This window comes from Astatotilapia calliptera, chromosome 11 (genome assembly GCF_964374335.1).
Source record: "Astatotilapia calliptera chromosome 11, fAstCal68.1, whole genome shotgun sequence".
NCBI classification, from domain to species: Eukaryota; Metazoa; Chordata; class Actinopteri; order Cichliformes; family Cichlidae; genus Astatotilapia; species Astatotilapia calliptera.
The window spans coordinates 6130242-6274420 of NC_137432.1; the positions used below are offsets into that span (position 1 = coordinate 6130242).

The window sequence follows — 144179 nt, forward strand, 5'->3', positions numbered from 1 at the left end:
TCACATTGTCACTGATCAGACCTGTGCCAACGGCTCGCAGAAACTTTTTCTGAATCAGTTCGACACTGTATTGTTCATCTGTCCCTGGCTCCCTTGATGATGTTAGGAGTCTTTCTTTCAGCTCTGTTGCCCTAAATAGAAAGTTCTGTGGGGACTCATTACTTCCTTGAGTGATATTTAGCAGCCGATGATAGAGGTCAGTAGAGCTATCCTCCTTGTAGTGTCCCCTCAGCGTGGTACAAAGTTGCATGGGGGTGAGGTCTGTTTTAATCTCCAACATATCACGGAGACTTAGGCCTGGGCTTATGGCTCCTGTTTTGTCCACAGTGTCTTTCTTGTCCTTACACAGGTCATTTTGTTTCAATCCCTGGCTGCTCTAGTTTGCATGTTAAATATACTAACCCCACGTTGCTTACCAATGCATCCATTGGAGTGTGGGAGTATTATACCTTATAACATTTAAATAGAAAGTCAAATAGAAATATTAATAACAATAAGCATAGAAGAAAAAAAAAATCTTGCACAGATGGGTGAATGCTGTACAAAGGGTTTGAGTGCTCAGGTAGAATAGAAAATTACTATATAAGAACCAATCAATTTTCCATGATGTTTTTCTTAAGTTATGCAGCTCTTATTTTTTTCCTGTCATTTGGCAACCCCATTTCTGCTTTTGATTTTGGAAATAAAAACCACTAATCTCATTATGCAATTTTATTAAGATAATATGTGTTTTTGAAAATGTATGGTTTCAATATCTAAAGTTTAAGAGTCAAATTCTGGTTAAAAATAATAATTAAAAAAAATCAATTTGTCTATTGTAACAGATCGTGGACCCATGTACACATGCCCAGGCCATATTAGAAAGGACAGAACCCCGGGTATAAGACCCCGCATTCATGACCTGTGATGAGCCAGCGTATTAGAGTACTGTTGCCGCGCTGTCCCACTGTGCAAAACGAACACTCCTGTTTACTACAAATCGTCTGTTGACCTGGAATTGAAAGCATATCCTGCTCTGAAAAGTGAGGACGATAACTGTGGTTCAAAGCTGGTAGAAGGGGTAGCACGCTGTACGACCAGTCCCTTAAAATGGTCCAGTAAACAGCCACTACTAACAATTTAGCATTTGTAAATAAGAAACGATCCTTCCTCCAGCTGGATGAGCTGAAGGGAGACGCTCTGCAGTCGTACCAAGAACAACCTCCGAGTTTTTTTTGCTGTTGGTTTATTGTTTTCTTTCTCTCTTTTTTGAAGTGCTCTGCTTTTGCAGGAAGACTTTAGCGTTGTGAGAACAAGACTGGAGCTATTTTTGATTCGACTTCGAGGCGGCAGCTTAAGTTTGTGGCGCTGCTAAGAGCACGTTCGAGTTTTGATGCTAGTGTAAACCCATTTATCTGTCTGGACCATCAAAGCGCTGAAGTGTGACAGAGTGACTGTTTGGATTCCAGGAGAGCGATGAGAAGAGCGTTCGGATACTCAGGCTCGCTGAAGATAGCGCTTCAGTTTTAGGCTCCCCTTCGTCTCTTTTTTTTTTTTTTTTTTTTTTTTTAAATCCGTGTGGGCTATTGCAGATCCGTTTGGTTGGCGATCTGGACACATTCAGTACCAGATTTACTCCTCACCCCCTTAAACGATTAAACAAGCCGGGAGCAGACCCTCGCTGTCCCACAGTAACGGATTCCTTTTTGGACTGAGGCAGTTGAATGGATTTTCCGGTACACTGCTAAAATTGGTTAAAACGAACTGTTCGAGATTCAAATAATTTTTCGGTACCAGCTTACTCGTAAATGCTCCACTTTGATCGTTGATAAAGGAATATATCTGTTTGGCGATATTCAAAGGCAAAGTGCTCTTGATTTTGTTTCCTGATTATTTATTGTGATATTTGAATACGCTGGTGGAGAAAATGAACGTGTATCTCGTGTGCCTTTTCCTTACTTTGGATATAGCCACCGTGGCTTTCAGTCTGTCTACGTGCAGTACGCTGGACATGGATCAATTCAAGAAAAAACGCATCGAAGCCATCCGAGGGCAGATCCTGAGTAAGCTGAAACTCGCAGCCCCCCCAGAGGACTTCCCCGAACCCGAGGAGGTGTCCCGGGACATCGTCTCTATCTATAACAGCACCCGGGACTTACTGCAAGAAAAAGCGAACGAACGGGCGGCGACTTGCGAACGGCAGCGGAGCGAGGAGGAGTACTACGCCAAAGAGGTGCATAAGATCGACATGCAGCGCTTCTACCCGTCAGAGAGTAAGTCTGTGTGCCCGCACTGATGCCATTTCAGGCCAAAAGGCACAACTTCGAATACCGCTGCTACGCGTGTTTGTGATTCTTTTGGAAAATCCTCTCCATCACGCTGTGCTGGGAGAGTGTAAGGAAAACCAGGTAGTGCTAATATTAAAAATAAGCTACACTTTTTATATATCGGTCGCTTCTACTCTTCACGAGGCTGTGTGTTGCCTTGTAACTTTACCATTACACACTTAGTCTCACTGGTGTCAAGCCAGCCTCCAATTCGAGACTTGCAGTCAAGCCAGCCTCCAGTTTGTTTTACGTTCCCTGTGTATTCAAAGTATTACGGGAATGGATGTGGAAACCGGATTTCAAAATAAAAGCCAACTTCGAGTGAATTAACAGATATGTTAAGAACATAATAACATATAATTTAGGCTTTTTTTTTTACAAACTCTAATGTTAGATCTATATGACACAGCCTTGTACCCTAATTGTGCCCTGTCACTATCAAGGCCATCTTATTTTGGATTTCAAAGTAAAAGCCCTGTGAATCTTCATTTTTGAACTACTCTTTCAATGACTTAATAATGCTCTTAAAAGCAAAAGTCGTATTTCCAAATACTATTTGAACTTTATATCAACACTTTCCAACCACAGTCTTTTTCACAGTGATACCATATCAATATCAAGTCAGTCTGATTTTGCCTTTCATAGTAATGTCCCTTTGAAATTGCTGATATTTGACTTAATCTTTTAACGATTCAAAATGCTCTAAAATGGAAAATTCCTGTTTCCACAGGGTAAGTCCACTCCAGATCAACAGTATACAGCCCCACAGTGATACCATATTAATATCAAGTCATTCTGATTATGCCTTCCAAAATAAAAGACTTTTTAAATTGTCCACAATTGACCTACCTTTCAGTGATTTCAAAATGCTCTAAAATGGAAATTTCCTGTTTCCACAGGGTAATTCCACTCCAGATCAACAGTATACAGCCCCACAGTGATACCATATCAATATCAAGTCATTCTGATTATGCCTTCCAAAATAAAAGACTTTTTAAATTGTCCACAATTGACCTACCTTTCAGTGATTTCAAAATGCTCTAAAATGGAAATTTCCTGTTTCCATAGGGTAATTCCACTCCAGATCAACAGTATACAGCCCCACAGTGATACCATATCAATATCAAGTCATTCTGATTATGCCTTCCAAAATAAATGCCCTTTCAAATTGAGCATATACGACCTACTTTTTTAACGATTTCAAAATGTTCTTAAACAGAATTTTGCTGTTTCCACAGGATAATTTCACTTTAGGTCAACAGTATACAACCTCACGATGTTACCATATCAATATCAAGTCATTCTGATTTTGCTTTCAAAAATAAAAGCATTTTCAAACTGCCCATTTCTGACTTGATCCTGGAACAATTTCAAAATGCTCTAAAATGGAAAATTCCTGTTTCCACAGGGCAATTCCACTTTAGATCAACAGTATACAGCCCCACAGTGATAACATATCAATATCAAGTCATTCTGATTATGCCTTCCAAAGTAAAAGCCTTTTCAAATTGTCCACAATTGACCTACCTTTCAGTGATTTCAAAATGCTCTAAAATGGAAAATTCCTGTTTCCACAGGGTAATTCCACTCCAGATCAACAGTATACAGCCCCACAGTGATAACATATCAATATCAAGTCATTCTCATTATGCCTTCCAAAATAAAAGACTTTTCAAATTGCCAAGATACGACCTACTCTTTTAAAGATTTCAAAATGCTCTAAAAGTGAAAATTGCTGTTTCCACAGGATAATTTCACTTTAGGTCAACAGTATACAACCTCACGATGTTACCATATCAATTTCAAGTAATTCTGATTATGCTTTCCAAAATAATGGCCTGTTGAAAATGCCCATAATTTACCTAACTTTCAGTGATTTCAGAATGCTCTAAAAAGGAAGATTTCAGTTTCCACAGGGTAATTCCACTTTAGATCAACAGTATACAACCTCACGATGTTACCATGTCAATTTCAAGTCAGTCTGATTTTGTTTTTCAAAATAAAAGCTTTTTCAGCTTCCTTTTACATCATCTTTATGATTCAATTCTGTCATAATCAATTGAGTCTGATTTTGCTTTTCAAAATGAAAACCCAATATGTGTTGAAACAGCAATTTTCATTTTTAAAACATTCTGAAATAATTGAAAGAGTATATCACATATGGACAAATTCGACGGGCCATTAATTTGAAAGGCGAAATCAGACCACCATGAAATTTACATGGTTTTACTGTCGGGTTGGATACTGTTGATCTAAAGTGGAATTATCCTGTGGAAACAGCATCTTTCAATTTAAGAGCATTTTGAAATCGTTAAAAGAGTAGGTCGTCTACAGGCAATAAAAAATACTTTTATTTTGGAAGGCAAAATCAGAGTGACTTGATCTTAACATCGTATCTCTGTGGGGTTGTATACTGTTGATCTAAAGTGGAATTGTCCTGTTGAAACATGAATTTTTCATTTAAGAGCATTTTGAAATCGTTAAAAGAGTAGGTCGTATATCGGCAATTTGAAAAGTCTTTTATTTTGGAAGGCAACATCAGACTGATTTGATATTGATATGGTATCACTGTGGGGTTGGATACTATTGATCTAAAGTGGAATTATGCTGTGGAAACAGCAATTTTCCATCTTAGAGCATTTTGAATTCGCTCCAAGAGTAAGTCATATATGGGCAAATTGAAAAAGCTTTTATTTTGAAAAGCAAAATCAGACTGACTTGAAATTGACATGGTAACATCGTGAGGTTGTATACTGTTGATCTAAAGTGGAATTACCCTGTGGAAACTGAAATCTTCCTTTTTAGAGCATTCTGAAATCACTGAAAGTTAGGTAAATTATGGGCATTTTCAACAGGCCATTATTTTGGAAGGCATAATCAGAATTACTCGAAATTGATATGGTATCACTGTGGGGCTGTATACTGTTGACCTAAAGTGAAATTATCCTGTGGAAACAGCAAAATTCTGTTTAAGAACATTTTGAAATCTTTAAAAGAGCAGGTCGTATCTTGGCAATTTGAAAAGTCTTTTATTTTGGAAGGCATAATCAGAATGACTTGATATTGATATGGTATCACTGTGGGGTTGTATACTGTTGATCTGGAGTTGAATTACCCTGTGGAAACAGGAATTTTCCATTTTAGAGCATTTTGAAATCACTGAAAGGTAGGTCAATTGTGGACAATTTGAAAAGGCCATTATTTTGGAAGGCATAATGCGAATGACTTGATATTGATATGTTATCACTGTGGGGCTGTATACTGTTGATCTGGAGTGGAATTACCCTGTGGAAACAGGAATTTTCCATTTTAGAGCATTTTGAAATTGTTCCAGGATCAAGTCAGATATGGGCAGTTTGAAAATGCTTTTATTTTTTAAAGCAAAATCAGATTGTCTTGATATTGATATGGTAACATCGTGAGGTTGTATACTGTTGATCTGGAGTGGAATTAACTTGTGGAAACAGGAAATTTCCATTTTAGAGCATTTTGAAATCACTGAAAGGTAGGTCAATTATGGACAATTTAAAAAGTCTTTTATTTTGGAAGGCATAATCAGAATGACTTGATATTGATATGGTATCACTGTGGGGCTGTATACTGTTGATCTAAGGTGGAATTACCCTGTGGAAACACGAATTTTGCATTTTAGATCATTTTGAATCGTTAAAAGATTAAGTCAAATATCGGCAATTTCAAAGGGACATTACTATGAAAGGCAAAATCAGACTGACTTGATATTGATATGGTATCACTGTGAAAAAGACTGTGGTTGGAAAGTGTTGATATAAAGTTCAAATAGTATTTGGAAATACGACTTTTGCTTTTAAGAGCATTATTAAGTCATTGAAAGAGTAGTTCAAAAATGAAGATTCACAGGGCTTTTACTTTGAAATCCAAAATAAGATGGCCTTGATAGTGACAGGGCACAATTGGGGTACAAGGCTGTGTCATATAGATCTAACATTAGAGTTTGTTAAAAAAAAAAAGAAAAAAAAAAGCCTAAATTATATGTTATTATGTTCTTAACATATCTGTTAATTCACTCGAAGTTGGCTTTTATTTTGAAATCCGGTTTCCACATCCATTCCCGTAATACTTTGAATACACAGGGAACGTAAAACAAACTGGAGGCTGGCTTGACGGCAAGTCTCGAATTGGAGGCTGGCTTGACACAAGTTTAGTCTCTCACTCGAACGACAGCGTCAAGTGTGAGCTTTATTGTTTGCCTGAGTAACGTGATACCAAGTCAGCTGGCCACAATACATTTGTGAGCTTGAACTTGTGGCACAAAAACAAGCAAATTACTGGACTTCTTGTTCGCTTCATCATGTCGCTAATTGAACTTGATATGTTTTGCTTCCTGATGTACATATTGCACATGCAAGTTTATTTTCCTTCCTCCTTCCTTTATCTTAGGGCTAAAACTGTAATTTGAGACAAATAATTAACTAAATATATGACCAGATTCTCTCAGGATTTCATGATAGATTAGTGATAATTGATTAGTCTGTTAACTTATTAATTTGGCATTTACCATCCAGGTGGAATGTTACCCGCATTACTCTGACCACTACAGTTTATATTCAGTCACACACACGAATGATTTAGTCAAGTAGGGTAACAAAAACATACTTTGTATGTTAAACTTATTATTGACAGGATTATCAAGGTAACAACTTCCCAGGAGATTTTCCCATAAATATAAATTGTCAGTGCTAATGACTAGTTGAAAAAAAATAACATTTATGCGTTCAAGTTTAATTGTACAAATGGAGTAACACAGTAGTGCTGTGGATAGCACTGTCACCTTCAGTGGTGGGATTGTTAAAACCCTTTTATGTAAGAAACAGCATCTGCTACTGTCCCCACTTGCTGGACACGAATGGCCCAAAAATTTTGTTGTGCTTGCTGCTGCGTTCTACCTGTACATAATTTCTTTAAACCCATTTTATGTGTACTAGAGATGGACCGATCCGATATTACGTATCGGTATCGGTCCGATACTGACCTAAATTACTGGATCGGATATCGGAGAAAAATAAAAAAAATGTAATCCGATCCATTAAATATCACGAAAGCACCTCACAAAACTTGCAACACGCCGTAACTCACCTCAGAACGTTAGCACGTCGGAGCAGTATGCATCACGTGATAGAGCGGCTGTGGCATGCGGGACCTGTCGGTGGTCTGGATAGCATTTGGAGCTTCGCTAGCAACCCGGCATTTCATCTCCGACAAAGTTATCCCGAGAGAAGTAAGGCAAGTGTGTAAGTCCATCTCTGAATGTTTGTAAAGCATTCCTGCGTTAAGCTTAACAAGCGACTGACTCTCCTGCTGCTACTTCAATCATGAAACTGGTTAACGATCAGCTGATCGGCTTTTCTGTCGCGAGTCAGTGTCTCTAGTTTGCTTTTGGCCCACTTTGCACCAGAAAGAGGAAACCAGCGGCTGAACAACAGCAGCACGTTTAAGCTTGATCAGCTATTGTTAGAATGTATTTAATATTACTTTCTACTCCAGGATCTTTTTCTACGTAGCTGACGCTGGTAACTGTGCAGGGGCGGATCTAGCAAAGTTTAGCCAGGGGGGCCGATAGGGCATTAACAGGGAAAAGGGGGCACAAAGACATACTTTTCTTTCTTATTCTCATTTAAAATGTCTAGCTTTTAATAAATAATTATCTGACACCCAAAGTTTTAATTTGATGTAAAATGAATAGAAGTCAATTACTGTATATAGTAACTATTAAGTCTAATATATATACCCTAGTAAGCTATAGTACTTTTTCCTTTGGGAAGGTACCATCTGTGCAGTCTGCAATTTTGTTGAAGAAAGATGTTGAATCTATTTAATATTTCTTGAAAAATAATTGATTTCTGTGCATTTTTTTTCACACTGCATCAAATTAAGGTTGATTACGTCGATTAAGCATCATGAGGTGGAGCGTGAGGGGTGGTTCCCTATTTTTTATTTATTTATTTTTGTTGTTGCTGGGAGTTGGAACCCTATTAGTTAGGTTGCTTAATATTTATGCTAAGTACTCTTTAAAATACCAGAATAGGGAGGATGGTGTAGGTGTAGGCCTCATTGTTTGACAAACAGAAAGAGCAACTACACAGCACACTAACCATACACACCAAACATGCCAAATGTCACAAATCTTTGGGTTCTCTGAGTTCTTGGCTAGCTTAGCATTAGCATGCTGTCTGTTCATTTTGTTTGCATAAGCCGAGGTTGTATTAGCAGCATAATGCAGTTGTTTCTGCCCTGGATGCTGTTTTCACTTTACCATCATGCTTATGGCCTTATGTAGTAGTAATAATAATAATAATAATAATAATAATAATAATAATAATACATTTTATTTGAAAGCGCCTTTCAGAACACACAAAGACACTGTATACAGCAGAATAATAAAAACAAGCATAAAAGCAAGCAGTTTACACAATCATAAGAGCATAAAATATAAAACAAATTTAAAATAGCAGAGTGGTGAGGTTATGTGGGATAAGCTATTTTGAACAAGTGAGTTTTGAGTCTAGACTTAAAAAGAGAGAAGGAAGTGATATTTCTTATGTCAGGAGGTAGGGAATTCCAGAGTCGAGGAGCAGAGCAGCTGAAAGCCCTGCTCTCCATGGTGGCAAGACAGGGAAAAGGGAAAGAGAGAGTGCGAGAGAAGAAGAAGATCTAAGACCCCGAGATGGAATGGTGATCTGAACCAAATCAGAGAGATATGGAGGAGAGAAACGATGAATAGCCATAAATGTATACAAAAGTATTTTAAAATTGATGCGATATTTGACCGGGAGACAATGAGCTGTGGGACAGCGGTGATGTGGTAATTAGAAGGGGTCCTGGTGATAATACGGGCAGCAGAGTTCTGGACACGTTGGAGCTTGTGCATGGATTTTTGAGTAAGACCAACAAGAAGTGAATTGCAGTAATCAATCCAAGAAGTAACACGGCTGTGAACAAGAATGGCAGTGGCACGTGGAGTAAGAAAAGGACGGAGACAATTAATGTTGCGCAATTCAAAATATGCAAACCGAGTGACATTATTAATGTGTGAATTAAAAGATAGAGTACTGTTGAGGATGACACCCAAACTTCACAGAAGAAGAAACGGAGACCGGCGAGTTATTGATAGTAATAGAGAAACTGTTGGTTCTGGATAATGTTGATTGCCCAGAACCAAATAAAAATAGAAATTAAAAGTAATGTCCATGACTCTGCTCTAGATCACTCCACCATTTACTAGGGGTGCAACAATACTCGTATCGATATTGAACCTTTCGATACAGTGCTTTCGGTTCGGTACGCATATGTATTGAACAATACAAAATTTTTTATTTATTTTAGCAACTTTTCTTCTGACGATGCTGTCTGTGTTGAGCAATGACTGTATAAAAGACGGACGACGCGACACCGCCTCCTCCCATAGTGCAAAAATGAAGCCAAAATATCCCGCTTGTGGAGGCTGCCATCTTGCAAATTTGGAGCCAGAGTCTGCGCAGTAGTGACTTGAGGTGGAGTGACTGTGTAACGCTCCCGCCCACACACCCGCTGGACGTGACCGCAAACACGCCCCCCTACACTTTTTACGTAGCCCGGCGGCTCGAGTTTTTTTGCTGGTTTACCGCGACTGACGACTCGTTTAATTAAGGTAAATACAACCATGTCACTGTTATATAAAAAAAAAAAGACACACAGCTTTTCATCTTATAGTTCTAAAATCACCCTGTTATTAATTTTTGCTAGATTAGCCGCTAGCATACGCACTGTGTTGGAGGCTTGTTGCTAGCTAGTTAGGATGCTACACACCTGTCACTCTAATAGTCTGTATTATTGAAGGATTCAGCACTTCTTATGTTTTTTTTATTAATCCATTTTTAGACAGCGATAAGCTCAGCTGCACACTCTCCCGAGGCCCAGAGTTACTGTTAATATCAAAAATGTAATGCTGTCCTTTGAGATATTAACATAAGACTGTTAGTGTAATGGATCTAAAACGGTTTAAATCTTCAGAGCCGTCTACATCCTGGTAACATGGAAACTTTAAAAACATCAGCAGAACGTTTCAGTAGTGTAGTCTAATTTGTTCATTTCATTTAATAATAGAGTCCATATCAACAGCTACATTCACCCTGGAGAGAAACTAGTGAGGGAGACCATCAGGACCAAGCTGGGTTTCCTGGGTCCAGAGGTTTGGAGAAACTTCTTCCCTTTTTTTCATGACAGCTGTCCTGTGCCAGAAGTTCTGTTAACCCACTGAGAGAGGCTTCATTTAAGAAACACCAGGAACACTGAAGCTCATCGCATTGATCAAGCAGGACTCATGATCTTCACCAGCAGCTCCCTCACAGGGAAATCTTCAGCACTCCTCCGTAGGCCTGCCCTGGGAGATGGATAAACCCAGCATTTCATGAACACTGTGATGGAGACCTTTGGTTTGTGTAATGTTGTAAATACTCCCCAGAGGCTCCGGACTTTTACATAAAGATATTATATTCAGTCCTGTAGAAAGTTATATATTTAAAAATATATGATCCTCTCTGGTTACTCTGGTATGAATAACTCTGCAACTGCAGCTGCAGTTTTCACTACAGCACATACAAGGGAGTGCAGAATTATTAGGCAAATGAGTATTTTGTCCACATCATCCTCTTCATGCATGTTGTCTTACTCCAAGCTGTATAGGCTCGAAAGCCTACTACCAATTAAGCATATTAGGTGATGTGCATCTCTGTAATGAGAAGGGGTGTGGTCTAATGACATCAACACCCTATATCAGGTGTGCATAATTATTAGGCAACGTCCTTTCCTTTGGCAAAATGGGTCAAAAGAAGGACTTGACAGGCTCAGAAAAGTCAAAAATAGTGAGATATCTTGCAGAGGGATGCAGCAGTCTCAAAATTGCAAAGCTTCTGAAGCGTGATCATCGAACAATCAAGCGTTTCATTCAAAATAGTCAACAGGGTTGCAAGAAGCGTGTGGAAAAACCAAGGCGCAAAATAACTGCCCATGAACTGAGAAAAGTCAAGCGTGCAGCTGCTAAGATGCCACTTGCCACCAGTTTGGCCATATTTCAGAGCTGCAACATCACTGGAGTGCCCAAAAGCACAAGGTGTGCAATACTCAGAGACATGGCCAAGGTAAGAAAGGCTGAAAGACGACCACCACTGAACAAGACACACAAGCTGAAACGTCAAGACTGGGCCAAGAAATATCTCAAGACTGGTTTTTCTAAGGTTTTATGGACTGATGAAATGAGAGTGAGTCTTGATGGGCCAGATGGATGGGCCCGTGGCTGGATTGGTAAAGGGCAGAGAGCTCCAGTCCGACTCAGACGCCAGCAAGGTGGAGGTGGAGTACTGGTTTGGGCTGGTATCATCAAAGATGAGCTTGTGGGGCCTTTTCGGGTTGGGGATGGAGTCAAGCTCAACTCCCAGTTCTACTGCCAGTTTCTGGAAGACACCTTCTTCAAGCAGTGGTATAGGAACAAGTCTGCATCCTTCAAGAAAAAACATGATTTTCATGCAGGACAATGCTCCATCACACGTGTCCAAGTACTCCACAGCGTGGCTGGCAAGAAAGGGTATAAAAGAAGAAAAACTAATGACATGGCCACCTTGTTCACCTGATCTGGACCCCATTGAGAACCTGTGGTCCATCATCAAATGTGAGATTTACAAGGAGGGAAAACAGTACACCTCTCTGAACAGTGTCTGGGAGGCTGTGGTTGCTGCTGCACGCAATGTTGATGGTGAACCGATCAAAACACTGACAGAATCCATGGATGGCAGGCTTTTGAGTGTCCTTGCAAAGAAAGGTGGCTATATTGGTCGCTGATTTTTGTTTTGTTTTTGAATGTCAGAAATGTATATTTGTGAATGTGGAGATGTTATATTGGTTTCACTGGTAAAAATAAATAATTGAAATGGGTATATATTTGTTTTTTGTTAAGTTGCCTAATAATTATGCACAGTAATAGTCACCTGCACACACAGATATCCCCCTAAAATAGCTAAAACTAAAAACTACTTCCAAAAACATTCAGCTTTGATATTAATGAGTTTTTTGGGTTCATTGAGAACATGGTTGTTGTTCAATAATAAAATTATTCCTCAAAAATACAACTTGCCTAATAATTCTGCACTCCCTGTATGGTACTTTAACCTTTGTACTGTTTTCATCAGTTAATTTTGCAGTTAACATGTGAACATTTTGGATGATCTGTCTGCTGTCACTGGGTGGTGCTGAGGTCTGAATGTGAGGGCAGCTCCTGTAATCACAAAGAGAACAGAATCATCAAACTCAAATCTAAATTTTATCCCTCAAAATTGAAATAAAGCTGATCCTTCTGTCCTCACACACTCAGGATCTGAAGTTCTTCTCTTACATTCTTTTCAGTATTACAGTACACTACAGTACTTTAATCCATAGTTCCTGATTAATGAGGAGTTACTGAAGTACAAGCTTTTAAAAAAATGTTACTGTCTTTACAGATGTGGCAAGAGACTGAAAATCTACTGTTGTTTGCACATATTTAATATTCAGCTCTGCACAGGAGCTGAAGCAGAGTGCAGCCTGTTGCTTTTACAGTATAATACTTGTAATAAAAGTTTCTCTTGATTTCTTTAGTCAGGGTAAATTCATTCACCTGCACAGATTAGCTAAACGAACCTCAGTGCTCATTTTAGCTAGTGAGGTCTTGCTAAGGACGGTAGTTACGGATTAGCTTACAAACACGTTTAACTTACCGAAAAAGTGCAGCGGGGCCTCGGGTCCTTCTGTCGGGTAGTCCAGTTTACTGAAGAACACCTCAGGCTGTCAGTTTAAAACAGTCGGTCATGTTTTCGTAATGTAAATGCTGGTCCTCCTCTCAGAGCCTACGCTCTATCTGCTATTCCCGAACAGAGATACGCAAGTTTCTCCGTGACTGCAGCTGCCAGTCAAAGCTGTTATGATGACGTTTCACCCCAATTTAACATCACCGCGGTAGGAATTAGAATCAAACTTATGTGAGAGGAGACCCCTTGGACATAAATCAGCGTGATGAGAACTATTGAAAACAAAAGAAAGAATCTTTGGAAAAAAAATTTCTGAGAAGAATTAATTAATTTTAGTCTGACCCCAATCCCATCGCTAACATGGAGGAGACGGGGTTTATGACCTATACTGCAGCCAGACACCAGGGGGCGATAGAGATGTTTTGGCTTCATTTTTGGGAGCTGTCGCGTCGTCCATCTTTTATACAGTCATTGGTGTTGAGCGCTGTCACTACCCGATCCGTACCAGAAACCCGATCGGTACCCCGCATGTGCGAAAGGTGTCTACTTCCGGTCGTAGCGTTTTACGATAGTTATGGGTCATGCACACACATGCACCGTTATACAAAGATGAAGAGGAAACTTTTTCTGGCTTGTTCCATTTCAGAAGCTGAAAAAGGTTCATGTCCTCATATCCTTAAAAACAAAAACTGTGTTTCATCTTATATTTTTTAATTGGTTGTCCCACAAGAGCGGTGGCAAGCCCCACAATCTAGTAAAGCAAGAGTAAACTCATAAAACAAATTTCCCACGTGTGGGACTAATAAAGGTTATCTTATCTTATCTTATAATTATCTTTTTACAACATGAAGTAAAATTTTCTAAAATAATACTTTTTGATCCCTAGAGTAGAGTTACAGATACTAGGAGAATCAATGCCAAGGTTTGCCATTATGCCATGATGTTGTGACCCAACACCTTTTGGCTATTTTTCTTAAATACTAACCCACATGTATTTTCTAAATTCTATCAACTTTGTAGTTTTGCTTTCCCTACAGTATCCAATACTGACAGACCACAAAGTGAATTGTAATATTTGGTAAAACAAGCAACTTTCTACAAGTAATACAAATTGGCTAGTAGGCATAATGGAAATGTAAGGAATTACTAGCAGTGTGCTCCACATACTTTTTTGTACTACATTTTTGTTAAGTCATGGTCTAGCATGCAGGACGTGAATGCTATTGCTATTTGAACTGCTCAGCCAGCATTGCAAAACAGAAGGGAGAGAAAAGGGGAGATTGAGTGAGAGAGTTAAGAATACTACATTTTCCTCCAACAATGCATTGTTTACAGCAATGGCACCAGTCTGGTGTAAGATGATGGTTTTTGCAGAAGTGCTGGGGAAATGGGGGGGAAGATGTTTGATGCTCAGGCTGAGCCTGGGCTGGGGAGCATTTCTCATGCTACATGGGAGTTGGAGCTTTGTTTTTGGCTGTGTCTCAAGTATGGCCTAATTTATTGAGCCAATATTTGTCTGCCATGCTGTGATGTGTGTGTATACTGCCTTCTAGTAACTTGTTGCTATACAATACCAAACCCTTTTTCCTTTTAGTGTTTTTGCTGCACACTTTAATTTCTTGCTACAGGGCTCGCAAAATCGCTAGCCCGACGTCCCGGAGCTAGCGATATCTCCGGTCGGGCGACCAAAATCTGTCTCAGCCCCGCCCGTTGGGTTATCATATAGCCCGACGGGCTATATGACAGCTTTTCTTATGTTGGTATGGACATTTGTACAGTTAATGATGTAATAGAGGTGCATCAACAACTTTACATTGACAACCTACAACCGGTTCAGTTACAAGCAGCATGGGCTGTACAGGGGGATGCTTCCTTAAGTGAAACAGAACGGGAGCAATTCAGGTCAAAAATAGGACAGATTTTGTGGGTTGCCAAACAAACGAGGCCAGATGTTATGTTTGACATATACAGCCTGGCATCTAATATTAAAGATGCAACTGTGCAGTCCATTCATGATGTGAACAAAGTTATCCGTAAACTTAAGGCAGAGAAAGTGACTCTTAAGTTTCAGCACTTGGGTAACAGTGAGGATTGGTTGTTTTCAGTGTCGCATCATTTGGCAACCTTCCTGATGGCGGTACTCAAGCAGGGGCATTAATTGCCCTTATGGGTAAAGGAGGAAAGTTTTGTCCTCTCTTTTGACAGTCTAAAAAAATCAGGCGTGTGGTCAGAAGTACACTGGCAGGAGAAACTCTTGCCATGTCAGATGGAATAGACAGTGCAGTCTTCCAGGCAACACTTTTTTCTGAGCTTACAACTGATAACACTAGTCTGAATGCTCTTCTGTTGATCTGTGTGACTGACAATCATTCCTTGTTTGATGCACTCAAGTCCACTAAGCAGGTTACAGAGAAGAGACAGAGGCTAGAAATGAGCAGCAAAAAGAGCTCATACAAGCCAAGGAAATCAGACTGTTGGTCAGATTCCAAATCCCAACTTGCTGATTGTCTGACAAAAAAGGGAGTTTCACCTTTAACCCTCCTAAAAGCACTAGACGAAGGACTCTGGATACTGTGATCCTTTGTTTACGAAGTTTTCTTTGCATTAAAATGCACTATTGTTTATTTTGTGCAGTGATAGTATGCTTTAAGTAAAGTACATTGAAATGTTTTCTGAATGTTCAACAATGTTGACAATTTTTTTGTTTACATATATATTTATGCAAATGTTTTAAAGAGGTGTTTATATTTTTATTTTAAAAAAGAAAGAGGGAGATTGTTAACTTGTTATTTTCTGTTATATCGCGAGAGTACTGTTGCCCGCGAGGAGTTGTTGTTTTGTGTACGTGGTGTATGATGGCGTAAAGAATAAAGCGCTTGGAGTGAGACTACGACGTGTCTTTTGACTTTACAATCTGTATGTCAAATCATGGGCGAGATACTAACATGAAGTTTCTCTCTGATACGTCTATTGGAGTTTGAATGTTAAAGCACTTAAGCATGGAAAAGAGTCCTTGTGTGAATGAGATAAGTATAAAGTACTTTGAGCGCTCAAGTAGAATAGAAAAGAGCTATATAAGAACCAGTGGAAAACCTAGTTCATGCGTTTATTACTTCTGGCCTGGACTATTGTATGTCACTATTATAAGGATGTCTTAAAAACATTTAATCCAAAATGTTGCAGCCAGAGTATATCTTTGGTTCCTCGTTTCAAGGACATTGAAGTGCCTCCCCAAGAGTGTAAACATTTATCCACTCTCTCTGTCAGAGTTTTTTGTTAACATGAATGTTCAAGATGTTCAATAAACATGTTAAGTGCATATATTTTCCCTTTTTTCTCCAGTCTGTTTGCTCATGCAAAATGAAATGTGATTAATATAGAATAAAAATGAATGATATTTAATCGTGATTAATCAAAATTAATCCACAGTAACCCTGTGATGAATTTGATTAAACATTTTAACTGTTTGACAGCACTAATATATATTATATATTTGTGTGTACTTTTTTTTTTTAAAGTTGTATTTCACAGGAGAGAACCTGTGCTAAAAGATTAAAGAAAACTATTCAAATTCTCTTTGAATTTAAGCATACATTCTTTGTGTTTATTCTGCATTTACTTCCTTATATTGCATAAATGTCAGTTACAAGCTTAAATATAAAGTTAAAAAAAATGTAACTGCAACCATGCTCTTGATCAAGTAATTGTGATTAATTACAGAAAATTGTGAGATTAATTAGTTTTTATTTTTTTATTTTTTCAAATCTATTGACAGCACTAGTTTTTAGAATTAATGAATCAATATAGCATTATTCAAACTAAAATCGATTTAAATCAGGAAATTCACTTTATAAAGCCAAGAGTTGGAACACCTCTAGGAATTAGTAGCACCAACTTTCAATAGATTAATATAAGATATGATGGGTCCTGATTATTCAAGACCTTGTATGCAAGGAGAAGGATTTTAAACTAATTCTGGATTTAACAGGGAGCTAATGAAGAAAAGCCAGGATAGGAGAAATATGCTTTCTCTAGTCTGTCAGTCTGTCTAGTCTGTCAGTATTCTTGCTGCTACATTTTGGATGAACCAAAGCCTTTTCAGGATATTTTTGTGGCAGCCTCATAATAATGAATTACAGTAGTCCAGCCTAGAAATAATAAATGTATAAACTAGTTTTTCAGCATCCCTGAGACAGGATGTTTCTAATTTTAGAGATATTGCAAAAATGGAAGAAAGTGTTCCTAGGCATTTGTTTAATATGCGCATTGTAGGAAAAAAAACAATTTCAAGATTCCTCATTGTTACTGGAGGTTATAATGCCAACCAAAGTAAGCATCTGGTTAGATGCCATACTCCTAAGAGATCTTTTATGCCTAAGTTTAATACAATAATCTCAGTTTTATCTGAATTCAGAAACAGAAAATTAGAGGTCATCAAGGTCGTTCCCACTAAACATGGGATGTGTCAGATAGATACGTGGATCATTTCTATATTGGGCCCGTTGCTCCATGACCAATTCTGGACATAAGTTTTCTAAACTAAGCCCACAATTTGGACATCCAACCATGACCCAACCTGGTTGTCAATATGATGTTCAATTTAAGATATGTCTGAAAAAATCTGATTTCCTGGCTGCTTGGGACGATCTGCGTGTTTGGGCGTGCTCTCTGCAATATCAAATGTGGAGCTACCCAGTGTGGTAGTTCCACACTGAGTAGCTTGTGAATAAGGTAGTAACCAAAAGAAAGAAACCACATGAAAATTGTTCTGCTGAGGAAATATGTTTTAATTTTGTACTGATCTCTGTGTAGAAATGTGACAAAAAACTGCAACATCTCAGTTAAGGTTGGTTTCAGTAAAATATGAGTATTACTATAGAGGAACAGAAAGGGACTTAAACATGCAAGGTGAGGACTCAGTGAAGAGTTACAGGGCAGGGTCGAATTTTTGGACTATGTTCAAAGCATTGCACCATCTGCCTGGGACTATTATGCACTAGTTCTGAAAACATTTCCCACTCTCATTCCCAATAAATAAAACACCTCAAATGTCACAAGCCCCATATACTCTTGGAACCAAAACTTTTGTAGGTTTAACACTAAACAGAAAAATAGTACATTTAACACTAATCTTCATAAATCATATTTATGTGATTTAAATACTCTTCCCCCCAAATTTTGTGCCATGAAAGGGACACTCCTTATGGAAAAAGCCCAGCCACAAAATATATCTGTCCATGCTTTTCAGCTACTCTTTACTGTTTTTCTATTCTCTATTCTATTCTATTCTCTTCTGAGTTGTACCAAGAATCTGGTCTTCTCTGATTCAATGCTTGTTTTTTCAAAGGGACCAACAGTATTGAGTGTCATACACAGTGAGGCTGCAGCACTGTCAACAAGATAGCTGACTTGTGTGGGAATTGTAGGTAGGTGTCCTCTACTGTAATGGTACATGAAATGCAAGTAAACAATAGGTTCATGACTTTCTTAGATGTGGTTACAGCACTTTTGATATCAATTGTAATAACATTTCTCAAAAAGTAACATAGTCCACATATAAATACTAACATTTTAAAAAATGGTAGGAGCAAAGAAGATTTGAAGAAGTACTATTAAATGTTTATTTTCTGTATGCCAGAAAGGTGTAATTAAAATAATGAATGGGTTTATTTATATTTGAGAGAAGTCAGTTGACTTTATTAATAAATTAAATGTTTTAATGAAGCTGCCCTTGTCAACATCTTTATCAATAGCAACACACTGTAATGACTGTAGTAGGCTTTGTGTTGGTTCACCTGATTTGAGGAAACTTGACACAACACAGGGGTGTTCAGCTTGGTGCAACACCATGTCTTTTTAGTTCTTTTTGTATTTCCCTTTGCATTTTCAGCTGGTTATTTGCTTACTATACTATTGTTCTCAAAGACAGGGGGAGGCATAATTAAGCAACTGGCCACAGCTGCAATAACCAGCCTCACTTCATTTACGTGTGAATTATATTTCTGCATCAGATCTACGTCATAACTTAAGCCATAACTGGGAGTCCCATTTTAACCCTTCGCCACAAGCTTCTACGTAGCCTGGTGTGCAACTCTTGAGAAATGTAACTACATGTCAGTTTGATGCATACCACAACAATTGGAATGTAACGTTGCAGTATAGGGATTAAAAGGCGATTCTGGTTACCATCTAAGTTTGGATGTAGATTTCCTGAGAAGTCTAAATCAAGCATTTAGGCCAGGGAGCCATCTGGCCTAGCCTACTGCTACCCCTAGTGCCACAAGTGGGAGAAAAAAAATCTGTGGCCGATTTTCTCTAACCAGTCTAGAGGGAAGACCCACCCCGAAGTCAGCATCAACCTAGCATCACCACTGAGTGCAGCACAGACACTACATGTCCCTATCTGTTGTGAGCCCACCACTAAGCATTGTCCCACCAAGTTATCCTGCCTAATCCATTAATCTTGAAAGATTAGGGGTGGACAAGGTGATAGCTCTTGTTAGTAAGAGCAAAGGAACCTGCCATAGCACCCACTATTCCCTTGGCCACTGGTATGCCTTGGCTGTGTCTTTGATTAATACAATGGAAGACTGCTGCCCCTCCCTTTCTGCTTGTGTTTAGAAGATAATGACAAAGTATGTGTAATTTGTGGGCGCAGTTGTAAATGGTACATGCACTAACATTCATACAGCACTTTTCTTGTCTGGTAACCACTGAAAGCACCCCTTACAACACTTTATCAGATGCAAACTAACACTAATTGGTGGTGACAATTTTGTAATGTCTTGCTGAAGAACTCCTCAAGCAGGCTTGACTAGTAGGGGATTGGACCATTGAACTTCAGTCCCACAACCCTCTCAGGCTGTGATGTCTTTCCTTAATTGTAGTTTCATTTTAGTAGTTGGAATTGACTGCCTCAGTCCAAAGCAAGCGTTCCATTAGCAGTCATTAAGTATCCAATCCTTATTCACACAATTCCTTTACATTTTTTTGCAGATGTTATTTCTCCTACACTCTTCAGCCCTTACTTCCGGCGGCTGACTTTTGATGTGTCCTCTATGGAGAAGAATGCCTCCAACTTGGTGAAGGCAGAGCTCAGGATCTTCCGTCTTCAAAACCCTGGGGCCCGAGTGTCTGAGCAACGAATTGAGCTCTATCAGGTACAAACACTTTTGTCTGGAGTAACATTCATTATGCCATATTTCCTAAATATGAGTTGCTTTGTGTTTTATAAAGACTAGGAAGGATTGCTTAATATAATTTTAAAATGCAAAGATTTTTTACATTGCAAAAAAATATATTCTGATTTTTGTAGGTTCTTTTTCATAAACTTTGAAGATTCTTAATGATTAGTATAATGAGATTATCAGAATGGGAGCCCTGTGGAATTGTATAACTAACTTTTGTGTGTGGAAGGCTCATCATTTAAATTTTAAAAATTAATTAATCCAATAAATATGACTCAAATCACTGTAGTATAGTTTTTATTCTCAGTTGTTCCAGTGCAATTCAATTTTGCGATTACTGGTGTCAAAAGCAACAATGATCCAGCAGGACATGCATAGAGACTAGGGGTGGGTTTTTATAATCGATTCATCGATTAAAATCGATTCTGGCTTGGATAACGTAAAATCGATTCATTTAAATCCTGAATCGATTTTTTTAATATAAATTTATTTTGCTTGAAATGCCAGAATCTTTGGTGACATCTCACAAAATTTCAAGAACCACCAAACAGTTAAGACAGTAAATGAGAGCAGGTACACGGATTCTGCACATAGACTTAAACACACAGTGCGACCCGCGGATCATAATCAGTTAGATGTCGCCTTTCTCACGGTTGGGGCTGAAAGCCGACAGCTCGCTGATCCTGATGTTTCGGCGGGTCCGCGCTTTGTGTTTACGCCCTTTTTGCGCCGATTCTAAAGCTGTTAGTTTGATCTCTCTCCAAACAATATTGACCGAACCAGCAGCAAAAGAAGATCCAAACGATTCACATAAAATCGTCATGAATTCACTCTGACTTTTACTGTTTTGCTTCCACCGCGATGCACAGCTCTCTCTCTCTCTCTCTCTCTCTCCCTCCCCCCCCCCCTCTCTCTCTCTGTACTTCAAGAACAGTTTCCCTTTCTTCATTATTCGCTTGCTTGTTACGCACCAGTCTACCGTAGTTTACAGCGCTGTCAGCCGCTGTTTTTTTCCCTTTTACATTCTTCCGAAAAGAAAACCTCATTTCTGCTGTTCAATACTGAACAAATTTAAACTTTTTAAAATTATTCAAAATGCAAAACGCTTAACCGTGTCTCTAATAAAACCGCTGTAACTTCAGAGGTAATGTTCATATGTTGATTAATGGTTTTCTTTCGTTTTTGATGTACTGCAGAATATTTTTATAAAATCCCAGGCCAGGAAAATCACCTTCATGTTTTTCTGTGTTTTATCTTCAGCTACTTTGACACAAAGGCATCTGCTGTGATGCTCACACCTTTGATAAAGTCTTGCGTGTGTCAGCTTCCTTTTTATTGATACAAAAATATGTAAATGTACTGATTTGAATTATAATATTTCTGACTGTCAAAATTTCCCAGATTTAAATCGAATCGAATTAAATCGAATTAAATCGAATCGTGGATCGAATCGATTCGGGACCTTGTGAATCGGAATTGAATCGATTCTAGAAATCAGTGACGATACCCAGCCCTAATAGAGACAGTCCATTGTCTGGCGCCATTAGGAGATTGTTAGTAACTGACTGGACATCCGTTTTTGTGCTAACTGAAACTTTTCAAACAATTGATTCCTTTCACAGACACAGGGATTTTAAAGGACTTTATCAGTAAAAGGAATGTTGGTTGTAGGTCTAAAGCACTCAATTACACTCAACAAAAATATAAACGCAACTTCTGTTTTTGCTGCAATTTTTCATGAGCTGAACTTAAAGATCTGAAACATTTTCGACATACACAAAGGACCCATTACTATCAAATATTGTTCAGAAATCTGTCTAAATCCGTGTAAGTGAGAACTTCTCGTTTGCCGAAATAATCCATCCCACCTCACAGATGTGGCATGTCAAGGTGCTGATTAGAAAGCATGAATATGGCACAGGTGTGCCTTAGACTGCCGCAAATCAAAGGCCACTCTGAAATATGCAGTTTGATCACACAGCACAATGCTACAGATGTCGCAGCTTTTGAGGGAGTGTGCAATTGGCATGCTGACTGCAGGAATGTCTACCAGAACTGTTGTTTGTGAAATGAATGTTCATTTCTCTGCCATAAGCCATCTTCAAAGGCGTTTCAGAGAATTTGGCAGTATATCCAACCGGCCTCACAATCGCAGACCACATGTAACCACACCAGCCCAGGACCTCCACATCCAGCATGATCACGTCAACGTTGTGGATTGAGTGGCCCATGATGGCGGTGGGGTTATGGACAATGAACACAAGTGCATTTTATTGTTGGCATTTTGAATGCACAGAGATACCTTGTTGAGATCCTGAGGACCATTGTTGTGCCATTTATCCATGATCATAACCTCATGTTACAGCATGATAATGCACAGCCCCATATTGCAAGGATCTGTACACAATTCCTTGGAAGCTGAAAACATCCCAGTTCTTTCATGGCCAGCATACTCCCCAGACTGTTTGGGACGCTCAGCTCAGCATATATGACAGCATGTTCCAGTTCCTGCCAATATTCAGCAACTTTGTACAAGTATTGAAGAGGAGTTCACCAACATTCCACAGCCCACAATCAACAACCTGATCAACTCTATGCCCACTGCACACCATTTTCCTTACTGTGTGAGGCACCATTGTGAGAGAAATGGTGGCCACACCAGATACTGACTGGTTTTGCGACATCTGTAGCATTGTGCTGTGTTATCAAACTGCATATATCAGAGTGACCTAAGGCGCACCTGTGCAATATTCATGCTACCTAATCAGCACCTTGACATGCCACACCTGTAAGGTGGGATGGATTATCTCGGCAAACGAGAAGTTCTCACTAACACAGATTTAGACAGATTTGTGCACAATATTTGATAGTAATGGGTCCTTTGTGTATGTAGAAAATGTTTCAGATCTTTAAGTTCTGCTCATGAAAAATTGGAGCAAAAACAAAAGTGTTGCGTTCACATTTTTGTTCAGTGAAAATACTTGATTACAGAAGGTCTAAAAGCCTGTGGTGTGCAGCCTGCTATATGACCCTACTACCGTATTTTTCGGACCATAAGGCGCACCGAATTATAAGGCGCACTGTCGATAAACGGGTCTGTTTTCATACATAAGGTGCACCAGATTATAAGGCGCATTAAACGAAACAAAACAGTCAGGTAAGCCAAACTTTACTCAACTTATTCTTCTTGCTTCCTCCACTTCTGTACCATTGATTCATTAATGTTGAATTCTCTCACAGCTGCTCTATTCCCATGTTGTTACAGTATATTAATGACTAACGTTGTGTTGTGAATGGATTATCTCAGTTTTCTCCTGACTGAAGTTTGGTCCGTTTAAAGCATCCTGCCATGTGATTGCATTTGTCCCTAACCTTCTGGAACCCCCCCATTAACTTTTATCAAGTGGAAAAAAGTTAGCATTCATCTTGAAGCTTCACTGTGTTCGTTATGATGTGTCGCTAGTGATCACGTAGCATTATATACCAGCTAGTCCAACCCTACAAAAGTCACTGCTGTTAAGTTTTCTGTCGGAAGCAATAGCAGAGCTGTAGGTTTTAATTTTTTCAGAAATCTTTCTGTCAGAACATGGTATATCATGTTTAGGTCGAAACTAGCGAGCTAACTTCCTGCTAACTTCTAACTCTATTAAATTTAATCAATTCTGTTGTCATGGATGCCTGGATGTTTAACTTAATTCTTACACCTGGTAAAGCAGCAACACTGATCATTCTATTAAAGATGGGGTGGCTGTAGCTCAGGTTGCAGAGCAGGTCAGCCACTAATCAGAAGGTCGGTGGTTCGATCCCAGGCTGCCTCCTGACTGCATGCCAAATATCCTTGGGCAAGATACTAACCCCATGTTTGCCTACTGGTGGTGGTCAGAGGGCCCGGTGGCGCCAGTGTCCGGCAGCCTCGCCTCTGTCAGTGCGCCCCAGGGTAGCTGTGGCTACAATGTAGCTTGCCATCACCAGTGTGTGAATGACTGAATGTAGTGTGTAGCGCTTTGGGGTCCTTAGGGACTAGAAAAGCGCTATACAAATGCAGGCCATTTACCATTTAAAGATGAAAGAATTTAGACAGTTTTTAACTCTCAGTGATGCCGCAGTGACTTTGGGACCTAGAGCGGACAGAGTTTTGAACCCAGATTACTCAAGGCTCCTGACTACAGTAGCTGTAATGCCTCAACAATCCATCAAGCGGTGCGGCTTCATGGCTTACCAAAGTCATACTAAAGCATTTTTGACAGATTTTTGCGCCGTGTACCACATAAAATTGGTTCGACGTCCGTAAGCACAACCAGAATTCATACATAAGGCGCACCGCAATATAAGGCGCACTGTGGATTTTTAAGAAAATTAAAGGATTTTAAGTCCGCCTTAGTGCGGAAAATACTGTAAATATTGAATTGTTTTAGACATGCTAAATAAATGTTGATGATTTCGATCAAGTGACAGTTAAAGCTAGTTTAGTGAGGGAGTCAATAGGACAAAGGTGGTAAATAGATTCGGTCATATATAGCATTTATCTACTGTCATAGATCTTACGGTTGCCTCTTGTTGTTGTACTAGATGAAAGAATGGAAATGTTTATTAATCATGAATAATAATAATAATAATGATAATAATAATAATATATAGGTTTTTTTATCATAAAGACATCCATGCTAGGTAAAATTTTTCTAAATTAGTGGAAGACCAATTTCTTTTTAGCTTCTTTCACATTTACTGTTGTCTCGTATAAGGTGTATATTAACAGTCAAGAGCAAATTATATAATCTTTAAAAGTTTGTAAAAAAAAATCACATCATGAAAACTTTGCCAAGTATTTTTTCTCTGTTTACTTTTTGTATTGTTAGTCTGTAAAGTTTCTCACTCAAGTCTTAACAGGAGACCAGAGCAAAAAACTAAACTGTGGCTTATAGACACTCAAAACCCTGTACGCATTTCCTGACATTGTCTCTTACAGTATCTGCAGGTATCTGAAAATGTCTCTCCCTGGTAACTTGTGTATCCCTTGTAACTGATTGAAAGAGGCAAAGATACCCTCCCAGTACAGATTACTGATTGTGCAAAACTGATTGTGCACCTGTTTCCAAAGTCTAAATGTATTTTCTAGAAAAGATGGATTGCCTACAGTGGGTGTGATAGAAGATAAAGACTTCAAATTAAAGTATAGTTTAGTAGCCGTCATACATCGACTTATCAATGGGCAGGGAAGACAGCAGTAAAGCTCCTATACAATAAGGCTGAGAAGCTCCAGCTGCAACCACGTGAGGGGACTGCTGTTGTCAGCTAAGCAGAATGTCATGAATTTTATATGCGAAGCCCAGTAATAGAACAGGAAATTTGGAAGCACTAACCCTCACTCTATTTTAGACTTGAAAAGATGTTTCCTAGCAAATTCTATGTGTTTTATTGCTCCACGAAAAAGGTAAGATGAGTGAATTCAGGTTTTTAAAAAATGATTTAGGAAGGAACATGGGGAGATTTTATAATAAGTACAACCACTTGGGCAAAATTATCATCTTTATAGCATAAACTCTACCAATGAGTAATATAGGGAGCATGTTCCAGAACTGTATACTTGACTGAAGCTCAGATATTAAAGGAGAGAAGTTAGGTTTTAATAGAGAGGAACAGCTGAGTACCCAGATAAGTGAGCTTCTCATAAACTCTGTCTATACCATGCTGGATGGGAGGTTTTGTAGCCAAGATGGGTTACTCACATGTATAAGGATTAGTTTACTTTTATTCAGATTCATCCTATATCCAGAGAAGGACCCAAATAACTTAATTTTGACAAATACAGCAGGAATAGTCTTTTCTGGCTGGGTGATGTATAATAACACATTATCCATGTAGAGTGAGATTTTATTAGTAGTTGTGTCAATATTATAACCAAAAACGTTGTAATTGGATCTTTACATATGCTTTCAGCAAGGGGGCTCTATTACTAAGGCAAATATCAATGGAGGGAAGGGGTCTCCCTTAGCACTAAAACCTTAGAAAAGTGCTTGTGTGAATGGGTGTAATTGAGTGAACGAACGAGTTGTATAAAGTGCTTTGAGTGCTCAGAGTAGAAAAGCGCTACATAAGAACCATTCCATTCACCATTTACAGAGTAAACCAGAGCCAATTACTCTGTCTTATCACCTTCACTGATGCATCCAACATCCAACTGCAGAGTCTGCAGAAAACTCCTGAAGATGGCAGGTCACTTTGCAGCTGCTGAAGTCTTATGGTGTAGAGGATGAAGAGAAAAGGGGAGTGGATGGTCCCTTGTGTTGAACATGCACATATTTTGGCCTTACTGTCAGGTATTCAAACAATCCAGGACACAAGGGGCATCCAGCTGCATCACTGTCAGCTTATCACCCAAGAGGGTCGGCCTGACGGTATTGAATGCAGGCCTGTAATCCTGAGGGCGACTTAATTTATGCTTCAATCTTAAATATGGTCAACATAACTCAATTAATGGGCTATGTACCAAAGGCATTTAAGCTGGTAGTAATTAAACCACCAATATACAGTACCAGGCCAATCTCCAACCTTCCTTTTATCTAAACAATTCTTAAATGAGTAGTTGTAAAACAGATGCCTGATGATCTGCAGAAGGAGGGTTTATTTAAAGAGTTTCAGAGCTCATGAAAGTACAGAAACACCTTTAATGAAATTTACAAAGAGATGTTCATATGACTTCTAACAGTGGACTCATCTTTGTGCATGTCCTACAAGACCTTAGTGCAGCATTTGATACCGCTGACCATAATATTTTTGTCATGGTCCTGGGCCGTGTTGGCCCAGTATTCTTAGTTCTCTTGTATTTTTGTATTCAGTTCCCTGTTTAGGTTCTGTTTCCTGAGTTACCCTGTTATGTTGTTCCCTGTGTGCTTTCCCTTTGTGACTCTCACCCCCTGTGTGCCCCTCTATGTATTCATGAGCCCTTGTCCCCTTTCGTGTTTTATTCCATGTTTTCCCCAGCCCGTTATGTCTGTGTTTTCCCCGTGCTCTCTCCTCCTGTCTGAACCTCTGTACTTCCTGTTTGACTCTGCCTGTCTCCCGTCAGTGTTATGTTCACCCCGCCCTGTCTCGTTATGGTTATCTGTGTCAGCTGTGTTCCCCGTGTGTTCCCACTTTCCTCGTTAACCCTCTGTGTATTTCTGTCTGCGTCTCCCTCTGTTCGGCGTCGCGTTCTCCCTCATGTTGTGTGGATCTTCCTGTGTCTACCTGCGAGTGTTAGTTTACTTTTCCCCAGTTTAGTTTTGTATTTCCTGTGTTCTGCCGTGCCAGCATTAAAGCTGTGTTTCTCGAGTTCATCCCCGTGTCTGTGAGTTTTGCATTTGGGTCCTCCTCCTGCTTGCCACACAGCGATCCATGACAATTTTATTATAACAATTAGAGCATGCTGTAGGATTTAACAGTAATGTTCTGCAGTGGTTTCTTCATACACTAAGGTTAATTATGGAGTTCCACAAGGTTCTGTGTTTGCACTAATTCTGTTTACATTATAGGTGCTTCAGTTAGGCAGTATCAAAAACATAGCATTTTCACTGCTATGCAGATGATGCCCACCATATATATTCATGCTGCCAAATTACACACATGTACAGCCTGATGCAGGGGTGTCAAACGTACAGCATGTGGGCCAAAACCAGCCTGCTGGATGAATTTTGAAATATAAAAACAAAAAATCATAAAAGACAGGAACTCAGAATTTGTAACAAAATGCCATTCCTAAATCGTCCACACGGATGTTAGTCAGAAGAGAGGGGAGCACTGTGTTAGTCAAAGGGGAGGAGCGCAATGTTTTAACTAGAAAAATTTGTATACCCTGCGAAAATGCTGTGTGGATGCCTCAACGCTGAAGATGTCTGCTGAAAAAGAGGTGAATCAGCATAATTTCTACTGAAAAGAGGTTTTTGCTGAAAACAGCTGAAAAAACTGGAATTTGTGCTGAAAATGGGTGAAGAAGCTAAAATCTGTGTTGAAAAGAGTTAAAAAAGTTCAACTGTGAACTGAAAGTATTGTTGCCAAAAGCGGGATTTGAACCCGGGCCTCCTGCCAAAAACAACCGAGAGAGCACAGACTTTACGCCTGTGGGTCCACCTCCCCTGCAGCGGCACTGCAGACCACGCCCTGCCACACACATCAAACACGTAAAATAAATATTTATGCACTTTTGCATTTACTTTTTATTTTTTGTTATTTTTACACAGTGTTCTGAATGATTAACAATGGTCTACAGCCAATCTTGTGTATTATTGGTTGTAAGATTCAGATAACTATTTAATAAAAGGTAAATATTTTATATGAGAGCAAGAAAGAAAAGTATATCTTTGTGTCCCCCTTTCCCTGTTAATGCCCTACCTGGTCCCCTGGCAAAGGCTTTGCTAGATCCGCCCCTTCACAGTTACCAGCTGTCAGCTACTTAGAAAAGGATCCTGGTGTTATTTGTCTCTCAGAAACAGTTTATAACTTCCCTTCAACTCATTCATGTCACCTAAAAGGTAAACCTGTTTCTCCATCACCTGTTCAGCTCTGATGATTCAGTAAGGACATCTCCTGGTTTCGACCAGCCCTTTTTTTACAGCTGTGGCTCCAGCAAACATCAGCTGATACTAGAAATTAAAATCAAATGAATTCTAACAACAGCTGATCAAGCTTAAACGTGCTGCTGTTGTTTAGCGCAATAAACAAACGAGAGAAAAGCCGATCATTGATCAGTTTCATGATTGAAGTTTCAACAGGCGAGAGAATGACAGGGGAGGCTGTCATAAAGTTCAACATCAGTAACTTAGCGCGCACACAGCTGTATAGAAACTCCGTCATGCTAGCTAGCAGTAAGTGATTGTAAAAAGTCAGCACAACGAAAATAAACTACACCTAAACTCGGTTTATATCTGACCCAAATAGAGTGCAGTTCATAAGTTCTTACCTGAAATTCAGTTAACCTGACGCGCCGACCAGCAGCCGCCTGCTTCTCCTGCCTTCGGTTTCCCTTATCCACGATTGAGCTCCGTGTTAGCCACCACCGGTCAATCGGCGGCCGCCTTGCCGCCTCGCATGTGTCTTTCCCCGCATGCCCTTTCTGTCATACACCAGTGGCTAGCTGCCCTCTCTTGTAGCTCCGCGTTAGCCACCACCAAGCAACTCAGTTAATTTTTCCACATCGACCAGCATCTGGACAACCACCTTTCACTGTTTATACCATTACTAAAATGAATAAAGGAATCATCGGCCCATATATACGTAGACACAGACTATTTGTGAGCGATCGGGGGGTGAAACGAGTGTAAGCCGCCTCACTGAAAGCCAAGCCTGGGTGCTTTCGAGCGAAGCGGCGCTAGCCGGCTAGTAGCAACATTGTGAGAGAACTGTTGCTAATATGGGAAGTCTTGATAAAACGAGCAGATATTTGAAGTTTACAAAATTACATTCTCGCCTGAAAATATCTTAAATGTTTATTTTGTGACCTAGAAACACGAATAAGAGGAATATAAAAACGAGGTGGCAGCCGCCATTTTTTCACTCGGTAGAGGCGTGCTATGAATTGTGGGATATGGAGTTTTCCACCAAGCATACTCCCTTTCGCTTACCGTAACTATTCAATGGTTCGCGCAACCTTAAAAATGCCAATGGCTCCTGAAAGCAGCGATGCCGTGCGCGCCGTTGATATTGTCATCACTACGGTAATCCAAACTAGAAAAATTTGCATTTCCTGCGAAAATGCAGTGTGGATGCCTTAACGGCTGAAGATATCTGCTGAAAAACGCTGAAAAAGTTGAAACAAAAAAAAAAAACAAAAAATGCCCTGAGCAGGATTCGAACCTGGCCCACCTGGTCAAAGGACAGCTATTTAGCTCACTGAGCCAAACACTTTCTCACAAAGAAAAGGTGGAGAGATTGACAATTGTGCTAGCAGAATTTGGGCAAAAAAAAGGGGGTGAAAATTCTGCTGAAAAGAGTTCAATCAGCAGAATTTCTGCTGAAAAGAGGTGAATGAGCAGAATTCTGCTGAAAAGAGTTTTTTTCTGAAAACAGCAGAAAAAACTGAAAATTTTGCTGAAAAGAGTTGAATGAGCAGAATTCTGCTGAAAAGAGGTTTTTGCTGAAAAAGAGCTGAAAAAGTTTGGATTTGTGCTGAAAAGGGGTTAAAAAAACTGAAAATTTTGCTGAAAAGGGGTGAAAAAAATGAAATTTGTGTTGAAAAGAGTTTAAAAAAAGTTTAACTGTTAAGTGAAAGAAATGTTGCCATAAGCTGGATTTGAACCCAGGCCTCCCAGTCTGAGAACGGATGCTTATCTCACTGAGGTAAAACACAGCTCAGCCCATCATGCAAAATCAGTGACCACATTGATAATGTGTTCCATTCATTTCAATGGTCAAAAGTCATAACACACATCAGCAGAAATAGCAGAATTTTTTAAAGTTTAAACATAGCATTTCTGCTAAAACTTAGTATTTATACTAAATAATATTTTTTTCCTGCCAAATCATAGCATTTGTGCTGGAACACAGAAAGTTCCACCAAATCATACAATTTGTACTAAAACATTATTTATGATTTAGCAGAAACATTGGGACTTGGTAGAAATACTATGATTTACATGAAATACTTTGACTTAGCAGAAGTACTACAATCTAGGAAAAAAGTACTAAAGCATAGCAGAAATTCTATCATTGAGCAGAATTACTAGGATTTAGAAGAAATACTAAGATTTGGCACAAACACTGATGTGGCTCAAGAACCTTTATTGTGCAGTTATACTATGATTTGGAAGAAATACTATACTTTGGCACAAATACTATGATTTGGAAGAAATACTATGTTTTAGCACAAATACTATGATTTGGCTCAAATACTATAACTATCCTCAGTCAGAAGGAGAGGCTGACATCCAGGGATTAGATTACCACAGGTGGAGTTTATTGCGGTCAGATGGATGGTACAGGGAGGTATGGCATACAGTAGGAGGATGTGGAGAGGTGATATGGTGTGGTTTCTATGATTAAGAACAGGGTATGCATTACAACATGCATACAGATTAAAGATTAAGAAAACTGGTAACAAATTCCTCCACTACAAATCAGTCTGATGCCACTTTTTACAGGGTTCCCGTTTACTAAGGCACTACCCAAAAGGCGCCACAAGAGGGCACTCCAACACAAGAGATGACCTATTTACACTGATGCACTTAGTAAACAGCCCCTACTTAGCCACTACATAATACAGTGATATTACAGTATACAAATTCACACGAATACTATGATTTGGCAGAAATACTATGACTGAGTAGTAATACTATAACATAACAGATTTCCTAAAAAAAACTATTAAATTGCAGTAATTCTATGACTTGGCAGAGATACTACGTTTTAGCACAAATACTATAACAACGCAGAAATACTATGACTTAGTAGTAATACTATAACATAACAGTTCAATGTTCTTGCACAAATACTACAATATGGCAGAAATACTATGTTTTGGCACAAATACTGTGATTTGGTATAAATACTATGATTTGGCACACATACTATATTCCGCAGATACACTATAACATAACAGATATTCTACAACTTAGTACTAATACTATAACATAACAGAATTATTATTTGGGCACAAATACCACGATTTGGCAAAAATACTATGATTGGGTACAAATACTATGATTTGGCAATAATACTGCATTTTAACACAACTACTGAGATTTAATTGAAATACTATGATTTAGAAGAAATACTATTACTCCATACAAATACGATACTTTGGGACAAATACTATGTTTTGGTTCTAATACTATGATGTGCAACAAATACTATGATTTGGCACAAGTACTATGATTTAGTACAAATACTATGATTTGGCAGAAATACTATGACTTAGTAGTAATACTATAACATAACAGATTTCCTAAAAAAAAACTATGAAATTGCATTAATTCTATGACTTGGCAGAGATACTACGTTTTAGCACAAATACTATAACAACGCAGAAATACTATGACTTAGTAGTAATACTATAACATAACAGTTCAATGTTCTTGCACAAATACCACAATATGGCAGAAATACTATGTTTTAGCAAAAATACTGTGATTTGGTGTAAATACTACGATTTGGCACACATACTATATTCCGCAGATACACTATAACATAACAGATATTCTACGACTTAGTAGTAATACTATAACATAACAGAATTATTAATTGGGCACAAATACCACAATTTGGCAAAAATACTATGATTGGGTACAAATACTATGATTTGGCAATAATACTGCATTTTAACACAACTACTGAGATTTGATTGAAATACTATGATTTAGAAGAAATACTATTACTCCATACAAATACGATGCTTTGGGACAAATACTATGTTTTGGTTCCAATACTATGATGTTCAACAAATACTATGATTTGGCACAAGTACTATGATTTAGTACAAATACTATGATTTGGCAGAAATACTATGCCTTAGTAGTAATACTATGACATAAAAGATATACTATGGTTTTGCAGACATACTATGATTTTGCACAAATACCATGATTTGGCACAAATGCTATGATTTAGCAGAAATACTATGATTGGGTACAAATACTATGATTTGGCAATAATACTGCGTTTTAACAACAACTACTGAGATTTGATTGAAATACTATGATTTAGAAGAAAAACTATGACTCCATACAAATACGATGCTTTGGCACAAATACTATGATTTGGCACAAGTACTATGATTTAGTACAAATACTATGATTTGGCAGGAATACTCTGATTTGGCAGAAATACTCTGATTTAGCAGAAGTACTATCTTTTGGTAGAAATTCCTGCTAAAAGATACTATTTCTGCGTTTTAGCAGAAATAATGTAATTTGGCATAAATACTATGATTTGGCATAAATACTATGCCTTAGTAGTAATACTATAACATAACAGAATTATTAATTGGGCACAAATACCACGATTTGGCAAAAATGCCATGATTCAGCACAAATATGATGACATGGCAAAAATACTATGATTGGGTACAAATACTATGATTTGGCAATAATACTGCATTTTAACACAACTACTGAGATTTGATTGAAATACTATGATTTTGAAGAAATACTATTACTCCATACAAATACGATGCTTTGGGACAAATACTATGTTTTGGTTCCAATACTATGATGTGCAACAAATACTATGATTTGGCACAAGTACTATGATTTAGTACAAATACTATGATTTGGCAGAAATACTATGCCTTAGTAGTAATACTATAACATAAGGGATATACTATGGTTTTGCAGACATACTATGTTTTTGCACAAATACCATGATTTGGCACAAATGCTATGATTTAGCAGAAATACTATGAATGGGTACAAATACTATGATTTTGCAATAATACTGCGTTTTAACAACAACTACTGAGATTTGATTGAAATACTATGATTTAGAAGAAATACTATGACTCCATACAAATACGATGCTTTGGCACAAATACTATGATTTGGCACAAGTACTATCATTTAGTACAAATAATGTGATTGGGCAGAAGTACTATGTTTCAGTACAAATACTATGATTTGGCAGGAATACTCTGATTTAGCAGAAATACTATGTTTTAACATAAATACTATCTTTTGGCAGAAATTCCTGCTAAAAAGGACTATTTCTGCTTTTTAGCAGAAATACTGTAATTTGGCATAAATACTATAATTTGGTATAAATACTGTGATTTGGCACATATAATATATTCAGCACATATACTATAACATAACAGAAATATTATGATTTGGCCCCAAAACCATGATTTTGCACAAATACCATGATTTGGAAAATATACTATGATTTTTCAAAAAATACTATGATTTAGCAGAAGTACTAAGATGTAGTAGAAGTACTTTGCTTTAGCAGAAATACTATGATTGAGGAGTAATACCTAAACATAGGAGAAATATTGATACACAGACACACATACACAGACAGTAAAGGGAACAGGAGCTGTTGAGAGTCTGGGCTTGGTATATGTAGGTCAGTTAAATTAGCTGCACCTGCTGTAGTCAGCCCTTACACACGCAGACACAGAGAGAGGTGTGAGTTTTCTTCAGTGTATTTCTGACATTCAGGATTCCCCTCGAACAAATGGCCATAATTTCCTAACCGTAGAGGCTAGAACGGTCATTCAGACATTGTTTTGTTCAGAAGAGATGGGGGAATCTTCAGGTCTTCATAATTCAGAGATAAAATATAAATTATTAAAGATATATGACTTGTAATACACTGTAACTGAGTAGAGGCGAAGCAAAAACTGCCTTGACTTGCTCTCAAACAACCTTTGGTAACTCTAAATCTATATGGAGCATCAAAATCATTCTTTCACCGTAAGAAACAGCAGGCTTTGGTGAACAGTCATGGAAATTTTCAGGGCTCTGTGGAAATCCATCAAAAAGATATGATGAGAGAAAAAAGTGACTCATTTCCAGAATTTGAAATCTGATGAAATCTGAGCGAGGGACAAATTTCCTACCCTCAAACAAGTCTAACTCATCTCAGAACGGTAATAGGTGAGAAAATAATTCTTGAATTGTGAGCATCAGGAGTGTCTGAAGATATACCGGGACAAGCCTCATGTCTTAACTTCGCTTCGTTAAGGAGATATGACAATTTGAAAATGCCTCTCATTAGAGAAATCCAGCGGTGATTTTGAACAAACTCTCCATTGAGTTTATATGGAGAGTTTTCTGACTTTGTGTTACTCTGAGGAGATTTGCAAAATAACTATGAGTCCCACAACAATGATAGGGACATTTTCTGAAAGCCAGCAAAAATACCTACGTTTTGGTGTATAATCTGTGGGGCTTGAGTGGAAATTGAGCGAGTAGCAAGAAGTTGTTTGGACATGAAGAGAAAATTCACACAGTTTCACTGTCCCCTCTGAGTTAATTGCATAGCAACCATAGCAACGCATGTATTTTCTGAAAAATCACAATTTTGCAACTGAAGACTTAAAGAGAGATAAGATGAAAACAGTAGAAGATCTGAAATAGCTGAATCATACAGGAATGGCCCAATCATTTGAGAACGTTTTAAAGTTTGAATGGAGTTTCTAGGTGAAAGTATGAGGCAGTAGTTAAGTTTCAAAGACAAGAAAGTTTTAGCAGAATTGTGGAAGTTTCCCATTCATTTCAATGGGACAAATTAAAGGAAAAAAGTGTAATATTTTAAAAAGTATAATAGTAATAAACACCAAAAGTCATAGCCGGCATAAGCAGAAAGAGCAGAACAGTTTAGAGTTTGAACGGTGAAAATAGCACAAAAATTGTGGAAGTAGATCCACGGCAAAAAGTGTACGGAAACACCCGGAATAATAAAGAATAAAGAGAAACAGGAACTCAATAGTGTGGATGCCTATTAAGGCATCCACACAATAAGGGTAGACAGGCCGTACTACTCCTGACATACCACTAGAGAGAGCCAGCACACCACAAATGAAGTTTGAAATCTGTTTCTATGGGGCCAAAAGTTGAATCTTTCCCATTGGGCCTAGAAATGGGTCAAATTTGCACTAAAATCGAAATATTTAAAAAACTATAAAAGTCATAAACACCAAAAGTCATAGGATACTAGTCCAGATCCAGCCGCACAAAATGATATAACATATGTAACCCTTGTCTCAAAACTGGGTCAGATAAGCGCGGGAAAATTTGAACTGAAATATTAATATTTAAAAAACTATAAAAGTCATAAACACCAAAAGTCATAGCATACCATTCCAAATCCAGCCGCACAAAATGATATAACATATGTGAACCTTGTCTCAAAACTGTGGGGCGAGTTACGCGGCGAAATTTAGGCGGAAGATGGAGAATAATAGTAAGAACTAGAAAAATTTGCATTTCCTGCGAAAATGCTGTGTGGATGCCTTAACGCTGAAGATGTCTGCTGAAAAAAGCTGAAAAAGTTGCAAAAAGTTGTATGGCAGTGAAGAAACTGAGAATTCTGCTGAAAACAGATGAAGAAGCAGAAAATTTTTGCTGAAAAGTGGTGAAAAGCAAAAAATTTTACTGAAAGGGTAAAGACAGAGAAATTTTTGCTGAAAAGTGGTGAAAAGAAAATGTTGCCCTGAGCAGGATTCGAACCTGGCCCACCAGTGTAAGTGTGCCTCTTGGCATAGGCACACTTAACAAAGTATAAAGAGAAACAGGAACTCAATAGTGTGGATGTCTTTGAGGCATCCACACAATTAGAGTAAAAGACGCAGCAAGTCTGCCACTGTGAACAGCAGATGGTAGCAACACGACTTCTGCAAATTTGGTGTAGGCTACCTTATTCCCTACTCACCTTGACACCCTCATTAGCCAAAATGTTTTTGTCAAAAAGGAGAAAAGTGGATAATGGGGTGTAGGGTTTTCCAAGAGAAATACACGCTTCCTATTTATTCATACAGACCTGTGTGCTTTGAGTGTAATCAACAAGTGTGTCTGTGCCTAAGGAATATAATATTTATATAATATATTCACTATAAGACTCATCATGGTAGAAAATACAACATCTTGCGAGGACAACTGAGGAGAGAGGAAAAATGAATTGCTGGGGGGTCAATTATTACCCGGAGCCGAGAGGTCAGTGAAGCAGCAGTAAAAGCCACCTATGTAATTGTTAATGAAATAGCATTAACATCAAAGCCGTATTCCGACGGTGAGTTTGTTAAAAGATGCATGACCAAAGATGCAGAACTCGTGTCCTGAGAAGAGACAAGCATTTGCCAACATTAGCCAACAGCTGTAGGATCTTGCATTTCTGGTGGATATTACAGAGCACTTGAATATTCTGAACAAAATGTTCCAAGGCTGCAAAAAAGTTGTCACACAGTTTTATGACAGCATACGTGCATTCAAATTGAAGCTGACTTGTGGGAGACACAGCTGTCAAGTGGTGACCCTGCACAATTCCCTTGCCTAAGAAAGGTATGTGCAACAGGCATTAATGGTGACATTAAACAGGATAAAGACAAGATTGCAGGATTGCTGTGTGAGTTTAAGAAACTGTTTCAAATTTTTGATGAACTCGAGACAGAATTTGCAGTTTTTCGCTTACCCTTCACACTCAAAACTTCTGATGTGCCTGTCGAAATCCAACGGTTGATTTGCAATGTAATTTAAAGGACAAGTTTGCCTCAATAGGTTTGGACACATTTTATCAATATCTTTTGCCAGGGTACCCAAAATTAACAGCCCTGGCTGCAAAAATGTTGTGCATGTTTGGGACAACCACCTTTGTGAAGAAGTTTTCTCAGTAATGAACATCAATAAAACAAAATTGCACTCAAGCCTCACACATAAGCATCTAGATGACATTCTAAGATTGACTGCTAGTCAAGACATGACACCTGATATTGATGCACATGTGCAAACTAAAAGATGCCAAGTTTCAGAAGCAAAAATAAAATAGCCCAGAAATGACTAACTCCTTTAAAATGTTGCTTCAGACACAGATTACACTTAAAGAAAACAGTTCTGTGAAAATGAATTTTTGCTGTAGTTAAAAAATATTAAATTTAATGTAAGTCAACAGCTTCACTGCGAAAGAGTTTGGTTTGGTGGACTCCTATTGTTCATGCAATGCCATGAATTTTAAAGTACAATACTACATTTTCCATTTCCCAATGTTTTTGTCTTATAGTTATGTTTGTACTTGTGCAAACACTTACTTTAAGAAATCAGAGGTTGTTATTTGTTTTCATATGTTTTGTAAAAGGATATTTGATTAAACATGGAGGTTCTTTAATGTACTACTTCTTTGCAGGAAAAAAAACATGGACTTATTATTATTTATAGGTAATTATGTTATAATTGTACTGCTCCGGCTCTATGTGGCCCCTGAACCAAAATTAGTTGTTTTTTTTTGTTTGTTTGTTTTCCGCCTGTCCTGTTTGGTTCTTTTGCCATCAGAATTATTGTCTAAAGGCAAAGAAAGATGCCCAAACCAAAATGAGTTTGACACCTCTGGCTTAAAGACTTAGAGACCCTCATATCCTCTAATTTTCTGCTTCTAAATTCAAATAAAACTTAGGGTTAGTGTTGTATTGTCTACTTATTGTCCACTGATCTATAATCTATCTATAATTGAATATCATCTGCAAGGGATGTCCTTAAAGGTTGATAAAACATGCCCAAGGGGGAGCAAATATAATAAGAACAACAGAGGCCCCCAAACAGAACCTTGGGTTATACCAAAATGGACTGGATAAAGGGGAGATCTGTACTTTAAAAGTAGCTACAGAAAGGGATCTGTCATATAGGTATGAAGAGAACCACTCCAAGCAGTTCCTGATACCCCAATCAAGCACCTCAGCCTGTTAAGCAGAATATGATGGTCAACTGTATCAAAAGCTGACGTAAGGTCCAACATGAGCAACATAGAACAGTTACTCTTGTCACTCTGCATCAAAATGTAATTTCATACTTTTAGAAGTGCTGTTTCAGTTGAATGTGACCTAAGAAAACCTGACTAAAAGTAGTCAGAGCAGCAGTTCAATGGTTGACCGCAACCTTCTCTAATACCTTAGCAGTAAATGGAAGCTTGGAGCTGGGTCTATAACTGCCAATGAGAGAAGGATCCAAGTTGTCTTTTTTCAAAAGTGGGTGGATGACAGCATTTAAATAAGTAGATAACTTACCACAGGCCAGGACACATTTAGAATATTGAGCAAACTGGAACAAATCCACTGCAAGACATTTTTGAACAAAGATGTACTGTAGGTGAAACATCCAGGGAGCAAGAAGAGTCTTTCATTGTACCAATAAGCTTCACTAGACCAAGATAACAGGCTGACTGGTGTGGGAACCATCAACACAGATGCTGAGGAAGAGATTATTTCTTACATTTTTGACCTTGTCAACAAAAAAGGAAAGAAAACACTGACACTCCTTATTTGACAATATAGGAGCAGTAAGTGTAGCAGGAGTAATGATGCCACTAATAATGCTGAATAACAACTTATTATTACATGTATCGAGGAGTGGCCCTAAGGGTACATCAACATTCACCATCTTACAATGCTGTGAATGCAGCCAAGTATAATAGGAATATATGTAAATTAATTTCTCTATAGACTTTCAATTTTTCTGCAGGAACACTTTAAACAGCGTATATATTCATGGACCTATGGTGAGGACTGTAAAACTGTTAATTAAGGCTGGCTGATAAAAGAGCCCCTCTCTTATCCCCTTTAGTAAAGGGGACCTTACTGCGGACCGAAGCAGCCAGCTTTATTTTTTACAATTATTATAGATGTTTTAAGGCTGTAAACCCCTCACTACACACTTTCTACACTTTTCTCAGACAGGCACGAACATTTTCACACTTTTCTCTCTTGCTTAAACACTCTCAAAGTTCAAACCTTCATAGAAAAATAAGTCCAGTATTAAAGAATGAAACCAAAGGCACCCGCAGGTGCCGTTGACGGTGCAAAGCGTTTTGTTGACATTGTTGTGTTCGTTGGGGAGAAAACTTACAAACATACAGTACAGCACTTCAGAGTCACACTGTTAGCGATCGAAGATTTATGTAAATTTGACAAACTGAACCCATTCTGTACTGTACAGGAGACACAGCACGAGATTAACTGACAATGGTCTACAGCCAAGCAGGACCAGAGTTGGGCAGTAACGCAATACAAGTAACACGTTACTGTAATCTGATTACTTCTTTCAAGTAACGAGTAAAGTAAGGGATTACAAAAATGGTAATTAGATTACTGTTACTTTCCCATAACTAAAACCGTGATTTTTTTTTTGCGAGAGTGTCTCATGACAATGTAAGCGAGTGCAACGTTCGTGGCAACAGCTGTGTGCAGATGAACAATGGATAATATATATGAGTGCGGAAGAGAGTATGAGCGTTTAAAGCATGGAAGTACTGACCTTACTTTGAGTCTGATTCCGTAAAAAGAAAAACATTAGCGTCCGCTGTTTACTGTGTGGGGCAAACATCTGCCTGCTATACAGGTGAAAATAGAGCAACAGGACCGCTGAGTCTTTGATTTTATTTATTTTCTGCTGTGTTTCACTTGAATTTATTTGAAAGACTGAGTGTAAACCCCAAATTTTTTTTATTTTATGTGCTGTAATGTGCAGAAAATAGGTCTAAATGTTAAACAAATTTCTTCCTGTCAGAGAATGTTGCATATAATTAAATTTTTGCTTGATGCATAAAGTTAAAAAATTAAAACTAATAAAACCAAGCTTTAAAAAGAGACTTTTCCATTTGATTACATTTCATATGATGGATTATGCAGAAAAAGTAGAATTGGGCTGAAAGATGTATTGCTTTATTACCTATTCAGGTTGTAAATCGTGTTTTTAAAAAATAACTGAGTAACTAGGTAATTAATTACTTTTGAAAATAAGTAATCAGTAAAGTAACGGGATTACTTTTTGGGGAAGTAATCAGTAATTAGTTACTGATTACTTTTTTCAAGTAACTTGACCAACACTGATCAGGACACAGAACACAATGTGCTGTGAAAAAAAAAAGAAAAGAAAAAAAAGCATGCAAAATTGCACAAAAAAATCTGTGAAATAACAAAGCTGCAAAAGTTGAAATGCGTTATAGCGAGGGACCACTGTAGTGTGTTCTCTTCAGTGGCTGCCCGTTAAATCCAGAATTGAGTTTAAAATCCTTCTCTTCACGTTCAAGTTTTTGAATAATCAGGGCCCATTTCATCTTTAGGAATTCATAATACCTTATCTAGTCATTTCAGAGAGTGAATTATACTCAACAGAGCACTTTACTGTCAGACTGCTGGCTTACTTGTGGTTTCTGGGATAATTAAAAATTGAATAGGAGGCAGAGCCTTCAACTTTCAGTCCTCTGTAAGGTGGAACCAGCTCCCACCTTGGATTTTGGAGACAGACACCCTCTGTTTTTTTCAAGATTAGATTTAAAACCTTCCTTTTTTCAAGGATATAGTTAGCACTGGATCAGGTTACCTTGAATCCTCTCTTAATTATGTTGCTATAGGCCTTGGCTGCTTATTTATCCTGTATTAATAATTACAAATGAATCAAAATTGCTAAACAGTAAATCAAATTTGTTTAATAATTACATGCATTCAGGACTCAAAATAATGGCTGAAAACCTGTGTAGAAATTATATTAACATGACATCAAAATGGATAGTTTTATCTGACATAAAATGAAGTGATAATTCAGGTTGACATAATGTTTTTAAACCATAACTTTTAATTAGGGCCCGAGCACTAAAAGTGCGAAGGTTTGATATGCCCATTGTCAGGAATACGCAGAGCAATACCTAGTGGGAACAGGAAATGTCATGTCTTTCACTTTGATATACTGATTTTCACAGGTTCATGATGGCCACCTCAAAAGCGGTGAATATTAACATCCGTCCCTCATGATGCTTCAGTGAGAAAATTGTGAGTTTAAACTGAACGGCGCACCCTGGTGGCATGGCGGTTCACCGTGAAAGATGAAGTAGCTTTTGAGGGGCTTAGAAAGTTTAAAAAGTCTTGAAATTTTGCCCACACCTCTAATGTCGTGAAGGCTTTCTTGTTATGTGATCATTTCCATGGAATATTGCAAAATGGCTCCACAGTGCCCTCTATAAAATTTTAAAACATCAACCTCTGCTCTGTTTCATCTACGAGTCTGAAACCTGGGAAGCTTATGGAAGGATATCAAGATTTACAAAAAAGTATCTTGGAGCAATATCCCAAATCCAACAGGAAGTCAGCCATTTTAACATTAATGTGTAATTTTGGCGACATTTTCCCTTCTTTTCAGGTCTCGTACTTTGACGAACTCCTCCCAGGGATTTCATCAGATTGACTTGATCTCCAGTGCAGGGAATCTAAAGAGCTTTGTGATGTTAAATTGCAAAGCTTTTTACGTTCAAGGAAACGGGTGGTCACAACGGCATGGGGAGTTTCAATCACTTGCCAAAAAGCAGTAATCTGCTGTCACTAAGAAACACAATGTCCAACCTCTCCCAAACTTCATAGGCATGAGTCGAGAGTCAAGCTCGGAAATATTTGATATGCCATTCGTCAGTAATGGTTAGAGCACCACCTAGTGGGACGACTATACTCATCATTGAACGAGATGAAATTTTAGCTGGTGGTTCTACGCATGAATTCCATCAATGCTACATCAGATCGGACATGATGGGTGTAGGTGTTGGACATGGTTCGATGTGCCAGGGTGCGAGGGCCCACTTAACGCTGCTTGCAGCTTTAATTTTAACTATTTATGTCTTGAGGGTGTCTAATTCTAACAACCCTTAGCCCCACAGATGCCATCTGCAAACCTTTATAGATATACATAGGTCTAAAAAGACCTTTATAGGTAATTTTAGAAACCATTTACTAATATTTTTTGTAAATTGTTGGCCATGACTACAAGGCTACAAAATAATTTTATTTAAATTTTGGCACAGTTTTAGTATTAATACAGGTATTTTATCCATCTTTTTATCTACAGTGTAAATTAGTACTATTGAACATTCAACATTTAATTAATCAGAACTTTGACCTCACATTCCTTTAATTTGTCAACAGATTTTAGGATATAAAGATGTGACATCCCCAACACAGCGGTATATTGACAGCAAGGTAATACGAACACAAACAGAGGGGGAGTGGTTATCCTTTGATGTTACAGAGGCAGTTAGTGAATGGCTAAACCACAGAGGTGAGTACATTCTGTCCCATCAGTATTGCCTTTTCCCAATTGTTTATGCTTTGTGTTAAATAACTTCTCATTACTTTTGTTTTTCCATAGACCGAAACAGTGGATTCAAGATCAGCCTGCACTGCCCATGCTGCACTTTTGTACCATCAAATAACTACATCATTCCTAATAAGAGTGAGGAGCTGGAGGCACGATTTGCAGGTTATTTGAAAAATGTTGCCTCAAGGCACTTTTATGTTGTAAGGTAGGGCTGCCACAAACGATTATTTTGATAGTCGACTAGTCACCGATTATTTTTGCGATTAGTCGACTAATCAGATCATCATCCATTGGACGTAAAACTACAGCTTATTGCACCAGCAGCATCTGCTCTTATATAACTATCATTAGCTTACAGCTTTAAGTGTTTAAGGTCTGTGCTAACTAAAAATAAAGACAAGATGATAGTTTATTAAATTTTAATGAAATTTGCAGATTGTTTCGGTGAAGTTTAATAAACTCCTTGCTATCTAAAATATAACAGGACACTGGAGTATATTCTGGAGCATCTCACACTTCTGATAATCAGTTGTCTGCTTGACGTTTATTCAGCTGTGTAAAAACTATAACTTTAATCTCAGACAAACTGATTTACTCAGGAACAAATAAAATACAAAAAAAAAAAAAAAAAAGCCAAACAATAACATTTTAAGTTATCTAAGGGACTCATATATATTTAACCTGAGGAGTGAAAGACGGCGGTGGGTTTGAAAACGATTTGCGGGGAGTCCGGTGTTCTCACGGCGCTAGTGAGCCTAGCCCCCCGGCTCGCTAACGAGCTAGTGGGTAACAGATGTCTCCGAAAACGTCAGAGCGCTTTTGAAAATATGTGGTGTCTTGATAAACTGAGCAGATATTTGAGGTTTACACAGCTACATTCTCGCCTGAAAATATGTTAAAGGTTTATTTTGTGACCCAGAAAGAATAATAAGAGTAAAGTTAAAACTAACTAGCTGCCGCCATTGTTGGAAACTGCGCTGGGCCGCGCTATGAATTCTGGGACACAGCTGCTTCTTCTTCTTCTTCTTCTTCGGGGTTTAACGGTAGCTGACATCCTTGTACATGCAATGCTGCCATCTTCTGTTTCAGTCCGTTATTACACTCTTAAATCCTGCCACTTATTCCTGCGTCTTTTGTGATCTTACAAAGCTTCAAACGACGCGTCGACTATTAAATCAGTCGTCGACGATTTTGATAGTCGACGTAATCGTGACTAGTCGACAAATCGTGGCAGCCCTATTGTAAGGTAGACCCTATAATAATAGTTCACACTAGAAAGCTGTTGTGGTTTGGCCCCCCAGTACAGCTTAGAATTAATCACCATCTACAACCCAGTCAGACCTCTCACATCATCAGGTTTAGATTTTTTAAATGATCCTAGAATCCGATCTCAGTCTGCTGAGGGTTATTTCAGTTACTGTTGTCCTGTTCTTTGGAACAAGCTGCCTGCTGACGTGAGATCAATTACATCTGTGCGTACATTCAATAACAGATTCAAAATCTTTTTATTCACACACATTAATTAATAGGTGTTGTCATTTTCTTTTGTGCTATTTAGCCATTTTCACTGTGTCAAGGCATTGCAAATCTATGCAGGTTTTGTGTTCTGTGTTAAGTAGAGTACATGCAGTCATTATTTCTGTCTGACCCCCTCTCCCTTTAACAGAAATTTCACCTTTCTATAAGCACTGGAGCTATGCTGATAATTTTACTCTGAATACTTTGATAATGTTTTTTTTGTAATGAACTTTTCTGTCATTACCAGCCCTTGCAGTGCTGCTTATTAATCTCTTATGTTTTCAGGTATCGACGACAACCTAATCCGTGGTCGTGACCTAAAGGTTTTTAGGAAGTGGCAGCACAGTGTTCGGGGTCCACATCTTCTCCTCATGTTGCTACCTTCATACCGCCTGGAGTCCCAGTCCCAACATAAGAACCATCGATCCAAGAGAGCTCTTGATGCTGCCTACTGCTCCAAGTACTTGTCTGAAAACCAAATTGCCAAATGCAAAGCAATAACAATGTCCCTATCTGTTGTGGAGATTTTCAGAAATGAGTCATCAAGTAAAAAGGGGCCAAGCAACACTAATAGCACTAGGCACTGCACAGAATTGGTTGTCATTAGGTACAAAGATATAGAATAACTGTTAACACTCTGACTTCTTGGCTAGAGCCCATAGTGATGTTAAAGGTGAGTGCGTGTTTTAACCCACAGCCCATCAACCACAGCCTAAACTTCAACAAGTAACAAAAGGCACTGATCATGTTCATGTTTCTAAAGTAGAATCACCGTGGTGATTGGTTTCAGTCTCTTTGTGCTTGTTTTCATCTTTGCTTTGAGTTCATAAGTGTAAAAGGAAAAATATTATGTGTATCCTCATTAGGATAGGGTTTTGTGTTGATGTGTTGGATTGTGCTCAGGTTTATATTGTTAACTGGTAATTATGTGACAATGCATTAATGTAACTATAGTGTAACAAATGAGTTTCATTGTTACTTTTGAGTGATGACCCCTACGCAAGCTATATTTTTCTTACCACTGTGCAATACTTCATAATGCCATGCAGTCCCTATTTTCAATAAGGAAACATCTTTACCTCCAGGTGAAGGGGAAAAAGTAGCAACAGTGTTGTAAGAAAAAAAGTCTGTACCAGTTCAAGTCCAGCTGAAGAAACTGGAACAATTTTGTTAAACGAAGAAGCCAGGAAGAGCACAGCTTTCCAAAGTTTTTTCCAACAGAATGCTGACAATTTGAAAACAAACAAACAAACAAACAAATAAAACAAGATTCTGGATATAGCTTTCCTTTTCTTCGTGAACTACGCTTGATGTACCCTTTCCTGGTGAATTAAAATGAAAAACTGTGCATTGGTTCAGTTCCCACAGTCCCTCTCTCTGGACAGCCAATGGGGCATACATACTAAGGCACTGATGCTTGGCAGCATGCAGAGAGTGTCAACAAGTTGACCACTAACTGGTATTGCAAACTGCTTTCAAAACAGGCTGAAAGCAGAAGTGAAAGGCAACACCCTGGACAACTTGTTGGCTGATCTGTTTAACTATGTATATTTATCTTTTCTGGTTCAGTGGTTGCCCACAATAAGTAAAGAATCTAATCTGAGCGCATCTTCACCTATCTTCATCTCTCCATCTGTGACTTTTTATAGACTGCACACACTAGTGACGAGAGGATTCCCACAGCTCTGTTATTCACTTTTCCACTTTATGTCTTTACAGAAATGTTCAGGATAACTGCTGCTTACGATCGCTCTACATTGATTTTAAGAGGGACCTGGGCTGGAGGTGGATCCATGAGCCCAAAGGCTATGAGGCCAACTTTTGTGCAGGGGCCTGTCCATATCTGTGGAGTGCAGACACCCAGCATTCCAAGGTACTGAATGAGGAAGTTTGAAAGGCTACACAGTAAACGTAAACATGAATGCAGTCGCACTGCACTGTAAATCAGATTTTATTTTATGATATGGTTCTAATATGTATATTCCAGGTGTTAGGTCTGTATAACACCATCAACCCTGCAGCATCGGCATCCCCCTGCTGTGTCTCCCAAGACCTGGAGCCTCTCACTATCCTGTACTACATCGGCAAGACCCCCAAAATAGAACAGCTCTCAAATATGAAGGTCAAGTCCTGCAAGTGCAGCTAGAGGTCCTTAGAAAATACATACTCTTCTTTCATCCAGAGTGGAGTGAGTTAACGTACCGTCAAAGTGCCGCTGCACTCATTTACTAGCAATCCTACAGCAGTCGTTTCACACAGGCATGGCCAGGAATGGTGTATTAGAGAATAAAAGGAACAAGTCAATGTGAGTTCAATGCATATTCAACATACAGGACCAGAGCAGTTATAATACCAAAAACTTTAGTTCGATGCACTGTATGGACAAAAATGTTGGGCCTTCATGTAAATTCATGTGTGTTCAGTCTTGTTCCTGCAGGTGTTAATAAACATTCACCTAGCCATGAAGTCTGCCTTTAAAAGATCTGTAAAAGAATTGGTCATTCTAAAGAGCTCATTGACTGAGTATGGTACTATAATAAGATTTAAAGATTGCAACGAGTCATTTTGTTAAATTTTATTTGTCATAGATATGAAGTGATCAACTGTAAGCAGTTTTATCGCAAAGCGAAACAGCAACTCATCCAGGAAGTGAAAGACCGTGTAAAGTTACAACGGAGTTCTGAAGCATGTTGTACATAAAAGTCGCTAACGCTCTGTTGATTCAATAACTACAGAGTTAATTTATTATTTATACCAGAACTGCATACCAGAGCTGTCAGAAGCTTCATGTATAGGTAACCCATTACTTTTGTTCATATAGGAAGAATTGTATTTCTGTATTGACACAGGTTTGCAAGTAAAATGAGCTTGTGTGCTGTTCTCCTAATAAATGGTCAAAGAAGAATAATAGTTCTTAATAATATTTCTTAGTAAGGGTAATTTACACCATGAAGGCCTGCTCTCAAAAACTGATATAGATAAATCCAGCTACACAAACACTTAAAAGTTTTTTAGAAAATGTTTAGTGCCATCTTGTGTCAGTACAGAACATGTCACCTCGTTGGTTTGTTGGTTGCTGTTAACAGACTTGCACTGAACCAACCAACTCAGGTGAAAATAAGGACACTAAAACTAACCCTAACCCTTTTCTACTCTCCCGGAATACTCAAAGCGCTCTATACAACACGCCACATTGCATATTTGGCATGCAGACTGGGATCAAACCACCGACCTTCCGATCAGTAGATGCTCTACCTCCTGAGCTATAGCCACCCTACAGAGTAGGCAGCACAAAAGTGAACCCTTTAAATGAAATTTTAGTTTTAGCCTCCTCATATTCCACTGAGTTACTAGTTTGCTGAAATAAACGGAAGTCAAACAAACCAACCAACTCGGTGATGTAGCATTCTGTATCACAAGATGGTGCTAAACATGTTTAAAACAAGCACAAGTATCTTAAATCCAGCTACAAGGAGTGTTAAATCCATATCAGTTTTTGAGAGCAGGGCTCCATGGTGTAAATTAGCCTTTGTCCACTTTAATCCATCAGAAAAATAAATAATGAATAATTCACATAGTTTTTTTTTCCCCTCACCAATATGCAATACTGAAATATTTTCCTCAATAACAAAATTATCAAGTCTAGTATTTACAGTTAATTTTATTATTGAGTCTTCGTCATTGACTTTTTAGGAGTCTTGTTAAAATCCAGTGGCGTTTTAGATCATAACAAACTTTCCACCAGTTATATTTTTGGTTCACTACATGAGGCTAGAGATTTGCTTGTTTGTTTGTTTTTTAAATCATACACTTGCAGAGTTCTGAATTTAAAAAAACTGAAAAGTACTGTCATCTCCAATATCTTTTTGAAATGTTGTGGCGCTAAAGTGGCACACATTCAAAAAATCCAGGCCGATATAGTATTCAGTACCAAGTTATGTGAGAATACAGCAAACACTGGAAATGTAAGTGATATGTGTATATATGTGAAATAAGTCCTTGAAAAAACAGATCTACTCAGACCTACCTAACACTTTGCTTTCAACCACTTCGCCCTTCAGCAGATATCAAAGGCACAATATCACATTCTTATACATCATTATTTATTTTATTCCTTAAGAATTATTCTTTATTTTTGCATTTTCTGATTCTGTACAGTAAAACATTGCAGTAAGATGTCCTGCAACCTTGCAGTGTTGACATATATTATCTACTCCATTTTGTAGTTTATATAATACACACGCACAACTTTTATTAAGCCGCCATAAGAGAGAATAAGATGTTGCATTAGAATTGTAAAGGCTATTTTGATTTATTATGGCAATAGTATTAATTTTATAGCTTCCCATTTATATTATAAAACACTTTTTTAAGGGGTAAGAAAAACAGTGTTGTATGTAATAACTTTTAATTGCTAAATTGGCATACTTTGTTAACAGTTTTAAGCAGTAATGGAGCAATAGTCTCCTTCCAGAATTTCTTATGAAAATTATTAGTTTTGTTTGTTTGGATGAACTGGCAACTGGCCCTTTTAAATAGCCCAGTGTAACAGATGCCATAACACGTTTAAGTAAAAAGCTTAGATTCTGAATCATTACAACCCCGAGTCTGCTGTCTGTGTTGTTTAAAAACGAAAATACATGTTTATTTATGATGTTCAGATTTCTGAAACAGAAAATTCTGTAAATGTGTAATGGCAATGAATAAAATGTGTTTTCATCATTAACAGGTTACTTGCTGAAATTAGTTTACAATGTGAGGTCACATCCTATGTATAATTGTGACAGTAATACTGTACGGTATTAGTGACAATAATACATACAGTAAAACTGTTGACAACAGAAATATTTCTGACTTTATGAATAACAACAATACTACTACTAATAATAATAGTAATATTTTTTAAATTATTATCATTAGTATTATTATTATTATTATTATTATCATAGCAATTTTAAAGATATAATTCTTTGCGTCAGTTCAGCAGTGTGTGAATGGGTGAATGGCTGAATGTGTAAAGCGCTTTGGGGTCCTTAGGGACTAGTAAAGTGCTATACAAATACAGGCCATTTACCATTTACCATTCAGCAATTTGAGGTAGGTTGGGATAGAGAGAATATAAAACATGGATATTAATGAAATAAAATCAAATTCAAACAATCTTATTGAGCTGAGTACTGCACTTCAATGGAATGGAAAAATGGAAACAAATGTGAAAAAAAGGCCTGCTGCTCAGCTCAATGAAATATCCAGTTATTAGTGCTTAAAATTAAAATTAAATTAAGATTGTTGAAATATGCAACCCTAAGCTCCACCACATTTTATATTATAATGGGGAAAACTAAAGATTATCCAGAGGCCATCCAATTCATTTTCATTTACATAGCACCAAATAACAACAATAGTCTGCTGGTGGTGCTTTACATTGAGGGTTACCATGGTAAATGATTCTTATATAGCGCTTTTCTGCTCTCCCGGAGTACTCAAAGCAATCAATACAACATACCACTTTCACCCAAGTTCCTTGTACCATGTAAGGTACAAGGTACAAGGAACTTCCTGTTTTTCAGTCTGGCTGAGCACTTAGTTTATGAGTCAAAAGCGGCCTTGCTTTACAAACCTTCATTATTAAAGTACATAAAACAATATAATAAACAAAATAAGCACTAAGGATATATTAATTACATGACACTACATGTTAAAGAAAAAGCTGCTGTGACAAAGAAAAGAATCTGTCAAGCACAACTCTTTGGAATTTAAATTGTAAGAAATAAATGTGTAAAATTACACAAGAAGTTCTGGTAGCTCGTTGCCCAGACTGTCCATTTTGTTGTTTTAGTTTGGGTTTTTTTTAACTGTAGTCATAAAAAATAGAATTATATAGCAGAAAGTGGGAAAAAAACTTTTCTTTTTTTCACAAAGTAAGAGAGGTTTTATTAGAGACATAGCTAAAAGGTTTTGCAAAATTTTGCATAAATTGTGATTTTCTTTTGGTATTGAATAGCAGAAATTAGGCTTTGCCAGATGTAATTTTTTGGGGGGAGGAAAAAAAAGCGGTATACAGCGGCCGACAGCGCTGTATACAACGCTAGACTGGTGTCTAATAAGCAAGTAAATAAGGCAGAAAATAGAGAAACGCACTGAGAGATAGAGCTGTGCGATTTTATTATCTGCATACTTACCGTGAACCCTTTACATTGTTCTTCATTTTGTCAGTAGTAATATAGGTGCTCTTGTTTAGCAGGCAAAAAAAGAGCACCTATATTACTTCTTTTGCCATTGTTCTATTATGTATTTTTGTTCTATTGTTAAGTGTCCTTGGGTGTCTTAAAAGGCACTTTATAAATAAATAAATATGTCTGTGAAGGTTCTCAGTCATCCGGGTCATCGTAGTCTAAGGAGTTTGGAAAGAAAAGCGTCTGGACTTCTTTAAGTTGCTTGAACACGTTTCACCTCTCATCCGAGAAGCTTCTTCAGTTCTAATGGTCAAATGGTGGAGAGTCCCAGATTTAGGACACCCAGTGGGAGACAAGAGGGACAAAGGGAAGGTGCACCGTGGTCCTAAACACAACAGATTACCACACAAAGATTACTACTCTCCTCAGTGACAACAATACCTACGAAGCCTTAAAGCGAGACCCCACAAGCAGCTACAAAAAGAAAGTTATAGCTTGCCTTCAAGACCTTGAAAGGGACAAAATCATTGACCGCCTTACATATCACCGCCTTTACCCAGGGGATGCCATACCCTGCATTTACGGACTTCCTAAGATCCACAAAGAAGGTGTCCCACTCAGACCCATTGTAGGTGGCATAAACTCAGCCACTTACAACATCTCGAAACACCTTGCTACCATCCTAGCACCTCTTATGGGGAACACCCCACATCACATCAAGAACTCCACCGACTTCATCGACAAGGTCTAGAAACTTACCCTGGACCCAGATGAAACCATGGTGTCCTTTGATGTAGTCTCCCTCTTCACTTGCATACCCACCACGGAGGCCGTGGAGACTGTCAGAAAACGACAACAAGAAGACAGCTCCTTGGAGGACAGGACCAACTTCACACCCGATCAGATTTGCACACTGTTACCCTCTGCCTCACCACTACATATTTCAAATACAACAAGGGTTTCTACAGACAAAAACAAGGCTGCGCCATGGGCTCCCCGTGTCACCTATTGTAGCCAACCTTTACATGGAGGAAGTGGAAAGGAAGGCTCTTGGCTCTTTCAAAGGAAGAGTAACCAGCCACTGGTACAGATATGTAGACGACACCTGGGTCAAAATCAAAACACAAGAAGTGGAATCCTTCACTGCGCACATTAACGCTGTGGATAAAAACATCAAGTTCACCAGGGAAGACACAAAGGACGACTGTTTGCCTTTCCTGGACTGCGCTGTGCACATCGAAGAGAATGGCAACCTCAACATTGAAGTTTACCGGAAGCCCACACACATGGACCAGTACCTCCTCTTTGACTCCCATCACCCTCTGGAACTCAAACTTGGAGTAATTAGGACCCTACACCACCGGGCAGAACATGTTCCCTCTGAGCCTGAAGGGAAAAAGAAGGAACACACACATATAAAGGAAGCACTTAAAACATGCGGCTATCCTAATTGGGCGTTTATAAAGTCAGCAAAGAGGCACAGAAAAGAAGATCAGACACCAGCGAGGGAGGATAAGAAAGACAGACGCAACAACATTGTCATCCCCTATGTAGCCGGTGTATCAGAGAAACTCAGGAGGGTTCTCTCCAAGCATGACATCCCAGTGTATTTCAGACCCAGCAACACGCTCAGACAGAAACTGGTTCACCCGAAAGACAAAACGCCAAAACACAGACTTAACAATGTGGCGTATGCTGTACAGTGCAGCGAGGAATGCCCAGACCTCTACATCGGAGAGACCAAACAGCCACTTCACAAGCGCATGGCACAACATAGAAGAGCCACCTCCACGGGACAAGACTCAGCTGTCCATCTGGATCTAAAGGACAAAGGTCACTCTTTCGAGGATGCCAATGTTCACAATTTGGACAGAGAGGACAGATGGTTTGAAAGAGGAGTGAAAGAAGCCATCTATGTCCACTGTGAGCGACCATCTTTGAACAGAGGCGGTGGTTTATGACACCAACTGTCTGCCATCTATAATCCAGTTTTGAGATCCCTTCCCAGACGCCTTAAGGCCCACTCACATCCTGGGTCATCTGACCTCAGGAAATCACATGATAGGGTGGGGCCAGGTTTCACAATGAGCTCACCCGAAACCCTGGCTGATTGTGACCCACACCCACTTTCGCACCTTGGCTCATGTGATTAGGTAGAGGATCACCAGCGTGTCCTAAATCTGGGACTCTCCACCATTTGACTCTTAGAACTGAAGAAGCTTCTCAGATGAGAGGTGAAACATCTTCAAGCAACTTAAAGAAGTCCAGACGCTTTTCTTTCCAAGCTCCTTAGACTACGATGACCTGGAGAATCTTCACAGACATTTAGACATGCTCAGTGTTTTATGAAAAGCCACGATAGCAGAACAGGTACTTACTAAAAAAGCTATGCATGCTTTACGCTATGTTGTGATTAATACAAAATGTAAATAACTGAGTTTAGATATCTGAGGGGTTATTTAAAAAATTATTAGTTCTCTTTATGCATTTTATAGTGAGCTTAGAGCATACCACCCTGAGCACACCCAATTTTGTCTGATCTCAAACGGAAAGCAGACAGTCAATCTTCAAGCTGGCAGGAGTTAAACATACTTAAAAACACATCACTTGACTGTCTTAGGTAATTATAGGCCAATCTCTAACCTTCCTTTTCCTTCCAAATTTGTCAGACAAGGAGACTTCTTTCATGTCTCTTAGGAGAGAGAGTATTGACAAGAGTATTGACAATTTAGTGATCGTAGATCAAACATAAATTTGATTTAACTTACTTATTGTTTCTCACATTATTGTGGGTGAAGTTTGGCCCACTCATCTTTATGATGTTGCTTCAGTTCAGATCAGTTGAGGTTTGCTGGCATTTAATTCGGCTCTCTCCTGACACAGCATTTCAGTCAGGTTGAGGTTTGACTGGGCTACTGTAACACATTGATTCTTTTCGTTTTCAGTCATTCTGTTGTAGATTTATTGATGTGCTTGGGTTGTTTTCCTGATGTATGACACAGTTTTAGTCTGTGAAACAGATGGTGTTACATTTGACTCTACATTACTGTGGTATACAAAGGAGTTGGTTGACAGAATGGCTGTACAGATCCTGTGGGGGCAAAACAAGCCCAACAAGCTGTGTTAATGTGTCATATTCTTTTTAAAGAGAACAGGCTTTCTCCTGGTAACCCATTGAATAAACCATAAAATATAATTAAGAGATGTAGGTCCTGGGTTTTTTGCTTTTTCTCTGATCGTTTTTCTCTGTCTTGAATCCTTTTCACTTGTGAGTAATCTATCTTGAATTTAAAAGTGAATTGAATTTCTCAGTGTAGAATTAGATAGTTCACATTTTTTCGATATGACCTTTTCCACAATGATGGGAAAAATTACTAATCTAAGGTCACTGGTAATGTCTTTCCTTGTTGGTATAGTGTTTACTGAGTGCTCCACATCAGCAAACTGCCAAAACTTTCTTCGATGAGCAGTTAAACCAAGTGCATAGCAGCAGCTTCTACATACCCTCTTAATTCCTATGCAAGCAGTAGGAGTCTGCTTAGTTTAGGGCTACATTAAAAAAAACTTCTTTTTGACATGACTGTATCAGCTCATTGTGGAAAATAAGAAAGACCATAAGAGCATTAATGAATATAAGTAAACAAAGTAAGAACTAAGAAGTTGGCAGCTGTCTTTGGCTTTCTTAAACACCCCCCCGTACATTTTTATTTCAGTGTAACAACTCCTGAGTCTCTTTTCCTGTCTCACACTGAGGCACACAAAGAGAAACAGGATGTTGTGAGCGAGGACAATTTATCCAATGAACAGGAGGTGGTGACGGGATTAAATATGTTCAGACAATCCCAGCTTAGGTTAATAATGTCAGGTAGAAATGGCTGACATTAAGTTAACCACAGTGGGACACCAGGCTAATATGGAACAACAAAAGCTTTGCTGAGCTCTGCTTTTGTCCTCACAGCTGGGTTTGCTTGGAGATTCCAAAACACAAACAACTGGACTTTCACATGCTCCTTTGTTCCCGCTGACCCTGCATTCCTAAGGTCCACTCTTCGCCCACAGGTACACATACTTGGAGTCAAATCAATAGATCAGAGTTTAATTCCTGCACTTTTCAGCAGAAAAAAAAAATCACTTTGTCAGCTGTCCTGGCTTTATGTCAAGAAATGTTTCACTGCTTGACCCTGGGGCTCGGTATAAAAATCAAGTCAACAGCACAGGACCACAGTCTGCGAGCCTGAGGAAACTATCTTACACATTTCCAGCAGAGAAAAGGTAAGACACAAGTTAGCGGACAGTAACTTTCAGAATGCTTGTAGGTGAATTTTATATCAAACTAAATTAAAACATGCATGATTTCAGGATACAGTCCTCCCATTCAGCTTATATTCTAAACTGATGGGGAGATTAACAAAAATGTGACAAAAATTTAAAATAGGAAAGTTTTAATCTGTTGTGTTTTGGCTGTGGGAGCTTTCGGAGTACACACATCTAGTGTAATAAAGTAATAATCTTTTTGTGTGTGTGGTTTTGCTGATTTTGTTTCTGACTCTTGTAACAGATGAACCCTCAAGTCCTGCCTTCCATCCTGCTGCTCATTTCTGCTGCCCATGCTTTCCAGTACACGGAGCTAGCGCAGTATGTTGACAGCCACCAGGACGAATATGTGGAGGTACAAATATCTGCTCCTTACTCTAGCAGCACTGAACTCTGAATGCTAGAACTGTTGTAATCTATGCCGTTAGGTGTATTGGGTTTAGACAATTTACTTTAATATCTGAGCTTGTGAGTCAAACAAAATCTCAATCATCATCAATAATGACCCTAGTGCCAGCCCTAATCCTAAACCCTACACAGATTCAAAATATATGAGTTTTGGTTTTATTAAATTATTCTGTCAAGTCGTCAAGGTTTATTGTCATTTCGTATGGTATCTACAAAAATACACAGACTGAAATTAAATGATTATTGCAGCCTATATACTGCAATAATCAGTAAAAAATAAAAGTACTGTATAACAATCAGCTTGCCGAGATACTCAGCAAACTCAAGTGTAAAACAATCACACTCATTCCGCTAGCAGCGGTAAGCTCAGAGAGGGATTCAGTTAGATCAGCTAAGTGTTTTTATGAGGAGAATGGTGTATGTGTGTGCCTGTCACAGTCCATTTGTTGGTCTTGCAGTGTGGCTTCTGTCTGTCAGTGTGTCATACAGTTTGACAACCTTAAAGACCTTGGCCAAAAATGGCCTCCATCCCCAGTTCATGCAAATGCATAAATGTATCAATATTATCTTCAAACCAAAATGTAATTATTTTTATTTAAAACAACAACAACAACAAAAACACCACCAATCGGCTGAACTGACCCTCTAGTGTATGTATGTATGTATGTATGTATCTATGTATGTATGTATCTATGTATGTATGTATCTATCTATCTATCTATCTATCTATCTATCTATCTATCTATCTATCTATCTATCTATCTATCTATCTATCTATCTATCTATCTATCTATCTATCTATCTATCTATCTATCTATCTATCTATCTATCTATCTATCTATCTATCTATCTATCTATCTATCTATCTATCTATCTATCTATCTATCTATCTATCTATCTATCTATCTATCTATCTATCTATCTATCTATCATATATATATATATATATATATATATATATATATATATATATATATAATGCATGTAGCTGCATATTTGGCAGCTACATGGATTATTTCAACTAACTTAATTTCTGTGGAGACTAGGACTTACAAACTGCATGTACACAGTCTCCAATCAAATGTAATAATTAGCGTAACTAATAATAACAATCGTGGAAAGCAATCTATGTTGTTACAAAATTCTCCCATTGATCTCAATAGAGCATACTTATAGTTCCATATTTCACTCTAGACCATTATTAGACAAGAAGAAAGAATATAATTTAATACCAATAGATAGGCCATTAGAATAAGACACCAAATAAGAAATAAAAGTAAGGCTAAGCGTGCTGTATATAATCACAAACTACAAAAGAATCTGCATGTGATATAAGTGTGACTCCTTGAAGATTGTCGGGGCTGAGGTCAAAAGTACACTGTAATGATTCTGGATCACTTTCTTTACTCGGCATCAACACGGAAAGACAGTAAGGTGAGGTGTTGACTCTGAAGTAACAACCACAACTTTTACCTGTACAATATCAGCTGTTGTTGAGAAAAATAATAATACTCTGACTACTTGAATATGAAAGCAGTTATTCCAACTAAAGAGACATTAAAATGTATTTTTGTCAAAATTTTGACAAAATTGAAAACAAAAACATCAAATAAAGGCTCAGGAGTTAGAAAAAAATGGGGTAGAGTTAGGGCTGCTCAATTAATCGAATTTTAATCTCGATTACGATCTGGGCTTTCAACGATCATTAAAAATGACTGAGCTGATTATTAGCCCCTCCCTTGTGCTTTACTCTCGTGCTGCTCCGTGTGGCAAATCGAGCGCACCTCTCTGCATTTCGAACACATGTCACAACAATTAAGAGCAGTGGTCCCCAACCTTTTTTGCGCCACGGGCCAGTTTATGCCCAACAATATTTTCATGGACCGGCCTTTAAGGTGTCGCGGATAAATACAACAAAATAAAACTTGTACTGGTACCGAAAAAAAGAAAATTTATTCATAACACACGTGAAAAGACCAAGGAAAACCGAGTAAACGATAAAAACGATAACAAAATAACGCTGAAAACCGATAAAAACCCTGAAAACTATACATTTCACACCTGAGCCTCAACTCTCGCGGCCCGGTACCAAACGACTCACGGACCGGTACCGGTCCGAGGCCCGGGGGTTGGGGACCGCTGATTAAGAGGACCCGAGGGAAGCTCGGAAAGCTAAGCAGAAGTTATTTGGAGAGGAGAGTGACTGCCGTTGGTTGAAAAGAGAGGTAAAAAAAACTTCAGTGCTGTGGAAACATTATGGGTTCGCGGAGTCAGACGTGGATCAAGTAGACAGTGTGTAAACTTTCATTTATTTTTTATATTGCAAACATTTGCACTGTTATCAGTATTTGCACACTATTTTATATTATTTTTTGACAATCTTTAAAGTCATTATTCAATACATTGTTATTGTTAAATAAATATCGTCAAATAATCGAGATCTCAATTTCAGTGAAAATCGTGATTATCATTTTTGCCATAATCGAGCAGCCCTAGGTAATCTCCAAATATCATGAATAGTCACAACTTTTAAAAATTTTACTATCCATTAGTATCCACGAATACATCCGCTGAAGCACAAAGCAAGTTTGAAGAAGAAATTAGCCAACTCTCACATTCAGCTTATTCCAAGACATTGCAGGAGACTTGAATAAATCATCAACAGTATTTCACACTTTTTGTGTGTTTTTTTACATATTGAACGCAGTGATTTTCCACAGGGGGAAATGTAATATGTAATGTCTTATGAATGAGTGTTGGTGGCCAAAGTCAAAAAGTGGCAATATAGCAACTGACTATTTCTGAATGTCAGTGTTGCAAATAAAATATGTCTTTAGAATCAAGTGCACATTTTGCGAACTGGACACTAGTTGAGGGCAGGAGTATTAAATAACATAAAACTCAGTGGCAGGTGGATTAGATCAAGTCCAGTGACAATGTTTTGGATCTTGGTTGTGTGTTTCAGATGCTGAGGGACTGGGTTGCAATCGAAAGCGACTCCAGCAATGTCCAAAAGAGACCAGAGCTGCACCGTATGATGGAGACTGTGGCTCAGAAACTCCAGTTGATGGGGGGGACTGTACAGCTGGTGGATATCGGAGAACAAGAAGTCAGTGAAAGAACCACCTATCTTTGCAATATTACCCCTCCCTGCTCTTTAGAAGTGCTTGTTGATATTGGAGCTTTGTATCTAATTGTCAGTGTAATTGGCTGGTAAATGTGGTGGATTTCTCACAGAGGTCAGCTCATTGGCAAACTTCAAAAAAAGCAGGAGAGGGCTTAGGACTAGCTTTGCCTTCTTATTACTGACTGGGCCACAACAAAGCCGCTTTCCACACTCATTAAACACACTCTGTGTGTGTGTGTGTGTGTGTGTGTGTGTGTGTGTGTGTGTGTGTGTGTGTGTGTGTGTGTGTGTGTGTGAGAGAGAGAGAGAGAGCGAGAAAGAGGCCATACTAGAGGGCCTAGCTTTTCACCATTAACCATTAATTAGGTGCCACCCAGTGTGAACTGTTACTGTACTATAATGCCTCCAGAAAAGCAGATCTTCTGGCCTCCTGGAGGAGTATCCCTTTTATAGTCTTACACACAGTGCAAGACTATAAAAGAAATTGCATTGATATGTGAGAGAGACATAGACCAGCTGAATACTATTGCAAGCGTTTTGAACACACTTTAAAATCAGAAGGATTGATAGATTGATGGAAAAGAAATTGTGTGCTGATCTCGACTGTATGTGCAGCTTCCTGATGGCCAGACATTAGAGTTGCCTAAAGTGGTGACGGCTCAGTTTGGTAATGACTCCAGCAAACACACAGTGTGCATCTACGGCCACGTGGATGTCCAGCCAGCAAAACTGGAAGACGGCTGGGCAACAGATCCATACAACCTGACTGAGATCAATGGTAAGAGCCTTTAAGCTAATTAAAAATACAAAGGAATGCTATCCAAACTCACAAATTTCATTTGATTCTAAAAAAGAGGAACATGTCTGGGTAAATGTCAGGGCTCTGTGTGCGGGCAGGTGGATATGAGGATCCAAATGCAGCACTCGAAAACAGAATGCAACTCAAAACCTCAGCTTTATTGCTGGCATGAAAACAAAACATGAAGTGAACACGGAATGCAGAGACCAAAAACACACAGGCATAATCTGAGGGTACGACGCGACACTAAGGGCATACACAGTAAAACTGAACACATTCACCTGAGTCACAGACCTTCACAATAAAACAGGAAACAAGAAACCACTAAACAAGGACACAGACTGAGAGGCAGACAGAATATAACACATGGAACTCAAACAATACATGAGACAACAAATCCTTAAACACGAATAAACAGAAACATGGAACTCTAATAATCATCATCATCATCACTACAAGAGAATAAGAAAACAATCCATTATGGAAAAACACACCAAAACATAACAACTCAAAATACTGGGTCAAACTGGCCCAGAACCGTGACAGTAAACCTTTGGTGAAGTACAAATGCTGGACTTGTTGCCTTCCTAAAATGGTTTCCTGTTCAACAATGTGTGGTGCTGTGATAAAGAATAGAAAAAGGGAGCTGATGTCGGTTTCATAACAGGAAGGTTTATTCTTCACAAGAGCTTCAGGTATCACCACACTAACTGCAAAGAAATGTCCATATGCTTCAGTCCAATTTACAGTACATGGCCACAGTTTCCTGAGCTAGAGACTGTATTAATCTCTCAACACAACTTTGACAAAGCATGAACAAAATGCTGCTTAAATCCATTGACAATATCACATCCACAATAAACACATTTGTTTTACAAAGATAAACAAAATGTCATTTTTAAACATTTTAATTCTCGTTTCAGCACTAAATTATTTATGTGAAATGTATTTCCACTGTACTGATGATAAACGTGACGAAACTATTCAGAAAAAAACACGGCGTATATATTGTTTATCATGACCGGAAGTAGACACCTTTCGCACATGCGTGGTACCGATCAGGTTTCCAGTACGGATCAGGTAGTGACATCCCCATTAACTCCAGGTGTTGTGCCAGAAAGTGATCATGATTGCCGTCCGCGGGAGCGCGCGCAGCTGCTTACAGCTGTAGCACTCAGCGACTTCCGTGCAACTGATGTAAGGTGCGGTAAGCTGAACACAACTTCAACCGTCTGTTTGTTGAAAAATAGTAACGTGACCGCATCGATTTTCTTGTTAGTAACCATAACGGCGTTGTAACGATAGGAATAGTAATTAGTTAGATTACTCGTTACTAGTGTTGGGTAAGTTACTTTAAATTAGTAACTTAGTTACATTACTAGTTACTTCTATCAAAAGTAACTCAGTTACTTCAAGTTACTCGTTACTTTCAAAGTAACTAGTTACTAGGGAAAGTAACTTTGATTTTACTCAGAATTCTCTTGTTAATGTGTTGCTTCCGTAACTGGACACCTATCAAGATTGCCAGTCTTCTAGCTTGCTTACTTGCCACAAGTGCATTGTGCCACCTACCAATAGAAAGGAAAAAATAGTGTGCATACTTCCACGAGAGGAATCCCACACCTGGACCGTCGTTGACTGCCGCCATGATTCTAGCCAACGTCACAGCCTCATGTGCGCTTTTTACATCCAACACAAAACTGCAGTCGTGGTCCTTTGATTGTACTCCGAACTCGGAAATTCTGCCTTCCGAATAGATCTTCCTATTCAGAAGGCAGAATTTCCGAGTAGGTAACACCAGACTGCAGATAAGCTGCATACAGGGCTGGACTGGGACAAAAAATCGGCCCGGGCATTTTGACTAGAGACCGGCCCACCATTATAGAAAAAATCATGAAGCCTTTGAATGAAAACAAATGCTGTTGTGACAGTGATGTACACTGTCTTGATGGTATATACAGTGGGGCAAAAAAAGTATTTAGTCAGCCACTGATTGTGCAAGTTCCCCCACTTAAAATGATGACAGAGGTCAGTAATTTGCACCAGAGGTACACTTCAGCTGTGAGAGACAGAATGTGAAAAAAAAATCCATGAATTCACATGGTAGGATTTGTAAAGAATTTATTCGTAAATTAGGGTGGAAAATAAGTATTTGGTCACCTCAAACAAGGAAAATCTCTGGCTCTCACAGACCTGTAACGTCTTCTGTAAGAAGCTTTTCTGTCCCCCACTCGTTACCTGTATGAATGCCACCTGTTTGAACTCATCATCTGTATAAAAGACACCTGTCCACAGCCTCAAACAGTCAGACTCCAAACTCCGCCATGGCCAAGACCAAAGAGCTTTCGAAGGACACCAGGAAAAGTATTGTAGACCTGCACCAGACTGGGAAGAGTGAATCTACAATAGGCAAGCAGCTTGGTGTGAAAAAATCAACTGTGGGAGCAATCATCAGAAAATGGAAGACATGCAAGACCACTGATAATCTCCCTCGATCTGGGGCTCCACGCAAGATCTCATCCCGTGGGGTCAAAATGATCATGAGAACGGTGAGCAAAGATCCCAGAACCACACGGGGGGACCTGGTGAATGACCTGCAGAGAGCTGGGACCAAAGTAACAAAGGTCACCATCAGTAACACACTACAACGGCAGGGAATCAAATCCCGCAGTGCCAGACGTGTTCCGCTGCTGAAGCCAGCGCATGTCCAGGCCCGTCTGAAGTTTGCCAGAGAGCACATGGATGATACAGCAGAGGATTGGGAGAATGTCATGTGGTCAGATGAAACCAAAGTAGAACTTTTTGGTATAAACTCAACTCGTCGTGTTTGGAGGAAGAAGAATACTGAGTTGCATCCCAAGAACACCATACCTACTGTGAAGCATGGGGGTGGAAACATCATGCTATGGGGCTGTTTTTCTGCCAAGGGGACAGGACGACTGATCCGTGTTAAGGACAGAATGAATGGGGCCATGTATCGTGAGATTTTGAGCCAAAACCTCCTTCCATCAGTGAGAACTTTGAAGATGAAACGAGGCTGGGTCTTCCAACATGACAATGATCCAAAACACACTGCCTGGGCAACAAAGGAGTGGCTCCGTAAGAAGCATTTGAAAGTCCTGGAGTGGCCTAGCCAGTCTCCAGACCTCAACCCCATAGAAAATCTGTGGCGGGAGTTGAAAGTCCGTGTTGCTCGGCGACAGCCCCAAAACATCACTGCTCTCGAGAAGATCTGCATGGAGGAATGGGCCAAAATACCAGCTACTGTGTGTGCAAACCTGGTAAAGACCTATAGTAACCGTTTGACCTCTGTTATTGCCAACAAATGTTATGTTACAAAGTATTGAGTTGTATCTTTGTTATTGACCAAATACTTATTTTCCACCCTGATTTACGAATAAATTCTTTACAAATCCTACCATGTGGATTCATGGATTTTTTTTTCACATTCTGTCTCTCACAGTTGAAGTGTACCTCTGGTGCAAATTACTCTGTCATCATTTTAGGTGGGGGAACTTGCACAATCGGTGGCTGACTAAATACTTTTTTGCCCCACTGTATGTATCAATTTATCAATCGTTTGTTGTAAGATTCAGATAATTATTTATTAAAAGCTAGATATTTTAAATGAGAATAAGAAAGAAAAGTATTTCTTTGTGCCCCCCTCTTCCTGTTAATGTCCAACGTGGCCCCGCTGGCAAAACTTTGCTAGACCCACCCCAGCACAGTTACCAGCTGTGAGCGTAAAAAAGGATCCTGGTGTTATTTGTCTCTCAGAAACAGTTCATAACTTCCCTTCAACTCATTCATGTCATCCATCACCTGTTCAGCTCTGATGATTCAGTAAGGACATCTCCTGGTTTCATCTTCATGTTTCCCTCTCACCAGATAACCAAACCGACATCATGACCAGCAGCTTTACAGCTGTGGCTCCAGCAAACATCAGCTGATACTAGAAATTAATATTAAATAAATTCTAACAACAGCTGATCAAGCTTAAACGTGCCGCTGTTGTTTAACGCGACCTCCACTGGTTTCTTCTTTATGGCGCAAAGTGGGCGATACACAAACAAGAGAGACGGGACTTGCGACAGAAAAGCCGATCAGCTAATCATTGATCAGTTTCACGATTGAAGTAGAAACAGGAGAGGGAGGGGGAGAGAAGAAGAGGCAGCTGCAGGGTAAAGAAACAGAATATCTCCAGCTTTGTGTCTTTTTCATTGTGGCTGAAGTATGGGACAAACTGTGTTCCTTTTTACCTCAATACGAAGCGCATAATATTTTCTCTGAACACGAGACGATTCCGTTTTTTACGGGATTGTTGGTAATAATTAACCGTATGAACAAAATAAAGTTCAACATCAGTAACATCATAGCACCCACCCACCTGTATAGAAACTCCATCATGCTAGCTAGTACCCAGTACGAAAAAGTCAGTATAACAAAAATTAACTCCACCTAAACTTGGTTTATATCTGACCCAGATAGACTGCAGGTCATTAGTGATGGGATTTCCAGCTCTTTTTAGAGAACCGGCTCTTGCGGTTCGGCTCACTAAAAAGAGCCGGTTCTTTCGGCTCTGAACCGGCTCTTCAGGTTGTTTTGTTGCTTTAATTTATTATTAACAATAATATAAAATTATGCACAAAAGGAATTACTAATGTAAAAAAAAAAGTGGTTTTATTTATATATGTTTATATATAAATATATGCGGTGGCCCCTAGAGATAAAACACGTACAAACTCCAAAACACATTTCTAGCATGAACTGTCATGGTTCGTTGTGTGGCAGGCAGGAGAAGGACCCAAGATGCAGACTCACAGACACGGGGATAAACTTAAAGAACACAGCTTTAATGCTGGCACGGTAGAATACAGGACATACAGAACTAACTGGGAAAAGTAAACTAACACTCGCGGGAAGACACAGGAAGATCCACACAACATGAGGGAGAACGCGACGCCGAACAGAGGAAGACGCAGACAGAAATACACAGAGGGTTAACGAGGAAAGTGGGAACACACGGGGAACACAGGTGACACAGATAACCATAACGAGACAGGGCGGGGTGAACATAACGCTGACGGGTACAGGCACAGAGGTTCAGACAGGAGGAGAGAGAGCACGGGAAGAACGCAGACATAATGGGCTGGGGAAAACATAGAATAAAGCACAAAGAGAGACGAGGGCTCATAAATACACAGAGGGGCACACAGGGGGTAAGAGTCACGAAGGGAAAACACATAAGGAACAACGTAACAGATCAACCCAGGAAGCATGGCCTAAATAAAGAACAAAATACAAAAATACATGAAAACTAAGAATACTGGGCCCACATGGCCCAGGACCATGACACCACCCCCCCTAAAGGGCTGGCTCCCGACAGCCCAAACCCGAGAAACAAAAACAGAAAACAACCCACCCAGGGCGGGAGGCGGGGGACCAGGACGGAGGGACCAGAACGGGAAACAAAACAAACAACAGAAAACACAGGAGCACATGACCGTAGTCAAAATAAAGTTCAGGGGGCCGACCCAGAGCCCACAGGCACAAGAGTTCACGGGTCACACGGTCGGGGGGCCGACCAGGCGGGTGGCACAGGTCGCAGAGCTGGTCCGGAGGCCGGCCGTGCGGAAGGCAGCGGCGGCGGCGAAGGAGACGGAGCAGTTCAGGAGGCCGGCCGCGCGGAAGGCAGCGGCGGCGGCGAAGGAGACGACGGAGCAGTTCCGGGGGCCGGCCGCGCGGAAGGCAGCGGCGGCGGCGAAGGAGACGACGGAGCAGTTCCGGAGGCCGGCCGCGCGGAAGGCAGCGGCGGCGGCGAAGGAGACGACGGAGCAGTTCCGGAGGCCGGCCGCGCGGAAGGCAGCGGCGGCTCTCCAGTGTCAGGCGTGCTGGCCATGGCCCGGTGGGCACAGGACCAGACGAAGCACAGGCCGAAGCCGCGACAGACGAGGCTGAAGGCTCTGAGGCTGGACCAGGCGAAGGCTCTGAGGCTGGACCAGGCGAAGGCTCTGAGGCTGGACCAGGCGAAGGCTCTGAGGCTGCAGCTGACGAAGGCTCTGAGGCTGCAGCTGACGAAGGCTCTGAGGCTGCAGCTGACGAAGGCTCTGAGGCTGCAGCTGACGAAGCACAGGCTGGACCAGGCGTAGCAGAAGGTGGCTGGATGGGCTCCTCGGGCCCTCCAGCTGATGTGGCATGGTGCTGAACGGGCCCCTCGGACCCTCCAGCGGAGACAGGAGGCTGAACGGGCCCCTCGGACCCTCCAGCGGACGTGGCGTGAGGCTGAACGGGCTCCTCGGGCCCTCCAGCGGAGACAGGAGGCTGAACGGGCCCCTCGGACCCTCCAGCGGACGTGGCGTGAGGCTGAACGGGCTCCTCGGGCCCTCCAGCTGACGTGGCGTGAGGCTGAACGGGCTCCTCGGGCCCTCCAGCTGACGTGGCGTGAGGCTGAACGGGCTCCTCGGGCCCTCCAGCTGACGTGGCGTGAGGCCATTGCGGCGGTGATGAGACCCTGGGGCCTATAATGGAAGCATCAGTTGGTGCAGGCGCCTGCAGAGCGTCAACCGCTCCCACCCGAGTGCCTAGGCTGGGTGCGGAGCTCAGCTGTGCACTGACTGGCATAACCTTGGGAACCAACCTGGGTGTAGGAACAAACCGGACGGCAGCCATTCCCACCTGAGGTGCAGGTGCAGGATATGGCTGACCTACGGCTGCCCTGACCCCAGTGGTGAGAACTAGCTCAGGTGCTGGCTGGGTGACCCCTGCCTCTACCTGGAGATCAGACGCAGGTGAGAGGTCAGGCAACGCCACAGCCACCCTGGGAGTGAGCACAAAGTTCCAGATATTGACTTTGTCAGGTGCAAGCAGAGGAGCAACAACAGACAAAGACCTTAAAGTCTCCAAGCCCTTAACATAGTCCAAATTGTCCTTAGTTGCCCTTCTTGGGGAGCTAAACACATCTTCTGTCTTGGAGCATGATTCAAACAACATGTCAGACCTGAAATAAGTTGGCTCAGTGACACAAGTGATAGTTATACTGTCCCAGGAAGCATGATTCTTAAGGCCAAGACATGATTCATGAACCCACATAAAACAACCAGGACTATGTGCGGATGATTTTAACATAATAATTTGGCAGTCACATAGGAAATAACTACGCTTATTGGAGTCTAAGCCCCCCGTAGGCGAGACTGAGTTAAGGGGGGGTTCAGCCACACACACTAATCGGCTGTGGAAGGCTAGTGAGTGGAATGCACATGGACCTGGCTTTGCACAGAAAACATAGTGGACTGGCTCTGAGCCATCCGGCTGAATTGTCTTTAGATCGGCCAGTTCATTAACTGCTGTCAAAAGGTCCTGGCCCAGGGGTGCAGTTAAAGGGCTAGCTGGGTTGTAATGGCTAGCATGGCGCTCCCCCCCGACAGCCCTTGAAACATGAAATTCAGCCTTGTCATTGGATAATGCGGGAGCATAACTTAAACAGTCCTTCAGTGTTGTATTAACGGAAATTGCAATGTCATTCACAGACATAGGGAAACCTGGCAGACCCATAATAATCGTCCCGGCCCGATGGACTGGTGTAGAAAAGCAGTCGCTGATGTCGGGCTCCAAAGCACTCACTCTGGTCAAACCATCAGCAGAGTGAGGAACATGGGGACCGATCAGCACAGGATCATAACAGACATTTTCATGATCAACACTGGACATTTCTTCTTTCGCTGGTCTAGTTATATAAACAGAACATTTGTTATTTGACTCGGGAACAAAGTAAACTGACTCGGAAATGGGGGTGCTAGCCAAGGGCAATACAGTCTTACTACTGGTCAGATCAGAAGCTTTCTCACTTGATTTGCGGTTAACAGACAGCAGGGGCTGAGACACTGTCTTAAATAAGGCCCCAAATGCCCTAGCGGTCTTAAAAGAAGCCCTCTCAGTGGAAGATGGAGGTTCTAGGTGTGCAGAATCATTAGTACATCCTTTTTCGCTAATGTCCCCCTCATCCTGCTCATACGTAATACCAGGGTTTAACAGTACATCACTTGGTTTGATTCTCAGGACTGAAGAGTCTATGGTCGGTTTGGCAGTGTCGGTTTCACAGTTCGGTGATGGCAGTGTGTCTTCCCCAAGAATAGCGTGCCCAACACCAGAAAGTTTAGCTTTGTTGTCAAAACACAATGTGGGCACAGGATTAACACCTTCAACATTAGCAGTCAGAGGCATGGAAAAGGCAGCTTCTTCACTGGCCCCCGAGAAAACAGACCGTGATGAGGTGCATGGGGGGGTGACAGAGTTAACAGTACAGGTAAATTGTGTCTCCATCTCCGAGACCTCAATTGTCTTTCCAAGGCCCTCGCCCTCACTACATCCAGGGCGTTTCAGTGGCAACAGAACGTTATCACTAACCTCTGAGTGCCGTGTAGAGCGACGCCGACGCCGCTTCCTCCTCGGAGCGGCCGCGAGCGCGGCAGCGTTAACTGTTGGGATCGAGTCTTCCTCCTCTGCCCACATCCTCGCCAGACAAGCGGCCGGAGACGTGAAGTCCTCGCGAGGGGGTGACGGTGAGCGGCCGGTCTGAAGCAGGGCGATAGGTGGGAGCTCCTCCTCGGGAATGAGCCAAGGCTTCCAACGGAGCTCCTCCTCCCGATAAGCCCGCAACACCTGCTGACGCTCATCGTCACCAAAATCTATGGCCTCCATCGCCTCCGTGTGCTGGTCAGTGCAGCTTGACTGTGGCGGAAACGAGGAAGCCGATCCACGGTGAGGCGATGGCTGAGTGGAAGTGGACCTCAGCGTTCCACCTCTCACAGCCTCTGGCTCATGAGGCAGCGGCGATGACACCCGTCCACGGGACGGAGGTGTGGGTGCTGAGGCGGCATTCAGGACCCTCTGGGCCAGCGCACGGGCACGAAGCTCCTCCTTAAGGGGGCCCAGGGAGTCAAACGCCTCGACGAGGTGGGGGAGCTGTCGCAACCGTGGCTCCCGCAACAAAACGGCGTCCACGGCCGCCAATCCCGTGGAAACCACACTTGGATCCGCGCATCCGATGATGCGATCCATAATGCGGCAGAGCCGGTTCAGCTCCTCCCCTACCTCCTCTGAAATGTCCGCTGAGTCCGACATGGTCGCGTCGTACAGGAGGTCCGCGGAGGGGTTGTGAACTGCTGGGTCCGTGTTGTGGTCGCGTTCTTCTGTCATGGTTCGTTGTGTGGCAGGCAGGAGAAGGACCCAAGATGCAGACTCACAGACACGGGGATAAACTTAAAGAACACAGCTTTAATGCTGGCACGGTAGAATACAGGACATACAGAACTAACTGGGAAAAGTAAACTAACACTCGCGGGAAGACACAGGAAGATCCACACAACATGAGGGAGAACGCGACGCCGAACAGAGGAAGACGCAGACAGAAATACACAGAGGGTTAACGAGGAAAGTGGGAACACACGGGGAACACAGGTGACACAGATAACCATAACGAGACAGGGCGGGGTGAACATAACGCTGACGGGTACAGGCACAGAGGTTCAGACAGGAGGAGAGAGAGCACGGGAAGAACGCAGACATAATGGGCTGGGGAAAACATAGAATAAAGCACAAAGAGAGACGAGGGCTCATAAATACACAGAGGGGCACACAGGGGGTAAGAGTCACGAAGGGAAAACACATAAGGAACAACGTAACAGATCAACCCAGGAAGCATGGCCTAAATAAAGAACAAAATACAAAAATACATGAAAACTAAGAATACTGGGCCCACATGGCCCAGGACCATGACATGAACTGAACTTCCAAAACAGAGCTACCTAGATCACTTAAATTACACAATTGAAAGCATGAAAGCATATGTGTATTGTTTGTGTATTTATACACAAGCATTCATATATAGTCAAATAATAAAAAATTAAAAAAAAGTTCATTTACCTGTTATTACCACACACCAAATCCGGTCATTGGTACTTGCTGGCTTGTGTAGCCACTACGTAACAAAAGCTCAACACTGCCCCTAGCATCCTGGAGCACTTCTGTTGTCTTTTGTACGTGTTTTGAGTTTTTATGTGCTTCTGAGTTTTTACGTGTTTTGGAGTTTGTACGTGCTTCGGAGTCTGTACGTGTTTTTATGTGTTTTGGAGTTTTTACGTGTTTTGGAGTTTGTACGTGCTTCAGGGTTTGTACGTGCTTCAGAGTTCGTACGTGATTTTAAGTTTGTATGTGCTTTGTCTGTAGGGGCCACCGTAAATATACTTTTATTTATTCACTCCACATAAAATGTAATAAATAAATCATATAATACAAAAATCAACTATTCACATTTCAACTTTTAACTATTTAAATTTTCAGCTTTTTCCTTTTACAAATTTAAAGTGAAACAACACAAAACACTGCAAACCACAACACAATTAAATATAAATTATAATATGAAAACAAAAAGAACATGTATATTCTCTGTCATATGGGCCCGCATGAATAAACTTTCTGAATCCTTTATCAGCTGCTCTCACACTGCTCATCACTGAAAAAAGTAACGCCGTTAGTAATGCCGATATTACTAACGGCGTTACTACTGGGGTCAGCGGGGGAGCTGGCCCCAGGGAGGGGTCACTTGCCCCTCCCTTCCCTCCCCATCTCCAGCTGCCTCCCCCTTCCCGCTCCACCACAACCACCCACACATGCAGGACCTTGGAGTAGGGGTATGTCACCAGGGTGCAGAGGAGGCTACCCCCCCCCGTCCCCCCCCCCGTCCCCTTCTGGCTGCCTCTGCCTAAATTTTATCCCACAACTCTCATTACACATACATATAGGATCTTGGGGGGTGGGCACGATACACGGAATCCAAATTACCATCAGGGTGTACACCTCACCCCTGGCGTCGTTGCCCACCTCTCAATTTTAAATACACGTAGACATTGAGGGCTAGCAGGAGGGACCATGCGCTTACCTGCTGCTCTCTGGCAGGTAGCTCCATGCCCTCCTGGGTTTTAAATGCACCTTAGAACACACATGCATCAACACTACAATGAGCGGGTGGAGGGAGGTTTGGAGTCTTCTCTCACCCCCATTCTCTGCGGCCTGCTGGAGCGGGGGGGCTAGGAGGAAGAGTTGGCCATCCGACTGCGGTCTGGAGTGTGGGGCCTCCCTGCTGCTGTGGAGTCGGGGCGGTCTGCCTCCCCCCACCGCAGGGAAAAGGGTAACACCACCTGGGTCTGGGTGCAGTTCCCCCTCCAGGGGCAAGGGTACCTAGACCCGGTTCGTAGAGTACGCTTGGGGAGTGTGATCGTGTGTACAGCGTCTCTTTATGTCTGTCTCCACGTTGGTTGAGTGTGGCGTAAGTGCATATGAGAGCATGAGGGTGGGAACTTCCCCTGCCAGTGGCGGACTCCCTCAGGTGTCGGTGCGTTGGTGGTTCTTTGTGTCCGGGGATGGGCGTCCAGGTACACACCGGCTCACTCCTTGGCAGCCGCTTATCGGGGCCTGGAGCCTGGGGCTCGCTCGGGCCACTTCGGAGGTGGGGTGCCCCCGGCCTCTCGGCCTGGGGCTCGGTCACTCAGGCACGGCTGGCTGCCGGCGGAGCTCACGGGCGCGTCACTGCAACTCCCCCTGGCTTCTGCTCCGCGGCTGCTGAGTGAACCCTCATCTGGGACTCTCCTCAGCTCTTTCTGGGACAGTGGCGCGGCTGCCCCTCTGTTGGTCTTCCTTGGTCTCTTGTGTTCTGAGGGCCTCTGGATGTCTGGAGTTTTGATCTCCTTCATACCTGCTTCATGCCCTGGAGGACGGGGCTGTGGCCCCCCCCCCCCCCCCCCCCCCACACCCTCTAGCAGATCATTAGATGAAGGAACCTTTTTAAAAACAAGCGCGTCCATGCTCACAGGTGTACACACGGGTGATCACACCCACAAACTACACCCTTTTTGGCTCCTACCTCAAAGCACACTGTGTTCTGTCGATCTTATGTGCTGCACAATAATGTTTAATATTTAGTATTTACTGTCATATTCCCATATATCATTGTGATGTTGTTTATTCTATTACTCTTGTTCTCTTCTGCTTGTTTTCTTTTTTCTTTCTCAGCAGGTGACCCAGGTGATCGATATATGTATTTTTTTTTCTGCCCGTTCTGTTGGTTTTTGTTTTTTGCCCTTCTCCCCCGTCCCTCTTCTCAGCTGTTTCTCTTTCCCTCTTTCTTTCTCCCCTTCTTTCCCCCAGTCAAGTCTGTCCCGTATTCAGTAAGTGAAAATAAAATAAACAATAAAAGGTGAATCAAATGGACCATTACGGCAAGGCTGGGATGGTCAATTTGGTAAAGTAAATCCGTTGGGCATCTTTCTTTGCCTTTAGACAACAATTCTGATGGCAAAAGAGCCAAACGGGACAGGCAAAAAAAAAAAAAAAGTAATGCCAATATTCCCATCACTGATCATACCAAAAAACTTTTTCCCAGTCTATTTCTGATACCAGATTTTAATAGAAAGCTATTTCCAACTTTCTACACACTAAACAGCTAGAATATTCTCATGTGATGAAATGGTACAGCCAAAAAAGCATAAGAGAAGCATGTACAAGGAAATTATGGGTGCTCCATGCCAACTGTGTAGGGATAACATACAAATAGTAAGACAGCAGGAATAAATAACAAACAGGATAAATATATGCAGTTAAGCGAAATATATACAAACTAGAGGAATATACACAAAACAAGAGAAAAGACACACATTGGAGTGCAAAGTTGAAGTAGTGCAAAGAACTTGGTCTGAGTATAGTCCACATATGAGTGGCTTGAGTGATGAGGGTTACTCAGACCATGACTCAGTTTGGTGAGGTGAGTCGGGAGGGTAATAACTACTCATCACAACCAAGCTATGTAGAGTATATCAACCCGTAGGGCACCTTTGGGACTGTTCATCTAGATGTAGCGTTTTCAGTGGGAAAAACATTTTGTCACTCATCTAAGTGACTTCTTCAGTCTTAACTGACTGCAGCTTTCTCCAACCTTATATACAGTACTTTTGCACAATGGCTGAAACTAGCACCCCTGGTGAACAATGAGCAGTTGAGTTTCTTGGTGAAACCTTGAGCTGAGACTGAAGAAGTCACTTGGATGGCTTACGAAACTCTTCTCCCACTGAAAATGCAATGTCCAGATGAACAGAATCAACTTTTGGCGTTTTATGTAAAGAGTCAAAACGAATTGGAAGGTGATGCTTTTTTCATATGAGGCTTCATGGATGCATGTAGATACATTTACAAAATAGGATGAAAAATAGAATGCAAAAGTTTTATGTACATCATTAATAAATACAGTGATATTGTAATTTTTATACTTTTAGGCAATCTGTATGGACGAGGAGCATCAGACAACAAGGCCCCAGTTTTAGCCTGGATCCATGCTGTAGAGGCTTACCAGGCTCTCAGTATGGTAAGAGACTGAGTTCACCATATTGTTAGATAGGCTTTCATGTCCCAGCTGAATGGAAACATTTAAAATGCAAAGAGTGGGAACAGAGAGAGATGCCTTCGGCAGGCTAGATTCAAGAGATAACTTCTATTGCTGTAGCAGACTTTTTTAAGTTGAGTGAAGTACTCAGCAGATATATGGGGAACAAAGTGCGTACCCTCAGGCTAGTGAGACAGCAGAGCCAAGTCTAAGGCAGACTAACTTTCCATGTCAGTGCTAGTTGTGTGGAGTCACTAGAGCAGTCTGTTCCATCCATGCTGCTTTGTTGTCATGTTAAAAAATATGGCGCAATATGCACACATCAGAAGGCCTCAGCCACATGCTGAGTGCACTGTGGAAGGAGAAATGCGTTGGTGTGGACGCTGAGAAGACTGATTCAAACAAAGCTAATCACTCACAATGTCAAAAAGACAATTTAGGTTTTTATGGAAACAATAATTTTCTGCCCAGAAAGCCTGTTTGTTTGCTTCCTACCAAACATCATGGAGCTGTTCCCCCCATTCACCAGGATCTGCCAGTGAATGTGAAGTTTGTCATAGAGGGCATGGAGGAGACGGGCTCTAACGGCCTGGATGCCATGATCATGGCCCAGCGAGACACCTTCTTCTCAGAAGTGGATTACATCATCATATCAGACTGTGGCTGGCTCAGCAGACGCCCCGCCCTCACCTATGGCACCAGAGGCAACTGCTACTTCTTTGCTGAGGTGGTGTATTAAGAAGCATCCATCCATCCTTTATTCAAAGAGTCACCCTCCAGTCTTTGATTTGTGCTGCCATGTTTGCAGGTAGAAGGACCGAAGCAGGACTTGCATTCTGGTGTTTATGGAGGGACTGTGATTGAACCAATGACCGACCTCATTGGAATTCTCGGTGAGTCTCATATTTGAATGCGCGTAAGCAAGCAGCCTTTGTTCATAAACCGCATAATTCAGTCAAATGTATGAAGAACTTCTCTGAATGTCCAACACATCAGACCTTGAAGCAGATGGGTTACAGCAGCAGAACTGGGTGCCACTCTTCAACCAAAGAAAATTGGAAAAATGTTGCCAGTTCTGATGAATCTTAATTTCTTCTGTGACATTGATGGAAGTGTCTGAATTTGGCATTAACAACATTAAATGATTCTTAATCCTGCCTGTTATCAGCATTACAGTATTTCAGTAGATACTGCCCTTAGTACCAGTGGAGCATAGTTTAAATGCCGATTTTCTGTACTCTTCTGCATAATGCACCATGTCATAAGCTCACATCATCTCATACTGGTGTCATGGACATTATAATAACTGAATTTTACTCAAATGGCCTCCAAATTCACTAAATCACAATCCAATAGAGCACCTTTTTGGGATGTGGAAGATTCACAACACTGTGAAATGCCATCATGTCAATACAGCCCAAAATCTCAGGAAATTCATGAAGAATTAAAGCAAAACTGGAGGCAAAAGTGGGTCCAACTAGCAAGATTTACCTAATGAAGTGGCCAGTAAGGGTATATACTTACTGTAAAGGAAACTGTTGTTTTAAAAGTACTCTTGGCTCATCAGCAGAATACCAGTTATCCCCCCCCACCCCCGCCCAAGCGCCCTGTTCTATTAAATTAGACTTAAATTAAATAATCGAGGAACTGATCTAACAGCCCATTGTTCATTGAGTGGACTAGTTTCAGTTATCATGCAAATGTACTGTTATATGGTTGGGGAAACCTGCAGTCAGCTGCAGAAGTCAGTTGGATGAGTGACAAAAAGTTTCCCTCACTGAAAATGAACAGAATCAGCCATTTTTTTAGGATTTACCTACCTAAATGATTGAGCATGCATCAATACATAGACTTAAAGAAATTGTAGAAGTTAAATTGTTATCAGAAAATATACCCAGTACTCTCAACATTGCATTTCCAGTTCCCTGGAAGCAATAACTACAAATGGAAACTGGAGGAGCTCTCTGCAACAAGAAATCTTTTTCCTACCTTCAGATAAACAGAGATTGCCAATCAAGCGTTCTGTCTGTTGCTGACAAGTCGCTGTTTCATTGATTTTGTTCAGCAGGGTTTATATGAACCCAGTGGTGATAAGGTTAACCCTTGGTGCTTTCAAACATTTTGAACTCACTATGATAAGGAATCCCACTATTCCAGCCAGAAATGTGAAATGAGACCACATTTCCAGAAAGATTGTCTTCTTAGGGTGCCGTTTTAGCTCAGTGCGTTGAGCAGGCGCCCACTTCAGTCCTTGAGCATCAGAGCAAAAGAATTGCAACGAGAGTTTTTTATTTACAGTTTGATAAATCTTTGTAGCCCTATGACAGGCCTTGGTTGCCTACTGCAGCCAAGGCCTGTCATAGGGCTGCTGCAACTTTAAATCTCAATGAAGTTTGAAGTTTAAGTTTACTTTAGTAATTACAAACATGCATTTTTTAACCTCTGGCTATTTTAAATTGAAGAAGATGGGGATTTTAATAGTAAGAAAATGCTCTTATTTCATTTCAGTTATCATGCACTCATTAATTTTGTTCATTAGATCGTATTTAGCACATTCACAAGCAAATTCATGTTTTGTCAAACTGACAAAAGTCAGGTGACAATAAGCAGTGCTGGTGTCCAGTCACATCTAACAATATATTTATCATCTTTGTCCTGTGTGTTTTCAACAATGCAAGACTTCCTTGTTGACAACTCTAGCTGACATTAAATTTAATAAAAACATTCAGTAAGCTACATTCTCTTGGATCAGGCATAAGAGGCATGCGTAATAATCAGTGGGACTCAAGCATCAGGAGGATCGGGTCTCATCAGTACGTGTTTAACCCTGTGAGGCCTAAGTCAGTGTCAAAGATAAATGTAATATAAATATAAATAAAATCTAAGATTTGGTTGAAAAATGTTAAAAGTGTTCGCTGATTTGGGAGTGGGAGAATTTTGTTACATTTTCAAATGTCATATACAGTAATCAGTAATCATAATAGAGATTTTTTTTAGTCCTTACAGCGTTGAAAGAATCTTCCCTACTGAAGTCCTTGAGCAAAGCATCAAATAAGTATTTGCAATAAACCAGTCCAGTCTTATCTTTGGAAAATCTAAGTTTAGTTCCATTAACAATAGCATCATCCTATTATTACTTCATTAGACACACTGATCAGCCCCAGTGGCAAGATCCTGATTCCTGGGATCAGAGAGGCTGTAGCTCCCCTCTCTGATGAAGAATGGAAAATGTACCAGGATATCCAGTTTGACATGGACAACTACAAGAATAAGATTGGTGTCAACCAACTCATGTACAGCAATAAGGTAATGTAAGGCATCCTTGGTGTCAGAAGATCATTAAGAGCAGGTGAGTACAATCCAGAATTTAGATTGTCATTACCCTTGCTTCCAATGCTACTGTGAAGAACCTTTTTAACTACTGTTTAAACAAGTCTCTCATATGGCTTTATTTCTTACGTAAAACATTACCAGAACTAGGATGATCCTGAAAAAATAGTTCATCTATTTGCTTCTCTCCATGAAAGTGCTTGGTCATAGGAGATCAACGCTTACAATCTCGTGAGATCTTTACAGGATAAAGCTCCTTAAAATGAGCGTTGTTTTCATTGACAATATATAAGTAAAATTATTAGTGAAAATAAAGAATTATATCCCTCTCCCAAAGGTGGACTTGTTGGCTCACATGTGGCGCTACCCCACAGTCTCCATCCACGGTATTGAGGGGGCCTTTTCAGACCCTGGGACTAAGACTGTCATCCCTGCTAAGGTTACTGCTAAGTTTTCAATTAGGCAAGTTCCTGACATGGACCCTGCTATGGTCAAGAAACAGGTAAAATACATGAAAAGTATGTACGTGCTCTGTTCTGTTGCATTTACTTTTTGTAAACTGCTTCTGCTGTTTTCTTGATGTGCTCTTCTTCAGGTAACAGACTACCTTCACTCTGTGTTTGCCAAAAGAAAGAGTCCCAACAAGCTCAAAGTCACAATGGTGATAGGAGCCAAACCTTGGCTGGCTGACACTCACCATCCACTCTACGAGGCTGGAAAGGTTGCTATTAAGAGAGGTATTGACCGTTCACCTTACTTTAATCACCGGTGATGTTGCTATCAGAATGTCGGGTCTCGGGTTTGATAAACTGCAAATAAAATTTCACCAAAACTGGCTCTTACAAGCCAGACAATTACTGACAGTTTTTACCCAAATAATCTTCATTTTCATATGTTAACATTACTAGGCAATTTTTTTCATTTTTCGGTCATTTGAATAGACTTTAATGAAACGATAAAGAATTGGGACATTGTGTTGATACTGATTTTCCCTGTCCCACAGCAGTTATAAATGACTTTTGTTGGCATAAGGCCACTCTGTTTTGACAGGAGTACATCCTAAACCTAGTGGAATTAGTAGTAATAATAACAACGATTTCTTAGTTATGATTATGATCACATTGGTGTTTTGGATGGCAGTCTTCAGTTTCCCTTACATAACAGTCTCCTCAAGGCAAAGACTCTAGAGTATTAACGAAAACTGATGACATCAAAGAAGTGGGTTGGAACAGTGCGAATGAAGAACTCTTTTTAATAGGATGAAACTTCCAGAACCAGTCTCAGGGAGGAGCAGTCATCTGCTTTTTCATCATATTTGAAAATGATTCTTGGTGGTTATAGTTATTGTATAAACTAGTGCTGTCAGCGTAAATCTCGTTAAAATGATGTTAACGCCATAACTGCGTTAACACGGCAAATCTCCGTTAGTGAGTTAACGCGGATCGCCCCGTGCAAGGGCTGCACGGCGTCAACGTGTTAGCGCAGTTAGCCTGTTAATCCATTAGCGCTGTGCAGCCCCTCGCACGGGGCGAGCCGCGTTAAGTCGCCGACGGACATATGCCGCATTAATGCAGTTATGACCTTAACGTCATTTTAACGAGACTAACACTGACAGCATTAGTATATACACAAAGTATTGTAGCGTCTGTTGTATGACAGAGAACTAGGCGACAGGAGTTAGAAACTGACATGATATAGGTGTATGTACTAAAAATCTTCGATGAGATCAAATCCCAGTGACCTTGATCTCAAGGCCAAGGTCAGAGGTCATGTTTTCGAAAATCTTGCGAATGCAACAACGTAGGACCTAGGTGACTTAGGATTTAGAAATTGATACCATGGGCTGAGGGGTAGCACTATAAGGCCACCAGTATTTTACACCAGTAAAATACAAAACCTGGAGCTCTTAGTTTAGTAGAAACACAAGAAATGCATTTTCAGTGGTTTTGACACAGCCTTAAGATATTGGCTAACTTTTAACTTTTGTATCCTTTTATTATTATTATAGCTTCATTCCTTTGTAGTGTGCTTTGTTGCATTTATATCCTGCAGGAGTTTTGAAAGGTTACCAAAGAAACAGTGTATGTTTTCACCTGTCCTTAATTGTTTAGTATTATAGGAATATAAAAAAAATGTGAGACAATGTAAAGAAAACAAGTTAGTCTTTCAATTTTCACAATTAGTCATTCAAACATGCCAGAATAGTTCCCACTTAATGTTCATGTCCACTTTACTAGCAGAAAATATTCTGTCTTTGCTCTACCTTTAGTTTTCAACATGGACCCTGATCTAATCCGTGAGGGTGGAACCATCCCAATTGCCAGGACCTTCCAAGATGTGACGGGAAAAAGTATCATCATGATGCCCATCGGAGGCTTTGATGATGGTCTGCACTCTCAGAATGAGAAAATGAGCAGGTTAGACTGTCTGTACACTCCTGCAGTTTTATTCATTTCACAGGAATGTTTAAAGAAATTAGCTTGTACTGAGTCTTTCTGAGTGTTCAACACAATATTTAAGAGAAAAGCTTGAGGGAGAAAGCTTTGCAGTCTGTTAGAACCATCCACAACTGAAAAATAATTTAACTACCATAGAGACACCATACAGGACCTGGACACAGGAAATTATTTTAACACTGAAACATTAAGCAGACCCAAGTAGACAAATTTTAGGGGCAGATTTGTTGGAATCCAGCATAAGACAACAAGGGTAAATGGGCAAATTCTGGAGAAATCAGAAAAGATGGTTAAAAGCAGACTTCTCCGATTATAAGGTGGATGCTGTGAGACTTAAGCAGCAGATATAAAGACATACTGGTCTGTTTCCAGAGGGCTTTGTAAGTCTTACAAGCTGCTGGCAGCAGAAAAGTGGAACAATGCTTTGGGGACTTCTAAGAAGGTGTAATGTAGCCATCTACTGCTGCAAATAATAGTGTATGTGAATTTATTGTATTTATGTTAAGGAAACTTGGAAATTTGCAACCCAAACAAACAGGACCTTTAACTCTGCCAACCATAGTTTTTCTCTCTCTCCTAGGTACAATTATATTGAAGGAACCAAGTTATTCATCGCATACCTCAATGAAGTGTCCCAGATTAAGAGGACTAGTGTGTGATGTTTTATGGTATGATCACATGACCTCTTCAAAAACATTCCAGCTATAGAAAAGTGTGTTTTGATATTTTTACTGTGCCTTTATCTTTATTTCATAAGGTTTTGAAACTTGTGGCGCATTTACTGATCTGCACCTCAAGTCTATCTATTTTTGCATTATCTCATGGTTTTTTGGCTGTTTCCATCTCTTTTGCCAGTGTTTATGTTCACATAAACTTGGGCAGCACTGTGAGTGTGTTTGTATGTGTGTCATGTAGTAAAAGCTGGACAATGCAATATTACGAATACGTCATTTATTTTATGAGAAATACAAAATGTTATTTTATGAATGTTAATAATACGAGAGACATATACAAATACTGTTTCTTTAGCCATTAGTCATTTATTCACTCCTGAAAAATTCACTCTTATAGTATGTCATTCCTTAATCAAATGATTAGTTCATTACCAGGCCTCTGGAGATCTCCAAAACATGTTGAGGAGGTAATTACGCCATTTACAGTCGCTTTGGTGCGTTTCTCACATCACTAGTAACATTTGCACAGCACTTAGTGTATTTCTCAAAACAATTGGTGCAAACTGCAAAACCTAGTGGATAACCTGCAAAAGCAGGTCACTTGCTCAAAATCGATAATCCATTCCTCAAAAGCAAGTATTCATGTCAATGAAACTGCCAGTGTCATCAAAATGAGAAGTCGTGACACCATCTTTATGAACAAGATAGTCAAATGGCTTGTCATGTTTTCATTATGACAGTGTACAGTATTCTCTCAGTGTATTCCAATGCAAAAGAAGGTCAGAACTTGGTGACACTACCTGAAAATGCTCAAGAAAATGCTCCACCCTCTCCATGACTCTGCTGTGATGTTGTCACATGCTGCATCCATGGCTGCTAGCAGGGCCATTTGCACATGTGAATGCCAGTCATAAAACGTCCACCTCCAGGCAGAGAAAAACTCCTCTATCGGATTAAGAAATGGGGAGTAGGGAGGGAGATATTGAACCAGCATTCTGTCATGTGCTGCAAACCACTGTCTGACCAGATGTGAGTAGTGAAAACTGACATTATCCCACACAACAACATACTTGTTGAGTTGGCCTCCACCCCTCTCATTCTCAGGGACTATGTCCCTGTAAAGAGTGTCTAAAAAAGTCAGGAGATGTTGTGTATTGTATGGGCCAAGAAGGGGAATATGGGAGAATGCCATTGTCTGAGATGGCTGCACACATTGTAACATTCCCTCCGCACCGCTTGGGACATCAGTGGTTGCTCTCTGTCCAATGCGATTTCTTCCACGCCTTCTGCCTTTGGCCAGATTGAAACCCGCATCATCAAAGTATATTAATTACAGCGCTTTGAATTTCTTTCAACTTTATTGCATTGTTTGCAATCACCATTGCACAAATGGCTTCATCTTGCTGCGGGGTAAAAAAGGGCCCTCTTCTACCTCTGCGAGGTTGTCTTTCAATCCGTTGTGGTGCAGATTACAGTAAAATTACAATAATGTACACTAAACATGAGATATTACGAGATGTTGGATTACTGTCCAATACTATACATACCTGTTCTCCCTACGAAATGTTTAAATGATTAAATTCACAGTGGTTCTTCCAACACCCTCCGACCAGCCTCATCCAGGCCGTGATTGACAACATGATCAACAAGTGTTGCCCTAATTTAATTAGGAATCTGCCTGTATTTGGCATCTTTTCCCTCTTCCCCTGTTTTGTCCCCCCCGCATCCTCAACCCTCTTCCACGATGCTGACCTTCCATTTCTGTGTCACAGAATTGTAGAAATGGTACACACTATGGCTGTATCCCAATTCAGGGTCTGCAGCCTTAAAGTACGCATTTCAAGGCCGATTACGTCACAGCAGCGCGCCGAAGGCTGTCCCAATTCAAAGGCTGCTCGAAATGCGGCCCTGAAATGTGTCCTTCATTTCCCTGAATTTTAAGGCTGTGGCGGTGTAGACTTCGTGGCCCAACATATCCCAGAATGCATAGCGCGGCGGCGGGTGTGGATAATTTTGCCGAAAAAAAACGGCGGATGAGGGGCGCCCGAAGAGTAAACTTTAAGTAAGTACTAAATATCATGTCACTTATTTATGTGCAAATGTTTAATGACGAAGAACATTAAAACGTTACTTTTGGCCACATGTCGGCAAAGTTATGTGACATTAGTGACGTTTTTACTAACTTGGTTTTAAAGCCTTTACTTTAAAATATACGCCGTTCAATAGCTGAGCTTAATCTTACAGAGAATGATCAAAGCTCATGTAGAAACAAACAAACAAATGAACAAAAGATTTTCTCCTTCATTTCTGTCAAACAAAGCTGTATGACACGTTTCCAGCTGTTAGTATCATGGTTGCTGGGCAACCTGGGCAGCGCAACGGAGGCTAGACCGTCCCATTTCACAAGCCTCGCACTTCCGGCCTTAGCGGTCTTTGAGTATGCGGCCCTTGAGGATCGTTAAGGCTGCGTACTTTAAGGCTGTAGACCCTGAATTGGGATACAGCCTATGTCCTGCTCGGTTCATATATGCTTGCCAGTTGAGGGTTCATGGGATTGATCCATGATTGATCCATGAGTGGCTTGTCATTGGTTACAACTAATACTTTCCACACCTCCTCATCAGTGAAAGCTGAAGTTCACCTGAGAGAAATTGTTCTATTTAGGAGACATTTCCAGGAAAAATAATAACAAAAGGTATAAAATTTTCTGGGCAGAATTTGATAACTAAGTCAACAATTTTGTATGTAATGACTCCAGCAATGAAATGAAGTCTATTAGTTTTATTGGGAACGACTATTCAGCATCCGAAAGTAGAGTTCATTTTGACTGACATGACATAAGAAAATGATAATGTTATAAAACGGCAGAGAATTGTATGAAAGCAACTAATACATGTACAAGAGCATTTGCAATTTGTTCAGAGGAAGGAGAAATTGCAACTATGATGTGTACAAATGAATAAATGTTGTGGAGGTTGCACTAATGGTTTTGAGAATTTTCTGATCTGAGAAAAGCACCAAAGGAACTGAGAAAAACTGTAAATAAACTGTGTTGGATCAAGGACACATCTAAAACCTGCAGGACACCGGCCCTTGAGGCCTGGAGTTCCCCCGCACCTGGTCTAGATTGAGAGTGGCTGCAAAGACACATGCTCTGCTCCAAGCAGTCGATGTGCAGACTGACAGTCCAGGCATTGTCTGAAGTTCCCCATGAGTCCCGTTGAGATAAATGCAAATTCTTCATGCATCTGACAGTTGGCGTTGTTCACTAAGATCGCGGCAGATTTGCTTAATGACTAAGACTATATCTTAAATGTAACATTTAAAATGTGTTTGTTCTTCTCCTAGCACAAGAAACAGTTATGCTATTTTTTTCTTTATAGTTTTAGAATTTAAAAAAAATTAATGTCAGTAGTTCACTGTAAAATAGACTCAATAATATCCAGTCAAATAGATTGGCTTTATTAATTAGACACATGGATTTGTGTCTTAAATCTCTAGTGCATATACAGCATATCTGGCCCACCAGAGCATTAAACCACAGGTGACACAAATAACACCAGCTATCAGGATTGAGGTGCCTTTCCAGGCACCTCAATCCCCATTCACATCTTGTGTCAGGTGATCTGAATGGGTCATATGATAGGGTGAGGTAAGGTCTCACAATTTCTTCACACAAAGCCTCTGCTGATAATGACCCACACCCTTTTTCACACCTTGGTGCATGTGGTGAGGCACATGGTGAATAGTGGGTCAATGACCCTCTTAAGGGACAACTCCTACTAGGGATTAAATACCTGGGACTCACCAACACTGGGTTTCTGATCCAATCCAATCAAATCCAACTTTTATAAAGTGCTATAAAATACCCAGCACAGGACCAAAGGGCTGTACAGTAAATAAGTTAAGAACAATAGAATAAAACAAAACAGCAAAAAATAAAACACATAATATATAAAATTAAAACAGCCCTTTATTAAAAAACAAGATAAAACAGCATGGAATCAACTTAAACAGTTGAAATAATAATAAACTCCCAGGAGGAACGGCAACATACCGGCTATTATATTAAGGTTTGTAAATCGAAAGCACAAGATTACGCTGCTGAAACAAGGAAGAAAATTAAAAGGATCTAATGTCTTTATCAATGAACATCTAACCAAACACAACGCTGAAATAGCCAAAAAAGCGCGACACCTTAAGAAGCTGGGAAAAATCCAAGGCACTTGGACGACGAACTGCAAAATATTCATTAAACTAAACGGATCACCAGAGGAAGCCAAAGTTCTGACCATTAAAAATATGGCGGATCTCGAAAAATATCAGTGAGCAACACGATCTGGACGGCAAACAAGGTAACAGACAACCACACACTCACTTATGACACACACTGGAAGGAAGAACTCAGATACATCTGGAAGAATCAGCTGCATCAGTCAGACAGTTGCAGAATATGATCAATTGGAACTGAAAACATTTAACTATATGGATCACAATACACACGACTTGGAATATGAAATAGATCCAGACAACAACTTTTTCTCATCTAACAATAACAATTGCTGCTACTATACAAATAAAGACTACAATCAGAGGATTAAAACTGAGAATAAATTATCAATTATCCACTTTAACTGTAGAAGTCTCTATGCTAATTTTAGTCATATCAAAGAATATCTTAACCAGTTTTCACATCCATTTAGTGTCATTGCCTTATCAGAAACTTGGATCAATATGGAAAAAGGAACAGACTTTGAACTGGAGGGTTATGAATTCACATTTATAACTAGGCGAAACAAAGGAGGAGGAGGAGTGGCCTTGTATGTGGACAAATCCTTGAAATTTAATGTGGTGGAAAAGATGACGATGGTGATTGATAATGTACTAGAATGTATTACAGTTGAAATTTGTAAAGAAAAAAGTAAAAATGTAATCATTAGCTGTATATACAGAGCTCCAGGTAGTAGTATTGAGACATTTAAAGACTGGCTAGAAGAAACATTTATTGAAATAGCTCGCAAAAAAGTTTTCATTTGTGGAGACTTCAATATTGATTTGCTAAACCCAAATAAACATAAAACCACTGAGGAATTTATAAACACAATGCACTGTATGAATCTATTCCCTAAAATTACTAGACCTACCAGGATTACATCACATTGTGCAACTCTCATAGACAACATTTTTGCAAATGACATTGAAAATAAGACTGTAAGTGGACTCCTGATTAACGACATAAGTGACCATCTTCCAATTTTTACAATCTATGATAGGAATTACAAGATCAATAAAATGGACAGTAAAAAAGAGTACAGACGAGTAAGAACAGAAGAAAGAATGAATGCATTTAAAAAAGATTTATTGAAGGAAAACTGGGGTGAAGTATATCAGGAACAGGACGTTAATAGTGCTTATAATAAATTCCTTAGAATATTTACATTACTGTACAATACCAACTGTCCAATAAAGCAATATAGTAGGAAACAGAAATATATGGACTGTCCATGGATAACAAAAGGTCTGCAAAATGCATGTATAAAGAAAAATGCTCTATACAGAGAGTTCTTAAGAACGAGAACTAAAGATGCTGAAATCAGATACAAAAGATATAAAAATAGGTTAACTAATATACTTAGATTTAGTAAAAAGGAATACTATAAGAAGCAATTAGATATAAATAGAAATAATAATAAAAGATTATGGGAAATCCTGAACAGTGTTATAAAATGTGGGACTGGACAAAAGAACTATCCCAAGTATTTCATTTGTAATGACCATGAAGAATACAATATGGATGTTGTGGCAAATAGTCTCAATGAATTCTTTGTAACTGCTGGACCAAATTTAGCAAGAACAATCACTCATCCTGGGAAAGCACAGGAAAAACCCGATACACTGATTGACAGAAATCCATATTCTATGTTTCTCACAGCCGTTGATGAAAATGAAGTTCTTGAAATTGTCAAAAAATGTAAAAATCACAAATCTTTGGATTGTAATGATATTGATATGATAGTGGTTAAAAGAGTCATTGAGGCTATTATAAAACCATTTACATACATCTGTAATTTATCATTTCAAACTGGTCGATTTCCAGACAGAATGAAAATAGCAAAAGTTATACCTCTATACAAATCTGGAAACAAACACCATTTCACAAACTACAGGCCTGTCTCTTTACTACCTCAATTCTCAAAAGTTCTTGAAAAACTGTTTAAAAACAGACTGGAAAAATTTATAGATAAACATAAACTACTCACTGAGAGTCAGTACGGATTCAGATCAAGCAGATCAACATCATCGGCACTATTAGATTCAATAGAATACATCACAAATTCCATAGACAAAAAGCAATATGTGGCTGGGTTATTCATAGACTTGACAAAGGCATTTGACACTATAGATCATGATATATTAATAAGAAAACTGGAACGTTATGGTGTCAGAGGGGTAGTTTTAGATTGGGTCCGGAGTTATTTAAGTGACAGAAAGCAGTTTGTGAAAATAAATGGTGGTTGCTCCTTATGTATGGACATTGCTTGTGGTGTACCCCAAGGGTCAGTTTTGGGTCCAAAATTCTTCAACTTGTACATTAACGACATCTGTAAAGTGTCCAAAGTATTAAAAATGGTTCTCTTTGCTGACGATACAAACATTTTTTGCTCTGGTGATGATCTGCAGAATTTATTGGAGGATATGACTAATGAAATAAGTAAAGTGAAGTTCTGGCTTGATAAAAACAAATTATCATTAAATTTGAATAAATCTAAACTTATGTTATTTGGAAATAGTAGTTTAAATACAAATGCAAAGATTCAAATAAATGGTGTTGATATTGAAAGAGTCAGTGAAAATAAATTTCTGGGGGTAATAATAGATGAAAAACTTAACTGGAGAGCTCACGTAAGATATATTCATTCCAAAGTATCATGAAGCATTGCAGTACTAAACAAGGCAAAACAGGTATTCGACAGAACATCACTTCATATTCTCTACTGTTCACTGGTTTCACCATACTTAAGCTATTGTGCAGAGGTCTGGGGCAATAACTATAAAACCACATTACATTCACTTTTTACTCTTCAAAAGAAAGCAATTCGAATCATCCACAATGCAGGTTATAGGGAACATACAAACTCACTATTTTTGCAGTCTGAAATATTGAAAATTGACGATATAGTGAAATTCCAAACAGCACAAATTCTATTCAAAGCAAAAAATAAAGAACTGCCAGGTAATATTCAGAGTATGTTTTTTTTGAAAGAAGGAAGTTATAATTTAAGGGGTTTTTGTAACTTCAAAACAATGAAGGTACGTACTACAAGAAAAGGCTTTTGTGTTTCTGTTCAAGGAGTGAAACTGAATATGGAATTAAAGCAATGTCCAAACATAAAACTGTTCAAAAAGAGTTATAAAAATATGATCTTCTCGATCTATAAAGAAAAGGAAAATATTTAAATTAAGTGAATGTCTCTATTTAAAAACAAACAAACAAAAAATTCATGATGTGATATTATAGTATATAGTATATCAGAAATCTGTTCACTATTTTTATTACAAATTATATCAGTAAGGAAGCTGACTAAATATTCACTGATAATTTATGGGACAGGGGTGGGATTAAATAAGTGTATACTTCTTCCCACTCCCTTTCAACATGTAAATTAATCAGAATGTTTTTTTTGTATGTAATTTGTATAGTATATATATTTTTTTCTCTCATTTCTTTTCTAAATGTACTTGTATATTGTTCACATGTTGAAATAAATTACCAATCAATCAAACTAAAACCAACATCTCACAAGGCGCCAAGGCCAAGGTGAAGAGATGCGTTTTCAGAAGCGATTTAAAAACAGGCAGAGAAGAGCCTTTCTAATCTCTACAGGCAGATCATTCCACAGTTTTGGAGCTGCTACAGCAAAAGCATGATCTCCTCTAAGTTTACACTCAGTCCTGGGTACATTCAGGAACAGCTGATCAGCTGATCAGAGAGCAGGTGGGCATATAAGGCTGTAGCAGTTCAGAGAGATAAGATGGGGCTAGGCCATGGAGGGCTTTAAAATCAAAGGTTTTAGAACTGAAGAAGCAGACAGAGAGGTGAAATGTTTTCAAGAAACTTAAAGAAGGCCACTCGCTTTCTTTCTTTCCCTTATACCAGGGGTGGGCAACTCCAGGCCTCGAGGGCCGGTGTCCCTGCAGGCTTTAGATGTGTCCTTGACCCAACACAGCTGATTTAAATGGCTAAATTAGGTCCTCAACATGTCCTGAAGTTCTCCAGAGGCCTGGTAACAAACTAATCATGTGATTCAGGTGTGTTGACCCAAGGTGAGATCTAAAACCTGCAGGGCCTGGAATTGCCCACCCTTGCCTTATACTGTCCAGTGGTTCCCAATCCCAGTGAACAGTAACACACACACACACACACACACACAAAAAAAAAAAAACTGTTGTGGTTGGTTGTAGCCACACTGTGCATTATGGTCAACCACGTCCACTTGTCTGTCCAAACATTAGTGTTCCAGAAATCTTGTTAATTGCAGATGTAACAGATGTAACTTTGCAAATCTCAGCTGTATTGCGATCTTCATTTTTAGCGAGAACAAGCATCCTGGAAACCATTCCTAACAAGTCAGTTTAGTTTTTTCTAATTGCACTGTCATGAGCTTTAACATTTAATGTGTTAACTGAGGTCTATAGACGACCAAATGAGTTTTTATTGTGCCTTGATATGAAAACTCTTAAAACTGACTTTCTTTATGCCATGACTGTACTGTAGCAATACAAATTAAATGAAAAGACAATACAAGACTGCTATGAAAGTAAATGCTGAGGAGCATGCATGTCTCTATTCTAAGAAATGTTAAATGTGAAATTGAAGTATAATTGAAATTATAGTAAATGAAAAAAGAAGAAAATGAAAGAAACTCCCAATGACTTTAGATCAATTAACAAATGAATTTGTTCAAAATCATTCTTTTATTCTTTACACTCTTATGCAATACTACTTACACCAGGACATTCAGAATAAACTGACAGTCTTGCATGAAGCAACCCTACAAGCATTTTAGAGAAGAAAAAAGAGATACAAAAATATATACAAAAAGTCTCTAGCCACCCCTCATTTCCTGATATTTTGCTTTCAATTTGCTAGACTTCCATTTTTGGTTTTTATTTTTAATTTTTTTTTTTCTTTCTTTGTTTTCCAGGCTTTCTGAAAGTCTCTCAAAGCTTTTCTTCAGACATTGCACTGGATCATTTTCTGAATTTTTGGATTTCTGAATTTTTTGAATGTTTTTAAGACACTTGTCTAAAAAGGTACAAGTGAAAAACCATTGTTGTGTCTACACACAACAGACAACTTAGCAATGAACCTATTTTACGCAGACATATTGTTATTAGAACCTCCCACCCTGTTTCTTTATTTAAAACTATGAAAAATGCCAAATAAAATACAATTTGACAGACAGAAAATAATATTTCCAGAGGTGGTGAAAGCTTGACATGAGATGCGGTGTGTCCTGTAAAAATCTGAGGAAACTGGACAAGCAGAGCACAAAAACATAAGTGGCAGGGCTGAAACAGTTAAACTGATTCTGAAAGTCATGCCCTTAAATAACTGGAACAAATCCAACAAAGACCTAATACAGAACCTGAGAGATGCACCTGACACCTGGTGATCCATCTACTGTTCACCAGTGTTGGGACTAACGCGTTATTAAGTAACGCGTTACAGTAACTACGTTAGTATTGTGGTAACGAGCACGGTAACTAGTTATTATGCCAAAACCATGAACGCGTTACTCGTTACTGGGATTTAGATAGGCTCGTTATTCGTTACGTCGTGTGGTGGCTATCGCGGAGCTTCCACAGATTCAGTAACATTAGCAAGTGGTGGAGGCCAGCAGGTGGATGAAGGAAAAGGGAGGCAAGAGGAGAGACCCGCACAGCAATGGCGCCTGTGTTTGGCTTTGCCGCTGCTGCTACAGCTCGTTGGAGGCGACAGTGTAGTTTTTCACTGCCGTCACTTGTCGTTTGCAAACGGAGAAGGTACCGGAGGCTAGCTGCTTTGCTGTGGGGTGACTCTCGGTGTCTGCGACCAGTTCCTCTCCTGTCGTTTGCTGGGGATGTTACGCTGCCGCCTGGGACCCGAGCCCCATGGCTCGAAAGCAGTTTGCTCACTCTGTGTCCGTCACCCATTTCCCGTTTTGCTGGTGACAGCTACGTCTGCTCATCAATCAAGGTTTTTTCCAACTCTGGAGTCGCTGCCCTGCCCGGCAGGTCCACAGGTTTGCACAGGTGTTTAATTCAAGTACCGCTGCAGTCAGCTGTAGATTCCGCAGATAAACCGTCATCAATTCGGTTCGCCCTGCTTAACGTTCGCTCTATAACGAACAAATCATTTATTTTAAATGATCTTTTTATCAAAGAGTCTCTAGGTTTTATGTGTCTGACTGAGACGTGGCAGCAAAATAAGGATTATGTCCACTTGAATGAAATCTGCCCGTCTGGCTGTTCTGTCATTGGAACTCCGCGTCTTTTAGGACGTGGTGGAGGACTTGCTGTTGTTTACCAGGACAGACTCATATGCAAACTGGTGACTTCGGACTTCTTCTCTTCATTTGAGTCACAGATGATGAAGGTCGGTTCTCTGAAAACCTTTTATTGTATTTTAATCTATCGACCTCCTGGACCTGCTGGGGTCTTTCTAACTGAATTTAACGACCTTCTGACATCGATCATTAAACTGGAGAAGGTTGTAATATTGGGAGACTTAAACCTTCATATTGATGACGCTTCCTGTAACACTGCTGCTGAGCTCATCACTATCAGAATCAGAATCAGAATCAGAATCAGAATACTTTATTGATCCCTGGGGGAAATTATTTTTTTATCACTGAGTCTTTTAACTTTAAGCAGCATGTTTCTGGCCCCACACATACGAAGGGCCACACTCTTGATCTTGTTTTCTCCCTGGGTTTAAATATATATGATGTATGTGTGGAAGATGTCCATGTGAGTGACCATAGTTGTATATTCTTTAATTTGTCATTTTACGTGGATCCTTCACCTCCTAAATTGATGATCCAAAGGCGGATTATAAACCAGGATGCTGCTAGAAGGTTTTCTGCCATGTTTGTCCCTCGCATGGCTCAAAATGATATGGATTCACTTATTTTGTCTTTTAACAATCAATGTAAATCTATTTTAGATACGGTGGCACCTCTGAAACGAAATGTTGTCCATTCTTCAAATTTCTGTCCTTGGATAAATGAAAGTATTCGAAATTTTAGGAGATATTGTCGCAAATTAGAACGTTTATGGAAGGCTTCCAAGCTTGAGGTCCATAGGGTACATCTCAAGGAATCAATTTTCTCACTTAACAACATGATAAAAAATGCCAGAATGGAATATTTTGCTAATTTAATAGCTTCAAAAAAGAAAAATCCCAGAGTATTGTTTGATACAATTAAAAACATTGTCTCTCCTGATATTCCTCATGTACCAGTCTATACTAAATCTGACTGTAATGACTTTTTAAACTATTTTGTTAATAAGGTCGCTGCTGTCAGGTCTAATATTTCTCCATCATCCTCTCAGTATCACATTGACACGTTGCTTACCTCTGATACCTGGTCCTCTTTTACTCCTGTTACCTTACAGGACATCAGTGCTCTGCTTGGTCGAATGAAACTGACTTCAAGCCACCTTGATGTACTTCCTCCATCATTTTTCATTAGTGTGTTTGATTCTATTGGCCCCTGTATTCTGGAAATAATTAATACTTCTCTTTATACTGGCTCAGTTCCCAGCTATTTTAAACAAGCTATTGTTGAACCAATATTAAAGAAACCAAATTTGGATCCATCTCTTCCAAGCAGTTACAGGCCAATATCAAAACTTCCATTGGTGTCAAAGATTTTGGAAAAAACAGCTGCAGAACAACTTAACAACTTTTTGGAAAAGAACAATGTTCTGGACATTTTCCAGTCTGGTTTCCGCAAATTGCACTCCACTGAAACCGCTTTGCTTAAAGTGTCTAGTGACATTCTGATGGCAGCAGACTCTGGAGAGTACACTGTTCTGGTTATGTTGGATCTCAGCTCTGCTTTTGATACTGTTGATCACAGCATCATGATAAATAGGCTGAAGGACTTGTTTGGGATTACTGGCGTTGTTTTAAAATGGTTTATGTCATATCTATCTGAGAGATCCTTTACTGTCTGTATAAATCATGTGCTGTCGGAAACATCAGTTCTGTCTTCTGGGGTACCTCAAGGATCTGTTTTAGGTCCTATTCTCTTTTTGCTGTATATCCTCCCTCTAGGCCACATTATCAGATGTTACAATAACATTTCTTTCTCAAAAACTTTCTTCATATCTATGCTGATGACATTCAGTTGTACTGTTCTTTCAAAGCTTCTGAGTTGTATAAATTGTCTTGTTTAAATAATTGTCTGTCAGAAATCAAACAATGGTTAAATGACAATTTCCTTCAGTTAAATGCAGATAAAACAGAAACTTTGATTATTGCACCTGATCACATGCTCTCAGAAATTAGGCAGCATATCAGTTTTTTAGACCCTTCATTTCAGTCGAGTCTCAGAAACCTAGGTGTTATATTTGACAGTTCGATGTCTCTTGAGAAACACTCTAAACAACTTGTCCGGAACTGTTTTTATCATCTAAGAAACATTTCTAAACTCAGGCTACTGGTGTCAAAGGCAGAACTTGAGATGATTATTCATGCTTTTATCTCTTCTCGTTTGGATTATTGTAACCGTCTTTTTACGTGTCTTAACAAATCAGCTCTGGATCGCCTTCAGTCTGTACAGAATGCAGCGGCAAGACTTTTAACTGGTACAAACAAGAGGTCACACATTACTCCAGTTTTGGCTTCTCTTCATTGGTTGCCTGTAAATTTTAGGGTTCATTTAAAAATTTTAGTTGTAACTTTTAGAGCTCTGCATGGTGAAGCTCCCCAGTATATCTCTGACCTGTTGAAACCTCATGCTTCATCCCGAGCACTTAGGTCTTCAGGTCAGAGGCTACTGGTGGTCCCACGTACTAGATTTAAAACACGTGGGGATCGGGCTTTTCAGGCACTGGCACCTAGGCTGTGGAACTCTCTGCCGTTGTCTTTACGCTGTCTAGACTCTATACTGACTCCTTTAAAAAGCAGCTGAAGACATTTTTATACAAACGGGCTTTTAACTAATTTAATTAATTTTAACTTGTATGTCTGATCTTACTGTAAAGCACTTTGTGATTTTTATCTGTGAAATGTGCTATATAAATAAATTTTACTTACTTTTTTTACTTAAGTCTATCTGGGTCAGATATGAACCAAGTTTAGGTGGAGTTTATTTTCGTTGTGCTGACTTTTTCGTACTGCGTGCTAGCTAGCATGACGGAGTTTCTATACAGCTGGGTGGTGCTATGTTACTGATGTTGAACTTTATTTTGTTCATAAGGTTAATTATTAGAGTTGCCAACCGCCCGTAAAAAACGGAATCGTCCCGTATTCAGAGAAATTATTACGTGTTACGTATTTAGGTGAAAAGGAACAGTTTGTCCCGGACTTCAGCTACAATGAAAAAGACACAAAGCTGGAGTTATTCTGTCTTTGCGCTGCACAGCTGCCTCTTCTTCTCTCATCCTCTCACCCTCCCTCTCCTGTTTCTACTTCAATCATGAAACTGATCAATGATCAGCTGATCGGCTTTTCCCTCTTGTTTATTTATCGTCCACTTTGCGCCAGAAAGAGGAAACCAGCGGATGTCGCGCTAAACAACAGCAGCACTTTTAAGCTTGATCAGCTGTTGTTAGAATTTATTTAATATTAGTTTCTAGTATCAGCTGATGTTTGCTGGAGCCACAGCTGTAAAGCTGCTGGTCATGATATCGGTTTGGTTATCTGGTGAGAGGGAAACATGAAGATGAAACCAGGAGATGTCCTTACTGAATCATCAGAGCTGTGATGGAGAAACAGGTTTACCTTTTAGTTAACATGAATGAGTTGAAGGGAAGTTATGGACTGTTTCTGAGAGACAAATAACACCAGGATCCTTTTCTATGTAGCTGACAGCTGGTAACTGTGCAGGGGCGGGTCTAGCAAAGTGTTGCCAGGGGTCCATGTAGGGCATTAAAAGGGAAAGGGGGGCACAAGGAAAAACTTTCTTATTCTCATTTAAAATGTCTCACTTTTAAAAAAATAATTATCTGAGTCTTACAACAAACAATTGATAGATTGATACATATATACCATCAGAACAGTGTACATCACTGTCACAACAGTGTTTATTTTCATTCAAAGGCTTTATGATTTTTCCTATAATAGTGGGCCGGTCTCTAGTCAAAATGCCCGGGACGATTTTTTTGTCCCAGTCCAGCCCTGTATGCAGCTCATCTTCAGTCTGGTGTTGCCTACATCTTCCTATTCAGAAGGCAGAATTTCCAAGTTCTGAGTACAATCGAAAGCACCACGACTGCAGTTTTTGTGTTGGATGTAAAAAGCAGGCTAGGATAGAATCAGGCGTGGGATTTCTCTCGTGGAAATGTGCACATTATTTTTTCCTTTCTATTGGTAGGTGGCACAGTGCACTTGTGGCAAGTAAGGAAGCTAGAAGACTGGCAATCTTGATGGGTATCCATTTATGGAAGCAACACATTAACAAGAGAATTCTGAGTAAAATCAAAGTTACTTTCCCTAGTAACTAGTTACTCTGAAAGTAACGAGTAACTTGAAGTAACTGAGTTACTTTTAATAGAAGTAACTAGTAATGTAACTAAGTTACTAATTTAAAGTAACTTACCCAACACTGCTGTTCACTGAAGTGTGGGATCATGTTGAAAGAATGAGTGCAGAACAAAAGACAGCCAGCATCCAGAGAAGAGCTTGTAATGTCATTCAATGAGCCTAAAGTTATCAAAGTATTCCTGAAGAATACTTCAACAAATGACAAGAAAGCTTGTCTAAGAGAGTTCATGCTGTGTTGAAGAATAAATGTGCTCAAAGCAAGGGTTGACTTTCAAGCTTGTTAGAATTGCAATGAAATGTAGGGTGGCCCAAGACTTTTGCAAAGTCCAAAAGTTGTAAAGTAGATTACGATCCATAGTCTAAATAGTTTTGTGTGTAACATGGCAAGAAAATATACACATATATATATGTATATATGTGTGTGTGTATTTTTTTTTTTTTTCAGTTTCAAAAGGGCACAACAGTGTAGATGATAGTGATAATAGCAAACTGTTCCAAAGCTGGTAGGTAACACGATACTATTGGTAATAAGTCACAAGTTAATAGTTATTTACTGTTTAACAATGAAATGACATTCCTTAAAAACTTGTTAGTAACTCGTACATTTACACTTTGTGTTTTGCTGTATTCTAATGTACAGCATTGTGCAGAGACATGTGGTGGATGTGTCCTAGCAGGAAGTAGTAGGGAGGAACCCTGGTGTTGTGAAAAAGCCGTGCGTGACACTTCAGCGGCCTGATTCACAACACCAGCTGACCCTCCCCACCCATCAGTGCTGTAGTAGCTAATGGAAGCTAATCTTCAGTGACAGGACCAAGTCAAACTGTCAACCAGTATTTTTGAAGCTTTTTTGTTCATCACACTGTGGAGCCATTAAAACCATTTATTTGCATGAGAAGCTGGTTGACTGAGAATACTCACCTTTCCTCTCCACTCTTGCTATACAACTAACTGCAGCAGCAGCAGATGGTGATTAACTAACAAACACTGAAAGGAGAGCGGAGAGCACTTTGCACACAGTAAACAGTCTCCACCGGGGGGCACCCAACATCTTTCCTTCTTGCCCCCACACTTTGAGGACGATGATCTGATGCTGGCAGCTTGCACACACCACGACTTAACCTGGAGATAATGAGGCAGAAACAGGAACATTAATTTCATGTTGGAGGATTAGCTTTCAATGCAAATGTAGTGTTTGAGAATTAAAGTTGAATAAGCAGGTTGTGACCCAAGGACAGCCTTAAACATCACACAGGACTCAGCTATATAAACACATCTTTAGCCAAAAGTGTGTGACTGCAAAGTGAAATGCTAAGCAGGGTCCTTGGATGTAACAGTGCTCTATTTATTGCCTATTTTTAAAGTGCTTTGGAATTGAGGTTAGGGCCATGATGGAGCTGAGAATAACTTTGGTTTCACAGCGGCAAGCCTTAATCCACCTTGAAGCGGCCCGCTGTGTACCAAAGCTCAGAGTAATGTCACTGTAAAGTAGGTTTACAGGAAAATGATCTGCATGCAGGGCTTCAGTATAACAGGGCATGTTTGGAAAATCAGTTTCCTGGTATGTCTGTATGTTGGAATTGTTAACAGAATTGTGTACAGGCTTTGTGCAATTGTGCAATGGCCAGGTCCTAAAGAGTCATGACGTTTAAGAGCCAGGAGCAAAATAGAGTTAGAAAGAATTTGTCAGTCTATGAAATATGAAGAATGCCATCCAATTTGTGTCCTGATACTTTGGTATCAAAATCCAAAACATAAAAATATTACTGTTAATCAAAGTTCAGCCATTCGGGCATCAAAGGGAAAAACCTGAACTCCTGACCACTAAAATGTGGGTGTTTGGTGAGTCTGTCATGCTGTGCCAGGCTCTTTTGTTCCTCTTTTATAACTGTGTGCTTGATTCTTCTTATTTATGGCAGCAGCTAGTCAGATCTGGGATGTGTCATGTGCAGTATTTATATTTCTGTTATTAATGGGATGCCTTTAGTCAGCTCTCCCACAGAGCTCTGTTAAAAATCCAAATGCTTGCCATCTTAAACGACACTTGGGCACTTTGGCAGTTACCCAAAATATTTCGCCCAAGTAGGCACTTCACCCCAATCTAACCCTTCTGGGACAGACAGGGACCCAGAGGCTTCATACTGTGGAAGGAAGTATCTGTCCTCATGATGGTGTTCACTCAATTAAACTGTGTGTCTTGTTTTATCTGTCAACTTGAGAGAATTTCTTGTTTAAAAAGTGCTCTGATTGTCTTGTTGCTACATTAACTGAAGTGTATCAGTTTATTGTGCTAACATAAACGTGAATTCTTAAAATCATTGTTTCCCCCTATACTGTCATTTAAACCTCTGGCTGTCCTAACAGACAGGTTGCCTTTATTCCTGGAGCGGACTAACATTTATAACAAGATGTGAGCTAAATGAAATCTTTACGGCACCTAAGACCTGATCAAAACCTCCACATTTCCTGGTACTATAAACTTTTACAAAATACTGTACCAAAGTTTTAAATTTTGGTACAGTTTTAAACGCTCAAAGCGTCATTGTAAAAAATGTTTTGGTTATTACTTTAATTACGTGTTGGACATGCATTAAATAAACAAATATCAATTTTACAAATACTATGTGTTTCATTGTTTAGAAAATTTGTTTCTCTGTTTAGGAATAAATATCAAGTTTACTTTGTTATGATAATTATAGCTGTTCAGAAATGTCTGTTTTTGTATTCTAATTGTTATATATTTAAAAGGTAATAATTTGTTACTGTAATGCATGTAAAAAAAAAGTCATAATAAAATAATGTGGCAAAATAATAACAAAGTATAGAACATGCTGTTGTATTATAATGTATTATATTAGCCTAGGTCACCATCAGTGTGTGGTAACTGTAGACCTGGGCACTGCATCTATATTGTATATTTATCCATATTGTAATTCTAATAGAACAATGTGATTTATTGAGGATGGTCAAATCTGATCTTTTCCTGGGCCACCCATGTTGGCATAAATCATATTTTGGTCTGGGGGTGGGGGCACCTAACTCCACCAGTTTGGGCCCTGCTGACTGGGGCTGACTACACTGGGCTGTTTGACGTAACAGATTTTCCTGGCAACCTGACTGTGTCGCCCCCTTTAGGCCAAACTCTGCACCCTCACAGCGGGCGACCTCACAGGATGAATTTGCACCCTGCTGTTCTGAGGTGCTGTGCTGGACAGCAGTCGAGAGGGACAGTTTACAATACCATGGGAGGTGTGCAGGAGGTGTTGTGAAACTGGGTTGTAAGTGTAGCCTCTGACCACTCCATTAATCACAGGTTTGTCCTTTTGCCTGACTAATCCAGGACGGGTCAGGCCTGCACTAATTCTTCCACAAGCGGCCATGTCACACTGAACATAATATCCCAGCATTTTTTCTAATCCCTTTTTATCAGGTCTGCTGGCCTTTCTGGTCAATCTAATTGTGACAAAGCACACATAAGGGCTTTTGTGCCAAAAGAAAGTTCTTTTAAGGTTTCAATTAAACGCCTCGGCCAGCCCAGCGGAAGCCTCTTGGCTCAACGCCAGTGTCCTTCAGACAAAGAATGTCACTGCGCATAATGGATAGAAACACTTGAGTGAGGAAGGAGGAAAAGAAGTGGAAAATGTGGGGGGATTTTTTTGTCTTTTCAGAGGGAAGGAACACAAAGATTTAAGTAACAATCAAAACTAGCCTGAGGGATTAGGAGCCGGAGAACGCTGTGTGTGTGTGCGTGTGGAAATAGAGGGGGAAGCTCAGTCACAGTTCAGTCACAAAACGCTATTGGAGGAAAAGCAGTTTAGATCTAGCATTTCAGTTTGAAGATTTTGGGCAATGACTTTTTTAAAAGCTTCCATTGATTTCTGTTTTGTTTTATGTTCCAGCAAGTCTGAAAACCTTTCATATTTTACCACAGCTCACAGGATCTTTCCTTTTCCTTTAAAACATCCAAGTGCATGACTCCAGAACTCTTTCCTTCTCTGACTGTCCAGAATGATTTTAAGCTTTACCACCCAACTCTCTCAGCAGCCTTTACATCACCAGTTCATTTGGACCGAGTCACACATACGACTGCACAGAGCTTGTGAAAAAGTGGATCGCAGTGCACTTTGTCAGAAAAGGCTCATATGTATTTGTCCGTACACATCAGTGTGTGTACAGTTGCAGAGACTTCAGTGCCAATGCTGTTAGTGTGTGTACAGAGGCAGAAAGTGAGGGTGGTGGAGGTTTCCCTGTAGTGTATGATCCAGTGTTAAACCAATACTTCGTTGTAATATTAGGAACTTCTAATATTTTGACATCTGCTAAGAATTGAAACAACAGATGCATTAAGAGAGCAGCAAACAGAGCTGCCACTCAGTCTCTTTTCTGGTTCCTCTCAAAGGTCACTTGCTCTAATGCAGTGGTTCCCAAACTTTTTTTGCAAGGCCCCCCTTTGTTTTACAAGAACACACACGCACTCACGCACAAACACATCCTCCAACCACACACACCATGTTTTGCTCCATTGCGGTTTATTTCACACCTCAAACATTTAGTAAACAATTAAGCAAATACAAGTAATCTGCAATAACTTACAGGTAGTAAGAAAATAAACTACTAACTCTTTTACGCTACGTCCACACCTACACGGGTATTTCTGAAAACGCAGCTGTTTCGTCCACACGTAAACGGCGTTTCGAATCACTGAAAACTGAGATTTTTTAAAACTCCTTTTATGTGTGGACGAGGAATACAGGGTTCATCACTCAACGTCAAAGGTATGTGTCTGTTTGCACGTCACGCTGCGCGCCACGTTATTCTTTACATGAGATGAATTGCAGAATGGCAGATAGAGACAAAATACTGTTACTGTTAATCTGATTATCTTCAGGTTTTACACGCTTACATATACACGCAGTTACTGTCCCTCCGTTTAGAAAGGCAGAGGCGTCACGATGTGATTATTTTACGTGTAGTTGTTTTTTTCCTGTGTAAATAATATTCAACATTGCTATCAATACATTTTTCAAAAAATGCCTCTCTGTGCAAAATGGGTTTAAAAACATAAACAGCTGTGGGATCCTGTTTGTCCGTGATTTAGACAGGGGCAACAAATCATGGCAGGATCAGCCTGATATTATTTGTATCCCACTGTAACTTTGCTGTATAAAGAGCTAACATCTCCAAAATGTCAGGAGTAGTTAGTCATTATAAGAAGTGTTTGTGAACTAAAAATCAAGAATGTGGGATACTGTTTGTCCGTGATTTGGAGAGCCCAGCGCATGCTCCCGACGAAGGAAAGACCAATTATGCAGGGGAGACCTACCTTGGCACTTGTGCAGGTGAAAACATATTTAGCTATGCTTCATCTCCTGCTCTGCGTTTGTCTGGGCGCAAGCTTGCTTTTTTGGGTTTTTTTTCCCTTCTCATATGTTTATCATTGCTTTATTTAATTCTTGAATATTAAATGTTCAGACCTTCTTAATCATTTTGACTTTCATGTCTTATTACGTTTTGCTGGGGGCTTGATGGTTAGAATGGGAACATTTCTTTAACAGTTTTCTTTACTTTACATATCTAATATGCAAAGTAAAGATATCTAAACAGCTTTAGTTTTATATATCTAATATTTTTTCTTCACATTATTTATTAAGCTTTTCTATCATGGCTTTTGTGGCAGCACACTATGCCTCCACCTGGTGTAAAATTTGCTAATCACTGGAGTCTTAAAAAAATGTCTGTTTATGACAACAATGCCAAGGTAATTTACTGGTTAAGACAGGTTAAGACCTTAAATATCTGAGCTATAACTCTAGTGATGAAACAATTAGAACCCCTGGAAATGGTGGGAAGGAAAAACTCCCCTTAAACAGGAAGAAACCGCCACCAGAACAAGGCTCACGACGGGTTGCCTTCTGCCACGATCTGTTGGGGGTGATGGGAGGAAGGACAGGACAAAGACACGTTATGTAAAAGAGCCAGAGACTACTGATAACTAATGATTAACTGCACGTGTATAGACACGTAGTGAATGAAGAAGAAACACTCAGTGCATCATGGGAAGCCCCAGCAGCCTAGGCCTATTGCAACGTACACCGTAAAAAAAAAAAAATCCTAAAAAAATGTAATATTCCGGCAGCTGATGCGCCAAAATAATAACAGAAAATAACTTTCCCATGAAAATACGGTTATTTTCAGTAATGACAAAACAGTTTGTTGCCCTAACTTTACATGGGATTTAGGGCAACAAACTGTATGGGATTTTGCCTTTTTCAAGTGCTTTTAAACATTAAATTAGGAACAATTTAATGTGATTAAACAATGAAATTACTAATAAACAAGGTCAATGAATGCGGCAATATGAATAATAATACTTAAATGTACAGAAATATACAGTTAACAGTTGGTTTAAATAATAATGGATTGCATTCATATAGCGCTTTATGAGACCCTCAAAGCGCTTTACAATTCCACTTTATAATTCCCCTCTGGCCATCACCAGTAGGTGGTAGGTGAAGTGTCTTGCCCAAGGACACAACGACCGAGAGTGTCCGAGCCGGGGCTCGAACCGGCGAACTCCCAACTCTTGAACCACGCTCGCCCTAAATAGCAATAATTATTATTATTATTTGATGTAAAAAACGTTTATACAAATCATTTTATATATTTTTCCATAGCATTGAATTTAACAGTTCAATCTTTCAAATAACGGACAAATATTTATGAAATTATGATACATTTGTGAATCTATTTTAACAATCTAAATATGCATATGTACAGACTGATACATTTAAAAAACAAGAATATTATGTTTTATTACATTTACAGTGATTTTACGTTAATTTACATTTGAAATGTAAAATCACAGTCTATTTATGTGAATTTAATGATATTCTAGAAGAACAGTACAAAACTGTAAAATACACAGTAAAATACTTTTATATTACAATTTTTTTTACAGTGTATCTCTCTCTGTATCAAGCCTCAGCTGTCTGCCTGAGGTGGTCACTGACTGCACTGAGTACAGGACAAAACCCTCTTGGTGCCTCTCTTCTGCAAGGCTGGCAGTTCAGTGCCAGCCCACAATGCAATACTACTGACTGACATCCTACTAATAAATCTCCTAGTGGCTGTGTTATTTAAGCTCCCTCAGTCTGTCCACTGCTACAGCAGGTGTTTGCATACCACTTTGCAACCCAGCTCCTCCCTTTCTGCTGCACCTGACTTAATCAGAATAATTAAGGACAGTCCTGTTGTGTGCTGGGGTCTATCTGCTGCACTCTCTGCCTTATGCTTTCCATGGAAGGATGGGGGCAGGGGTCCCAGAATAGAAATAACAACCTGCCTTTGACAGATGGGTGGTCCTGACTGAACTTAAATTTAGGGAAAGATTTCCCATTGTCTAATAGGACAATTAAAGATAAGATAAGATAACTCTTTATTGTCATTGCACAGTCATACATAGTACAGTAGTACAATGAAATTGGAAAAACTGTCCTACGTCGGCACTACATATAACACAACACGACACGATATGACACATCACAACGTAACAAACAACACAACACAGTATATTAACTTAGTATAAAAAAGAAGAATAAGTGTATGTGTATTGCACACTGTTATCATTGCACATTAATTATTATTGCACCTTGTTATAAATATAAATATTATTGTTATCGTTTTAAACATTGTTACCTCCCCCTAAAAAGTCCAGGGAGGTATCCAGTCAGGTCAGCTATTTACATTGATCAGGGCTATTGCCCTGTTGTAAAAGCTGTCCTTGAGTCTATTTGTTCGGGACCTCAGCAGCCTGAACCTCCTGCCAGACGGCAGCAGCTTAAACACCCGGTGTCCTGGGTGTGTGCAGTCCCGTAGGATGCTGCGTGCCCTCTTGAGACAGCGAGTGCTGTACAGGTCCTAAGCTTTGGTTATTAAAAATACCGCGTAGGTTCATGTTATCATCAAAGTTGTTATTAAAGGTTTGGGCTTAACTCTTTCCCCTGTAAACACAAGACAACAGAGACAACAACTGTGTATCTTTAATAACGAGTTGTGACACCTTCGTATGTATTAGTTAAGATGTGGTTTGACAACCATCAGAACAGTTTGCAGGTTAGCTGCAAAGGCAGAAAGCACCCTCACTAACCCCAGTACCACTCAGTTGAGAAAAGAGCTTCAAGTGATACTTCTGATAGTCTTTGAAGAGGTAGAGTCCAAGCCTTCCCCACCTCCTTCCTTCTTCCCTCAGCTCCTGTAAGAGACGTCTATCCTTCATGCTGCTTTTAGACAGCTGTGCTTACGCTGCATTACGCAGAGCAGAGTGTGGGGAAGACAGAAGATGGAGAGGAGAAACAGAGAGTGCCTGCTGGATAAAAGCAAGCTTTTTGTTTCCTAATGGATCCTTGCCCATTTTATTCAGATCAGTCATGCAGGCAGTGGCTGACATTGGCATCATTGATTTAACATCATTCATTTCAGAAGGAGGAGGAGGAGGAGAACGAGGAGCTGAAGGTAGCTGACACTTGTGAGAAATGAGGAGAGCAGCAGGAATTCTGCATTAACCCAGTCATTCATTAAGTCGCATTCTTTTTTATAAATATGTCAGTTTAAAGCATAACCAGAATCTTTTGATTCCAGCGTACCGCCATTAAAGGCCTGTTCATTGCTCAAGCAGATGTTTTCCTATTTTAAGATTTAACTGTGAATCAAATCCATTATTCAACTTTAGTGACAGGATGAGAGTGTAGAAACAAAACAGTTTCTCAGCTATGAATTCAAAAAAATTACCAGAAAAAAAATACAAAAGGAATTTACAAACAAGCTCGTTCACCCTCATCACGGCCGACTGAATGACAGTGAGAAATCTGTAATCTGGTTTGTGAGAAGACAGAGAGGCTAGGCGATCGGCACGCAGCCAGACTGAGTCCGGTATTTTCAGCCTCAGAATAAACTCCAGTCTTATCACAGGCGGAGCAGCTGGCTGCCGAGCAGGACAGGTGACGGAGACAGATACTGACAGCAGCCCGACCTGCCAATCTAACGTCTTTCCAGATTCCCAGAGCGAGGAGGGAAACGTGGAGGTGAACTCCACTGCTGCTTGAAAGGAGCTGCACAGTTAAAGTTGCAGTCTTCTCATGAGTCACAGAAAAATGTAGCTGATCTACAGATTGAGCTGCATTTACAGCTTAGGAAATGCAAAATGTGACTTCCTGACATGCGTCATCTAATAGGATCGAGGAATTTGGAACAATCCCCGGGCTGAGTGACTGGTACCGCATGTTCAAAATGTAGTGACAGAGCCTGATCTCAGAGGAAATTCCTTTTGATACTCACCAAAAATATGTTTTTGTCACTATGATGTTGTAGAGTTTGACACCAGAGGGCTGTTTCCACATCTTCATCTGCTGAAGAAGGGAACATTCCTCTGTGCTCACCTCAACTCCGAGCTTGACACGTGGATCTGCAAGCAGGATTTTGTGACATCGCAGCTAATTTTACAACATTCATGCTCCAGAATTTGGGGAAGGTAATTCAGCTTTTATTCACAAATGTATCTGCAGGGACTCTTGGGGAAAAAAAACCCCAGGCATTAAGCAAAACTTTATATTGTTTTTTAGCCTCTCCCAGTGGATGTGTCTGTTTCCTGGCGGTTCATTTTCAGCATCCTTATCTAGTCTTTTCTGTTCATTTAAACTATGTTTCAGTGCTGCAGATCATCAGCACAAAGGAGCTCTTAACATTGATGTGGGAAACACCTGGAAAGAGCATTAATGTAAATGCTCTGAAAAACACGAACTGAACTTTTTGATATTTGTTTTTCCTCGAGTCAGAATCAGTTTTCAAGGTCAGAAAGGTTTCATTACTTTATGTTTAACTAATTAGAAAAAAGTGACCATTTAAAACCATAAAGAATTAAACTCTGAATGTTGCACTTAAGGCATCACAAAGACTACACAAAGCATAAACACACACTCTTGATAATTCCATCAAAACTGCCACTCACACGACAAACGTGACAACCTAATGCGGTGACTGGAATTAGAAGAGGTGAATCCCCATAGAGGGGTAACTTGTGTTTGCATCCACCTGTCAGCTTTGTTTAAAACAGTCAGTTAAACATAAGAAAGCTGTTTTATGGAGCAGAATTAGCTATACATGCTAAAATTTAAGCAGCTGTTTGGTTTTAATACTTACCTAACCCTTCATTTTCTCTCCAAAGTAAATGTGGCAGTATCGCCAGGTCATATCAGGACAGTGGCAGAGCTTCAGGAAGATTCATTAACACCTATCAACAGCAAACTGTCTCTTTCTGTGCTCGTAGATCTGGTCTAAACTTGAACTGCAAATGCAAATGAAACATAGGAATGAAATTTCCTATGTTTTCCCATCCCCCAGTAGTTTTCTTTGACTTTGCATAAAAATCTGGACTTTCTTGTCAAAGAAGGCAACTTTTAGTGCTTAATTAGTTCATAAAATCTTGCAATGTGTGCCAGCCCTGAAGCAGGGTCCCCACGGCAGACCAACAACAGTCTGCTCATTAGAGAAAGCCATTGGTCTGTGTCTGTTGCTCTGCATGGGCTGCTATTAAAGTCTCTGTGGTTTAGAGGATGCTACAGGAACACACATGCTCAAATGTAGGTACATGTGCACAGCACTCTGAAAACTCTGAGATTTTTTTCTTTGTGCCTACAAATCCCAAGAAAAGAACCAAAACCAACTAACAAATATGTCTTTTTCCATTTTGTGCCAGAGAGCTCACAAAAACATGTCAAATCTTTAGTTTTTAAATTTGTACACCACATTATATTTATATTAATGCCTTTTAATGAATGAATGAATGTCTTTATTCGAGCAACCAAATAATAAAGTTATTGTAATGTACAATTACACACACACACACACAAAAAAAAACAAGTTTATCTCGAAAAGGAGTGGGATGAAGACAAGCTTTTTAACTCCCACCCCTGCAATCTTATCTGAGTTTTAAATTTTGTAGTTGCGCAGTACATTTACCATCTCTAAAAAAATTAATTTAACTGATGTGGATATCATACTGATTGTTCTGTCAGTTCAAGTGTAATTTACAGAGCTACACTGGAGGAGGACACTATTTTGGTTTAAGTTAGGAAAATAGCTCAGCAACAGGGCTGTTTCTATGCAGCATAGCACAAAGAGATTAAGATAATGCAAAAGACCTGGAATATTTTACTATTTTAACACTGGAAACAAAATAAAAATGGAATTATACTGGATAATAAGATGTGAAATATATATGCTTCAACAGAATTAATTATATAAGATGAAATGCAAACAGTTCCAAATTCTGCAAATTATAAGCATACTGTGGACTTAAATAAATATAGTGTTCTAAAATGTTTACATATATATTTATTATTATTATTTAGGGCGATCGCAGCTCAAGAGTTGGCAGTTCGCCTTGTAATCAGAAGGTTGCCGGTTCAAGCCCTGGATTGGACACTCTAGGTCGTTGTGTCCTTGGGCAAGACACTTCACCTGCTATCTACTGGTGATGGCCAGAGGGGAATTATAAAGTGGAATTGTAAAGCGCTTTGAGGGTCTCATAAAGCGCTATATGAATGCAATCCATTATTATTTAAACCAACTGTTAACTGTATATTTCTGTACATTTAAGTATTATTATTCATATTGCCACATTCATTGACCTTGTTTATAGGTAATTTCATTGTTTAATCACATTAAATTGTTCCTAATTTAATGTTTAAAAGCACTTGAAAAAGGCAAAGTTCCATGTAAAGTTAGGGCAACGAACTGTATTGTCATTACTGAAAATAACCGTATTTTCATGCAAGTTATTTTCTGTTATTTTATGGTATTATTTTGGCGCCTGAGCTGTTACTGTTTTTTTAGGATTTTTTTTTACGGTGTAGCTGACTGTAAACGGCAGTATTAGCTTTATTTAACTGGAAAAATCTGGTATGTTGTTATCTTTTCTTGAGCTTTGCTGCTTTAATGTTTTGACATGTCACCTATATTAGTGCCTTTTTGGTAGGATCAGCAACCTTTAATCTAAACCCTGCTGCATCCTGTTTAATGAAATTAATTTTAAAGCATCTTATGGGTGTGGAAATGGAACCGGACTTTGTATTTATATACTGCTCTAGTCTTAGCGTCCACTTAAAAGTCTGTAGGCTGTACAGAACTTTACTGCACATCCTGATTTAGAATCACCAGTTAGCCTAATGTGGATGTCTTTGGGATGTGGGAGGAAGCTGGACTACCTGAGGGACTCCCACCTTTTGCCTTAAGAGGACAGCGCTAACCAGTGTTTACTGTCACTCTCATCCCTCTCCCTGCTGTTTTTCTTTTCCTTTTTAGGAACCGTGTGTCAGCACTCTGACAGAGAACACCAACTATACCGCCATCTGTGCCTGCAAGTAAGAGGCACAATGCAACAAAGTGGTGTGTCACGGTGTCGCAAGGAGAGGCCATGGAGCCACTGATAATTTCATGATGGGGGAGCTATTGTGTTAAAGCTGCAGAGAGGGGGAGAAAAGAGAGAGGGACTCTGGGCTGGACACTTCGCAGGCGTGGCACCACAGCAGCAGCAGCAGAGGCTCTGAAGCAGCTGGCATCCACAATTAGAAAGACGGGAACAGAAAGAGACAGGAAGGAAGCTATGAGACAGAGGTGAAGAAAGGGAGGGTGAGGGAAGGTTAGGAGGGATAGAAAGGAATGGAAGACAAGCACTCTTGTCACACACACATGTGAGAAATGTTCACATCTGGTTCTCTCCTCTCTGTGTACAGAGCACCAAATTGAGTTGTCATCTGCAAGAGCCTGTGGTAGCGAATCACAGATTAAATTGTTGCTTTCCCTAATTAGCTCCAGTGTGAACTCTAAGGCCCAGCATCCCAGAATGTGTGTCACTTTTATAATCCTTCCCGCAGAGCAATTTAAAATGGGAGGTAACTACCTTTAGGCTGCACCGTGGCTGGAGTCATTTCCAGGCCACATTAAATGATAAGATCTGTAATAAGGCTGAAATATAGCTTAGCTGATTGAGCCAGGTGAAGGAGACAGCTTTTGTCATATTAATCCTAATGTGAAAATGATGGAAGAAAAATGAAGTCAGGGATGAAAATGATTAATCGTGCAAGGAGCTGGATGTGCCAGTTGTGTAACAAAAAAGAGAAAGGAAAAGAAAAAAAAATACATTCAAGCATTTAAGCAATTATGTAATTTGTTCCATGCTTCGAAGAGTGCAAATGCAAATTGAATACAGTGACTCACAGCCACGAAGCAGGTGCAGACGAGCAGAGGCAGGATTATCTGATTGAATCCAACCCAGAACTCAAAACTAATTAAAACATTCTCAGACACAAGAGCATTATCTCCTGGTCTTTATGAGCAAGTTTGTTGTGTGTTTAGTGTCGATTTTTCAAGCAAAGGAAGAACTTTCAGGGATAAGAGTGAAAGTGTGGGATTATTCGGAGGAGAGAAAAGGTTGCTATGGCGTTCCTCAAGAGCTGTGCAGACAGTTTGCTTTATCCCTCTAGTTAACTGAGTAGGATGTCTGCCAAACTCCCCAGGGATCTGTGTGTGTGAGAGAGAAAGAAAACAGAGCTAGAGGAAGGAGAGTAGTTCCAGTGGGGCATGATTTGCTGAATGGACTGACAGGCAGACTTTATGAAAGTGGTCTGTCACAGCGGACACACAGCTACGCCAGAGGAGCGCTTGACGTGAAGCTCAGCCGGCTGGCAGAAACCATTTTCGTAGTATACATGTTAGAACTGACCAACACTGCATTATGTAGCTCACACTGTGTAAAGAACCAGAGCCTATTCATCATATTTTGTCACTGTAGACATCAGTGTGTGTTGACAGAAGAGAATTTAACTGGATTTATGTCTGCCAGCAGGTACAAGTAATAAACTACTCCACCACAAGTGAAAGTAGCAGAATATATCAAAATTCTAAAAAGTAAAAGACGTCAGCGTGCAGTAAGGCAGTTGATGTCTGGTTTAATGCTTTTGGAGCAAGGCAAAACCGACTTGCTCCAAAAACACTGGAGCAAGTAGATTATAATATGTGTGCCTGTGAATCATTACAAATAGAACATGCGATAAAAAGTTGTTTTAATGTGAGAAAATATTATTTAAAAAATAAAAATAATAAAAATACAAGGTTATTATTTATCTTTATTCTTTAAAGATGCTTTGCTGGACATAAATTAGTCAGCACTTAGTATGGCCATCATACACCCCAACCACCTCCTACTGACTGTGATGAACTTTATGAATATGTTGCTTCATTCATTCATGAAAAAAATTCTCCAAAAACCCATTTAGTTAGTAATTACATTTCTTATCACAGAGTAATTGAAAAACAGTTTATCCATATATGAAAATAAATGAGCACCCACTCATTTTTATAGACATGTTAGGAAATAATGGTCCTTTGTTACTGTGTCACTATGTCTTTTTTGTATATATATAAAACACAATTTATAAGACCTTAGCATAAAAATAAGAGACTCTAATTAAAATAACTGCCTTTGTATCATCGTCTTTGGAAAAATATGGATAATTCCGAATGTTAGAGTCGCCTTTAAAATAGCTGCCTTGATGCATTTCAGCTGAATCATGGAAGTTTCCAGGACGAGGAGTCGTCCTGCTGCCACCTCACACTATCAGCCACAGTGGCCTCCTAATCAGCAGTGGAACCAGCCCGACTGAACAAACAGGCAGTTTTATACAGAGGAGGCATGCAGAGTGTGACCTTGACCTGACTGCCAACCAGAGTAACCAGTGGAAACCACAAAAAAGCAAATGCTTTTCATTGATTTATGGAGCTATACTTGTTAAATGTAATTTATTTTATTCAATTAAAATACAAAATATATATATATATATATATAAAAATAAAATATAATAAAAATATTATTATTCAATTTGGACCCATGATTAGGTGCAATTAAATTCCGACATGGGTGGAACAGCATTGTTTTTTTCTTTTCTCACACAGAGTTTGGTTACAAGGTGTCACTGCAACTATTACATCTGAAAAGGAGAAACTTGAAGTATAAATTTATTGCAATCAACTGAGTGCAATCAAAGCCAAATGAAAGTGACCTTCATGTTCACACGGCTGAAGCAAACAGGCAGTAAACAGACTCATTTGCAGTAATTCCTACCTCTCAGCTGATTTCAGGTAGTGTGGAAAAGCTTCTGCTCTCCAAATAAAGGCTGACGGCCGGCCTGTGGGAGGAAAGCAAATGTCAGAGTAATTAATTTGTTTTCCTTTAAGAATAATAATAGAGGGCCAGTGGTGTGTGTTAAACAGGCTGGACTGGGACTCCTCACACATATAGAATCTTTGTATTAATTAACTGTAATAAATCACATAAGCATGGTCAGCGACTGCACACAGGCATATGATGCATGTGCTTTGCATCTGTGTGTACATATACATGCACCTCCCTGTTGACCATGTCTGTCCCAAGCAGCGCTGCGGCGCTGAGGTCCGTTTTGTGTTGATAGCAGTCTCGTTAATCATGCACACGCACAGCCTGCAGCTCCATACCTATGATTATCAGCATCAATTGGCTCAGAGAAAAAGCAACTGCCGTCTTTGGACCAATGGAGGCAGAGGTTGTTGGGGTGTAACAGAGTGGATGGTTATTGATTTAAGTGTGAGAGGAGACTAAATGGAATCTGAATATTTTTCCTCAGAGATGAGACAGTTATTGGTGGTGCTGGGTGTGTCAGCAAGACACAGTCCCCAAAAGGATGGATTCAGTTTTGCACTCAGGATATAATAACTTCATATTAATTAAGAGTCTATAATAATTAAACAGCTTGATCACAAAATTCCCTGCAAATATGTTTTTGTACTCTTATTCAATTCTGTTGATTTTATTGTATGCATTAGATTCTAAACCAGTCTTGCAAAAGCGGTAAAACATCACTTTGATTACACTGAAAAGTTCCAAAATAATACACCTCATCTGGTTGTTTTTTTTGTTTGAATTAATTATTATTATAATTTTTAATATAACAAAAGTTGTGCTGTCATAGCAGATTACAAAGGGCTAAAATATATTTACCACAACATGGAATTAAAGATGGTAAAAAATATCATCAATTCAATTCAATTCAACCTTATTTATACAGCGCAAAATCACAACAGCAGTCGCCTCAAGGTGCTTAATAATGTAAGGTAGACCCTACAATAAAAAATATTGTGTAAAAAATTTGAATTTTTCCACGATTTCTTCATAACAGGTATCTGAAAGGTGAATACCTGCTTCTGTGACAGGGTGCAGCTGCAGACTGTCATGATATCAAATTTCCACAGCATGATTATTGCATTCAAAATGACTCACAATAATGATTTCCTTAAAATGGCAGTAGAAAATGTAGAACTGTACGGAGGTGGAAAAAGACAATAACTGTGCAAAAGCTATAGAATAATTACATAACTATTTACAATTTTATCAAGTATTAATATTTCATTTTTAACAACAAACTAATCTGAAAATGTTGCTTGGAAGGAAGAAGCGTCTAAATAGAATTTTAAATTTTAAGCTTCACATTATGAAGTGAAAAGACTGTATGGTGGATAATCTTTACATTATGGAGCTACTAAAATATAAATTCTTATGTTAAATGATAAATACGATTCACTTTTTCATGCTTACATCATGTCATGTTGTACTGGATGCCACTGATGCAGGGATTTATTTCTTTTTTATCTTTATTGTGTTTTATGCATATTCTGTTTATGTCATTCAAAATCCTATGCAACAGAGTTATTCATTCAGGGTGAATAATAATAATGAACTATAACAATAACAATAAATAACAAAAGTCATTAATGTAGTTTATCGTTGTTTGTAAGCACATTAAAAAGTGACTGTTTGCTATTATTCTTGTGTATGTTTGGAAATAGGCTGCAATCACAAAAATCGATTACCAGCATTAACAAAATGGATATATTGGATATATTATGCAAATAACATTCATATACATAATCACCTATTAGGCTTCCATACATTGCGCTTTAATTAATTCGGCTTACAAATGCATGAATGAGGCCCATTTTGCTCGTTGTCAGCTCAAAGGCATATGCAGATCATCTGACTGATCACACAAACGGATATTAGTATTTGTAAAAAAAAAAAAAAAAAAGAAGAAGAAGAAGAACCAAGAAGCTGTTTAAACCATTTATAATTATCAACAACTCTTAAATCCATGGTTAGGTTAATGCATCCATGTGGATAATGTTGCTTTTATCTGACTTTGCTAACAGTGTTGTTTGTATTTTAGGCAAACCGAGCCTTTAATTCCTGTAAAGCCTGAACTGTATCAGTCAGTGAAATATAATGAGGCGTCATATGGCGCACTCAGGGGTGCGTTATGTTCACATGTATCTCTGTTACCATCGGAGTGAATGCTGTACTTTGTGCTACAATAGTCCCTCACCTCCTCTACAAAAAAACCAGGATATGGAATCAGGGCAGCCTAAAAAAGAGATGGGAATAGAAAAGATGAGCACAGAGGCTCCAGGGTCTGGTCAAAATTACCTCGGTCTGCTCCTCAAATGAAAGCAAATGTGTCCTCAAAGCCCCGCTAAAAGCGTCAGACGGAGGCTGCTGGAGACGCACTCACACAAGGCAAAAACATTTTGAGCACTGATTAACAAACTCGGGACTCACGTATGTCCGTGTATGAGAAAAGGGTCACTTTTGCTCTTTCCTGGAGGTGATTCGAACTGTGTGAGAATCTGAAGGTTTCGACACAAACCACAGCATCTGAAGAGAAATGACGTGCAAGGACGTTCACATCTTTTAAAGCCTCCCCTCCGAGTGGCCTATCAAAGCTCTCTGATTTCAAGTTTCTGTTGGGATCAAGAGGCTTTTGAGACAGCTGCACACGCTGAGGAAGGAAGCGGCACCTGGTTCACCCATCCTCGCTCTCACACCTCCTGCCTACACACCGGGCTCCTAGGAATGGCCCAAAACCAGCAAACCAAAAAAAGAGAGACTCAGTAAGACCACACAAGCATAAATCCTCTTTTTCTCACAAGCCTGCACACACACACACACACACACACACACACACACACACACACACACACACACACACACACACACACACTCACGTATCCTGTGATAAAACCCACTGGCAAACTCTGTCACTCAATTAATGTCTCGTTTTATCTGGTTTTAACATACCTGCCATCCTCAGCTGGAATTAAAGCCTCACCTCTTTCTCCCCCCTCTCTCCCCTCCCCTTCATGCACACACTTTCTCTCTCTCTCTCTCTTTAACTCTCTCTCTCTCTAAGTAGCTGCACACAGTGTGCAGGATTAAGCACTGTGGTAATAACTTCCATATTGAAAAAAAAATGCAGGGTTGGGCTTCCTCACGTTCACAAAGACTTCTTAGAAACAGAAATGCCTTACACTTTGTATATACCCACAGACTTCGTGTCCTCTGTGGGTTTTATTCTGGTTTTATTGTGGAGAAACTCCAGCTGCGTTTTATGTTTCAAGTTTGGTTTTTTGGTGTTTTTTTTTTAAAGGATTCCAAGGGGGGCTGATGCCGTGAACTATCTTGTACAGTGTTTTCCCACAGTGTTTTGCAGTTCAAATGGCGGATTGGAAAGTGCTGACATTCTGGTGGCAGATACTGCTCTCTTGCCCGCCAGCGCCATAAATCCCCTGTTGCGAGGAGTGTGGTGTGAAATCCATTTAGCACAGATTCCTGCAGAAAGCTTGTCATCTCATTGAAAAGATCCCCCCTGAAATATGGAAAGAAGCCTTAACTACAAAACAGAAAAAAAGTAGGATGTTCTTTTACTGCCACAAAATCAGCCCCACCACAACCCTCGAGACCGAACCTTTGTTTCTTCTTCAGTGTAATACACAAAAAGAAAAGCTGGTAGTAAACAAAGATGGCTGCCGCGTCTCTGTCATGGTGGCGTTAATCTTTCATAAAGTCTGTATGCAGTATGCAGCCGCCCCCTTGTGCGCGGCACAGTAGCACTAACAGGTGTAAGTAAAGCTTTAACATTTCATTTACTACAGCACTTCTGCTCCCGTGCCCCGACAATGCAACAACCTATGGCTGATTTCATCAGACATGCACGCTGGTGCAACAATCACTTTCATGCCGGGTTATCACTGAATGCCCCTCCATCGTTCAGGCACCATATGGAGGCAAAATGCTGCTCTTACTCACGATCAATATGCATCAAACCTTTAAAAAAAATCCTTCCCACAACAGACACTCTGGCTTCAGTTCTGAATACAAAACTGGAAGACGGAAAAAAAAAACATTGATCGCTGAGAACTGTACAGTCAGTGTAATGATTCATGTAGGGTCTCTGCGAGGATGCCAGTGACAGTCGACTCGCATCACCTCAGGACAGGAATGGTCTCAGAGCGAGCTGATGTGCTCTGTAGAGTCAATAGCTCCTCTTTTGTCTGAGGGGAGACAAAGGTCTCTTGCAGCTTCTCTTGGAAGCAGCTTCATTATTAGTGCATTTTATAATGTCAGAGAAGAAGAGTGCAGACGTTTGGAAAGAGAAATGCAACCAGAAGCATTGTTTGATTATAGAGGCAACCTCCAGCATCAGCACGTTGTTTAGTTTGAGCCAATCAGAAGTGGTCCTGATGAGAGTGTCTGACTGTGTGTGTGGAGGGGTGTACTCTCCATTGCTATTTCAGGTCTGAATGTCTTTGTGTGCAGCTATATGTCAAACAAAGGGCCGCTATGCCTGCCCCCCACCCCCACCCCGCCAGCCAGTGGGGGTGGGGGGCAGAGATGTAGTATGTGGGTGTGTGTGCATGTGTGTGAGATTTTGGAGTGGAGGGGGGTGTGCTGTCTGCGGGGAGCAACCAGGCGTGTGAAATTACTCCACACTGCCTGTCTCTTTCCTCTTCCTCCTGACGCCTTTGTGCTCTGTTTCTTTTCTTTCCACTGTCCTTTTCCTTCATCTCATTCACGCTCGCCTCATCTCCACGACCCCTCTACCTTTCACCCTCTACTCCCTTCTAATTCTCCCACCTCCCGCCATGCTTCCTCTTCCTGTCTGTGCCTCAGATGTCATTCCACTACACAGCCAGGAGCTAATATTAGCCCGCAACAAATGATTATGGAAAGTTTACCGCCCATTACAGCTCCTTTGATGGGAGACAGTCTTTGATATGGAAATGCCACCACTGCCACCATGTACGATGCACACATATGCACTGCATTTGTGTGCTTCTGTGTGTGTGTGTGTGTGTGTGTGTATGTATGTGTGTCAGACAGAGCGAGACAAGCGTGGGAAGACAATGAAAAATGGAAGGTGTATCCTCGGGGAACCCTGTCGTAAACCGTTTGGAGAAATTGGGACTGAGGGTAAACTGTCTCAGAGGGTTTGTCGCAGCCCACAGCTAATATACGCACACATGAAACTGACACATGACAAATGGTAGGTGTGGATGATGGAGTTACTGTGAGCCAATAATCTCTTTAATATGTTCAATCCCGCTTAGACACACTAAGTACCTAAGTGCTCAAAGTGGAGAGGCAGGCAACGTGAACAAAGAAAGATGAGCATACAGTTAAGACATGTTAGGGTGATAGATAGGAGTCAAATATCTTCCAGGTGTGTAGAGAGAATATGAAAATTAATTTCAAAACATTCTTAAAGTCCGTAGACTGAAGGAGTCCACCAAGATAAAGAAAAATGGCTTACCTTTCAGTTCCACAGCCACATGTGAGAGTCCATCACCCTCACACACACACATGCACACACACAGTCATCATGCATGTGCTCCCACGCGCTCACACACACTGTGTGCAGGGAGGGAGAGACGAGAACCCATCATTGTTCTCATAACCCCTCCCACACGGCTGCGTAGCTCTGTCTGGATGGATACATGTAGGAGTAGCACTCTCCCACACACACACACACACACACACACACACACACACACACACACACACACACACACACACACACACACACACACACACACACTTTCTCACAGTGTCTAGTAAAAAAGAAACACGCAGCATCAACAATCTATCTTCTTGTACCCTCTCTTTACTCTAGGAATTCCAACACACACACACACACTTTCTCCACTCTATATGCTTACAGCACACAAAGACTCCCACTCACACACCATGTGATCATGTGATGCGTGTGATGCACAATGCTTGTGAGAGCATGTGGTATATTTCCACAGTTACTTTGTCTACATTGCGCACATTTCCTTTTTGCAGCCTGCTGTGATACAGCAATGTAGGATGTGTGTTTTCCTCGCACGTACACACTGTGTAACATGTGACTACATAAGCGCGTATTTGTGTGTTATCCACTAAAGGCATTATGGGTGAGGATAAACAAACACACACCCTTACAAGCCCTTGTTTGGCGAGGCCACTTGGGCGAGGAAACTGCTCTCATGTCCGTTCTATTAGTCCTGAGGGGCAGTAAAGCTACCTGTACTTACCCCCACTGCATTATTGATGGATGTAATGGTGCCATTACAAGGATAGTTACAAGGATAGGAAGCTGCTGATGTTTTAACACAGGGCTAATGAGGAAGCGTTAAGGAATTAAAGTCCACTGGGCCAACTTTGGCATTTTAAAGGGAGAGGAGCAGGAAGCAGAGTGGAGTGTTTTCACAGAGAATGAGGGTTACTAAAAGAATGGTGGTCCAAGCGCTAACACAGCTCAGCTATTTTCTAGGCCTTTATAAAAAAGATAGACAGCTAATTAATGTTCTAAGATATGGCAGTTTGGTGTGATAGTACTGGTCTGAGCCGAGCCACTGTGGTTTATATCCTGCTGACCGAGGCGTTTGAGTCCAGCCAAGTCGTCAACTTAGCCGTCTGTATTTTTTGAATGTGCAGACATGGGGTGTAAATCTTATAGACGTAAATCTTAAAAACAGCAGACGGCTACCTTTTAGCAAAGTGGTTGTGTGTGACAAAAAGCCGAGCTGGCTTCCTGTTCTGATCTGCATACCGGCTGCATTTGTAGCAGGCAGCACTGCTGTGGAAACAAGACAGGTTGTGAGGGTCAGGATTTTATCCAAGCAACATTTACAATCTGTCTTACTAATTAGAAAAACACACACACACATGCAAGAAAAGACACTCTGCTCTCCCATGAACACACCATACTGTGTTGATCCAGCACCAAAGTGCATTATGTTTTTTTTTTTCATGGCTTTTATTTAAAATAAATCAGAACACACCTGCTGAAGTTTGTAAATTGTATTTTTGCTTTGGCTTGATTTCTTTTTTTTAATTATAAGATGAAATTAATTTACTTCCTATCTGATAAGCCTTTGTACTTTCCTCAGCAGCTTTGTTAAACAAGTTTTCAAATGAAGTGTAATTAAATAAAATAAAAGGGTGCAAATGAAGTCACATTTGTAATTATTAACTCTGCAGTGAAAGTGAAATTTAGACAATTTTGCAACATGTCTGCAAGTACAGATGTGTTGAAACACCCATTTAAAAAAAACTCTAATTGGATTTGTGGGTAAGTGTCTTTGTTATCGACTCTGTGTTGGAGAACAAAGGATTTCAGCAACGTGCATGAATACACGTGCATTCTCAAGTAAGCGTTGTCTGATGTGCCTTCTACTCTGTTAACTGTACAGAACTTACACCTACCTGTTGGTAATTTTCACTACTTTTTCTTGCAGGTATTTTCTGCAAATAATGGAAACATTAAGAATGAATGAACATTTTTACTATTTTAAAAAGGCTTACATTTCATATCCATATTTTCTGTATATTTTAGCGTTACTTACTATTTCTTTTTAGGTCAAGCTTGTTATATACATTTGAAATAACAAATACGTATTAGTAGGAATTGGGTTTATGGTAAAGAAACAAAAACAAAACAAAACTATGGACAAGGATGTGAATGGGAATGAAGTGGAGTAGAGGAGTTGCCATTTTCACAAAGTTCCCTTAGTGCAGCTTATATATGATAATTATTGCTCGCTCTACTACAGATACAAATGTTAGTTTGTTCTCAAGGAAACTTGACCCATGTGTACCATTGTCCGTTTTTTATAACCAAGATAGATTTGAAAAATCTATATAATTGTAATTGTCCTTCTACTAACTAGTAGGTACTCTTTCACTTAACATACATATATTACCTTTTTGTTAAAGATCACATGCAGGTGAAATCCAGTGAGCAGTGAGATTTCATCAGTATATCATATATATATAATATATATATATATATTATATATATCATAATGTGTTTTCACCTGTAGAGAGCAGTGCAGAAGCACTTGTCTACTGTCTGGGATTTAATGTGAACACAATGAGATCTGACTTTGGAGCCATGAAGAGTTAAAGTTTGTCACACAGACATTTCACCTGCAGGCGTTTATATGTAATGTGTAAAAATGTTTTAAATGAATAGTATTTATTAACATCAGAAAACTTTACTGTATTTACTGTTAAATGTCAGGAACTTCTTTGATAGACTGAAAAACATTATAAATATATTACAGCCTTTAATTGCAACCATAATCAAGCAGCGCTTTAAAATAATGTATGAGTATGTGAGAGCTTCTTTGATGGTCTGCATTTTCTCAGCTTCAATGCGATCCCGGTGGAAGATATGACTCTTTATAGTACACTGTGTTCTATTACACATGCCCTTCCACCACTCCATGTCATTCTCTGAAAATGCTTTTAATAAAACTAACAAAGCTAAAGGAAAAGAAAAAGGATGCAGACAAATTTCGAGAGGATTAAACACATCGGAGTGGCACAAAGGCGTTCAGTCAGTGCATGCCACACCCAAGGTCCCTCACTCAAGCACAGTATATGGATACCCACTCCTTTTCCTTCAGAGGCCATCTCACTGACACACACAAACACACACACACACACAGCAGCAGGGTCAGTGGCCAGTCTCAGTGAAATACAAGTTTCCCCGTGTATGATGACACCGCTGTATTCTCTGAGATGGCCTGGCCACCGAGGCTGCCGCCTCACAGCCTCTTGACAAGAGAGCACAAGGATGACCAAACAGTCAGCGAGACAAGCAGACTGAATTTCAGAATCAGAATCAGAATCAGAATCAGAAAGGGTTTTATCGCCAAATGTTGAGCAGGTTTACAACATTAGGAAATTGCTGCGGTGCTTCAGTGCAAACATACTGTCATAAAAATATAAAAATAAGAATAAGAATTAAAAGTGCTAAGTGGATAGATATATACATGAATTAGTGCAGATCGGATCAAATAAAACATACAAAACTAATCAGATTTTTTTAAATATAAATGCTTAGTATGGATTAATTTTTTATTGGATTTTATAATAGAAATGCAACGTTTTTAAACCAGCTTGGAGCTCCGCTCTGGTTCCAAACACCTGTCACGACAAAGCAGGGAAACAATAGGAATTAATGAGAAATATTCAAACGTTTTCCAATAAGTGTTTGTGTGATTCACAGAAGAGTGGAGGGGTTTTGCAGTACACCGCTGCATACAGCAACTGCTCCGTGTATTTCAGATATTCAAATTATCTCTCGCTTGTGCTCGCTGGCATGTGAGAGCACAGAGGCTTCATGGCATAAAAGCTGGCCAAATATACAAACTCATAAGCTATCAGTATCAATGCTTTGGGCAATTATTAACACATAAAAGAAGCTTTTAGATACATGGGGGGATGGGGGTGTAAACTGATCGTACTATGATAGAGTATGAAAAAGAAAACAGGATAAGAGAAAAAATATGTTTTTGCGCGTGTGATATCAGCTTAGATAAACGGAACCTGTGGGGGAGGATGAGGCAGGGTGGGCTGGTGCCACATGTACAGTACCTGCCCTATCTTGGCATAGTAATGAGCTACCCAGCTCTGTGTACTCCTCTCTGTGCCATTCAATGCAAATAAGGAGATCCCAAGCCCACGAACACGATCATTTAAACATCTTTGAGATATTTTACTTCACCAGAATTGACACTCAGCTCAGTTTAACACTTAGACCCCCGGAGAGCAGTCATTTTGATGAAAAGACCTTGCGGGGTTTTTAAAAAAAACTTTTTTGTTTAAAACAGCTTTCTGAATGCATCTCTGCATGTGCAGCTCTGAGCATGTGCAAGGCTGAATTTATCTGTGGATTAATGAATGAAGCACACGGTGTCAGAGCTGCGTTGATACTCTGTCAATATCAACACAAGCTGCAAGCTTGTTTCCAGAGCTTAGACAAAAAACCACTGACCCCGCCTTGTCTCTCCAGTCCTGCCATGTTAACACCTGTTTCTTTTACTCTTGGTGAATAAATAATAAACATTAAGTATTAAGACTTTCAGAGATACTAAACCAAGTAGCAATGTGAATGCTTACATTGTGAATAATGAAAAAAGAAAACTGCTCCAGGTAGAAAACAATCATAATGATCTCACTAGACCAGGTGAGCCTCGTCCACAGGGTCCCCACCCACTCAACTTCATCATAAGCACATGCACAGTCTCCATGACAACCACTTACCATGACGCCTCCCCCCCCCATCCCCTTTCACCATGACGACCTCTGCCACCCAGCTGTCCTCCCGAGGCCTGTAACTGAGCTAATATGGCTGCTGCTGCGGAGCGCCCAGCGACACTGAGAGCACCAGCCCTCTCCTCCTCCTTTCCTGTAATTCCTCCACCCCAGGGGGTTAAAGCAACTCAATCCAAGGAGTCATTCAGACAATAAAACCCACTCTACCCTTCAGTTCCACTGGGTTTAGTGACCCATTGCCTGCTAGCATAGGAATCAATTTGATGTCCAGTGCTGCTAACTATCAGCCTAACAACTCCTTAGAACTGGCAAGCCTCTCTCACATGAAAAACTCTACCCATGATTACTCTCCCATCCAGAAAAATTTCTAAATGGCTTCTGTAACCTGGTTTGGGTCTTGCTTATTTTGAAACTGAGCTCAAATGACAGGTTGATTGTGTGCTACAGGAATGTGTAAGTGCACTACAACTACAATCCAAACACACACACACACAGCTTTTTAAAGCATCTCTTTGTGTCGGGGGGTTGCATAATGATTCCATGACAGCCTGTCAGACATCATATGAAATTGATTCCATGCAGCCAAAGCTCCCCTCACTCTCTCTACACCATTGTCCCCTGATGACTCCGCTCTTGATCAATCCTATTATGTGATAACATGCTACAGTATCCTAACAAAGACAAAGAAAAGTAGGTTAGAAGCAGGTTAGAAGCTTTATCGCTAAACGCGCGATAAAGCTTCTAACCTGCAGGGCTGGCCACATTAGGAGAATGTTCCTACCGACTGGAAAACCGTTTAACCTGACTGGAACAGCATTTAAGACTTTGTTGAAAGATTGTCAAGTGTCCACTAGGTATGAAATGTAGCCTTTAGGCCTTTCCGAAAGGGGAGCATATCCATACACTGAGATGCTGTAGTGTGTAAACGCCTGAGTGAAAGTGTGTGTGTGTGTGTGTGCGTGCGTGCGTGTAGAGCGGTGGATATCGAATGCATGCATGTGCAGCAGAGTAGTGTGTGACTTACCCCTGGCTGTCCCTGAGGGCTGAACATGCTCTGACAATGCTGACGCTTCTCAGCGTCCCACTCCTCCGACAGCTTTCATCTACAGTATGTTCGCTATCACTCAAAACTCCCTCCTCTGCTTCCTGAACACTCTTTTTTGTTTCTATAGTGTTTATCTTCCCGTGCTATATCTTCATACTTCCTGCCTCTTTTTCTACTACGTTCCTCTTCTTTCTTCTCATCTTTCTCTTACTCTCTTACTTTCCATTTGGAAACTCTTTATTCACTTTCTCACTCACTTTCTTCTTTACTCATCTCCTTCTTTTTTCCTCCCGCTCTTCTTCTCCTCCTCTCTGTCGCCCTCATCAGTGCTCCAGGAGCTTGGTATCGCTTGTCTCTCGGCTGGCACAGAGAACAGGCAGACACATGGGAGGGCTGTTTTGTAATCCAGCAGGTCATACCACCCTGGCACAGGAAAAGGGGGGGGGGGGGGGGGGGGCTGATGGGATGCACAGAGGGAGGGGAGGGGTGAGGGAGGACTTAGAAGGCCTATACTACTACCTTCCAACCTATACCTTTTCTGCATCCCTCCGTCTGCGAGCTGATGGTCTCTCCCTTTTTTTTCCCATCGACGCCGAGGTCTCGCCTCACTACATCCTCTCTGCGAGTTTGAGGTTTTAAGAAGGAGATGAAGGAAGGAAAGAAGGAAGGAAAGAAGGATGAGGGAGAATGGGAGTGGAAGGAAGTGTGGGAATGAAAGGAGGGATGAAAAGGAAGAGGAAAAGATACTGATGAATAGAGGAAAGGAATGGGAGAGGGATGCCTCGAAGGGTTGTAGACTGAATCAATGATGCCTCTTCAGGAGATATTTTTTAAGTATAGGAATCAAATGTGTGATAAAACGGGAACAAGGAGAGCAGTCATGATTTGGTGATGCAAGGAACAAACAGATGAGCAGAAAGAGAGCGGTAGAAAGACAGCCAAAGAAAAAGACAGAGGTTAGGACTCAGTGGCTAAGCGACTGTCTGCCTCGCTGTGAGCTGTCATCTCTCCTGCAGTTGGTCAAATTGCTGTCCATTCATCCTCACTTTCACCACAGTCAGTTCAGGAAGATGCTGCTCTTCAGCAGTTACAGTGTGATTGATATGACAGATTTGCCAGATCCTGCTACCATTTTGAGCCTGGACATTATGCCTGCATTTAATGCTACTTATGGAGCAGAATTGGGGAGAAATTTCCTTATCTATTATCTTTAAGTGATGTGTATGAACCCTGCTTCCGGGTCCAAACTACTCTGCATTTATTAAGGCTGTTCAGTTTTTGTCTTATTGTATTTAATCGGAACAAGCCCTTAAAAAAAAGTCAGTGATCATTGGTCAGTGATCTCTCGGTTTTTATTACCAATATTCATCAGCAGCATGTTTTAAAGCTCAGTTTTTAAAACCTTACGCTGTAACTACAGTCCAGAGCATGCAGCAGTATTTTACTGACTAACCTCGTATTGTGGATGCATTATCTCACTTGTTCTCCTGTCTGAAGTTTGGTCCATTTACAGGATCCTGGCGATCGCATTTGTCCCTAACCATCGAGAACCCTCATGTTAATTTTTATCAAGTTAGCGTTCATCCTCCAGCTTCACTGAGCTAATGTGTTTATATAATAGCAGAGCTGTACATTTTAATTTTTACAGAAATCCCTCAGTCAGAATATGTTATATTATCTTAAAATGGAAACTAGCAAGCTAACTCCCTGCGAACTTATTAATCAGTTAAATTTCACAAATTCCCTTTCTCATGGATGCCTGGATGTTAAACTCACCTGGTAGAGCAGCCACACTGATCATTTTATTAAAGATTAAAGAATTTAGACACTTTGTAACTCTCAGTGATACTGCAGTGTTTGTTTCACTTTGGGACCTGACGAGGAGTTTGGACCCAGAAACGGCTAATGACGTCAGACTGATAGGTGGATAAATGCCATAGTGTTAACTTGTGGCAAACCACAAAGTGTAACTCAGTCTCAATCCCTATAGAACAGCTGATCTCGCCAAAGCCAACATTAGCTAAGCTAATACCCCTTTGCACATCCAATTGTCACACCTTGAATAAATGTATAGAAACATGCTATTAAACTGCTTTGGGCTGTCTACAGTTGCTGTGCATCTGCAAGCTGCTTTGCAACCAACCTCCATCCTAGCTGCTCCTTTTCATGCTGCACCTGACTTAATGTCATATGTGGTCTTATTCCAGCAGGTTTAAAAACCAGACACTGTCCATCAAAGTCCAAGATGTGAGCTGTGAAGAGGGTTTCATATATTGTTTAATGATTCACCAAACTCTCACATACCTTTATCCTTCACTGATCAGATTCTGCTTGCGAGACTACTCAGACAGAACTGAATACAGTGATTATAAATAGGCATAAAAATTGGACTACATGACAGTTGACAATTTTATCCATTAGATATAATTTTAATCTCATATATTTGACCATATTTCTAATGACCCAACCTGTTGTCTCAATTATCTCAGTTGTGTAGGCACTCTTTTGAACATAGACCACTTGAACATAGTATTATGTCCTCAGTGTTGCTTTATCCTTAAAATACTGATTCTCACATTGATATGTAACTGCTTGTATTAATTCATGTAAGCATATTTTAATCAGTTGTTAATGACCAAGCTTTGCCTATATGTTACAGTAGGCTGGGTTTAATTGCTGGGGTGAGACATGCTAATGTGTACAGTGTGAATGACTATGTGTGTGTGTTTGGAAGAGGGAAGGTGGTCTGATTGAATGAATACCCACCAAACCATGAAGGAAGGTGACCAGAGTGTGCATGTGCCTGAATAAAAAGTCTTGAGCAGGAGTATTTCTACAGCTGGCTTGACATCTGTGCCCAGCTAAGGGTTCACCTCCTCTCTAAATGAAGAGCAGCCTTCCAGGGTGGATTGGAAGAAATTTTCTAATCTAATTCTTATCTATTGCAAATGCCTCATTATTACTAATATAAATTATTTAAAGATAATAAATATGAATAGTTTTCAGAGGCGTAAAGCTGTGACAACACTACAACACTGAAGTATAGTCAAACTATGTAAAAAGGAGACAATAAAACCATATATTTTTGTTTAAGAACGAGAAAGTGAAAGGGATTATCCATGAATGTAAGATACAGTATGGTGCTGAGAACACATAGGCAAACATTATTTAGAGCAAAGCTGTTTACTTTTATGGTGGTTAAAAGGAAAAAGCTCCCAGCGTCCGCGGCTCCATCCTCCTTTTAAGCAGAGACGAATGCAAAGATGAAGGCAGCATTTTGACTGAAGGGTTTTTTTCTTCAACCATTTGAAAACACTCATTCCAATTCATTTACCCAAATACATCAGTCACCACAACTATGTGCCACCTATGGATTGATGCACATGCTCAGCTATGGATGAAGTCAGTTAGTTATGCCTGTGAGAGGAGGTATCGATCGTCATCCACATGCAATCACAATGGACTGGGAAATGAGCCTAGCCCACACCACACTAACTGACATCATTCAGACCTTGTATATACATATTAGACTTCATAATTTCTCTTATTACTTGAGTATGGGCAGAAATCTGTGCCATCAGAAACTGAATTTGAATAAGTTAAATTTGAATTTGAATTGCTCAGATTAAATCTGAATTGTAACTTGAATAAATGCTTTTGAAAACTGAATTTGAATTAGTCTAATTTGAAATTGAATTTATGGTTTGAAAATGATCATCACTAAATTCAAATTGCATTTTAAATTTTGAAAATGAATTTATTTTCTTTGAAACTACATTTTATCCTTTAAAAATTCAGCTCTCAAATAATTTCAGTTTCACTTCTCACCATTCAGTTTCAGTTCCAAAATTCAGTTTTTTGGAACTTACATCCGGTTCCGGTTCAAGCGCAGATTAATAGAACTACGTTTTACTAGCGGACCGAAAGTGTTACCGACGGGAATCTACAGCGTCTTGAGCTGAATTAAGACTTCAGAAGTCATTCGTCATGTCGAATGACCAGCGGATAAACTCTCAGGTTGGTAATAAATGTATTACATGTATAAGAACAAGCGTCAATGTTAACAAATGATAGCCGTAAGGTAACTTTTATGCTTATTGTAGCTGTTAGCTAAAAACGCTAATTTAGCGTTGTTTGCCCTGGATTCAGCTTTGACAAACAAATATGATCGACTGTTTCTAGTAGAATTCCAAAGTTGTCATCTTGTACCCTCTCAGAGTACCCCCTCTGTATGCTTGCAGAGACCCCTACAGTAGGGAAACATGCAAAACGGTGTCCAAACCTTTGTATTTTAGCTTTATTTATGTCTTACACAGCATCCCAACTCTTTAGCTAACTTAATAACTTTAGCTAAAGTGAATAGTTAGTCTAATTCATTAGTGCAGCATTACTGGGTCACCTCTGTTTGAAGTGATATAATATGATATACAACTATCACTGTGTTTAACTACCATAATAATTCTTAGGGTACTGAGTGCATGCTTAATTAGATTTGTGTTTTGTATTGTTGATTGTCATTTATGCTTAGAAATATTTAACCATATATGCTTAGAGGTGTATAATCAATTGTGTAGTGATAGGATGTGTGATCTTTAGCAGGCCGCAAAGGCTTGGTGTGCATTCTGCACACCTACAGCCTGGGAGCATGGGAAGAGGTCGTACCTTGTTTTATTGTTTTATGGTAGGATAAACGTATCTATATCTGTTTTAGGCTAAGTGCCTTTTGTTTAGATGAACTGTTGGACTTCCAGACCAGCAGGTTTAGGGAAGTCATTTATGGGGTCACACTCTGACCCCCCCCCCACCACCACGCACACACACAGGCAAGGTACTCTTTGTTTGTATGTAGACGTCGTATGTTAATGAACCTATGCATATTCATGTAACCTCAATAAAACAGCAGTGTTACGGGGGAGCGGACGAGAGCAACTGGGGTCAAGCGAAGGAACGGCGTTTGTCCGGTTCTCTCCCGTGCACGAGAAACATGAAGAACTTTGCCTACTTCGTGTCTTGCTTGCTGTGTAATTATATTGTCTTCAACGTTCCAGCGAATAGGTTCAAGCTACAAACCTATCAGTGTGTTTAAAGCCAGACCTTAAAAATGTGTCTTTAGTAATAATTTAAAATGTTCGAGTGTTTGTGCAGATCTAATATTAAGAGGAAGGCTATTCCAGAGTCTGGGACCTGCCACAGAGAAGGCTCTGTTGCCACCAGACTTAAGTTTAGTCTGTGAAATAGTTTTGACAAGGACCTCATATAAGGACAACCATATTCTGGGTGTTAGGAGTCTTTGCTATGTTTGGGATTTTGGATTTTTGGACCACAAAGAACTAAAGCTTGTTTAAAGATCATTCCTGCATTTGGGTCCATTAAACTTTCCTGCCATTCCCATAAAAAAGTACTTAACAACTTGAATAAATGTCAGTATTGAACGTATTTCCAATTTCACATTCACCAATCTAATCATGTTTGCTTATGAAGTCATGTGTGCCTAAATGTCTGCAAGCAATTGTGAAACTTTCCTAACCATATGTGTTAAAATGGGTTACAATTCTGTGTAGCTTTGAAGACTTTTTTAAAACAATTTTTTTTTCTGTGATGTACACAATTGTGCCGTATTGGTATATTCAGAGATGGGCAGTAATGCGTTACTTGTAACGCGTTACTGTAATTCGATTACTTTTTTCAAGTAACGAGTAAAGTAAGGGATTACTATTGCAAAAACGGTAATTAGATTACCGTTACTTACCCGTAGGAACGCTGCGTTACTGCGTTACAAAAACCGTGATTTTCTTGCAAGAGTGTCTCATGACAGTGACGTAAGCGAGTGCGACGTTCGTGACAACAGCTGTGTGCAGATCAACAGTGGATCATATATCGAGTGCGGGAGAGAGTATGAGCGTGCAGCATTTAAAGCGTGGAAGTACTGACCTTACTTTGAGTTTGATTCCATAAAAAGTGACAAAAACATTAGTGTCCGTTGTGCGTGGGAAGAAAACTTCTTTTTACAGCGAAAAACCCCCCTAAACTTCCAAGCAAGTACCGAGTGCGCAACGACGTAATGGGAAACTCACAGAGAAACTCGTGGATTCTTCAACTGACCGCTGCGGCACACCTGCACCAGGGTAAACCTCCGCCTACCCTGCTCCTGCTTTACAGGTGAAAGTAGAGCGACAGGACCACTAGTCTTTGACTTTATTTATTTTCTGCTGTGTTTTACTTGCATCTATTTGAAAGACTGAGTGTAAACACAAACACAAAAAAAAAAATTTATGTGCTGGAATGTGCAGAAGATAGGTTTAAATATTAAACAAATTTCTTCCAGTCAGAGAATGTTGCATTTAATAAAATTTTTGCTTGATGCATAAAGTTAAAAGATTAAAACTAATAAAACAAGTTTTAAAAAGAGACTTTTCCATTTGATTACATTTTGTATGATGGATTATGCAGAAAAAGTAGAATTGGGCTGAAAAATCTATTGCTTTATCACCTATTCAGGTTGTAAATCGTGTTTTTAAAAAGTAACGGAGTAACTAAGTAATTAATTACTTTTGAAAATAAGTAATCAGTAAAGTAACAGGATTACTTTTTGGGGGAAGTAATCAGTAATTAGTTACTGATTACTTTTTTCAAGTAACTTGACCAACACTGGGTATATTACTACATAGCTAGTAGACATGTTGTAGGCATGCTGTAGGCATATGTGTTATGCCTACAGCATAACTATCTATCATTCTATCTACAGATATATATCAGTGTTGTACTCAACACACAAGATAAGTGCATACAGCAGATTCCTGCAGTTACTGGCACCATAAGGCAAGGCTAATGGGCGCCGGGGCTCATATCGACAGGCTGTATGATTGACAGGTACACAAAGAAGCCCTGCAGTCAAGGCTGAGCTCGCTGCAGCCATATTCTTCACTGCCCCATTTACATGCCGCCATGTGGAGTAACTTGCAGCTCGGAAACCGATTTTAACCACTATGCTTGTGTAACAAATTGTATCATTAACCTATTTTAGCTTCATGAGCCGCATGTTAAGCTAAGTAGCCTTCTTTGAGGAGGATGCCGCTGCTAGATGCCACTCAAAAATGTGAAGTGTTTTTCTAAAGCCTTAATTTCAGTCACACTGCATCTCTGTGACATTCTGTTGCAAAAGAAGTGCTGCGGCTCAGGCACAGATATCAACATCTTTCTATGCTGCATTTTAAAGAACATAAGACAGAACGTGTACCATCCAGTTATGTTAATGTGCACATTATTATCCATGTGCATTTTCACGTAGCTGTGTCAAGAGTGCATCAGTTGATGTCGTGTTCTGTACTTCTGCCTGTGTGTCGGTCAGGGAGAATGACAGAAGCGAGACAAAGCACTCATGCTCGTATCCACAGACAGTTTGTTGTGTGTTTGAGACATTTCGTGAGTGTGTATACTTCCAGTTGTAAGTGTATTGTATGCAGCACTGTATGTCTACGATATCCATAAAGCGAAACATTGTATGAGAGCGTCCAGACGTGATGTGGTGTGTCTGCTATTCTGATTCCTGAGCTAACAGATGTGGCACATCTGCACATGCACTGCCACCACATAGTGAGCATGCTATGGCAGTTTTAGGGATCCTCGTTTTGTCTGCAATATGAAAATCAGCTGTTGTTATTTCCTCTGAAAATTATTTTTTTAAACAATATTTAATTTTGTTGTTGTTAAAGAAAAAAACCTTATTACCACACTGCCACTAATTGGATACAACAGTTTCACATAAACATATGAAAAATAATGCAGGCTGCGCATTGTTCCAGCAGTGGGGGTGTACAACTGACTGCAATATTTCTCTTTGCATACAAACTGACATGAACAATACACACCATAAATATGCATATTATGGTGCATTATGGCACATGTCAGTCGTTGCTCCTACAAAAACGGCATCAAGTGAAAAAGTGGGGTCAACTGCATGATCAAACTATGTGCATGCACACAAACACAACAGCACTTTATAGAACTGTGCAGCACACTCTCAGATTCTGAAACAGCTGGTGTTCTTTGCACCACCCCCCTAAGTGGAGCTTCTTGTAGCTATCTTATGTTACAAAGGTATATACACACAGATGGCACACTGGTCGCTGCTATACCTTTGAGTGATGTGTCAAAGCAGCCACCATATTGTTTAAGAGGAGCTGGACTTGGTAATGCATTTATGTCTATATCTATACATGAGCAATAGTCACAGGTCCACAAATCTTTCATAGTTTTTTTAATAGGTATTTTTAAATGAATGGTTATTAATGCTAATGATTAAATTTGGCATACTCATAAACATTTTTGTCTCTTGTGTTGATAGTAAAATACTAGTTCTAAAATAGGTTCAATTAGGTTAAACATTGAAGTTAACTGTTGCTAAAACTGCCAACTTAGTGCCGTGTAACAGATAGTAATCAGAGTTAACAATCCAAGATTACAATGCTGAATGCAAACAGTAGTAAAACTATAAAACCTTTCATCTCTACTGCCATTGTTGCTTGTTTATGATGGAGTAAATGCACTTTGGCATGGACAGAGCCTGGGCATATGCAGGGCATTACCATGGCTCTATCCATAACTGTGATGCAGCAGTGTTTGAAAAAAGTAATTGTCTTGTATTGTGTAATCTGAATGTCTGTACTTTGGTAAGGACCAATACAAATCCTGTTTTCCTCATTTTTTCTGGAACTCTGATGTCCGAATTCTGAGGCTTCCAGTATAAATACCTCAGCCTCTTCCTCGGTTTTTATTACTAGACCATTCTTAGGTCAGAATCTAAACCTCGAACAGAACATATGTGTCATGTGAATTCTTGAGGGTTTGAAATGGTTTGGGTTTGTGAAGCCATTTCACCTCTCATTCCAGAGGCTGTGAGCGCACTGAGGAGTGCTTAGACTCTACATAGAAGAGACCAAACAACTCCAAGCGCACTTCACAACAAAACAGAGCCGTCTCACCAGAACAAGACTGAGCTACACATCTGCACTCTTTTAGTGATACTAATTTTCACATTTTGGAAGAAGACCGATAGTTTTTTGAGAGAAGTAAATTGGTTTCCATTTGTACCCATTTTCCATTAGCTGGTAGGACCTGTTACCAGGTACTTTTTTACCTGCTCAGCTGTGGTTCCACGTGGGATGAGTCATTCTGAAAATGTGACGTCAATAGACTGCATGCCATTGATTGGCCAGTCAGTGGCATCACTCGATGAGACATGAGAGGGACTCTTTTACTAAAATTAAAACCGCCATTTTTGAAACCGAGGAATGAGTTAAATGGCTGCAGACAAACCATTTCCCTGTGTTGTCCACTGATGAGGTGGCAGGTATAGCATCGCTTCAATGTCTTCTATTGTTGCGTTGTTTCTTTTGCATACAAGTAATGTCAAGTGACCTACGTGACCTACAACTGAAACCAAGTTGAGTCAAGCTGAGTAGGTACTAGTGGAAAAAAAGCTGAGTGACACTGGAAAACAGTAAAAAAAAACACCTACAGCAAAAATGATTACTGCATGATCATGTCTGGTAAATGCTACTTTCATTATCTGCAAAGGACATAACAATGGATGTAATCTTTTTACTCAAAAACTGTATTTTGTCAGTATACTGCATGTCTTAGTCAATAAGTTTATGCATGGAAAATAATGTGCTAAAATGCTGACCGAAGTACACAACTTCTATCAGGAAATTCGGAAGATAATGTAGCACGTAGCTAGTGCTGTTACTTTGTGACTGCATAGTATCACCATTGCTCATCCTTGTTTGGACCTCTCAGTATTGTCTTATATTGATGTAATAGCCCTGTCAATTATCTTTATCATTGCCAAATGTTTCTGGTTATCAGTAGCAGAGTTTCCACCAATAACCTGCTGGTCAGTCATACCTGTGGCTGTGATTGTTAACTCCAGCCGCCACCCATCTAGTATGAAAAGATAATCTGCAAAGTTGTTTATTCAAATATTTTATACCAATTGCCCTTCTTAATGCAACCCTTCCTATTTATCTTGGTTTGGGACCAACATTAGAAGTGCACCTGCTTGTAATCCCCACTGACTTAGTTCAATTTACTCCACAAACATTTTTTGGTTATCCTCCAAATCTTGAATAGTACTCATAAGTAGAGCATAAATATTTCCAAATCTGATTGAACATTAACAGGAGGGTCGAAGTGCTCCACCAGCACAGTGAATTACCTCCAGTTGGCATCATCCAGGCACAAGAGATGAAACAAAAATCACTTAAAATCGAGTGTTTAGAGAAATCTCAAACTTGGGCATTTGGCTTACAGGTATTACTTGTACATATTGTGACCCCATTAGTGGAAATTTAGCCATGTTTAATATGAGTTTCCGTTACTGTAACTGTAACCTTTACAAATGTTAGAAAAAAGCAGAACCAATTAAGTTCACTTAAATTACAATTAAAGCTGTGCTAGTATAACAGATTGTCTTTTTAACTGCTCAACCTCTATACACAGCTATACCAAAATGAAACCACCACAGCAGTTTTGTGGGTATTAACACCAAAATGACACCTACAACCAAATTATAGACTATAGAGTACATGAGTCCATGTTAGCAAACTAGTCTAAGTATTAAGTTATGTGCGTTAATTATTTTCTTCTCAGTGCAGTGCATTAGCTTGTGCATGTACCCACATTTCATCTCATTATTATCCAAGAGATTAACAGTGATGAGGCCATTAGGAGGCTGTAAACCCACTCCTCTGTCTGTTATGATTACATAAGCTAGCTGCTATATTATCATACCCAACAATGCTAATGGGATGGAGAAAAGAGTAAGATGCAGAAAGATTCTGTGAATGCTGAAATGACAGCTGAGTTTGTGGTTTTCTTATATTTTCCAAATGTGGCTTTTAAGTAAACAATTAAGTGTGTTGGTAAATTGGTCACCCTCGCTTTATTTCCTTTACCAATGTGCAGCGTAAAATGCTTTCTTTCATAGAAAAGAACCATTTGTACCATTAAAGACAAACACAAAATATCTGCTTTTAGAGGGAGCCTTCCACATCTGTTTACATCTGCTGGTGTGAGTTTATGCAGTTGACTTTTTCCCTACCTGTCTTGCTTGAGGAGTGAGAAAAACATGGGTGCTTGAAAACATAATTACTATTATTATTAACCAAAACAAACTATGGTAATTAAATGATATAAATGAGCAAATCTGTCTTTCTATCTTTCCACTCTTGTCTTCATTTAACCCACTTTGGTCTTATGGAGCCATCATCAGTATGGTAGTTTTGAAGGAAATTTTTCTCATTAATATGCAAATGCAGGCATCAGGGTGATCCAAAATCTAATCAGATTATCTCCTCTATAGGGAGAGAATTTCTTGCCATGCAGTTTTCTGGAGTTATCTTGCATGTGATGTGTATATGTGTGTGTAGATGTCATATTACAGATGTAATGATTAAGAACAATTAAGCCATGCAGTTTAATTTTCAATAACTTTGTGGCATACTTTATAAACTTAAGTGTGTGTGAGAGACAGAAAGAGTGGCCAACTGTCCTTAACTTAAACCACGTCCTCTAATCTCTATTTTGACCTTGTAACAAATGACTGGTGGTAAGTTCAGTTCAGTTAGATTCAGTTTTATTTATTGTATACAGTACTGGCTGACAATTCCACCAATTGCCATTTCGTATTGAAATACTATGGAAAGCAGGAACTCCAATTTGCACAGCACCAGATGCATTTTTATATATAATGCTTAGTTAGTTTTAGCTGTTAGCAACCTTCTTAGCTAACCTGTACAAGTTAATCCTACCTCTATGGTAGAAGATACTAATCTAAAAGGGTAATTGTTATTACCTGCCTAGTAACACTGACTGAATAACTATTTGGCAAAATCGGACATGCAATATACAATAAGGTTGAATGGGAAAAATATTTTCTTACAGAAAGACAAAAACAGAATGGCTTTCTCTTGGCAAAGAAGCAAAAGCTTCACATTTGGATGTGAAAGTGACAAATAGTGGATTTTTATACAGGGCACTAGGGTTAGAGTATTATGTTAGACCACTTTTAAATTCATGTGTAGACTCTGCTTTATTTAGTTTCAGGACTAATACCCAGTCCATACATGGGTTCTGCTCAAGTGACAGTATGCAAATGGATAATAGTTATAAAGCACTTTTCTACTCTAATTGAGCACTCAGTATGTTTATTTACGACACATCTCATTTACACACATTTATATAGAACTGTTATTCTGTCCCTAAGTGCTTTACCTAACGACCACACGCACTGATGAATGCATCAGAGGCATCACCCTAGTGTACTTTGACATGCAGACTTGAGCAGCCAAGCTACCAACCTTCTGATTAATAGAGAACCAGCTCTCAACCAGACAAGATCCAGTGATTTGTCATTGTGACAGATGTGTTTCACCTTGTCCAACATGTGCAATGTAGAGAAGGTGGGGTTTGGAAAACTTGTTTAGAACTTCTTTAGCACATTAGGAAAGAACGCTCTGACGATGATGGAGAAGGGATCATAGCTCTGACCATGTCTGACTGGTCTAATAAAACAGAAAAGCTCACCAGGTGCAGGCTCAACAGCACTTTCAAATCAGCAACTATGAGAAATGACTCAGTTGAATAAATACAATACATTTAATTGTCTGTTTTTCTAGCACTCCACTTACATTTTTCAGTAATATTTTGAATCTCTCTGAAGAAATTGACAGTTAACTTTGTGGCACAATGCTTAAGCTGATCCATCGATCCATCCATTTTCTGCCACTCATTTGGGCCGTGGCAGCAGCAGATGAGCGCAGAAGCCCAGACTCAGCCCTTCCAGCTCATTTTCTGGGAGGAAACTGAGTCGTTCCAAGCCACCTGAGGTATATAATCTCTCTGACAAGTTCTGGGCTTGCCCCAGAGTCTCCTCTCTGAAGGACATGCCCGAAACACCTCTCCTGTGAGGTGTCCAAATCAGACGCGCAAACCAGCAGAACTGGCTCCTCTCGATGTGGAAAAACAGTGTCTCTACTCTTAGTTGCTCTTAAATGACCAAGCTTCTCTCATCTCTAATGGAGAGCCCAGCTACCCTTTAAAGGAAACTAATTTTCATTACTTGCATCTGCAACCTCAGTTTTTCGGTGACTACCCAAAGCTTGTGACCACAGGTGAGGGTAAGAACACAGACTGACTGGTAAATGTATCTAACAACTTTTACGCTCTGACTGCTCGCCCAGGACCAATTTGCCTCAGGAGCCCTACCAGAGGTAAACTGCCCCAAACAACAAAGCTCCTGAGATTACTGAAACACATAAATCCCTCCACCGTGATAAGGTGGTGATTCACGGAGGGGATTTAGCTGATTATTTTGCTAATTAATGTCTGACTTTTTAAAATCAAGATTTTGGCCTGTGTTTCTGAGTTAATGAACAACTTTCTATTTCAGAGATATGGTGTCCTCACAGGACAGTACAACAAGCCTGTGATATGATTTATATAACTTGATGCTGTATAAAAGTATAAAGCATTCAAAATGAGCTCTGCCTGAAAGGATATGCAGCACAAATATTAATTTATTTAACATTAATGGTAAACATTTTTCTCTGCAGAATAATTTGTAATCATCATTAATTATTTAGTTTTACTTTTGACACTTTTTACAATAATATAGTTTTATTTTAGTGTCTTCATGTTGTTTTCTTTTCCTGTAGGAATGTTTTAAATAGTCTTCCACCACTAAAATTGTTTTGGTAATATAATAGATATTTATTCACCTGAAGAAGTAATGATATTTTACAGCTCTTCAGCCAGGAAGGAGTGCAGAAAGGTGAAAATTTCCACATAGAGTGCTACAAGGTGCAGGAGTCTGCAAGCTTATTTAAAACAATAAAGGACAGGAAGCACAAATGGTATTTTTTTTGCATTCTCTTCTTGCATTTCTTTGTGCATTATATTATCTTAAAGTTGTGATTACAAAATTTTGTCTTTCCCCCATATAGATAACATTTGACAACCTCTCCAGTATCCTTAATGATGAGATTTGATGCTTCATTAGATATCAATAAAGACATGGTTTGCTGACCATTAGAATAACTTCGGATTTTTCAAAGGGTAGCTGCATAGGCAGAAACCACCCTCACTAACTTCTGATGGATATTTTGGCCTGAAATATGACAGAAAACACTCAGTTAACACAAGAGCTTCAAGCTTTACTCCTGGTAGGCTTTCAGTGGGTAAAGATTTATGGTCTTGAATTTTTCGATATGAAATGTTTAATATTTCTTATTTTAAAAGTCAAATTATTTTTAGATTTGAGACCACACTGACATAAAATCAGATGGAATTTGTCTCAAGTTAATTTTGAGCCTTCTTTATAGGGTTCTATATGTTTGTCCTTGTTGTATACAGCTGCCAGCTCTCATGATTCTCCCTGAAGGAAGATAAATAAGTAATATCAAGGACTCTAAGCTGAGGACTGAGGCTGTGAGTAAAGCAAAGCCTTATTATGTCTGTTTGTTAGACTATAAAAATGGAGAGACAGACTGCACACAAAGCAGCAATATGGACGAACCTGGGCAACATTTTAGTACTAGTCATGACCACAATTTGACACTCAAAAGGGACCCTGGAAGAGTCACATTACACGTTTTGAGGTAATAGTCATCTGCACATCAAGAGGTTAAAAGAGAAAATATGCAGAAATAAAACCTCATCACTGATATTCATCAGGGCTCGAGTATGAACCTACAAGAGGCACTTCAAAACATTTTTACAGAGTGGCTGAGTCATACAGGACACACACGAGAAAGACTTGTAAAAGCTCCAGTAGGGGGTTTCAGAAAGTCGAGGCCACTGGCATACCAATTAAAGATAAGGAGAGACAAACTGTAGCACCATGAAGTGGATGTCTTTGTATGTTTTCAGATTGTCTCATAACCAACATGGCCGCAGGCAACAAGCCACTAAACTTGTAATTACTTTCTTTTGTGAGGCAGATTGCATGTTTTTGTATTTTGCTAAATTCATCATCTCCAAAACCACTGCTATGTGGACGTATGTTAGCATATTCATATTATTCTGTGGAAGACAAAATGGTGAATCAGGAAATGTGTATTGAAATGGCTGGATATGAGGCACTGAGACAGGGAACATTTAGCTGCAGCTGCAGAATAAGCTAGCAGAAGGCAATGTGAAGGTGTGTAGTTATTCATGATGAATAACAGATAATCAAACTCAGTCTAGGTGGTACCAGTGACATCTTACATCTTACTGACTGAATATGAATTAGAGATGGAATTTATTTCATTTTTGTTTAATTCAAAGTGTATTATTAAATTGGAAAAAAAAATTACATATAAGGGACAGGATAGAATATACCAGGGGTCTGCAACCTTTTACACCCAAAGAGCCATTTGGACCCGGTTTCCACGCAAAAGAAAACACTGTGAGCCGCAAATACTTTTTGACATCTAAAATGAAAAAAACATTGCATATATTGTTTTTTTTTTTGTTTGGTTTTTTTACCTTTATGCTTTGTGTGAACAACTAAAGTAAGTAAGTAAAGTTTACTTATTAAGCGCTTTTCACAGACATGCATTCACAAAGCGCTGTACACAAATATTAAAATAAACAATGCAATCAATAGACATTATACACAATGTAAAAGATCAAATGTAAATAATGTAAAGAATATAAAATACGTAGATCAACAAAAGGCTTGTTTGAACAGAAAAGTTTTTAACTGCTTTTTAAAAGAATCCACAGAGCAACTAAAGTGTGTTGCTTATGAAATCCAAGAAGTGCTACAGAGAAAATTACATTTTATTTATGTAATTAACACATTTTGAACTCTTAAAGAAATATAAAAAAAGGAAAGGCACCCAGCTGAACTAAAATGATCCAAGTAGCAAACAAAAACTGTTGTGAGCCGCCACTCTTATATTGCCTTTGGGCTTTTGGAGCTTTGACTTTGACTTTTAAAAAATAATTGCAAAAAAGCACTATGGCGCTAAAAAAAAAATAGATATTTGCAAAATTCTGCCTAAATATGTATTTTACCTGGTTAATGTGTGTGGCAGGGCGTGGTCTGCAGCACCGCTGCAGGGGAGTCGGACGCACCTGAGCGGCACCCACAATCACGCCTCACCGCCTTAAAGTCTGTGCTATCTATGCTGTTGTGTTGTCAGACTGTGAGCTGAAAAGCTACAGCCGGCTGTGTGCGTACAGCAACCGTGTGTGAAAAGTGGTCAATAAAGAGATGCTGAAAAGCGTGTTCATGGAAACATCGTCGGGTCTGCCGTGATATGTTTACAATAAGACTTATGGTCCCGAACCTCTGCGCACAGCGTCTGCAAATTGGGGCTTTCATCTTTACGCGGGACTGTAAGCTGTCATCTGTGGGGCGTGAGCGGTGTTTGTTTTTAAGTTCAGCTGCAGCAGCTAAGTGGAGCTGCCGACATACTGTGGATCCGAAGATCCATAATTGGCCTACCTGTGGTCGAAAGTCTCGATTAATTGCACGGCGTTTCGGCGGGTATACCGGCTTCTGCGAGTGTGACGCTTATTTTGAGCGATGAAAAAATAATAAGATATAATTTTATTTTTATATTTCAAAATCACAATAATCTTCCAATTTAGAACTACAAGTTAAAAAAAGAACTAAACACAAATAAATACACTTCAGCTAAATACTTCTAATTTATTTTCCCAAACCACCGCCGCATTAAAAGGACTAAAGAGCCGCAAGCGGCTCTTTAGTCCTGGAATATACCATAGTCCTGCAGAGCTGTAAAAAAAAAAATCAAAGCACATGGTTGGCATCAACTGACAGTGCTAAATATATTCTTCAAATGTGTGCACAAATGAATGGATAGACAATAAATATTTCAGCTTGCCTTTTTATGGACACTGAGACAACCACCACTTGACTTTAGTTCAAGTGAGACACTTATTGATAACTTCTCAACCATAAGGGGAGAAGAATATGCAAATAAAAAGCACATTTACTCAGTCCAGAATCCATAGTTCACTGCTGTGGACACAACATCGAAGATCTACAAGCACCTGCAAAAGACATGCTATTTTACACACTGTCTATGATCCTAACACAAATCTAGCAGCTACACACCCTCAGATCCAGAGTGACGCTCAAGTAAAGTATGAAAATGTGGAGAGAAGCCCTAAGTTATCACAGGACTATGCAGGCTTACGAAAAGGGATTTCAGTTATCATCAGCAACTGTGCAAAGAACAAAAGCAGAAGCTGGTTGAAGGCATTCAGGTGTGCTACTGTGCAATACTCAGAGACCCCCCCCCCCCTCCAAAAAAAAAATTATATATATATATATATACAGTGGGGCAAAAAAGTATTTAGTCAGCCACCGATTGTGCAAGTTCCCCCACTTAAAATGATGACAGAGGTCAGTAATTTGCACCAGAGGTACACTTCAACTGTGAGAGACAGAATGTGAAAAAAAAATCCATGAATTCACATGGTAGGATTTGTAAAGAATTTATTCGTAAATTAGGGTGGAAAATAAGTATTTGGTCACCTCAAACATGGAAAATCTCTGGCTCTCACAGACCTGTAACGTCTTCTGTAAGAAGCTTTTCTGTCCCCCACTCGTTACCTGTATGAATGGCACCTGTTTGAACTCATCTGTATAAAAGACACCTGTCCACAGCCTCAAACAGTCAGACTCCAAACTCCGCCATGGCCAAGACCAAAGAGCTTTCGAAGGACACCAGGAAAAGTATTGTAGACCTGCACCAGACTGGGAAGAGTGAATCTACAATAGGCAAGCAGCTTGGTGTGAAAAAATCAACTGTGGGAGCAATCATCAGAAAATGGAAGACATACAAGACCACTGATAATCTCCCTCGATCTGGGGCTCCACGCAAGATCTCATCCCGTGGGGTCAAAATGATCATGAGAACGGTGAGCAAAGATCCCAGAACCACACGGGGGGACCTGGTGAATGACCTGCAGAGAGCTGGGACCAAAGTAACAAAGGTCACCATCAGTAACACACTACAACGGCAGGGAATCAAATCCCGCAGTGCCAGACGTGTTCCGCTGCTGAAGCCAGTGCATGTCCAGGCCCGTCTGAAGTTTGCCACAGAGCACATGGATGATACAGCAGAGGATTGGGAGAATGTCATGTGGTCAGATGAAACTAAAGTAGAACTTTTTGGTATAAACTCAACTCGTCGTGTTTGGAGGAAGAAGAATACTGAGTTGCATCCCAAGAACACCATACCTACTGTGAAGCATGGGGGTGGAAACATCATGCTATGGGGCTGTTTTTCTGCCAAGGGGACAGGACGACTGATCCGTGTTAAGGACAGAATGAATGGGGCCATGTATGGTGAGATTTTGAGCCAAAACCTCCTTCCATCAGTGAGAACTTTGAAGATGAAACGAGGCTGGGTCTTCCAACATGACAATGATCCAAAACACACCGCCCGGGCAACAAAGGAGTGGCTCCGTAAGAAGCATTTGAAAGTCCTGGAGTGGCCTAGCCAGTCTCCAGACCTCAACCCCATAGAAAATCTGTGGCGGGAGTTGAAAGTCCGTGTTGCTCGGCGACAGCCCCAAAACATCACTGCTCTCGAGAAGATCTGCATGGAGGAATGGGCCAAAATACCAGCTACTGTGTGTGCAAACCTGGTAAAGACCTATAGTAAACGTTTGACCTCTGTTATTGCCAACAAAGGTTATGTTACAAAGTATTGAGTTGTATTTTTGTTATTGACCAAATACTTATTTTCCACCCTGATTTACGAATAAATTCTTTACAAATCCTACCATGTGAATTCATGGATTTTTTCTTCACATTCTGTCTCTCACAGTTGAAGTGTACCTCTGGTGCAAATTACTGACCTCTGTCATCATTTTAGGTGGGGGAACTTGCACAATCGGTGGCTGACTAAATACTTTTTTGCCCCACTGTATATATATATATATATATATATATACCCCTCCTTGTACCTTAATGTACCTTATCGTGGTGGAGGGGTTTGTGTGTCCCAGGGATCCCAGGGGCTATGTTGTCTGGGGGCTTTTGCCCCCTGGTAGGGTCTCCCATGGCAAACTGGCCCTGGGTGAGGGACCAGACAAGGAGCGATTCATAAGACCCTTATGAAAAGGACACCGAGGGAACAGTTTACCCTGCCTGGGATAGGGTTACCGGTGGTTGGTGCCTGCCGTGGTGGTAATCCCCAAACCAAATGGTGGACACCAGAGGTGAAGGGAGCCACCAGGCTGAAGAAGGAGTCCTATCAGGCTTGGTTAGCCTGTGGGACTCCGGAGGCAGCCGACAGGTATCGACAGGCCAAGCGGAATGCGGCTCGGGCAGTGGCTGAAGCAAAAACTCGGGTGTGGGAGGAGTTCGGAGAGGCCATGGAAAAAGACTTTCGGACTGCCTCGAAGAGATTCTGGCAAACCGTCAGACGTCTCAGGAGGGGAAAGCGGTGCTCTACCTGCACTGTGTATAGTGCTGGCGGAGCGCTGCTGACGTCGACTGAGAAAATTGTCAGGCGGTGGAAGGAATACTTCGAGGACCTCCTTAATCCCACTGACACGTCTTCCGAGGAGGAAGCAGAGTCTGGGGATGAGGGGAATGACCCGCCAATTTCCGGGGGCGAGGTCACTGAGGCAGTTTAACAACTCCTTGGTGGCAGAGTCCCTGGTGTTGATGAGGTCCGCCCCGAGGTCCTGAAGGCTCTGGACGTTGTAGGGCTGTCCTGGTTGACACGCCTCTGCAATGTTGCGTGGAGATCAGGGGCAGTACCTGTGGACTGGCAGACCGGGGTGGTGGTCCCCATCTTTAAGAAGGGGGACCGGAGGGTGTGTTCCAACTACAGGGGGATCACACTCCTCAGCCTCCCTGGGAAAGTCTATGCCAGGGTGCTGGAAAGGAGAGTTCGTCCGTTAGTCGAACCTCGGATACAGGAGGAACAATGCGGTTTTCGTCCTGGTCGCGGAACACTGGACCAGCTCTTTATCCTCTCCAGGATACTTGAGGGTGCATGGGAGTTTGCCCAACCAGTCTACATGTGTTTTGTGGACTTGGAGAAGGCATTCGACCGTGTCCCTCGGGGTGTCCTGTGGGAGGTATTGCGGGAATATGGGGTGTCTGGCCCATTGCTACGGGCCATTCGATCCCTATACAACCGTTGCAGGAGCTTGGTTCGCATTGCCGGCAATAAGTCGGACTCGTTCCCGGTGGGTGATGGGCTCCGCCAGGGCTGCCCTTTGTCTCCGGTTCTGTTCATAATTTTTATGGACAGAATTTCTAGGCGCAGCCAAGTGGCGGAGGGCTTTCACTTTGGTGGCCTCAGAATCTCATCTCTGATTTTTGCAGATGATGTGGTTCTGTTGGTTTCATCGGGTGAGGGCCTCCAGCTCGCACTGGAACGGTTCGCAGCCGAGTGTGAAGCAGCGGGAATGAGGATCAGCACCTCCAAATCTGAGGCCATGGTTCTCACCCGGAAAAGGGTGGAGTGCCCACTCCGGGTCGGGGATGAGTTCCTGCCCCAAGTGGAGGAGTTCAAGTATCTCGGGGTCTTGTTCGCGAGTGATGGGAGAAGGGAGCCGGAGATCGACAGACGGATTGGGGCTGCAGCTGCAGTAATGCGGACGCTGCACCGGTCCGTCGTGGTGAAGAGGGAGCTGAGTGTAAAAGCGAAGCTCTCAATTTACTGGTCGATCTACGTCCCTACCCTCACCTATGGCCACGAGCTGTGGGTAGTGACCGAAAGAACGAGATCGCGGATACAAGCGGCAGAAATGAGCTTCCTCCGAAGGGTGGCTGGCCTCTCCCTTAGAGATAGGGTGAGAAGTTCGGCCATCCGGGAGGGGCTCAGAGTAGAGCAGCTGCTGCTCCACATCGAAAGGAGCCAGCTGAGGTGGTTCGGGCATCTGACAAGGATGCCCCCTGGGCACCTCCTGGGTGAGGTGTTCCAGGCATGTCCCACCGGGAGGAAGCCCCGGGGCAGACCCAGGACACGCTGGAGAGATTATATCTCTCGGCTGGCCTGGGAACGCCTTGGTATTCCCCCGGATAAGCTGGAGGAGGTGGCTGGGGAGAGGGAGGTCTGGGCCTCTCTGCTGCCCCCGCGACCCGGCCCCGGATAAAGCGGATGAAGATGGATATATATATATATATTAGTGCTGTCAAAATTATCGCGTTAATTGTTAAGATCAACGCGAAATGTTTAATGCATTAAAAAAATTTAACGCTGATTTTGTTTTTTTATTAATTTCCTGTAATCTAAGACCTTTAAATTCATGAGCACCTCTGGAGGAGGGGGCAACAGTGTGCTATGCTGGCGTTTGGCCTGACAGAAATGATTAGAAGAAGAAGAAGTGACACCATGCTACTATCTAGCTAACACTAGCTAACACACGCAAGCATGGACGAGGGCGGACTTTTGGGTGGAAAGTTTCTCTTTAAGAAGTTGCCTGATGGCTTGTTGGACAAAACGAGAGTAAGATGCACAATTTGCAACGCTTAATTCAAGTACCACAGAAGCAGTTCATCACTGGCGTATCACCTGAGAGCAAAACACCCAACTGAATCCACCTCTACGGGACCTCGCCAGTCTACGCTTCAGGAGTATGGTGCTTGTGGACGAATAACAAAAAATGTGAGAGAAAAGGTAACCAATTCCTTGGTTGTTTGGATAGCTAAAAACTGCCGACCAGTTAGCATAGTAGAAGATGATGGACTGAGAGAAGTCATTCGTGCTGCATCAGGAGATGAGTGTTACAATCTGCCCTCGAGAGGAACCATTGTGTCGAGACTGCACACTTTGTATGGGGACCAGAGGGCTCAGCAGTCCAGCAAGCTTGTGCAAGTAAGGAATGTCGCTCTCACCGGAGACCACTGGACTTCGGTGAACAACGATAATTACTTAAAATATAAAGAATAAAAAAATGTAATTGGAGCCAGGCTATTAATAAAGTAATTGAGATTAATCACAATTAATAACAGAAAATTGTGAGATTAGTTAGTTAATTTTTTTTAATCTATTGACAGCACTAATATATATATATATATATATACATACAAGAGATACACTTCAGAGTAGACCTCAGTTAGCACATTAAATGTTAAAGATCATGACAAGTAAAAGTAAGACAGTGAGTGCGGTTTGTCTGGAAGTGTTGCCAGGAGAAAATCTTTGGGTGATGATTTGGGTTTGTTTTGCAGCCAGAGGGCCTGGGAGCCTTGCAGTCATGAAATCTCTATGCTTAAGTATTCTATAATCAAATGTGTAGCCATCTGTCTCACAGCTAAAACTTGGTCAAAATTGGTTTGTGCAACAGGACCTGTTGCAAATCTACAACAGAGAAAGGTGAAAAAGAAATATAACAAAGTGTTGCAATGGCCCAGTTAAATTCCAGACCTCAACCTCATTGAAATATTATTGTGTCTTAAGAGAAGCGATGTATAGATGCCTATAAACCTCAATGAAATCAGGTGTTATGAAGACTGGGACACAATTCCTCCACAACAGTGTGACAGGCTGATCAAGTCATACTGAAAACAATTACTTTGAGCTGCAAGCGACTGAACCATATTTAGGAAAACAGCATACCTAGTTTTTGTTAAATAAGTAATGACAACGTGGAATATGTTCTATGTTTTTGCTCATCTGAGGATCTATTTATCCATTTTTAAGACTAAGGACTAAATTGAGTAGGGTGTACTTTTTTAACCCTTATCCATCCATTCGCTTCCGCTTATCCTTTTCAGGGTCGCGGGGGGGCGCTTAACCTTACCTGTACTTATTTGTACTTTAAAGTAGCACCAACAAGTTCACCATGTGGCATTTAGCCTTTAAGGCAAATCAGCATGAAAAAATATTCATCTGGTAAACATAAAATAATTTTTATTCAAGATGCATTTAGTACACATGCACTTAATTAATTATATTTAACTATAGTTTTGCTTTACTTAAAACTGTAGTTACTGAATATTACTCAGTATAGCTGGCAGTTCAGTGTGACTGGAGACTGTGATACAAAAAAATACGCAGTGAGGTGCAGACAGTTGCATCAGCAGCATCCTTTCACAGGAGGAGCTGTTACAGGACCCGAGGCTGAATTCCCCTGGACTTTAACAGCGAGTCACAGCTTCCTTTTAATATTATCTGTGTTTGTAACTTTCTGTTACACTGTAGCTATGCCTGCCAAAGTGAAATGGCTTGTGCACAGTCGTGCTTTGCAAACACCCCTGTACGAAGACTGCAGGTGGAACGTCCCAGTATCTCTGAGTCTCCGTAGTCATTAATATGACAGCCACCAGACACCAGTCACCAGCTGTCCACTTGTCATCTCCCTTACCTCCTTACCTTCGGGTGAGTCAGCCTCCCCTCTCAGCCTGTATCTTTTCATCTCTCGTTCTCTCTTTCTGTGTCTAAGAGCACCGAATATTTTATCATTATCAGCCATACACTGTGGCAGCAAAGGCAGTGATCAGTGTAATTTAGCATTGTCACTATAACAATAATCGGTCTCATAATCATCAACAAAAAAAGAAACATCGTCATCATGACTCAGGTCACGATGACAAAA

General features: G+C 40.0%; 2 protein-coding genes and 2 long non-coding RNA genes across 4 annotated transcripts; 3 read left to right on the forward strand and 1 right to left on the reverse strand.

Annotated features, from left to right (window-relative positions):
- The first annotated feature begins 891 nt into the window (after positions 1-891).
- Positions 892-49278, forward strand: tgfb2 (transforming growth factor, beta 2). The gene is made up of 7 exons (XM_026184189.2): positions 892-2252; positions 20096-20259; positions 42863-42995; positions 43086-43196; positions 44838-45012; positions 46272-46425; positions 46540-49278. The coding sequence occupies exons 1-7, from the start codon at positions 1907-1909 to the stop codon at positions 46696-46698; spliced, it is 1242 nt and encodes a 413-aa protein (XP_026039974.1). The 5' UTR covers positions 892-1906; the 3' UTR covers positions 46699-49278.
- On the forward strand, positions 29984-30417 carry LOC145431735 (uncharacterized). Its single transcript, XR_013912015.1, has 2 exons — positions 29984-30281; positions 30359-30417. It is a non-coding gene; the product is annotated as an uncharacterized LOC145431735 (long non-coding RNA).
- Positions 49279-54791: 5513 nt separating the features above from the next.
- Positions 54792-79525, forward strand: cndp1 (carnosine dipeptidase 1). Its single transcript, XM_026184399.2, has 12 exons — positions 54792-55000; positions 55287-55397; positions 58416-58559; positions 59193-59355; positions 72699-72787; positions 73335-73532; positions 73614-73698; positions 75951-76111; positions 76473-76637; positions 76731-76872; positions 78405-78552; positions 79172-79525. The coding sequence occupies exons 2-12, from the start codon at positions 55287-55289 to the stop codon at positions 79248-79250; spliced, it is 1485 nt and encodes a 494-aa protein (XP_026040184.1). The 5' UTR covers positions 54792-55000; the 3' UTR covers positions 79251-79525.
- A 15254-nt stretch (positions 79526-94779) lies between these two features.
- Positions 94780-120967, reverse strand: LOC113032213 (uncharacterized). Its single transcript, XR_003273845.2, has 3 exons — positions 120573-120967; positions 109199-109262; positions 94780-95145 (listed from the first exon to the last, which is right to left on the reverse strand). It is a non-coding gene; the product is annotated as an uncharacterized LOC113032213 (long non-coding RNA).
- Positions 120968-144179: the final 23212 nt, after the last annotated feature.

Bases quoted from the DNA above. Each gene is read 5' to 3' on its own strand.
- tgfb2 (XM_026184189.2), top strand. From the start codon at position 1,907: ATGAACGTGTATCTCGTGTGCCTTTTCCTTACTTTGGATATAGCCACC. The intron at 42,996-43,085 runs GTGAGTACATTC...GTTTTTCCATAG, and splicing joins TGAATGGCTAAACCACAGAG to ACCGAAACAGTGGATTCAAG. The intron at 45,013-46,271 runs GTACTTGTCTGA...ATGTCTTTACAG, and splicing joins GATGCTGCCTACTGCTCCAA to AAATGTTCAGGATAACTGCT.
- cndp1 (XM_026184399.2), top strand. From the start codon at position 55,287: ATGAACCCTCAAGTCCTGCCTTCCATCCTGCTGCTCATTTCTGCTGCC. The intron at 58,560-59,192 runs GTCAGTGAAAGA...CTGTATGTGCAG, and splicing joins TGGATATCGGAGAACAAGAA to CTTCCTGATGGCCAGACATT. The intron at 76,638-76,730 runs GTAAAATACATG...GCTCTTCTTCAG, and splicing joins CTGCTATGGTCAAGAAACAG to GTAACAGACTACCTTCACTC.